Source organism: Perognathus longimembris, chromosome 11, assembly GCF_023159225.1.
Source record: "Perognathus longimembris pacificus isolate PPM17 chromosome 11, ASM2315922v1, whole genome shotgun sequence".
Taxonomy (NCBI): Eukaryota; Metazoa; Chordata; class Mammalia; order Rodentia; family Heteromyidae; genus Perognathus; species Perognathus longimembris.
Genome location: NC_063171.1, coordinates 61,848,896 through 61,992,196, shown reverse-complemented (window position 1 = coordinate 61,992,196; position 143,301 = coordinate 61,848,896). Strand labels below are relative to the sequence as shown.

At 48.8% G+C, this 143,301-nt stretch overlaps 1 protein-coding gene across 1 annotated transcript; it reads left to right on the top strand.

Moving 5' to 3' along the window:
• Window positions 1-29,066: 29,066 nt before the first annotated feature.
• Window positions 29,067-123,693, top strand: Nr5a2 (nuclear receptor subfamily 5 group A member 2). Its single transcript, XM_048356867.1, has 7 exons — window positions 29,067-29,157; window positions 32,879-32,997; window positions 34,274-34,415; window positions 37,152-37,798; window positions 87,045-87,164; window positions 95,154-95,301; window positions 123,381-123,693. The coding sequence occupies exons 1-7, from the start codon at window positions 29,076-29,078 to the stop codon at window positions 123,626-123,628; spliced, it is 1,506 nt and encodes a 501-aa protein (XP_048212824.1). The 5' UTR covers window positions 29,067-29,075; the 3' UTR covers window positions 123,629-123,693.
• The last annotated feature ends 19,608 nt before the right edge of the window (window positions 123,694-143,301 follow it).

The window sequence follows — 143,301 nt, the reverse complement described above, 5'->3', positions numbered from 1 at the left end:
AGAAATGTACTCATTACCTGACGTAGGCAACTGTGACCCCTCTGGACATCACCTTTATAACAACAATTGGGCCGGGAAGTTGTTGACTGATAGTATTTGGAGAGCAGTCCAACTAAAGTCAGTCTCAGTACCCCAACAGGACAATCCTTGGCTTTTTTTTTGTCCTTGCATTTAAAGTATTTTTAAAATGAATAGCACCCAGAAATGACCCAGATTGTATGATTTTCTAGGAAGCTTCCTCATAGTTCCCAATTAAAAATAAAAAAAGATAAGAGAACTGAGAGTGTGGCTCAGTGGTAGACAAGGTGAAGAGTCAATCGCCAGCATGAAAACACAACAAACAAAAACAGAAGCGGGGGGTGTGGCGCAGACGCCTGTAATCTCAGCATTGGAGAGGCTGAGATACGAGGATCGCAAGGGTCACGCCACAAACCCTGGCTCAGAAGAAAGGAAGGGAGAGAGGGAGGAAGACCGAGGGAGAGAGGGAGGAAGGGCATGGCAGGGGGAGGGAGGAAGGGAGGGAAATTATTATAAATCCAAGCGAGCAGACTGTCCATTAATTGGTGATTAATTGGAGATAAGCGTTTCATAGACTTTTCTGTCCGGGCTGGCTTTGAGTCGTGATCCTCAGGTCTCAGCCTCCTGAGTAGCTGGGATTATAGGCGTGAGCCACCAGTGCCCAGCTTTAGCCTTTCACTTTTAGTACTAAGTTCTGCCGGTCTCTCATATAATTATGAATAACGTCTTAACATAAAAAATGAACAATACATACAACCCTCTGGGGACCACTTAGGGAAAGAATTATGACTTAATTTTTATTTCTCAAATAAAAAAATATCACATCTACCATGCCAGGCACGGTAGTGCACACTTACGATCATCATTTGGTAGACTAATGCAGAAGGATTTTAAGTTAGAGGCCAACTGGGCTACATATCAAGACTGTCTCAAAAACAAACCAATGAAGGAGCGCAGCCAAGGGAAGGACAGATAAATGAGAAAGGAAGAATGGGTGTAAGGAGCCATAATACTGTATGCAGATATGTAAGCATGGAACCAGGAAACTTGAGAGGTGGGGTAGGGTCTGGAGAGATGGGGGGGAGTGCTGGGCGGGTGGCATTGACCCAGATGCATTATACTCATAAACTGACGTGTTGAATTGAAACTTCTTCATACAACTACGTAAAGGACTAAAGAGCCATTCATTGGATAAAGGATGAATATCCAAAATATACAAGTAACTCAAAAATTAAATAGCAGGGGCTGGGAATAGGGCCTAGTGGCAAAGAGTGCTTGCCTCGTACATATGAAGCCCTGGGTTCGATTCCTCTGCACCACATATATAGAAAAGGCCGGAAGTGGCGCTGTGGCTCAAGTGGTAGAGTGCTAGCCTTGAGCAAAAAGAAGCCAGGGACAGTGCTCAGGCCCTGAGTCTGAGCCCCAGGACTGGCCAAAAAAAAATCCCAAACAATCCAATTTTGAAATAGGCAAATGATTTCAACAGAGCGTTCTCATGAGCACAATTGGCCAATCAACACAGGAAGAAATGGTCAATGCCCTTAGCTATAAAGGAAATGCAAATCAAAACAACATTGGGGTTCCATCTCACTCTAATGAGAATGACTGAAACAAACAACAAATGCTGTTGGGAGGAATATAAACAAATGTACTCACTGTGGAAACCAGTATGGAGGGCCCTTAAATATAGAACTATTATACGACCCTACTATGCCACTCCTGGACATACAGCCAAAGGAATATGTCAGTGTACAACAGAGACACCTGCTCAACCTTGTTTATAGCAACACTATTCACAATAGCCAAGATACAGATAAAACTATGTGTCCATCGACTGATGGATAGAGAAAAATGTGGCTTATATGCAAAATGGAGTATTACTCAACTATAGAGGATAATAAAAAATATTGTCATTTTCTGGGGAATGAAGAGAACTAGAGGTCATCCTGTTAAGAGAAATAAGCCAGGGGCTGGGGATATAGCCTAGTGGCAAGAGTGCCTGCCTTGGATACACGAGGCCCTAGGTTCGATTCCCCAGCACCACATATACAGAAAACGGCCAGAAGCGGCGCTGTGGCTCAAGTGGCAGAGTGCTAGCCTTGAGCGGGAAGAAGCCAGGGACAGTGCTCAGGCCCTGAGTCCAAGGCCCAGGACTGGCCAAAAAAAAAAAAAAAAAAGAAAAAAGAAATAAGCCAGACTGAGAAAGACAAATACCTCATGTTTTCTCTCATCTGTAGACTCTAGAGCTAAAAAGTAATTGACAGGGAAGGGAATATAGCTTAGTTCTTGCCTAGCATGCATGAAGCTGTTGGGTCGATTCCTCAGTACCACATAAACAGAAAAAGCCGAAAGTCGAGCTGTGGATTAAGTCATAGAGTGCTAGCCTTGAGCATAGAGGGGCTCAGGGACAGTGCCCAGGCCCCAGGTTCAAGCCCCAAGACTGGCAAAATAGTAATAATAATAACTGACAGCCAAGTGCCAGTGACTCATGCCTGTAATCCTAGCTACTTAGGAGTCTGAGATCTGAAGATCATGGTTCAAAGCCAGCCCAGGCAGAAAAGTCCCCATGAGACTCTTATCTCCAATAAACCACTCAACAACCAGAAGTGGTGCTGTGACTCAAGTGGTAAAGCACTAGCCTTGAGCATAAAGAGGCTCGCTTGAGGACAGCACCTAGGCCCTGTGTTTAAACCCCACAACTAACAAACCAACAAACAAAATTGACAAATGATGCAATTAAAAGATACTATTAAAGAAACAATTACCAGTCCAAGAGATAAACCACAACGTGCCATAGCATCTTTACAAGATTAATATCCAAGACATACAAAAAGCTCAAAAATAAATCAGCAAAAGAATAATCCAGTTAATAGACAAGCAAAATGAACAGTTCTCCAAAATAAAAATACATAAACGTTCAACATCCTTACCCACAAAGGAGATGCAAATCATCATGACACTCAGATTCCATCTCAGGGAAGAAAGGAGAACACTAAAATGGCAGCAATCTAAAGAAAGATGCTCTTAGACTATCTAGAACACATTGCATATACATTATATATATATAATATATATTCCAAATCAATAAGTTATCCAGTGAAACATTCTGTTGGCTTTACATCCTAGAATTAAAAACAGAAAAGCAATGATGCAAATTAAAGGCTCTCTACATTTCACTGCAATACAATTTTAATTAAAATTCCAAAACAGTATTTTAAGTGTTGTAAGTATACTCACACACACACACACACACACACATACTCACACATACACTCTAGAGATAGAATACACACTAAGCAAAGCAAACTATTGAATGAAGATTAAGTATTTTTCTTTTAAAGCTATAAGGAAATATTAACTAATGTTATAAAGTATAGATTTTTATGTTGATATAGAAAATAATTAAATATTCAATGAAGGGTTTTGAAATCTCTTTTGTCTCCTCCCATTCAGAGATCTGGTAAGGTAGGTAATTTCTTGAATCTTTTTTTTTTTTTTTTTTGGCCAATCCTGGGCCTTGAACTCAGGGCCTGAGCACTGTCCCTGGCTTCTTTTTGTTCAAGGCTAGCACTCTGCCACCTGAGCCACAGCGCCACTTCTGGCCATTTTCTATATATGTGGCGCTGGGGAGTCGAACCCAGGGCTTCATGTATACGAAGCAAGCACTCTTGCCACTAGGCCATATTTCCAGCCCTAGATTGGTAATTTCAATCAGTTTTTTGCAATTGAAGTCCACTACAAAGAGATAAATAAAACTGAATCAAGAAGGGTGGAAATCATGAACACCTCAAACCCGTACTGCTGAGTTTCTTTCCTTTCTTTCTCTCTCTTTTCTCTTTCTTTTCTTTTTCTTTCTTTCTTCTTTCTTTGATCCTTCCTTCCTTCTTTGGTTCCTTCCTTCCTCACTATGTAAATTCACGGTCCTCTTGTCTGGGTCTCCTGAGTGCTGAGACTACAGGTGTGTGTGTGTGTGTGTGTGTGTGTGTGTGTGTGTGTGTGTGTGTGTGTGTGCGCGCGCGCAACCACACCCACTAGGGCTCTTGAAATTTGATGCCTCAGTCTCTGGACATAACAAGTGGAATTTGTTTCCATATTTACTATTCATTGCAAATTCAACTAAAAGACTTTAGTTATTTTAGAATATGGCTGGGAGATATTTCTTTTTTTTTTTTTTTTTTTTTGGCCAGTCCTGGGCCTTGGACTGAGGCTCTGAGCACTGTCCCTGGCTTCTTCTTGCTCAAGGCTAGCTCTCTGCCACTTGAGCCACAGCACCACTTCTGGCCGTTTTCTATATATGTGGTGCTGGGGAATCGAACCCAGGGCTTCATGTATACGAAGCAAGCACTTTTGCCACTAGGCCATATTATGGCTGGGAGATATTTCTGAGAACTATGTTACTATGATGCTTCATTTATGCACTGACCATGTTTGCTCCAGGCTAATGCCACAACTCAAAAATACATGGAGCTGTTAAAAATGCAATGGAAGAGTCTCTCCTAGACATTTTGGAAGGAGCATGGTCCAGCTCTACAATTACATACCATAAACATCAATAATTTTTAAAAGAGGCTTAATCTGAAGCACATTTAGCATTAATCTAACAAGATATTTTGAAAGTATTGACACAACAATTCTCGTAGTATATCAAAAGTTGTTGGCACTACCATAAAACCATAAACCTTTTCTTTTTTCTCTTGGTACTGGGTCTTGAACTCGGGGCCTGGGTATTGTCCCCTAATTTTATCACTCAAGGCTGGCACTGTATTTCTTCAGCCATAGATTCACTTCCAGCCTTTTGGAGACAAGAGTCTCACAGACTTCCCTGCCCAGGCTGGTTTAAAATTAGGATCCTCAGATCTCAGTCTCCTGAGTAGCTAGGATTACAGGCCTGAGCCAACTGCATCCAGCTACACCCTTCCCTTGATATCCAAAATTACAAACTTCCAGACAGGCCAATTGGAGGATATTAAGAACAGAAGGGCTTTCATCTTACAAAATGAATACGAATCTGCCCTAGACTACAAATAAAATGGTTTTATTTCCTTAAGATACTGTTATTCACATACATTAGTTTATTGAAATGAGGGCGATTTCTTTGTGGCATTTCCATGTAGACCTGCAATGCATCTCGTCAGTCTCATTCCCTCTATCTCTCCCCTCCCCCACCACCCCGGCCTCCCCTCTTCAAAACAGCTTCAACAGGTCTCACTGTGCTGCTTTCCCTATACAGATAAAGTACGTGGACCACAATGGCCCTCGCTCAACCTCTCCATCGGCTCTGTCCAGGCCCGCCGCTCCCCCACCCGCAGAGCCTCCTCTACGTTCTTGTCACTCATTGTTAGTGTACATTCATTGTCCCAAGGTGTTTCACAATGGTACTTTGCACATGTAAATAAATAGCTAGATGGATGAATATGGATAGAGTGATGATAGACGGACAGATGGATATTTTGATCGGAATAATTCTTTTACTCTCTTTCCCCATTCTTCTACCTCCCCCTACAATGGTTTTATTTTACTAAGTGTGATGTACACCTTACTATTTTACAAACCAATCTATCAAAGCGAAGTGCGTCTATGCCCTATCACATTTTCAGGAGTTTGAACATCCACTGCTTCCAGAGTTTGGGGACTTGCGACCACGGGGCCCATGCATAGCTGTGTTTTATTGCTGGGCCATTTAGAAATTAAGGTTGACCTTTTCCAATGGAACATCCCTAGAATCTAAGGATAAAAGAGCTAGCTGTGTGCTTAAGGGTCTCCTAGAAATCAGTGACTTGGCCATTTAAAAATCATCCTTGTTGCCTCCTAGGTGATTTATTATCAGAGAATAGAGTCTCCTGCCCACACACGAACAACCATGACTGCCCTTCCTGTGTAAGTTAGAGTTGTTGAATTCCCAGGTAAGATGTAGGGAATATGCTAGATGCAAAACAGCCATCTAGTGGGCTCAGCAGCCTTTGGAGTATTCAGGACTGTCTCCCAGTGGAGCGCCCAGTGGGGTCACTTGTCCCCAGAGGAACAACTGGGGTTCTGTTGGCAAGGAGGAGAGAGAGAACGGACGGGTGGGGAGCAGTCAATACTGTCTGCTGTGTCTCTCGCAGTTTTTTGCTCTTCCTGCCCTCTCTGACCCCCATGGCATTGCAGCAATCATTAATGTCACCGGAGTAGACAGGACATCATTTGTGACACGGAGATGGAGCTGTGTGTGCAGATGACTTGGGTCCACGGCAGGAAGAAGCCTCGCAAACAAGGAGGAGGGAGACGTGCACACACACGGGGTCAGGGGGCAGGTGAGCCGCGGGTCACACCTGTCAATAGGCTCTGAACACCGAAGGGTTAGGAAGAGGAGCTGTACTGCGGTGCCACCGGCTCAGGCCTGTAATCCTAGCTGAAGAGCCAGGAGGTTGAGATCTGAGGTTCAAAGCCAACCTGGGCAGGAAAGTTCATGAGGCATCTCCAATTAAGCACCAAAAAAATCAAAATCCAGAGGTGATAGTGTATTACTCTTGAGCAAAAAAAGCTCAGGGATAGCACCCATGCTGTCAGTTCAAGCTCCATTACCAGTGCACGGGCACGCGCGCGCACACACACACACACACACACACACGAATGTCCTAGCCTTAACTTACAGGAAAACTGACTTTTATTGTTTCCTTAATAAACTTTTTATGAAAAATATTTAGTCCTGACTACAAAATGATGGTCTTTATCCAAAGATGGCACAATCCAAAGGCATTTTTAAATTTTTGTCTTACATGCCTTAAGTTCATCAGATTATCAACTGTCATAAAATCCAGGCTGGGTGTAGAGCTTGCCACCTTCAATCCCAGCACTCAGGAAGCTAAAGCTCCAGGAGGATTATAAATTAGTGACCAGCCAGCCTGTGTTACAGAGTGAGACCTTCTCCAAAAGAAGAGGAAGAGTATAAGGAAGAAGAGGAAGAGGCAGGGTGAGAGGAGAAGGAGGAAGAGGAGGAAGAGGAAGAAGAGAAGGAGGGGGAGGAGGGGGAAGAAGAAGAAGAGGAGGAAGAGGAAGACAAGAAAAGGAGAAAGAGGAAGAGGAGGGGGAGGAGGAGGAAGAGGGGGAGGAGGAGGAAGAGGGGGAGGAGGAGGAAGAGGGGGAGAAGGAGGAAGAGGAGGAACAAGAAGAAGGAGGAGGAAGAAGAAATGGGAGAAAAGGGAAGAGGAGGAGGAGGAGGAGGAGGAGGAGGAGGAGGAGGAGGAGGAGGAGGAGGAGGAGGAGGAGGAGGAGGCTCCAGATTGCATCCCTCTTCATATAGGGCTGGAGCTGACCTGAGAGGTCATGAAGAGGAAATGAATGTGAATTGAATCAGGGGCTCCCACCGACACCCCAAGTCTCAGACAGGAGGACCGGCACCAGACGAGCTGAGCAGGGCCAGTCCGTAAGGAGACTGAATGTGAACAGAACCTGAAAGTGCGTGCTGTCAGCACGAATGAACTACACAGAACGAAGGCAGTGGTCAAGGGAGCCGGTTTTGCAGGAGCTTAAACCCCATCCTGTCGCCCACATACAGAATCCCAGCCAGTAAGAATGCGTTACTGTCATTGGCCCGCGGTTCCTCTAACCAAACCCGCCAGCTGCTGGGGCCTGGCTCCGGAGCTGCCCTGGGGGGCTGTGGGCACGCGTGGGCCTGCGCAGTCATGCGTTTGGGTTTGTTTTTCACATAGGGTCTCACTAACTTTTCCCCGATGGCCTTGAACCGCCGTCTTCCTACCTCTGCTTCCCAAGTAGCTGGGAGGACACCTGGGCCACCACCACCGCTAGGCCTGTAGCTCCTGTCTTTATGCTTTGTTCTCATTTGGGTTTGTTCATTGCTTTTGGTAGTCCTGAGATTTGAACTCAGGGCCTTGCCCTTGCTGGACAGGCCCTCTCCCACTTGAGCCTCGCCTCCAGCCCTGTTTGTGTTTTTCATTTGTTGTTTTTATTTGGAGGATACTGCGGATGGAACCTAGGAGCTCCCCCATCGTCTCTGAGCGACACCTCGGTCCGGTGTCTTCGTGAGGTCGTCTGTTCCTGCCACTGTCAACTGGGGCTGACTGGAAACTTACAAGCTTGAGCTTTGAAAACATGGAAGGAACGCGTCTATCGGTGCGGAGTTCCAGCCTCTGCGCTGCTGAACGGGCGGCTGCTTCCCCGCCGCTCACCTGCTCCTTGCCAGCCCCTGCTCCTTTCCACCTTCTTTCTGCACAACAGGACCGGCCCACCTTCTGCTGGCCGAGATGTCAGGTGACAGCAGTGACAGCCCCCATCCGAGGGGAAAGGGCGCGGCCACTGTGTCCCTCGAGCTGGGCACGCACCAACCAGGCTCCCGAGAGCCGGCCGCACCGCCAAGGACATCCTGACCTTTTGGGGCTTTGTCTCCAGCGATGGGACTTGGTCTCTTTACAGATCGCTGGATATTACTAGAAGAATGTCAATAACCATCCACCAAACTATTAAGGAAAATAATATGGAGAGCCAGGCTGGCTATGCAATTTACCCCAGTGCCTGCCAGGCACACTTGACCTCATTCGACCAACACTGGAGCCTGGGCCAGCCAGGATCCAGAACATGACAGACCCCTGAATCACAGCTCCATTCCCTGCCAGCCAGGGGGCCCCCCTGGAGCAAAGGATTCAGCTTCGCATCCTTGAAGGAGGTCTGAGGGCAAATCCCCCACAGGAGAATTACTGTCATCAACCTGATACACGGTGGTTAAATGAGATGATGCATACCAGAGCCTTCGCCTGGCGCCTGTCACAGGGCAAGGACTCCAACGTTAGCTACTGAGCCCGGTGTAGTAGGATATACCTGTAATCTCAGTACTCAGGAGGCTGAGGTAGGAGGGTCACAAGTTCAAAGCCAGCATGGACTACTGTACACATAAATCTCCAGCATAGTCTGTGCTACAAAGCAATCTTTTGTCTTAAAAACAAACAACTGGGCACAGGTGGCTCACGCCTGTCATCCTAGGTACTCGGGAGGCTGAGGTCTGAGGACTGGGGTTTGAAGGCAGACCAGGCAGAAAAGGCCTTGAGACGCTTACTCTAATAAACGACTCCGAAAAAGCCAGAGGTCAAGCTCAGGGACAGCACCCAGGCCATGAGTTGAAAGTCCAACTACCAGCCATGAAAGTGGGGGCTGGGAATGTGGCCTAGTGGTAAAGTGCTTGCCTCGTATACATGAAGCCCTGGGTTCAATTCTTCAGCACCACATATATAGAAAAAGCCGGAAGTGGTGGCTCAAGTGGCAGAGTGCTAGCCTTGAGCAAAAAGAAGCCAGGGACGGCGCTCAGACCCTGAGTTCAAGCCCCAGGACTGGCAAAAAAAAAAAAAAAAAACAAAAGAAAGAAAGGGAGGGGGAGGGAAGAAGGGAGGGCGGGAGTGGGGTAGAGAGAGAGAGAGAGAAAGGGAAGGAAGGAAGGAAGGAAGGAAGGAAGGAAGGAAGGAAGGAAGGAAGGAAGGAAGGAAGGAAGAGAGAAAGAAAGAAAGCAAACCAGGCATCAGGAGCTCAGAAGTCTAAGATATGAGGACCCCAGTTCAAAGCCACCCCATGCAGGAAAGTCAATGAGATGCTTATCTCCAATTAACCAGCAGAAAAGCCTGTACTGGAGCCATGGCTCAAGTGGTAGAGCGTTAACCTTGAGCACAAAAACTCAGCACTCAAGCCTTGATATCAAGCCCCAGGACCAACACACACCCATGAGAGAGAGAGAGACAGAGACAGAGAGATTGAGAGAGACAACAAAACAAACGAACAACAACAGCAACAAAGCGACAACTATTGCACTGGCCTGCAACAGCAACAAGTCAGCTACTGATTGCTGCGCGGAGTGATCCACCCGACCCGGCCTTCTCTTCCCCGCGTTCCCCCAGGGAGGGCGATCACCGGACAGAGACCCTGTTACTGGAGCCCATGATCTTCCCACGCCCCCCCCCCCATCACCCTCCCTGTCCCCTCACAGATTCCACCCATTCCTCAAGGTCAGCTCCCCTCTGGCTTTCACCAGATAGAACCTGATTCCAGTACCTGGGCCCTCAGCCGGACCTGGAACCAGCAGCGTTGTCAGTGAATGACGGGCGGATGAACGAACGAACGTGCAGCATCGCCTCCTAGGGTACTTACTAAAGTAGAGGTTTCGTTTTTGTTTTCAGTTTCATGTGGTATAAAATGACATTTCCAAAAGATCCGTGGTTTTAGTTCATCTTTTCTTCTACCTTCTCCTCCTCTTCCTCTTCTTCTTCTTCTGTGTTGGTGACACTGGGGATTTGAACTCAGGGCCTCCAGTGTGCTATGTAGCTATGTACTCTGACTTGGGCCACTTCTCCAGCCCTGGTCTCCTTCTTTCCTTATTTTTTTTTTCATGTCCTGTTGGGGATGGGCCTCCTGCCTGCAAGGCAAGTGCTCTACCATGAATTATGCCTCCAACTTGACCCTTCCTTTTTCATTTTATTCCTTCTCTAATACATTAGGAAATATAGCCTACGAATGCCTGTTTTTATTCCAGTAGTCACAAGGTTGAGGCTTTGACTGCTCACCGGTTGCTGTATTAAGACACCGTCTAAAGAATTGTTTGAAATTCTACTCGTCATTTTTATTCAACATTTTCTTATTTCGCAAAGCACAGTGAAGGCAAAAAAAAAATTCTCTTAAGGTAACTGAAAGACAAATCAGGACTGAGTTATGAAGCCCCACATACGATGGAGCCACGTGCAATCGTGCCATGAATGGTTTGTTCTAGTCACGCAGTCTGCCCGGGGAGGTTAGGTAATATATAACGTAGGATGTCTGGCTGTGCACCGGGGGCACATGCCGGTTATTCTAGGTACTCAGGAGTGTGAGCTCTGAGAATTGTGGTTTGAAGCCAGCCCAGGCAGGAAATGGTATGAGAGTCTTAGCTCCCATTAACTTGACAAAACAGGAAGTAGAAGTGTGGTTCCAGTGGTAGAGCACTACCAACCCTGAGCAAAACAGCTAAGGAAATAGAGGGTGACCCTGAGTTCGAGTCCTGGGTACCAGCACAGGCACTGCATGCGTGTGCGTACATGGGCCCACAGAATGCTTGAGGTCCACCTTGTGACTCTCCATTTGAGATGGGATTCCTAAGGAAACCCCCAGTTTCCTCTTGTCAAAAGCAGTTTTGCTTCCTCGGTTATTTGCTAACATGTTTTAAAGGGTCTTAAGTGGAAACAAAATGCTACTGCCTTTATTCCACTGACTTCTACATAAAGATACCAATTAGAAGCCATCAGACACAGATCTCAACATAAAATAAACCTAGAGGTTCAAAACAAGCCCACATAAGAGTAAAGCCTTAAATACTTCAAGTCACCAAAGATTGACTAAGGCTCTGTTTAATTATTAGTGCTATAAAAAGTGAGCACTATTTACCTGGCCATAATAGTACTGTGTAAAAATCACTTATCTTTCCGGCCAGATGCCATGTTTCTCACAGTTATTTTGAAAAGAATGAGAAAAAAATCTTCACTGAGCCACTCTTTAAAAACAAACAAACAATCATCATGGCATCATTTTACATCATTTGGGAGGGAAGAAGATTGTTTGAGAAACAGATTTTTGTTTGACAGTCCCTACTCTTCGCTCAAGTCCTGCATAAAACCAGGGACAAATTCCTTTATATGAGAAAAGCACAAGCCAAAAACACGTGATTAGGCAATGATCTGGCCAGAACTACCTGCCCTGGTATTTTCAAACCTTCTGCACTACCCTCCAGTACATGGTGAATGATGAGTACTTCAACAAAACAACCCTTAGTCAACACACCTCAGCAAACTTTCCAACAGAAATAAAACTTTTCTGTTCATCATAAATCCAGCTCCACAAGAATACCAGAGCTGGGCCCCAGTGGTCTATGCCTGTCATCAAAAGAAGGAAGGAAGGAAGGAAGGAAGGAAGGAAGGAAGGAAGGAAGGAAGGAAGGAAGGAAGGAAGGAAAGAGTTGCATTCCCCTAACTTTGGGAAATTCACAACCCTGTAACTCACAAGTCCCACTTTAACATCCGCAGATAATGAGTTCACATGTAATTGTTGAATGCCTTTTGGATTTTTGGCAAAGATGGACCCATTAGTTATCTGTCAATCATTTACAAATCCTTTCTGAAATCAGTAAGCAAATAGTGTTTTATCATTCTAAACATGTATTCTTGTAAATGTGACTCATTGGAGTGCTCCATTAAGGTGCTTTCTGATGTGTTCAGGAGACATTTAAAACAGGACACCGTCACAGAAAATGCCCACCTTGGCTAAAAATAAATATTTAGGCAGTACCTTGACAGAGAAGAGTAATGACTAAGACTAGAGGGAGTGATTTGTTCTAGAAGGTAAAGCTTGTTAAGTGTGGCTGGGGGCAGGCTCTGAGCACCTGTTATTTGAATCACGTGTGACTTATTACTCCCGTGCCTTTCAGAAAAATATGTTCATTTTCTCACCAAGTCCTGAGTTCCTATTCCTATTAAATTAACCTGATAGATAAGCTTCAAAAGACCCAAGTAACTTATTAATACATTTCCTCAGCATGCCAGGGAAGTTTTATAGGAAAGTCAGGAAGAGAGTGATAAATAGAAAATAGCAGGTTTGAAGGTTCTGGTAGGGGCCACTAAATAAGCCCATAAAGCTACCGTCTCTTGAACATTTTGTACCTTAAAAAAAACAAAAACGTATGTTAAAGCAGAGAAAGAAAGCATAGCATGAAATTCAATGTTTCTGTAGTGACACAAAGTGTTAACACACACACACACACACAAGAGAGAGAAGCAGAGCAAACCACTTTATACTGCTCTTAAATATGAACCAGATCTCTTGCCAGGCATACAACTGATTAGTCAGATATGCAACCACTAGCTAGAACTGGCATCAAAAACCATTTTTTTAAAGCCAGAAACTTAGCCAGGTGCTGGTAGCTCCCACCTGTAATTCTAGCTAGTCAGGAGTCTGAGATCTGAGAATCACAGTTGAAAGCCAGACTGGGTAATAAAGTCCACGAGACTCTTGTTTCTAATCACCAGAAAGCCGGAAGTGGCGCTGTGGCTCAAGTGGTAGAGCGCTAGCCTTGAGCAACAAGAAGACAGGGACAGCGCTCAGGCCTTGAGTTCAAGCCCAGGACTGGCAAAACAAAAAAAAACAAAAATAAAATTTTAAAAAGTGAAGAGGCTGGGTGTCGGTGGCTCATGCCTGAAGTCTTAGGCTCCTCAGGAAGCTGAGATCTGAGGATCAGGGTTCAAAGCCAACCTGAGGAGGAAAGTCAAGGAGGCTCATCTCTCTGACTACTGAAAAGCCAGAAGTGGAGCTGTGTGGCTCAAGTGGTAGAGCATCAACTTTGAGTGAAAAACCTCCGGCCCTGAGTTCAAGCCCCAGTACTGGCACGTGCACACACACACACACACACACACACACACACACACACACACACACACCAGCAAAAATAAATAAATAAATAAACCCAAAACAAGAAGAGACAGAACTTCTGCCTAACAGTGGAAAGCCTCATGTTGAATCCCAAGCACTGCAAAAAATTAAATATATTGGACTTTAGCTTTATTAACATTCTGATTTAAGCAACTGAGCTAATTGGATTGCGATGTATTCGTTAAGAAAAGAAATGACATCCACATCTCTATGGCTCCCTTCTTCTTAGGTCTTCCGCTAGGAGCACATTTGCTTTAGCTATGTCCCTCACAAACCTCAGTCTTCCAATCTACAGAGTTTCAGGGCTGAGAGGTAGAGCAACAATCTAGCAAGCACAAGGTCCTGAGTTCAAACCCCAGTACTGTCAAACATATAATTTGGGCTGCAAAATTTTATGTCCTGCTCTGTAAGATCATTGCTATTTCGTAAGGCAAAACATAACTCTAGTCAAGCTGGACCATAAAAATTAAATTTCCCCCTAATTATAGTGCCCATAGTTCCTCAAATATCATTTCGTGATTAAATTGGAGTATGATGGCTGAGAAAGAAAAACACGGATGCAGTTGTTTGCACTGTGAGCTAATCCAGCTTCTGTTTTCATGGAAGATTTCTTTTGCCAGTAATAGGGATTGAATTCTATGCCTGGAGCTTTGCCACTTGCCCCCCCCCCCCCGGCCGCAGACCTCATGGGATATTTTAAGAAACACCAACAAGTCACTGGGGTGGGGGGGAGGAAGAGGAGAGGAAGAAGAGGAAGAGAAGGAGGAAGAGGAAGAGGAAGAGAAGATGGAAAAGGAAGAAGAGCAGGAAGAAAAAGAAAAGGAAGAGGAGGTGAAAGAACAGATGGAGCAGGAGATGAAGGGGATATATTAAATATGGCTGTTTAGAATTTGGATATTTGGAGACAGTTTCTAAAACCTGAGTGATGTGAACCTATCAGTTAAAGGACAGCCATTGATGGCACTCTAAAGTGATGGTAGAATTCAAGCTTTATGTGTGACTTTTACACAGTGTCCTTCAAATAGCTTCTGCCTCTCCTGTGTCTCCATTAGGCTTCCTAATAGTGTTGGCTGGAACCCCAGTAGCCATTTTGGAACATGAAACCAAGAGATAATTCCAGATCCTGAGAGGCAAGAAGATCCTGAGAGGCAAAAGATCCTGAGTTGACAGCTAGCCCTTGGCTAAGTTAGCAGGACCCTGTATCAAGAACAAAATTTAAAAAAAAAAAAAAAACAGGCTGGTGACATAGCTCAAGTGCTAGGACACTTGCCCAGCAAGCTCAAAGTTCAACCTAGTAGCCAATAAATAAATAAATAAACAAATAGAAATGGAAGGAACCCAGGTTCTGGGCAGCCTGGTAGAATCATTATATCAGCCCTAGATTGCCTACCTGTGAACTTCTTTTATTGAAAGAAATAACACCTTGTCTAGACTGTAATTCTGGTTTTCCTATTAAATGTACTCAAATCTAATCCAAACATATATACATATATGTGTGTGGTATAATCCATATATATAATCTTGAATGGGGAAATTATTGTACGTAAGTGTTTTGTTTTATCCCCAAATAGAACCTCAGACCATGGGAAGGTGGGAGTTGAGGGTAATTGCTCAATTTACAAAATCAGAACAAGCAAGGAAAAACAACAAACTCTTCCACAACATGGAAAAAATAGATGCACCTTGGTTTTAGCATCTAGATTCTATTACTTCAGAGGGACAATGGGAATTCTCAATAACAGCCTCAAGTTAACCCTCTGTTATTTGAGTAGTAACTGTTGAAGAACAACTCGGGGATTTTTCTTCTTGGATTTAAGCAAAGACCACCAATTCTTCAGTTTTGGGGAAAATGCATGGACAGCATTAACCTCGAAGTATAAGTTATTAGAATAAAGAAATAGATTGTCCTTTTAGCCAAATGGGCCAATGTACAAACACGCCAAGGTGAATTCCTATCCAAGGAAGAAGCATGCTAAAAACTCAGTTGATCACACCATAAATTCACAAATGGCCAGAAGGGCTCAGAATGGGTACCCTTGGTGTTTCCAAGTATCAGTCATGTTTGTAGCCCTGGTTTGGAGAATGAACACTGCCAGTGTTATCGCCTATACGCACCTGTCCCCCTTCTATGCGCAGAAAGGACGGTATCAATAGAGTACGCCCCAGCTTTGGTTCTGTCAACGGGTTGAGGCTGGTTGGGAGTTGTGTCCACTAAATGTGTGCTCTTCTTGACCCCTCAGATTTTACGACTTTCCATTCCGTGAGCCGGGTAGCACCTCTCCTCTTGCTGAGTTAATCATTTCTTTGCCATTATCTGCCAAGAGTTCTTATCTCTTTTGCTGTCACTTTATAACAGAGTCCTCTTATCAAGTGGTCCCAGGTCACGTGACCACTGGAAGCCTATGGAAAGTTTCCATTCTCCTGATCAGAAAACCATCATGAAACTGGATCCCAGGTTTACAGCCGTTCACCGAGGCTTCGGGAGTACAGAGTCCAGGGGGAAAGGCTGGCTTGGAACTTTCTGAAATCTGGAATTTGTTTTCTTTTTTTTCCCCTAACTTTCACTAAGGGAATAAGGGTTATTGTAGTCTGAGATACCCTTCTCAAGGTCACAAAAAAAATCCAAAAAATGACAAGCTGGGCTATTTTCTTATACTCCATGATTTCTACCTTAAACTAAAGAAAGGATTGCCTGTCATTTCACTAAGAATGTCCTTCTAATTCGGATACTGGGGATTTACAAGAATCTCTAAAGCTCGGATTTACACCTGTTGGTAAGTAGGAGTTGCTCTATTTATCTAGTTGTGATTCTGCTACTAGCATAATATATGTAATTTAATCTCATGATGGATTTTGTATTTTACATCACAGCTTTTCCTGGTGTGTTTATCAAAGCACATAATAATGCCCACGTATACATCACAACATACAGTTCAAGAAGTAGATAGCCCAATACATGGATATTATTCATGTCACTCTATTAGCATAAAGAAGCCAGAAAATAAAATCCGTCATCTATCAATTTACATTTCCTGATCATGTTATCATCAGCCCATAGTAAGTTAACACTTGAAGGATTTTTGAAGCAAGTCACACTGAGTTGACTGTAGACCAAACCACCTTGGACAGCATTTTCCAGAGCATGACATTCCAAGCTTCCTACACCCCAATATGCTCCCTCTGAGTCATGGGGGAACTAGAGGCGTTTTTGTTTGATTTTTACTGTGCCAATTTACATCACGCCGACAAAACAGACCCTCCTCACAAGATTAGACATGAAGGCTTCATCTGTATCTTGTCAAAATAAGGAGCATGGCTTCTATGTACCAATAGAAATAAGTACCTGAATCCACGCTCCTCTGCCCCCCCTCACCCCCTGCCCCGTGCTGGGTTAGGAACCCAGGGCCTGGCACAAGCCAAGCCAGTGTCCTAACCACTAAGCTATCTATGCGTGCAGCCCCAGAAAGCTTTCTCATTAAAAAGCATAGAGGATCACGGACCAGTTAATTTGATGGCAAAACTACGTTCATTTTAACCAGAAAATAAATAAATAGGTAGAGAGCGATTCCCTGCGGCCTGTGGGGCATGACAGCATGCCTTGGCTCCTCTACCCCGGCCCAAGGCCCCAGCCCGGTCTTGTGCCCGTCCTGGAGCCCGGCTGGGACCCCGTCCAGTTCTGCGGGACCCAGGAGGAAAATCAAGGCCTGGGCTTCTCTCTTCCTCTCCACACCCCCACCCTGAACTCCACACAGGGCACTGATTGCTTTTTTTTTATGGGCCAACTACACCCTCAAGGATATCAATTCAGGAAATGTTTACCCAAAAAAGAAAAGAAAAAAAAAAAAAGAGTTAGGAGAAAGAAAACAGGAGGAAAGCAAGAGGGCCCAAGAAAGAAAGGGGCTGGGGAGACGGGCAGGGAGGCAGGGGCGCCCGCCACCCCCACCCCCACCTGCAATCCCAGCTGCTCGGGAGGCTGAGATCGGAGGATGGCGGTTCGAAGCCAGGGCCGGCGGGAAAGGCGGTGACCCTCTCACCTCAACCAGCAGAAAGCTGGAAGGGGAGCTGTGGCTCAGGTGGCAGAGCGCCAGCCTTGGGGTGGGGGGTGGGGGTGTGTGGGGAAGGTCCAAGCCCTTCCCTAGACTCCCGCCCCCCCCCCCACACACACACCCCGGACCCCTTCCCTCCCCGGCCCGGAGTTCCGAGCTCCGTGGAGATCCAGCTCCACATGGCGGGCGCGCGCCGGGGCGCGTGCTCGCACGGGCAGCGAGCTAATGTCCCCAGTGCTGGCACTGGGTGGGCTGCGCGCGTCGGGGGCGTGCGCTGGCGTTGGGCGCGCGCACGGAGCGGGGCGCACGACGAGAGGGCGCCGGTGTGCGCGCGCATGCACTGGGTGGGACGCGCGCGTCGGGAGCGTGCGCTGGCGTCGGCGAGGGGGGGCGGGGGTCCGAGATGCGCTGGCGTCGGGCGCGCGCACGGAGCGCGGCGCACGACGAGAGGGCGCCGGGTGTGCGCGCGCGCATGCACTGGGTGGGCTGCGCGCGCGTCGGGGGCGTGCGCTGGCGCCGGGGGCGCGCACGGAGCGCGGCGCACGACGAGAGGGCGCCGGTGTGTGCGCGCGCGCATGCACTGGGTGGGCTGCGCGCGTCGGGGGGCGTGCGCTGGCGCCGGGGGCCGCGCACGGAGCGGGGCCACTCGTGCGGATTCCCGGCGGAGCCCCGGACCCCAGGGGAGACTTGGGGAGGGCGAAGCGGGCAGCGCGGCCTCGTCCCCGCGCACCTGCACCGAGCGTGCGCCGGGGCCGCGGCGGGACGGGACGGACGCGGCCGCCCGACGCCTGCGCCGCGGGGTCACGGACCGTCCCGTCTGGGAGGCCGGTGACCCCCCCCCCCAAGGCCCCAAGCACCCACCACCACCCCCGGCCTCGGGAGGACCCCCAAACCCGCCCCAAATCTTCCCCGGGAATGTCGGGCAGCAGACCCCAGCCAACCCTCCGGAAAAAGAAGGGAGAGGGGAGGAGGGAGGGGGAGGAGGGCAGCGAGGTCCCCTAGATCTCTGCTGCCCTTCTCCTGGCACCTCTGCTCTGCACGGGCGGTTGTGGGGCGCTCCCATCTGCACCCCACTAGATTCCCCGGGGAGGCGAGGAGCATCCCTCCGGGAGCACCGAGTGCGGGGAGCCATCATTCCGGGAGCACCGAGTGCGGGGAGCCATCCCTCCGGGAGCACCGAGTGCGAGGAGCATCCCTCCGGGAGCACCGAGTGCGGGTCCTGGCCTCCCGGGCATTCCCAGGCCGTCCAGGCCTGGACGGGGAAGGGGAGGCGGGGGAGGGGGACTGAGGGGGAGGGCCTGTCTGGGGACCCTGTGAATGAAGAGGTTTCCAGGCTGCTGGGCCTGCCATCCCGGGGTAGCAAGCCCTGAGAAGGTAAACTGAGCCTAGAGTACATAAAAATCACTTAGGCTTCCCAGCTCCATATTTAATTCCTGGTCTATTACTGGGGGGGGGGGGAATATACCTGTTTTATGTTATTTTAAAAGTGGTTTCAGGGTGACATCGTCCAAAGAGGGGAAAGAGAGAGAGAGAGTCATTATCTGACTTGTGAAATAAATGGTAGCCCCTCTGTACAACACATTAATAGTAACAACAACATTACTTTTTCTTTAAAAAGTGGTTTCCGCGGTATTTACACCTCCTCCCCCTCTCCGCACCTGTGGCTCCATGAGATTCGCGCTCAGAGAAAAATCTCAGAATCCAGATCCGGTCATTTCCTTTTGCCCACCTGCAAGATAATCATCCAAACTCTGATTCCAAGTGGTTTGGCCCTTTGGAGTAAATAAGTAGTTCAGGGGACACTGCTCAGACCTGTAGTTTGGGGCCTCGGTTTTGGTTTTTTTTGTTTTTCTCCCAAAGGGAGTTACTGTATGGCATTAAACACAATACTAACTTCATAGGGTTTCTACATACTTATCTATCCCTAGCAAAAACAAAGAATTAAAACATTTTCTATATCAAGTATTTATTGACTCGCCAAATATGACCAACATCATGACTTGACTTAATTAAATTTACATTAACTTAAGTACTTAAAGGTCAGTAAATTTATGGAACATTTTGTGCACATTCAATCTAGCATTGCATGCCACCCACAGGGGAGTTAAGTTTGCATAGTTAAAGGTGCACAGCACACAATGGAAACACTGTGGAGTCCCTGATACAAGGCCTGCTATCTGGTCCTCTTAACACTCTTAAGTCTGGTTTTATTTCCCTGATAACCTCTAGCGTGCTCTGGGCTTGCGGGATCTCTGGAAGCGGGCGTTGTTCCAGGAGACAGGAGATAACCTCCAGATAACTATTCCCCAATGCAGTTTAGCAGCAGTCTCCAGCTCCACTGCTTCTTCCAGCTGGGGTTTGGGCGTCCCGTCCGGGAAGCTTAAATCTAGTGCATCCTTTCCATCTCTGCCCCAGCCCTTCGCCCAAACAATCCCTGGATCCATAGGGGATGACCAGAGTCCTTTGATTTCTTCAAAACATTGTGTGGTGTGGTGTGGTGTGTGTGTGTGTGTGTGTGTGTGTGTGTGTGTGCATGTGTGTGTGTGTGTGCGTGTGTGTGTGTGCGTGTGTGCGTGTGTGTCGTGCCCATGTGCTGGTACTAGGCCTTGTGCTGTCCTTTAGTTTTTTGGCTCAAGGCTGGTGATCTATCACTTGAAACACACCTCTACTTCGGGCTTTTTGCTGGTTAATTGGAGATAAGTCAAATGGGCTTTCTTGCCCAGGCTGGCTTTGAACTGCAACCATCCTATCTCAGCCTCTTGAGTAGCTAGGATTACGGGTGTGAGTGACTGGCACCCAGCTTTCTTGTTTGAGTTTTGTGATGATACTGGGGTCTGAACTCAGCCTCTTGTGCTCTCACTTGGCTTTTTCCACTCCAGTCTGGTGCTCTACCATGACAGCCACAGCTCCACTTCTGGCCTTTTAAAGCTGGCTGGTTAGGGGTAAGGATCTCATGGATTTATTTGTCTGCCCAGGCTGGCTTCAAACCAGGATCTTCTGATCTCGGCCTCCTGAGTAGCTAAGATTAGAAGTGTGAGCCACTGACACCTGCTTTTGTTCATTTTATAAATAAACCAAGGGAGGTTTTTGGCGGAAGGGGCCAGAGGCGTGGTTGTACGTGTTCTTTAGCTGTCCTGTCCACCAGATACAATGCTAGATGATCCTAGGAGTTCTCTTGGATATACCTTGAACTTGAGCTAGAAATCCCTAGACTCCTTCACTCTCAGATACCCAGCTAGAGCTACTTGTTGGAGTTGCATCACCTCACTCTTTGCCGTATTGGATCATAGGAGCTATTCAGCAGGCTTGGAGAAACTTGGGGGTTTGGGAGACAATGTCCTCTGGGAAGGAGGCTCCCCATGGCTGAGAGGTAGAGCCTGGAGAACTAAGTGAGCTGAAAATGACCAGACAGATTGAAGCAGTTGCCTTTTTGAGAAATCTGTTTTGTAGAGCTTTGTGTGATTAATAAGAAAAGATACATACTTTTTTTTTTTTTTTTTTGCCAGTCCTAGGACTTGACCTCAGGGCTTGAGCACTGTCCTTGGCTTCTTTTTGCTCAAGGCTAGCACTCTGCCACTTGAGCCACAGTGCCACTTCTGGCTTTTCCTATATATGTGGTGCTGAGGAATCGAACCCAGGGCTTCATGTATACAAGGCAAGCACTCTACCACTAGGCCATATTCCCAGCCCCTAAAGATATACTTTTTAAACATTATTTTGCAGGTTCCTGGGGCTTAAACTGCAGGCCTGGGTGCTGTCCCTAAGCTAATTTTAGTCAAAGCTAGCACTCTACCATTTGAGCCACAAGCCACTTCCATCTTTCTCTGGGTAGTTTATTGGAGATAAAATTCTCAGGAACTTTCCTGCTTGGGCTGGCTTTGAACCATGATCCTCAGATCTCAGCCTCCCAAGTAGCTAGGATTACAGGCTCCAGTCACCTGCACCCAGCAGGAAGGACATATACTTAACAGTCCCTAAAGTGGCTTCCTAACTTCCCTTGTTTGTTACTTCCCTTACACAGGGGTGAGTTTGGGTGAAGTTTGAGGAAAATTTGTATTACTAACAGCACAGAAAGGCTCCTTTCTTTCACTGTCTCTTTTAGTTATAAAGTTTACTTTGGTAACCCTATTTTCTAGCTAAGAAAAAAAAATGCAGTCAGGAGGTCATGCGACACAAGAATCATTGAGGTTGTCTGGAGAATGAAATGAAGCCCAAAATTGTAAGTCTGAAATCCAGGCTCTACCCGTAAGGTGTACACATGTCTTCTTGATGTAACATGAAGGAATTGTGATGGAAAACATTCGTCAGACTTCCTCTCAAAAGACATTTGGGTCTTGGGGAAGACATTTGTAGGCCAGGCCCCATGTCTCATGCCTGTAATCCGAGCTACTCAGGAGGCTGAGATCTGAGAATCCCCATTCAAAGCCAGCCCAGGCGGGAAAGTCCATGAGACTCTTATCTCCAATGAACCACCAGAAAACTGGAAGTGGCGCTGTGGCTCCAGTGGTAGAGCGCTAGCCTTGAGCTGAAGAGCTCAGGGACAGAGCCCAGGCCCAGAGTTCAAGCCCCATGAGCGACAGAAAAGAAAGAAAGAAAGGAAGACATTTATAGGACTGGAAGCATGACTCAGATGGTAGCGCACCAGCCACGGCAAGAAAGCCAAGCAAGCAAGATCACCAGGCCCTGAGTTCAAGCCCCAGTGCCAGCACACGTGAAAAGGAAAACATATGTAAATAGCTCTTTTCATCCACAGTGAATGTGGAGTACTGGAGAATTCACAAGGGGTGAGGGGCTGCCCGGGAGACAGAGTGACCCAGGCCCAGGATGAGGGAGCCCCAGGCGCTCCAGGCTCTGGCCTGTGGGGGGGGGGGGAAGGATCCCCGGGTTTGTTGGGAGGCTTAAGAAGGGGATGTGTGATTGCTCTGGCCACGCATAAAGCTCCAGCAGGCGGGAGGGGAGCGGGGCCCAGGGGCGCCCGCCCCGGGGCACCTCGTGTGCAAGCGCAGCCGGTGGGCGCGCGTGTGCGTGTGCGTGTGCTTGTGACAGGGGAGGAGAGAGACCGAGCCGGTCCCCGGGCTTGAACTCGGGACCCGGGCGCTGTCCCTGATCTCAGGCGCGCGCGCGCGTTCCGCCACGCTGCCGCCACTTTTCTTCTTCTTCTTTAGTAGTTTATTGAAGATAAAGAGTGTCATGGGGACTTTCTGCCCGGTCTGGCTTCGAACCGCGATCCTCAAGCCTCGGGAGTAGGTTAGGAGCACAGGCGTCGGGCTAGGGATGATCCTTCCACCGCGCAGCCGCCGCGGGGAGCCCGGGGGTCGCCCGCGCTGGGCGGGTGCGGTGCCCCGCGCTGGGCGGGTGACCCGACTCTCAAGGCGCTTATTCGGGCACCAGGAACGCCCGGTGGCTTCCTGCCCAGCGCGCAGGGATCTGAAGGCTGGAAAGCCCCCGAGTGTGTGTGGGGGGGGGTCCTCCTGTACCCCGGTCCCCCCTCCTCCCCAGGAAGCCTTCGCCCACCTGCGAGCGCGCGGGCCGCCCTCCCCACCCCCACCCCACCGTGCGGCCTCGGGGAAGCGCGGGGGACTCGGCTCTTCGCCGAGGTGGGGGGCCGGGGCGGGGTGTGAACTGGGGGGGGGCCGGCTGGAGGTGCCCCCCGAGTTTCCCTAAGAGCTTCCCGACCTCCACGTGGTGACGGCGACGGGGAGGCGCAGCGGGCCGGGAGGGAGAGGCCAGAGGAGGATCGCGAGTTGAGGCTGGGGTGGGCTCCCTAGGGAGATCGAGTCAGGGAGGGAGGGAGGGAGGGCAGGGGAGGGAGGGAGGGGAAAAGAGGGAGTGGTCTGATTGGTACTCAGGAATTCAGGTTGGCCCTCGGAGAGAGGAGGGGGGAAGACAGACGGGGGGGGGGGGACACACACACAGTGAGACAGACGGACAGACAGAGACAGGCAGACAGGCAGACAGGCAGACAGGCAGACAGGCAGACAGGCAGGCAGACTTGGGCCGCCTACTGGAAACTATCTCCCCAACCCTTGACCGACCAGAGCCGCCCGGGTCCGGAGCTCCCCCACTCTGAAGGAAGTCGGGGCGCCGGGACCCTTGAGTTGGGGCGACCCGCCCCTCCCACGGATGTGCAAAGGTCCCCCGCCCCCCCCGGGGATGTCCGTGTTAGTATCCGGTGCTCCAGGTTTCGAGCCCCCGGGCCACAGGGCACCAGCCCCGACCCTCCAGGTTTGGGGGGCAGGGGGGGGCGTTCGCGAGCCATCCACCAAGCCGCCTGGACTTCCCCTTTCCCGCCAGGGAAGGCGCGGCCGCGGCCCGGGCGGGCCGAGTCCTCCCCGGCGGCCGTCGGGGGTGGGGGCGGGGCGCCGGGCGGGGGGGGGGCGGGGTGGCTCCCGCGCGGGGCGGTGGCGGGGCCCTCGCGGGGCGCACGCGGGATGGGAAGTTTGCTTCTCGTGGCTTCCGCCGGCCCGGGCCGGGCGCCGCGCTCACGCACCAGGCTGGCCAGAGCGGAACGCCCAGCGCCGGGGGCGGGCGCGGGGCGGGGCGGGGGGGGTGGGGGAGCCCGGACCCCCCCCAGGCCCGGGGCAGGCCGGCCACCCTCGGCCACCGCGCGCGGCGGAGGGGAGGGCGGAGAATGCGGGCAAAACCCGAGCTGGAACCTGCGGCGAAACTTCTCTCCCCCCCCCCCCCCCGGGCTGTGTGTGCCTGGAGGTGAAGACTGTGAGAAAGGATCGGATAGGATGGGCCAGGGAGTGGGGTAGCACTGGATAGGGCAGGGGAGGAGGAGGGAGAGGAGGGGGGGGAGGAAGGAAGGAAGGGAGGGAGGGAGGGAGGAAGGGAAGAAGGGAGGGAGGAAGGAAGGGAGGGAGGGAGGAAGGAAGGGAAGAAGGAAGGGAGGGAGGAAAGAAGGAAGGAGGGAGGAAGGGAGGAAGGAAGGGAGGGAGGGAGGGAGGAAGGAAGGGAGAAGGAAGGGAGGGAGGAAGGAAGGAAAGGGGAGGAAGGAAGGGAAGAAGGAAGGAAGGGAGGGAGGGAGGAAGGAAGGGAAGAAGGAAGAGAGGGAGGAAGGAAGGAAAGGGGAGGAAGGGGAAGAGAGGAAGGAAGGAAGGGAAGGAAGGAAGAGAGGGAGGAAGGAAGGAAGGGAGGGAGGAAGGAAGGGAAGAAGGAAGGAAGGGAGGGAGGGAGGAAGGAAGGGAAGAAGGAAGAGAGGGAGGAAGGAAGGAAAGGGGAGGAAGGGGAAGAGAGGAAGGAAGGAAGGGAAGAAGGAAGGGAGGGAGGAAGGAAGGGAGGGAGGAAGGAAGGGAAGGAAGGAAGAGAGGGAGGAAGGAAGGAAGGGAGGGAGGAAGGGAAGAAGGAAGGAAGGGAGGGAGGGAGGAAGGAAGGGAAGAAGGAAGAGAGGGAGGAAGGAAAGAAGGGAGGAAGGAAGGGAAGAAGGAAGGAAGGGAGGGAGGAAGGGAGGGAGGAAGAAAGGAAGGGAGGAAGGAAGGGAAGGAGGGAGGAAGGAAGGAAAGGGGAGGAAGGGGAAGGGAGGAGGAAGGAAGGAAGTGGCCTATGTTTCTTCGGGGGTGGGGGGGGGCTGAAAAAGTAAACGCATGGGACCAGAAAAGTAATTGTAGAAAAGACAACCGAGAAGAGGAGCGTAGGAGAAAGCGTCAGAAGTTTTTTTGGGGCGCACTTTTGCCAGGCTTCCCGGTCGGTTGGGCGGCTGGGGGCTCGGATTACCCAGGCGCGCCGGATCGTGGGGTTTGGGGGTGCTTTCCCCGTGCAGAGGAAGCGGGGCTGGCCGAGCCTTCGCCCTGAGGTCAAGGGCAGGCTGCTCCCCCGCACCCGCTCGCGCGGGGAGGCAGGAGGAAGGCTGGGGAGCCGGGCAGGAGGTGGCTTCCTCGAGGGTGGGGAGTTCGAGACCTCCCCATCTCTAGCCGAGGACTGGATAAAATATGCCAGGACTGCGATTCTCAGGCTCGTCAAGGCTTCGGAGCCTCCCCAGCCATCATCCGATGTAATTGCAACTGTCAATCAACCCTGGACGGCGCGGTGGGGAGCGGGGAGGGCGAGCCCGGGAGACCTGGTCTAGGAGGGGAGGAGAGGGCGCGGGGGAGGGGGGGAGGCAGGGTGGGGGTGGGGGTAGTTTGCTGGAAGTTGGCAGAGAGCATGGAAAAGATAGTCAGAATGCGCGCACCGCAGCTAAACCTGGAGCTGTTCACCTCCCGGCAGGAGGGGGGGGGGGTCCCTGCGGACCCCTCAGTGTGCCCCCACGGTCAAGGTGCCATTTGGCTATGAAGCTGTCCCCAGTGGGGGAGGGGAAGGCCTCCCACCCCACGACCGGTGCACGCCGTGGGTGGCCAAGGGCCACTGTGGGCATCAGTGTCGACCACACAGGTCCTGTTGCACCCGCTCTTGCATCATGCCTCCCCCCCCCCCCTTGCCACCGCCTCGGTGTCCTAGAACGTGCAACCATCCCGATCCCCCCCCCACACACACCTCTGAGTCGGAGGACCCCCCCCCCCACACCGCCCCCCCAGCCCGGGCTCCGCCCATCCAAGCAATATCCCGGCTTCAAGTGGGGTTTCCACCCCACCCCCCCACTCCGTGCACAATGGAAATAAATGTAGGACCGAGGGACCAGAGAGGGTGCGGAGAACAAGGAAATGATGAGGGGGCACTGAAAAGGGGTACAGGGGGTCTGGGAAGACTTTTGCGGCGTAGCCTAGGTCCGCAGTCCCTCCCTTGGCGTCTGCACCCGGGGGCCGGAGACTCCGCCGCTCCCCCTAAACTTAAACAGTGACTCGGGAAAGGTGAGCGCTTGCCCCCCTCCATTCCGGACAGAGACAGGCCCTGGGGTTCCATGTCCCCAGGGGCCGCTTTCACAGGGCCGGCCCCGGGCGCTTTTCCAGCCCTAGGGTGAAGGCCTCTGGCGCTCACAGTTGCCTTGGTTCTTAGAAAAGGCCGTCTTCTCTCTCCCAGAAAGCACTAACTTTTTTGGGGGGGGTGTGTGTCCCTTCAGCTTCCAAGAAGTGCTGGTCCTGCCCACGGGGACACCCCTTAAACTTAAAGGTCAGATTCTTTCCATCCTCAACTTCAATCTCCCATGCTCCCCCCACACACACACTTGCACCCCCTTTTTGTGCGGCTTTGTCTTTCCTGGAAAGTTTACCTGTGGGAAGATAAGTGAAGGCCAGCTGGCAAGCCACCATCACCCACCTTCTTGGGGGTTGTGGGGGTTGGGAGGGGGAGACTGGACTGGACAGCCCCTCTTGTCCCTGAAGCCTGGCCGCAGAGCTTGGCCTCCGTCTCAGGCCGGGACAGGCAGAGCGTTTCTTGTGACACATGCACAGCAAGGTTGGGTCTGAGCCTCTTTCCAGTCCCTCCCCCCCCCCCCCCCCCCCGTGCTCCTAACCTCGGCCTGCAGTCCACCTAGCAGCAGGGAGGAGGAAAGGAGAGCTTGGTGTTTGGAGACACGCTAAGTGCTGGAAGCCTTTGAAATGACCTGATTTTCCAGTTCACTGAACTCACACCCAAAACCAGGTATGCAGTGATCAGATTCAGCGCCTTTCTGAAGGGTGGAAGGACAGACCTCCCGTTCACAATCATATTTAAAAAAATGGAATTAAGAGTCGTTGATTTGGAAATTGTGTTCATACACACCCCCAACTAAGGCCGCCCCAAGTTTCAGGGTTTCCATGAGCACTTAGGCGTTCATGGAAATTGAAATTTCCATGGTTTAGATTCTCAATATACCCAGAAGAGCAAAGGGACAAATCAGCTTCTTAATGACAAAAGCACACGAATCGCTTAAGTGTAAGCAGCAAGGCAGTGGCGATTGGATTAATTGGAATTCTGCTGAGTGGCTGAGTTGTTTGGCGTGTGTGATCTCTTTGCCATTTAAATAGAATAACTTCAGATCTTTTGAGATTCAAATTCACTCCCTTGTGGGTGGACTCTGATAATCACTCCTTTAGGAGGCACTGCCCCTGCTAGGAGGCTTTTTTTTTTTTTTTTTGCAAGCCTTCGGGAGACGGGAACTGTTTTTCATCTTGGGTTGAGGTCTGAAAACTTTGAAGACGTCGCCGGGCTGGTGGCAGAAGAGCTTGACTAACAGATGGTTCGTTAAAACTTTTTTTTTTTTTAAAAAGACCCTTTGGGTTTCTTATGGGTGCAGCCAAATTGGGGGGAAAAAAAGGAAATAGACTGTTCATTTTATCTGGAACTGTTGCTGAAAAGTCTGGCAGTTCCTCAGGCAGACACTCGAGTGGAGACCGTGGAGGGTTCTTTGTAAGTGGAGGAGGGACGGGACAGCGGAACCGCCGCCCTTGCCTCTGATTCCCAGTAAAAGAATGACCCCTCGGGGGCCGGGCGACTCCCTTGGTGGGCGCCACTGGCCCCCCAGACCCTCCAGGGACTCGCGTGGGGGGCTCTCCAACGACTGCGTGTCGCGGGGAGGAATGATGCCCAGAGACCCTCACCACAGACCAACTGTGCGCTTGAGAAAAGAGAGCGAGCGAGCAAAGAAAGATCTGGTGACTTGCGCGCACCCCCTTTTCTCCTCTTACTCCGTATTGAGTTCTTCACGCTCTCCCCTCGCGCCCAGGCGGGCGGTGAGGACGCACCTCCACCCACCCTTCCCCACCCCTCCCCTCCTCGCTTCCTCTCAGCCCGGGCTCCAGACCCAGAGCCGAGAGGTTGGTATTCTCTGGGTCTCCAGACCCCCCGCCGCCGCCTCCTCGCCCTCCCCCGCCCCGGGGCTAGGGTGGGGTGGGGTGGGGTGGGTTGAGGCGGGGTGAAGAGGTTGGGACAGGCGTGGGAACTGGCGCATCCTCATTGGCTGGAGACCAGGGTCGACCTGAGTCCGGAACCCGAGGCTCTCCCGCCGCAGCCTCCCGCCCACCTCCAGCCCTTACTTACCTCGCCGCGCCGGCCGCGGCGCCGTCCCCCCAGTCCTGCCCAGGGCCGTCCCCCCCTCGGAGCTGGAACTCACGGCTCCGCGCCTCGGGAGCAGGCGCGCGGGGAGGCAGGGAGAGGTCGGGAGAGGGGCGGAGGAGAGGCGAAGCGAGCGCACCGGAGAGGAGCGGAGAGAGAGAGAGGGGGTGAGAGACTGAGAGGCGAGAGAGAGAGAGAGAGAGAGAGACCCCTGCCGATCCCGAGCCGGAGGGCGGGCGGAGGGAGGGAGGGCCGGAGGAGCGAGTCGTCGGAGCCGTCCGGAGCCGCGGCAGCCGCTCAGCCGCGGCGGCGTTGGCAGCCCCGCGAGCCGCCCACCGGAGCCCGGCCGCGCGCGGATCGCTGTCCCGGGCAGCCGCGCCGCCGCCAGCCCCGTCCGCGCGGAGCCGGAGCCGAGCCGGGGCGCTCGGACGCCCTTCCTCCCTCGCTTCCCCGGCCCTGACCCGCTGCTCCTCGCCGCTCGGGGGAAGCTCCGGGGCTGCGGAAGCGGACGGGGCTGAGTTCCTGCCCGGCGGCTCCCGCGGGCGGGCGGGCGGGCGGGCGAGCGGGCGGGCACCGAGGCGCCCTTTTTCCCCCCGGCTCCGCCGGAGTTGAACCTTCCGCTGCGTGTGTCCAGGTGCTGGGCTGGCGCATCGACCCCGAGGCCGCCTGGTCATGCTGCCCAAAGTGGAGACGGAAGCCCTGGCACTGGCTCGATCGCATGGGGACCAGGGGCAGATGCCGGAAGCCATGCAAGGTAAGTCGGCCACGCGCGGCGCCCGGCTCCCCGCCGCGTCCCCGCCCGCCCGCCCGGCCTGGCCTCGCCACCCCAGCCGCGGAGCTCGGGTCGCCGCCGGCCACGGGCTTGCATGGCCGGGCGGCCTTCGGGCAATCGGGGACCCCAACCCCCCCACCCACCCACCATGGCAGGCATAAAAGTTTATGACTCCTGGACCGTGCGGGCAGAGCTTCCCCATCGGTGTCTAAGGGGCCGCAGCACCCGAGCGCGGACGAGCGGGGGGACCTCAGGATCGCGGCCGTCCGGAGGGTTGGGGTGTCGGGACCCCCCGGGCAGGTTCGGGGCTTTGGCATTGCTCTGCCCTCCGCGCGCCGAGGAGCAAGGAGAGGCCGGCTGAGAAAGTCAAGTGCAGAAAGAGGAGGCACCCCCTCCTGCCCCCCCCCCAAAATAACAACCTGGTGCGAGGGCTGCCCAGGAGCGCCCGAACCCCCAGGCGAACCCCGACGCCAACTTGGGTCTGGACGGTTTTAAACCCCTGGCACCCACGGATGGGGACGGAAAGTTGCCTCACCCCGTCCGCAGCGAAGGTGGAGCGGGGCGCGCGGGTGGAGGGGAGCGGGCGGCCCCCTCGTTCGTCCCCGAAGGGCGGAGGATCTGGGGTCCCATTTGTTTCCCCACCACTTGCTCGTTAACAGCAGGAGAGAGAGGGGAAAAAAAGAACCTGGCCGACTACCCCCCCCCCATTCCAACCTAGCCCGTGTGGCTGTGGCGTGCGCGGAGCTCGTCAGAAGTTGGGAACAATGCGAGGAAAGGTCCGCGCTGCGGCCGGGTCCCCGCCGCCTCCCAGCGCGCAGGATGTCGCCCGGATCCGCCCGCGGCCCGCCGGCCCCGCGCCGCGAACTTGAAAGGGCCGGGGAGCTGCCGAGGGCCCGCGCCGAGCTGGTGCGGACCGCGCGCCGCGCCCCGGGCCCGCCCCGCCGCCGGGGGACCGCGAGGGGCCAGGCGGGGGGCGGCGATCTTTCCCCTCCGGTGGTCGTAGGACTTTCCGGAGCCTCCACCGAGGCTGCGGGGACCCCCCCCTTCGGAGGCGGAGGCACCCCGAGGCTATCCGCAGCCTGGCGCACCACCGAGGCGTTCCTCCCCGCAGCCGGGATCGCGGGGGGAGCGTGGGAAGCGGGTCTCGGTTCTCCTGCCGCCGGCCCTAGGGAGGGGTGCTGCCGTTCCGAACCCCCCCTCCCCAACCCCAGGCCCGCCCGGTTCTGGGGTCCCGAAGTGAAGTTGGGGCTTCCCGCTTCCGCGCGGGCTGTACAGACAGGAACCCAGGAGGGGAGGGGAAGGCAATGGCCAGGTAAGGATTCCTTGGTGAGGTTCCAGGGGGTCCCCTCTGGACGCGACCGACCACCCCCCCAAAACGAGAAGGTGAGGACTCAGGGTCCCCGAGGCCGTCCGCCCAGCCCTGGGTTCCAAAGCCGCGTGGGAAGCGCCTGCCGGTGGGATCCCTCGGCTCCTTCGTGCCTCCCACCCCACTCGCATGCGTGATCTGTGCGTGACGGGCTCACACACGCACCCCGACTCACAGGGGGACCCCAGAAACAGGATCCGCTACCGGCCTCCCACGCCGCGCCACGCGCCCAACTTCGCTGGAACTAAACTTCCCGGCGTCCGCGCGTCCCCCCCCAATCCGAGGCCCCAGCGCCCACGGCCGTGGCCCCCGCCCCCCCCACCTCGGGACAGACCGGGGGCTCGCGGGGACCTTGTGGCAGCGGGGGCCGGGGGGGGGACAGCGATCTCCGGGCCCCCAGTCCAGCGGCGCCCGGCCTCGCCCTGCCGCGCGGGGCTCCGCACCCAGCCTCGCTTTGGGTTTTCTTAGGGTTCCTTTCCCCAGGCCTGGCTGGGGCTATTCCCGTGTTGAACCCCCCGAGATGGGGGCACGAAGACCCCCCCCCGTCAGAACCGGCTGCAGCCTATCTGCGCCCCTTAGGTGTGAAGTTGGGGGTTACTTGGTGGGGCGAAGGAGCTAGAAAACAGCACTTGGTGAAACGTACTTTGCTTTCCGTCCCTAAAGTGCGCCTGGAGACCGAGCTCCCCGGTGTTCCGCACCAGCTCCAGCCCAGGTCCCCCACCTATAGCGGGGCGCCCTCAGAGCTGCGGCCCAGGCGGGCGCGGCTGGCCGGGGTGCGGGGGGGGACGGGGGGGGTTGGGGAGACCTAAGTCCCGCAGCCCGGGCGCCTTCTGCCTCTGGCGCCTGGTTTCCCGGGATTTTCCCAAACTCTGGGTCACTCCGTCCGGTTGAAGGCCCAGCCCGGGGCTCGGCGCCTCGGGGAGACTCGGCAGATCTGAGCTCGGCCCGCGGTCCCCCAGAGTCTTGCAGCCGTCACCCCCGGCCTAGCTGCCCCCCCCCCCCCCAAGCCCTTCGCTAGGCCCAGACTTGATTTTTTAAAAAATCATTTACATCTGCCCGGATGATGCGGGTATTGGGGCCGGGATGTGGGGGCTCATTCTGCCCTGCTTAGTAAATCAGAGCAAACTGCAGCCAGGTGGGGCTCCCCCCCCCCACCTCCCCACCCCACCCCACCCCCGGCCACTAATTAACTACAACGAACGGCGAGTTTGCGCGCCTGGAGCGGCCGCGGGCTGGGGCGCTCGCGGGGGTAAGGAGAAGGTTCTAGGGTGTAGCGGCGGTGGCCGGGCGGGACAGATCCGTCCTACCCCGGGTGACCCTGTCCGGGGAGCCAGCCCACCCTCACCCCACTCCCTCCTCCGCTGTGCGCCCGGGCGCGCGGGGCCCGGGACTTGGAGAGACTCCGGGCGGGATCCGGTGGGGTCCCCTGGCTCCGGCCCTTCGGGGCATCGTTTATCTCCCCCCCCCCCTCCCCGGGAGGACGCCCTGTCGGGGTGGTGTCCCCAGGACAGCGGTGACCGGATCCCGGCCTGGTTTTCGTGTAGGGGGCGATCTCGGGGTGTGCTCGGTGCGCGCCGCTCGCCGGCGGCTGGTGAAGTTCATTACCGGGCGGGGAGACCCAGCCGCCGCCTGTTGATCTCCCCTCCCTCCTCCTCTCGCCTTCAGTGTGGGCTTCCTCTCATTTTCCTTCTTGTCCCTTCCAGAGGACGTCTCCCGCGCGAGGGGATGAAAGTAAGCACCAGGACTGAGCGTGGCATGGAGAGCGGAGTGAATGGTTTGGGTCCGGAGGTGGTGGGAGCCGCCGCCGTGGGTCCACGTGGGGCTGGGGTTCCGAAGCCGGCCTGGGGGGCTGCAGATCTGCGGGCCGAACAGTTTGCAAATTAATGTACCCTGTTAAGTGTATGCCCCGGAAAATGTGTGTGTGTGTGCGCGCGCGTGTGTGTGTGTGTGCGCCTCTCTGTCCCGGTGTGTCCCCGCGGCAAAGGTGGCATTTTGGAGTTAAGTTTAGAAATAGGAAAGGGAGTCCCACGTTCTTCATTTACACGCGTTGGCTCCTCTTCTGTCTTACCGAGTTATGAGAGTGTGCTCAACACTGCTCAGTTTAAAAGAACTTGGTATTCTTTCTTTTTTTCATTTGAAAGTATGATGTCTGATTCTTGATGCTCAGAGATGTGTTCCTGTAAGTGTAAAAATAGTTCCTTTCAGTATCATTTGGATTAAAAAATGTGTATTTTATATCACTACCTGGTGATATTTGCCCACCAATCCTCGAAATGTATTTCCTTGCAGGATTAGTAAATTTCAGGTGTGTATACCATTTCCCCCCTTTTCTTTCAGTGTCTCAATTTAAAATGGTGAATTATTCCTATGATGAAGATCTTGAGGAGTTGTGTCCTGTGTGTGGAGATAAAGTGTCTGGATACCATTATGGGCTCCTCACCTGTGAAAGTTGCAAGGTACGGCCACACATTGCCTGTAAAAAAAAAAAAAATAGTGTGTAAACCCAGTGTAAATTGCGTTGTTTTTTTTCCTGAAAGCTAAATTTAGGCTGCTCCTTCTCCCACTCAAGGATGAGAGTCTGAGATGATTCTTAGAAATATGTATCTGATTTAGTTCAAGGGGCAAAAATTATTGCTTGTTTAGAAAACTTTGCCAGTCTCATGGCCTTAAAATATTTTTATTGTAGTAAAGTGATGTAGCTGTTGAAAGATGTTCATCGCTAACAGTCCTAAATATTGATTTCACTTGACTTATATTTATTTAAAACATCGTTGTTCTTGAGCAAGAATGTGACCAAGCATTTTCCCCAAATACATTATAACTTCGAGTACTCTCTGCTACAAGTACGAGCACTTTTTATGTAATATTAGATTTCTTCTATAGCCCCAGTGAGTTCAGTATTGTTTCAACATTTTTACAGTAGAAAACTGAGTACAGTTATATAAAAGCAATACTAATCTCTTCTTTCTCTATAGCACAGATTGCTTTTCCTTACAACTATTAAGATAACTACGAATACTGACTTAATAATGTCTTTATTCTCTTTACAAATTTTATCTTGATTAATCCTTTCATGTGAACTAGAGGAAAGCAAAAACTCTGATACAATTCAGCCTTGAGATCCATGTTCTTCTTTAATCTATAAATTTCATCTTTCTTTTCAAAGATTAAAAAAAGCATTTTCCCCAGACTTGAATGCTTTCCAACAAAATTGTGAGCCTTTTACTCTTTGGATTCTTTTGCTTTTAACTATCTAGTGTTGACACTTGTAAAAGATCTAAGGTGTTTTGCTATTCAGTTTTCCCCATTGGCATTGTACTGAAATTATTTCAGACTTCTGAAAAACAATGCAAGTCTCCATGAGCCTCGTCAGGAACATAAAGATTCATAGGAAAACAGACTTAAAAACAACCACAGGTCAATACAGAGTTTTGTTTTTGGTTTTTGTGTTTTTGTTTTCCTTTTTCTAACTCAGGATGAGGTGGTATGTAGTCAGATCTCCCCAGCTTTTGACGTAATTCTCCAGGAATATAACTTTGGGTGCAGACAAATCTCCACGGTGACCTGACAGCTGTGTAGGGTTGATTTTGTTGAAATATAAAATAAACCACAGAATCCCATCAGGACCCAAGTGGTACAATGAAAGGATTTACTGGTGATTTCCTTGAAGTGAAACAATGGAGGGAAAGTGCTAGGTTTATAATCCATCTCCCTGTTTGCTCTGTCTTGCAGGGATTTTTTAAGAGAACGGTCCAAAATAATAAAAGGTACACATGTATAGAAAATCAGAACTGCCAAATTGACAAAACACAGAGAAAACGGTGTCCTTACTGTCGATTTCAAAAATGTCTAAGTGTTGGAATGAAACTAGAAGGTAAGAATTCTTCTAAAGACAATTGCTTATTAAAAGTCTCCAAGCACAGATATATAAAAACATGAGGTGATGACAACCCACTAACGTTTTCCCAGTCTTTTAATCCTGTGGCATGAATGGAAGATCTTTTTATTTTGTTTGTATGGTCGTTTCTCATTAGGAAAAAAAAAAAAAAGAACCTCATTTTACACTTAATTTTTGAAAATTGTTAAAATTGTCACCCCTTCCCTTATTTTATGTTTGGAAATAGACGCATTTTCTTTTTTTAGTCCTAAAAAGATCAACAAGATTAAAGCTACTCAATTGAGAACAAATAAAATTAACTTACAAATAAATACATAAAGATTAAATTTTAAGTTTTCAAGTCAGGACAGCATAGTAAAAAGCTTAATTTCAACCTTTCCCTAGTTAGTATAGGTATCCTCATCATCCTAATTGTAAATACTAATTTCATGATTCTTGAACAAAAGCCTTTAACTGTGCAAAGGAATTTTTCACATAGTATTTTTATAGTGCGCAAATGCACCATACTTTCATTTTTAAAAAAGCGATAAGGATTGTGCAAAATAAAATAAGAGATAGGAAGCATGAAAAACAGCAAGTCAGTAGCAATGGTTCAACAAGAACAAGAAAATGATTTCCTCAAAAGCCACACCATACTTTGTTGTACACTTCAGAGTTCAGATTGGCGGGCAGTAAAGTTAATATGTGACTGCTGTAAATAATTTGTAGCTCGTGGGCTGTTATGGTAGGCTGATATTTTCCAGCCTTTGACCTACTGGCTTTGCACAGATTAAATATACTGCAAATAAAGTACTAACAGGGATACTCGTCCAAGAGGGTGCTAGATAGAAGAGTGCATTTTATTTGATCATTGACGCACAGGCCACTGAGGGGAATTTGGGGGGAGGGGGATGTGGAACTCATATTTGACAGAATATACTAAAAAAAAAAAACCATAATAATTTCAAATGGTCTGAATTGCTAACAGATTTCTTCAAATACAAATGGCTAGTTTAGATGTCATCAGGACTGCTTTAGGGGAGACCTAAGAAAGGAAAGCATTGGGGCTGATTAATTTTCTTTATCACCAATCATGCTTATCAAATACGGGGATAATATAGTAGACGCATGAGACCCAGAAGATAAACTGTGAAAAGCTAGATGCTGCTATTTCCTAAGATGGCATTTGATTTTTTTTTGGCACTTTCCCTTGAATTTTTTACATTACTTATCATGAAAATCAAATTGCACGCTAGCCATTCATGGTACACATACTTGCGCTTAACAGTGGAATGAAACAATTGGATATCCAGTACATTATCACCCAGATGAAACACTCGTTATGATTGTGGGTAGTATTTTGGAAACCTAGAGTTCACAATAAATTTTTCATGTGTTACTAATCCTAAGATAAAAAGCTCAAAAACTTAACCTCCAGCCATTTCAGCCAGTCCCAAGCAGATGGCCGCCTCTGGCTTCTCCTTGCCAAGGGCCATGGCGGACTCGAGTGGAGCTGCTAGCTAACATCAGGGACAGGGCCCGGACTCCAGGCCCCGGGTGCCGCGGGTGGCAGAGGAGGCCTCTAGATAGCCTTTTGAAAGGAATCTGCTTTAATTTGCTTTAATTTGGTCCTCTGCTCGAACGAAAAACAGTAACTGGTGGTTATCCAATGTGCAATGATCTAGCCCAGCTGAAAACCGTATTTTCAAGAAGAGCTGTTGTATGCCTAACTCTTTTGTAACCAAGTCACCCAAAATAACCCAGAGGAAGATGCCAGAAGAAAACATACTCACGATTTAATATAGAAATGAGCGTTTGAGCACAGAAGCTAATGGATAGCACCTAGACCCTGAGTTCAGATCCTAAGACCAGCACAAAGAAAGGGAGATAGACAAAGAAAGAAAGAAAATAGAAAGAAAAAAAAAAAGGCAATGAAGACAGAATCCTTAGATAAGAAAACATTTACTTATATGAGAAAAATAACCATATCCCCAGAGATAGTTTGAGCTTCCATAAAGATTCGTGGTATACTTGGCTTGATCGACATGGATACTTCAGTCTGAACACTGATGCTGTCTTCATTGCCTTTCTCTTTTTTCTTTCTCTCTCCTTCTTTCTCTTTCTCTGTCTTTCTTCCTCCCTTTCTTAGTGCTGGTCTTGGGGTTTGAACTCAAGGTCTAAGGGCTATCCATTAGTTTCTGTGCTCAAGGCTGACATTCTGCCACTTGAGCCACAGCTCCACTTCTAGCTTTCTAGTGGTTAATTGGAGATAAGAGTCTCACAGACTTTCCTGGCCAGCCTGTCTTTGAACCACAATCCTCAGATCTCAGCCTCTTGAGTAGCTAGGATTACAGGCATGAGCTACCAGTACCTAGCTTGATTCTCTTTCTCAACAATATTAAATTACCTCCTAGGTGAAACAAATTATGAAATCTTTTTAGATCACAAAAGAGTTAATTTATCCAAACAATTTTTGAGTAGTAAAACATACTTGGAGGGAAAACAAATCATAAAGAACATAAAGAAGCCATAGTTTTTGTTTCTCTCTCTCTCTCTCTCTCTCTCTCTCTCCTATTTTCTTAGAATCCTTGTGGGCTAATGGTAATTTTAAAAAACATAGCTACAAAAAGAATTTCTAGTCAGTTTTCAACATTAGCAAATACTTGCAGATTTGGGAGAAAGCTAAGAATGTGCATCTTATTTATACCCTCCCCCCCCTTCTCTCCTCAATAGCTGTAAGGGCTGACCGGATGCGCGGAGGAAGGAACAAATTTGGGCCAATGTACAAGAGGGACAGGGCCTTGAAGCAACAGAAGAAAGCCCTCATCCGAGCCAACGGACTTAAGCTAGAAGCCATGTCTCAAGTGATCCAGGCAATGCCATCTGAGCTGACCATCTCGTCCGCCATTCAGAATATCCATTCCGCTTCCAAGGGCCTACCTCTGAACCACACTGCCTTGCCTCCCACAGACTATGACCGAAGCCCCTTTGTCACGTCCCCCATTAGCATGACAATGCCACCTCCCAACAGCCTGCCAGCCTACCAGACCTATGGCCACTTTCCTAGCCGGGCCATCAAGTCTGAGTACCCAGACCCCTACACCAGCTCGCCCGAGTCCATCATGGGTTACTCCTACATGGATAGTTACCAGACCAGCTCCCCAGCAAGCATCCCACAGCTGATACTGGAACTCATGAAATGTGAGCCCGACGAACCTCAAGTTCAAGGCAAAATCATGGCTCACCTCCAGCAAGAGCAGGCAAACCGAGGCAAGCACGAGAAGCTGAGCACATTTGGGCTAATGTGCAAAATGGCGGATCAAACCCTCTTCTCCATTGTTGAGTGGGCCAGGAGTAGCATCTTCTTCAAAGAACTTAAGGTAGGACTCCTTTCTCTCAAAGGATGCTGCTATGCTTCTGAATAATAGGTTCCTGGTCACTGACAGTACATGTATATGTGTATGTGTATGTATACATACATACATATATATTATGTGTGTATATATATGTATATATATGTATGTATGTATGTATTTTTTTTTGTGGTGCCAGGACTGGGCTCAAACTCAGGGCCCTGTGCTCTCTCTTGGCTTTTTCACTCAAGGTGGGTGCTCGATCACTTGAGTCACACCTCCACGCTGGCTTTTTGCTGGTTACATGGAGGTAAGAGTCTCACAGATTTGTCCTGAGTAGATAGGATTACAGACATGAGCTTACTAGCACCCACCTTGCTTTCCTTCTTATAAGAAAAGAGGAACTAAGTAGCAAGTACTTCAGGACTTGTGTAGCTGGGCTTCTTTATTCTGAGTAGTTTTTGCTTTGGTAGACTGATACCCAACCTAAAATGTCTGTAAGTGTTTTGTTTTTGTGAATAGCAGAATGCACTTAATATTCTTAACTCATACTTTGTGGTTTAAAAAGTTATTTGTCAGATGACTACCAAGCTATTTTCTAAAGTTACTAAGGATTGAGCTATATTTTCATTGTGTCTTGACGGTTTTAATCAAAGGAAAGAAATGGCCAACATTTCATTGCATTTAGACCCCAGTGTAACTGTGTTCAGTATCTAGAGGTATTTGCTACTGTTTGCCTTGAAGTTAGGTTGGTAAAGCCTTTGTTTTCAGAGCAGATTGCAGTACGATGTTTGCCATGTTTGACTGGCCAGCTGTCTGCTTGGCTTGTGTTTAGTCTTCATAATATATGCCCATCCGTGATTTTTAATGGATTAATACATTGTAAACACAGCACTTGTTTGTATAAGGATCTCTGTTTACCTTCATACTTATTTGATTTCCTGAAACTTAGACTGAATTAATAATTATGGGGAGATTAACTTTCTTCCTGATGAAAATTTTGAAATCTTAAGGCACATTCGGAAGCTATTGGTTTCATTCCTGATTTAAAACGAGTATCTTAGATTTGAGTTTGAAGCATATTGTTATAAAAGCACTTTCTTACTTTTGCTGGCATGGGAGGAAATGTGGATTTTCAAATCCGAGAGAAAGAAAGTACAGAGCAGACTTTGAACGCAAAGCTTGCAGAAGAGCCAGGGAACGTGGGAGTTCTCCACAAGTAGATAACGGTGCTTTTCCTAGACGTGGGGAGTGGGAAGCGGACAGCCTGGGCTTAAACTGGGAGCCTGGGGGCCGTCCCTGAGCATTTGTGCTCAAGGCCTAGGGTTTTACCACATTAGCCACAGTTCCACCTGTGGCCTTTGGGTGATTCATGGGAGATAAAAGTCTCACAGACTTTTTTCCTGGCTGGCTTTGAGCTGTGATCCTCAGCTCTCCACCTCTTGAATAGCTACAGTTACAGGCATGCCCAGCATGGAAGGCTCAAACACCACCATTTTTATATGGGAAAAAATGAGTTATCTGAACAGTTCTAAATAAATTAATGTGAATTTTTTCTTGGTGTGTTTTTTTAATATTCATAATTATGTCCTTAAAAGAACAGGTAAGGTGTTTTCAAATGATCCTTGAAAAATGATTTCCGATGGAACTGCAAGGCAAGGTAGTAGTGTGTCGGCAAGGGTATCAGAATCTTTGCAATCAGTGGGTTGGAGACTTGAGCTACATAATTATTCCATATCACCAGATTTTCTTTGTGAGTAGGTTCTAACTGACTTGGTGCCTCTCATTTGTAAAGTTGTGCATATAGGCTGGGAATGTGGCTTGGTGGTAGAGTGCTTGCCTAGCATGCATGAAGCCCTGGGTTCGATTTCTCAGCACCACATACACAGAAAAAGCTGGAAGTAGGCACTGTGGCTCAAGTGGCAGAGTGCTAGCCTTGAGCAAAAAGAAGCCAGGGACAGTGCTCAGGCCCTGAGTCCATGGCCCAGGACTGGCATTAAAAAAAAAAAGTTGTACATGAACTATGTGTGGGAAAGTTGTGTTGACATTGAGAAAGTTTTGCAAGGGGGAAAAATGTGAATATAAAGCATCTTGAGTACTGAATGTCTGTCATGGGGCATGCTGGGGACAACACTGGGTTTAGAATATGAGAATTGTTTGTTGCTCTTTATATAATACAATCTGATGCAGCGGCAAATGGATGCAGATATGGTCTCTACATACAGCACGGGGAAAGAATACTACCTAGTGTTACAGAATAATGTAACCTGCCATTAGTAGTCATTAATGTGAATTGAAGACTACCAACTCTCAAGCAGTAAGTTATGTAAGACCAGTACAAAGCGGAATAAGACAAAAATCTTTCAAGTTGTTATGATTATGAAGTGAAGGGAGCTAGCCACTGGTGGGAGTTCTAGAATGCGGGGAAAGTACTCTTTCCAAATTTCCTCATTCACAATGAGATTCTTTTACATGACATGGGGTTAAATATTTTGCTGAAACGTAAAGACCTTTGGGAATGGGCTTTGTTAATCTTTAATGTTGTTGAGACCATTTGTCAGCCTTATCATGGGATATCCATTAAAAAGGGAAAGGAGGAAATCACAGATATTAGGGCACCTCCAAGAACAGGGTGGGGGGCTCCCAAGGGGTCAGAAAAATCTTGACCCTGGCTACTTTTTGTCTTGTGGCTTGCATTGAACCAGAGGGATTCCATTTAAGAATTTTTCAGGTAACATAAAGGAATTGAGAGTAACTTAGGGATGGTTTCAACAGAACTGTAAGATGACTATTCACACTCGGAAATTTTTCTTTTATAAATTTCCTTTGATTAAAATAAGGTAAACTCCAGAGCAAGTCAACTGAAGCCAGCATTCAGACAAATGCAGGGCTCTGTTTTTCAATATATATTTTTAAGAACTACAACATACAGGAAGGTATGTGTGTGTGTGCACACACGTGTGTGTGCTTGAACTCAGAGTACTTCCCCTTAGAATTTTTTGCCCATCTACCACTTGAGCCACACCTCTGTTTCTAGCTTGGCTGGTTAATTGGAGATCAAATAGACTTTTTTGTCTGGGCTTTGATCCTCAGGTCTCAGTCTCCTGAGAAGCTAGGATTACAGACGGGCGCCACCGTCACAGGGCTAGCGACACATTTCTTACACACACACACACACACACACAGTTCAGTCCATATTATGTGACATGAGTGTCACACGCGCCGGTATTTTCTATCCTTTTCTGCTGTGTTCTAATTCGTGCCATTTTTAAGGCGGTTTCAGTAGTGGCCCACTAACAAGGCCTGCTCTGTGATCACAGAACCCTTGCCACGAGCCTGGAGCTGCTGGCCCCAAGTCATTATTTTATTTATTTCTGTGCTGTCCCTGAGCTTTTTTTTTTCTTCTTGTTTTAAATTGTTATTATAAAGGTAATATACAGAGAGTGGTAACAGTTACATAACTTGTCCCTGAGCATTTTTGCTCAAGGCTGGCACTGTACCACTTGAGCCACAGTTCCACTTCTGGCTTTTTTTTTTGGGGTGGGGGGCTTCATTGGATGGAGATAAAGAGTCTCATGGACTTTCCTGAACAGGCTGACTCCAAACTATGATCCTCAGATCTCAGCCTCTTGAGTAGCTCGGATGACAAGCCTGAGCCACCAGTACCCAGTGTGCAGATCATGGTTCTTAAGCTCCATTGGGTACATTTGCCCTCCTTTAAAATACGTCTTTGTCTTTCTCATGTTATCTTAGCAAATTGCTCATAAAGCGACCAGCTTGCAAGGCGGAAGACGGGTTTCATCTATTCAATAGTTCAGGGAAGAATGAAGTTTAGTGGGTAGTTTTGTTTTACCTGTCTACAAGGTCCCTACCCCCCAGATCCCCCCAAAAAGGTATTTTGGATTCCATTAAAAATCCTGGAGTGAGAAAGCGGAAATTAGAGCCCCTTATACCAGCAGTGTGAAGGCCATGAAAGAAAGATGGAAAGACAGCCCCCTCATAGAGAGCTGGGCTTTGGGGCTGGGGGGGGGGGGGTTGAGGGACTGAAGGGCTGGGGCACTGGGGGGCTGGGGGAGGTGTAACAGAAAAAGGCAAGAGGGAATCTGAGGTACCTGGGGACCCCACAGCTCAGAAAGGCCTAGAACTGGTCCCCGGGCAGATTTGGGTCACCGAGGTCTCTTTCTCCCCTGCTCCACCCCCATTCCTGTGTTTACACACCACACACACACACACACACACACACACACACACACACACACACACACAGTATGACCTTTGACTCGCAAACCACAGGGCCTCTGCCAGGGAAGCCAGAGCAAATCTCCAGGTTATCAGAAGCCCATCACTGCCGCCAATTACTAAATCACTAATAATCAGGGAGACCGATTTTCCCGGAGTCCAGACGCCTCCCTGGAGAACATGAGTCACTGTAGAAAGCCTCCGTAGTGCTTGCGGGCCACGGAGGGCTCATTTGGTGTAGATCAAGCAGCTAGCCCTTTGCCAGCTAGTACTGTGGGCCTTGAAAGACGTGGCTAAGGACTCCAAAGTGCCATACCCGTCCTGTGTCTGCGTTTCCACGCTTTGCTGACAAAAGACCCAAGTCCGGTCCTGTCCTGTCCTGTGTTCTGCTGGGTGTGAAAACCTATTCGATAGAGGTTCCTTATTGAGAAAGGAGGAGGGAGGATTGTAAGTAAGCAGCTCACAGATGAACCATGCAGATAAAATATACCTACAGTCCGGGTACCTTCCAGCTTTCAGTCACTTCTGTCTTAAAATTGCCTACACTCCCGACCTTGCCTTTGTTTTCGGAAGTGAAGAGCAAGTCCGAGACCCCTCCTCTAGCTAGCCAAGGGTTGCTAGCTCTTGTTTTTTTTTTTTTTTTTTTTTGGCCAGTCCTGGGCCTTGGACTCAGGGCCTGAGCACTGTCCCTGGCTTCTTCCCGCTCAAGGCTAGCACTCTGCCACTTGAGCCACAGCGCCGCTTCTGGCCGTTTTTTTTCTGTATATGTGGTGCTGGGGAATCGAACCTAGGGCCTCGTGTATCCGAGGCAGGCACTCTTGCCACTAGGCTATATCCCCAGCCCGCTAGCTCTTGTTTTTAATTCTTTTTTTTTGTCTCATGGTTTTCTTGCTCACGATGGAAAACTAAGTAGCCCAAATGACACATTGCCAACATACTGGTCCGGACAAAGAGTGGAGTGCTGGCTATTCTGGTGTGAGCCCAGAAGTTTAGGCTAAGGCAAAAATCTACCCATAATGCACTCCTGCCTTTTCTTCACCAGTTCACTCACCAGCTTTCTGACTGACGTCCTGATGGGGGTGAGTCACTCCACCAGGACTCAAGAACAATGAACACGCTGGCATCCTCTCTAAAGCGGTCCTCCCTGGCATTCTTCCCCTCTCCTGGGTGAGCAAGGACCCAGACTGTTCACCCTCCGAAATGGGTGTGAACCCCGATGATCTGCCTGGCACCTCCTTAATCCAGGTTGCATGTGGACTTTCTTCTGCATGATGGCTGCCCAAGGCAAATTAGGATCGTTGCCTCCTTGGCTTCAGAGTGTGAAAACTGCCAGGCTCTGGTGGCTCATGCCTATAATGAGCTCAGGAGACCGAGACCTTGCGGAGGAAGCTGGCGACCACCTGCTCGAAGGGGTACGGGTACACCTGGCGCAGGTCCACGGTGACCCCCATGGCCATGCGCCGGCCGCGGGGCGAGCCCGGCCCCCGTGCTTGCAATTGTAGCTGCTCAGGAGGCTGAGATCTGAGGGTCGCCTGTCAGGAAAGTTCATGAGACTCTTATCTCCAGTTCACCACCAAATCTAGAAAGGGAGCTGTGTGGTGTAAGTAGTAAAGTGCTTGAGCAGAAAAGCTCAGGGACAGCTCCCAGGCCCTGAGTTCAACTTAGAGTACCAGCAAGTGTGTGCATGCGCGCACACACACAGCTCTCCTTTATTCTGCTGAAATCCCTTTCTCCTCACGAGGGACAAGTGTGCTGTTTCTTGTTTTCCCCTTCACCTGAGACTTGCATGTCTTTTTCGTGAACACAGAAGCATCGAGGAAATAATTCCCCGTTTGTTAAGCAAGTAATGAATCTGGAGGATCTATTTGATCTTCTAATGAGACCGGATGTCCACCGAGGATTCTGGGAACGTGAGTGTAAGAACTTCCCCTCCACCCCTGTTTCTGATACGTGTAGGAATAGGAAAGTAAGTCGGAATTAATCCTGACTGAAACTCATAACTAGCATTGCTGTGGAAAAAGAAAAAAAATACGTCTCAGAGACTCAGGGAGTTTGTGTCAAAGGAATTCAGCCATGCTGAAGCCAGTTTTTCTCTAAAGCAGAGGCTCCCCCCCGCTCTTTCTCTCCAGCCATTGCAGAATCTCTGAGCAGACTTGCATTTATTTTTAACCTCCTAGGTCCCTTTTCCCAAGCCTTCGGCTATCTTCCCCAACCAGGATGAGTCTGTAAGCCCACATGTTATTAGCCTTGTCCCAGTTTAAAGGTTTTTTTAAACTACTATATCGTTTTATGGTTTCTCGCTTTCTCTCCCTCTCTCTCTTTCTGAACTTGGAACCTTGAACTCGCTTGCTCAGCTAGCACTCTACCACCTGAAGCAGGCCTCCAGCTGGCTTTTTGCTGCTTTTTGGTTTAGAGATGGGATCTTCAAGACTTTTTCTGCCCAGACCGACTTCAAACCACCATCCTCCGCATCTCAGCCTGCTTAGTAACTAGAATGATAGACATAAGCCACTACACTATGCAAACTTAAGTCTCCCCCCCCCCCCCCCCGTGAGAGAGAGAGAATGACTATAGCAGCAGGCCGTCCTGCCGTGTCCCTCCTGTTCGCCTGCCTTTGCTGACAGTAGGCTCCAGAGGCCCCAGTGTGGTCTCAGCATCCCCTCATGCTGTGGCTTCCAGAATGAAAGGCCGTCACTCGCCGTTCTGGGGAGGAGATTTGATCACAGGGAAAATTAAATCGAACCATCATCTATTCCATGCTCACCAAAAAGACACGGGACTAAAATGAAAGTACCCTACATGGATTTTACAAGGACCTGCGGGAATGGGATTTTTTTCTTCCATTGGAGGCAAACATCAAGGTTTCCTCCCATCTTAGGGAGGCTGGAAAAGAACACAGCTGTGAGCCAGTGGCTCACGCCTGTAATCCTCACTACTCAGGAGGCTGAGATCTGAGGATCACTGTTCAAAGCCAGCCTGGGCAGGAAGGTCCATGAGACTCTTATTCCCAATTAATCACAGAGAAAGCCGAAAGTGGTACTGTGGCTCAAGTGATAGAGCGCTGTCTTTGAGCAAAAGGAGCCCAGGGACCGCACCTACCTAGTCCCTGAGTTCAAACCCCAGGACCAGTAAGAAAAGAAAAGAAAAAAAGAAGAACACGAATTAGCAGGTTTGCTGGGTTCTCATTCAGGTCTCCTCTGGCCTTTGCCTCTATGAGTTTTCTTCCAGGCAGATCTGACACTTGACTGCTTATTACAATAATAGACTAAGGCTCAGTATCTGGGCTTCTTAATGAATATTAATTGGCTCAGTCAGCTCTTTGAGTCAGTGCCTGTTTGGTTTAGGGTTAGTTGCTTATTGTGCTGTGGTTGGTTAGTTGGCGGGCTCTATGCATTCATTCACTGTGAGGCTGTATCCCAATGGTTAATTGTGTGTGTCAGCTCTGGGGCTTGAACTGAGGGCCTTGTGCTCTTGCTTAACTTTTTTACTCAAGGCTGGTGCTCTACCACTGGAGCCACAGTGCCATTTCCAGCTTTTTGGTGATTAATTGGAGATTAAAAGCGTCTCACAGACATTCCTGCCTGAGCTGCCTTTGAACTGAGAGCCTCAGCTTCCTGAGAAGCTGGGAATACAGGCGAGGGCCACCAGCATCCAGTGCTAGTTACTTTTTATTAACCAATAATTTGTCTCCCCTAAAATTCACTAACTTTATACACAAACAAAACACATCACCATTCTATTACCCTACCGCATTGTTCTGAGCCTCTTTGAAGTAAACTCCTTTCCTCTCTCCACCCACTGACAGCTCTGATCTGATTTTACTTTTATTAGTTGCTTTAAAAAAGACGTAAATTGCTATCATCAGTAAGTATATATCTACAAACTGTTCATGACTGGAATCTCCCTAACTTCCTGGAGCTTGGTTTTACCCCAGTGGGGATGGGAATGTGTCCTTCATGGAAAGCGGCCATATTGTTTGGGTCCACAGTGAGGAGAGCAGCTTCGCAATGGATTTATCATGTGCTCATACACCCAGTAAGTGCCCTGGTCCTCTAGCGTTTATCTACTGGAATCCTGTACAGACACCTGAATAGCCAGTCACACCCCGAAATCCAATATGTCACCAGTTGGGCTACGGTCAGTGATCTGCTGATGAATGATGGAAGTAGGAAGAAAGAATTTTCCTCAGTCTGCTCAATGTTAGATGATGGAGAGAAAGAACTTATAACTTGGTGCCCATTGCTGTGCTGCTGGGTACTCTCAGGGTGCTGCCTTGGTTCTTAGGACGGTCCTGTGAAGGGAGCTCAGCATGTGGTCTCCTTTTGGTCCAAGAATGAGAGGCAAAGATTTGGACCACAGCTGGCACACCCATCCATCCATCCATTCATCCATCCATTCATCCATCCATTCATCCATCTATCCTTTCCTTCCATCCATCCATCTGTGCATTCATCCATCTATCCTTTACTTCCTTCCATCCATCCATTCATCCATCCATTCATCCATCTGTCCTTTACTTCTATCCATCCATCCATCCATCCATCCATCTATCCCCATCCTTACGCTTCTAGGGTTGCACTGGTCCATTGAGACATTGAGTTAGCCAGTTAGTAAAAGGTGGCTAACTGCTTCCATCTACCTAGTCTTTTTAATCTAATACCTTGCTATCATAGTAAAATCAATAGGGCAATTGGATCCATTTAGTAGGAACAAGAGAGGATTGGAATGGAATGTGTGTGTAGTGTGTAGTGTGTGTGTGTGTGTGTGAGAGAGAGAGATCAAGACTTGGAGCAACACTATAGGTAAAGGTTCACAGACATAGATGATTTCAGGTCAGTAGAATATACTTGTGTTTGTTTCTGGACTAAAGAGTATATGAACAATAGATAATAGTATCTGTCACTTGCGGAGCTGTGAGTCAGGCAATTATTCACTGGCGTTATCTTGAACACTCAGCCATCTCTGCGTAGCAGGCGTTATGGATGAGTCCCAGTGTGGAAGAGAAGGTTCTAGCAGTGGAGACATTTATTGACTTGGTCCATGTCATATAGTTAATGTATGATGATGCTGTTGTCAACAAGAATGCCTCTTGACTTCCCCCCATAAACTGTGAAGTACTTTGATACCATTATCTCTGCCCATCCCTGTGATCCTGGGTCATAAGGACATAGTAGCTTGCATGGCAAAGAGCAGCTTATTTTCCATAAGTTTACCCGATGACATCAAAATTCCTTCTTGAGGGTTTTTTTTTTCATTTGTTGTTGTTTGTGCCTGTGTTTTTTTTTCACTCAAGGATAGCACTCTCCCACTTAGAGCCACAACACTACTTCCAGTTTTCTGGTGGTTAATTGGAGGTAAGATTGTCATAGACTTTCCTGCTTGGGCTGGCTTCAAACTGTGAACCTCAGATCTCAGCCTCCTGAGTCGCTAGGATTACAGGTGTGTCCCACTGGTACCTGGCTGTCCTTGAGCTTTTTATGTTGTTGTTCAAGGCTAGCACTCTACCACTTGAGCCACTGCTCCACTTCTGAGTTTTGGGGATTTTTTTTTGGTGGTAGTTTATTAGACATAAGATTCTCATAGGCTTTCCTGCCCGGCCTAGTTTTGAACTGTGATCCTCAGATCTCAGCCTCCTGAGTCACTAGGATTATAGATGTGAACTATAGGTGCCTGGCACTTTGTGAGTTTGGAGGTCATTGTAGGCAACTGAGTCAAGAACAGATGTCCACACCGGAACAGACACTGATTGATGTATGCTGGCAGAGGGGGCACCACCAGACACCACGTGGCATCTCTGGGCCTCCCTCCCAGGGAGCCCCCTCCCTGAGCTTTGTCAGCACCATTTCCTTCTGCCCCATCAGTAGCCTCAGAGTTTCGCCAGCTGATCTGTTCAGAAGCAGTCACCTGTCTGTTGCTGAGAAAAATCTGCATCCTTGATTCTGCTACTACCTGTGCTTTGCTCCGAAGGCGCACACCCCCACCCCCTAGATCTGTGGAAAGGCCTCGGTGTTGGATGTGGGGCTTTCTCTGACTGCCCGCACCCCCTCCCCCAATTCCTGTGTGCCCACGATAGCTACTGTCATCCAAAGACGACAGAAAGCATGACTCCTGCGTCCCCTCGTGATGAGGACGTCGCGCTCTGCAGCCCTGGGGTGAGATGGATGCTTTCGTTTCTGTGCTCACCTATTCTTCTACCGCTTGAGAAGTAGATCGTGCGAGCCCCGCCGTGCCCCGCAGTCCTTTGTGGAATGGTGGCGTGGGGGCGGGGCGTGGAAGGCGTCACTGTAACCCACCAACACCAGCCACAGTCAAAACCTAGGGCGGACGGCATCGCTCACCCCAACTTGCAGGTGTTTCTCCCGCACCCGAAGCTAAAACGTCATCCTCCTCCACTGTGCACCAGGCTACGCTCAGGGTCCAAGGCCCTGCCTGGCTCTTTTGGAAGCACGCTAGCTTTGTGCATCATCTGCTTGGTTTTCTCCACTCTCCCCCTATCTTTTTCCCCTGTCTTGTTCCCAACTCTTGTTGTGGTTTCCCTTCTTTTGCTCAGCGCTCTTCTTTCTCTCCTTAGGCCTCAGATCGCAGCTAGCTGGTAACCCATCTGTCTACCCTGCAGCCTTAGCGACAGGCGTTCAATGCTTTAGCCTGAGAAATAGAGAGAATGTGGGTAACAGTGTGAAAGTCTCCTGCTGTTTTCCCACCCTTGCCGGCCACCTCTCCACACAACCCAACCGACGGTCACCAGCGTGCTTCCCCCTTGTGCTGGACTCCTTGGAAACCGGGTCCCAGATGCCATGTTTGGGGGCTTAACCAGGACCAGTTCTGTCAGGTCTCTTCATGAATGAGAGAGATTGAAGGAGTAGCCAAAACACTCACAGGAAGAAAAACGGGAAGTCTGCGAGGCGCAGGGCCATTGAGCGGGGCTGTCCTCCGTTGCTCTCAGAGGAGTAAGGGGAAAGCACATTTTCTCGACTGTTTAGGAACGCCACGGTGATTGCTTACTATTCGAGATTAACTTTACAACCAAACTTAATCCAACTTTGATTCTAGAAGAATGCTTTTCCTTTACCTGCCAGCTCCGGTAACTGGCCAGTAGGTCTAAAGTCTATCCCCGATTGTACGAGGAGAGTGTGGCAAGGGTAGAACATGGTTCAGCCAGGCCCTGTTAAAGCGCTGGGGTCCCCCTTTCGTTTGGGGAGCGTGGACCTAGCCAGCCCTTTGCCAGTGGCTCAGTCATGTTGGTTTTTAATGTTTAGTGGCTACGGTGGGACGGGACCACCTCGTAGAAACCCATGATCATGTTTCCGTACGCCCTGTTTACAGGATGGCTTACCTGACGAGCACAGTATAATCATTTCCTTTAAATTAAAAACATATTTTATGGAAGTGAAACACCGTAGACCCTGGATGCATGTTGAAGCAATGTGCTCAGGAGTTATAGGAAGGAGCCAGACCCAACGGGGTCTCTTTCCCTTCCTCTCTCTTCCTTTCTCCCCCCTCCCCAACTCTCTCCACGGTCTTTTTGTGTGTATAGGTAGTACTGGGGACCAAACCCGTTGCTGTAGCACTGGGCAGGACTCAGCTTCTTTGTCTTTATTATTCCACCACATACAACAAGTAATTGGGAAAATAGTCAAGATAATGTTTTACATGACCTATTGGTTAGTGCTGCTGGGGTTTGTGGTCCTGGTGCTCTTCACTGTATTTACTGGTAAATAGTTACATATATCTGTGTAGGTGTGAGGTCCAAATAATTCACTCTGTGTGTGTTTATGTGTGTGCATGTGTGTAACCGTGTGTATGTGTACACACGTTTTGAATGTATTTCTTTTCTTTCCTTCTTTCTTTCTTTCTTTCTTTCTTTCTTTCTTTCTTTCTTTCTTTCTTTCTTTCTTTCTTTCTTTCTTTCTTTCTTTCTTTCTTTTTCTGCCAGTCCTAGGCCGTGAGCTCAGGGCCTGAGCACTGTCCCTGGCTTCTTCTTGCTCAAGGCTAGCACTCTGCCACTTGAGCCACAGGGCCCCTTCTGGCCATTTTCTGTATATGTGGTGCTGAGGAATTGAACCCAGGGCCTCATGTATACAAGGCAAGCACTCTTGCCACTAGGCCATATTCCCAGCCCTATTCTGTCTTTAGTTGTTTCTGAAATGTTGGCTGTTCTAAGACATCTTTTTGTATGTGTCTTCCACAGTGAGACTTGAACTCAGGGTCTCACACTTTTTCCAACCAAAGCTTATGTTCTATCACAGAAGGTACACTGGTACTAAAGGCTTTTTGGTGGTGAGATAGCAGCTTTTTTGCTCCCGAGATAAGACCTCGGGAGCCTCTCGGATTGCTGTCGTGAGCTCCTGGCACCTGACTAAAGGCCGTTTGGTTTTGCCCGCCCGCCGTGTCTCGTCCACTCTGAAATCTCCACAGCATTTCTTCCTCATCTGCATCCTCCCAGTCATCCTTTGTCAATTTCAAGTTGCAGTGAATAAGAGGCTTTACTTACTGCCTCATTAGATTAAAAAAAAAACTTAACTAAATATTACATTTCCCCTCGTTAAATAATGATACAGAGTCGTGTGGGCGCTGGAGTCGGCCACAGAATTCTTTCACAAGTTCTCCCCTGGGTGATGAAAAGCTGTTATATTATTTTGACTAGCTAATCAAATGTAATTGGGTAGTTTGAAGCGCCTTAGATTCCCCGTGTCCCGTTATCAAAGCAGGAAATGTAACTCGTGGAGCCGATGAAAGCCGACTCTCCCAGTCTTCTTTCAATTATAGATCTTACAGAGCAAATGAAAAAAAAAACAGCTCTGCTGTGCAAAACACAGGGGCTTGAAACGCCCCTTAATGTTAATGCTGAATTAACTAGTTAACACATTATTATCTACTCTAATTGATTCTTGCTCGTTTGCTGAAGGAAAAAAAAAAGTCTGAATTGACTTTCAAGATGGTGCCAATACTGGGGCTTGAACTCAGGACTTGGGCACGGTCACTTAGCTTTGTCACTCAAGGCTGGCGCTCTGTCACTCGAGCTACAGCTCCACGTCTGACGTTCTATTGGTGAAGATGAGAGTCTCGTGGATTTTACTTCCCAGGCTGTCTTTGAACCATGATCTTTAAATCTCAGCCTAAGAATCTCAGGTTTTTAGCTAAGATTAAAGTGAAGTGTGGGCTCCCGGCTTGGCAAGAAATGAAGAGAAGGAAGATGTTTGGGTAGAACGACATTGCTCTTCCCACGAGATTCACATCCTAGCAGGGTGACTACAGTGAAAAAAAACACCCTGTGCCTTTGGTGAGAAACAACAGGTCTTGAGAAAACAGTAAAGAATAGAGTTTAGGGGCTGGGAATATGGCCTAGTGGCAAGAGTGCTTGCCTCCTATACATGAGGCCCTGGGTTCAGTTCCCCAGCACCACATATACAGAAAATGGCCAGAAGGGGTGCTGTGGCTCAGGTGGCAGAGTGCTAGCCTTGAGCAAAAAAGAAGCCAGGGACATTGTCCCTGTGCTCAGGCCCTGAGTCCAAGCCCCAGGACTGGCCCTGTCACCTAGGCTGACCTGGAACTTGTGATCCTTCCGCTCCAGCCTGTGCATTACTGAGATTATAGGCATGTGGCATGGTACTTGACTGTGGTTTTGGTTTTAGTATAGATTTTTCCAGTGTTTGTCAGCAATAAGCTGAAAGTGCATTCAATAGATTGTTGTGGTGGTGGTTTAACTGCTTAAACTTTGCTCTTGTTGTACGGAAGGTAGAGAGGTGGCATCTTGTATTTGCTAGGGTTTTTTGTTGATGCTCTTCTTTCCAACAGGACTGTCCTCTTTAGGAAATTGGTAACTGGTGGCAAGCACAGGCCTGAAGTCTTGGTCTTGGTTTCCTGTTTAATTTTAACAAATGTGCTGTGTTCACAATTCTTCAGTAAAACACTCTTTTTTGATCAGAAAGATGTCCCCCCCCCCCACACCCATGCTTTACCCTGATTTCCTGCTGTTTCTCTCACAGTATTCAATGGCCCCAAACCAGACTTGTGGAGTCTTGTCCGTTCCCTTGTGGAGTCTTGTCCGTTCCCTTGTCCGCAAAGAACGTGATCGCACTGGCTTTTTAAAATTGCTTTTTGAGGGCTGGGTATATGGCCTCGTGGCAAGAGTGCTTGCCTCATAAAATTGCTTTTTGCCCAGGTGCCACCCCAGGTCAGATGATTACACATTCCTTCACCATATATTAATTCAGTACCAAGGGTGTCCAGCTCCCTTCCAGACCAGAAGGCGCCCCCTGTATTGGTGGTGGGGAATCAGGTAGCACTGGAGGCACCAACCAGCTGGGTGCATTCACGACAGCCGGAAAGCCGGCGTCCCCAGGGTCAAGGTGGCTGTCAAGGAAGCTCCACAGGGTCCGGCTCCCCGGGGCCTTCGGGTGTCCTTGTGGTGGCACCGGGCGGGCGATCCTAGAAAGCTGGAAGGAGGGACTCCATTGTCCTTGGAAGCAGAGCTTGGGCTGTATCTGGGAAGTGGTGGGGAGTCAGGGGAGAAATCATGGAGGTGAGGGGCTGGAAGGCGCAGGCGCGGATGGCTCCCCCCCTCCCCACTCCCCCACCCTCCCTACCCCCGCCCAGAGGTAAAGCTGGGAGACATTGCTACCAGGATGTGAAGAGGAACCAAATCAGACCGGCCAGATGCAGTGCCCAAGCTTCATCCTCGGGCGTGGTTTGCAGGGCAGGAGCCGCATCTTCAGAGCCAGTCCTGCTTCCTACACACTCTGGGGCGGGCGCCCAGCTCTTCTGTGCGGCCACCAACCCCGTAGCCACATCCGTCGAGGTCTTCTCAAGGGCTTGCTAAGGGCGAGGTCGCCCACACATTCCCTCTCCAGGTCTTGCAGAGTTTGACAGCACTCTTAAGTGTTCTTCAGTACTGTGTGAGCCGAACCCTGCCCTTGGCAGAATAAACCCTTCCTGGCACCTCTCAATAGAGCGAGCATGCGCACGGCTCCGTCGTGACCCAGACGATTGCCCGTTGAGTGGAAGCTATGCGAAAAAGCCTGCAAGTGAGGCAAGCGTTTGGGGGATCTGACTGTTACCCACAACCTGGGACAGTGGGACAGGATACTGGAGCCAAAGGAATGGGAAAGATTGTGTGTGTGTGTGTGTGTGTGTGTGTGTGTGTGTGTGTGTGTGTGTGAGAGAGAGAGAGAGAGAGAGAGAGAGAGAGACAACAATATTTTTATTTGAAATGTAATATGGGGGAGAGGGGGCTGGGAATGTGGCCTAGTGGTAGAGGGCTCGCCTAGCATGCACGGAGCCCGGCACCACATATACAGAAAAAGCCAGAAGTGGCGCTGTGGCTCGAGATGTAGAGTGCTAGCCTTGAGCAAGAAGAAGCCAGGGACAGAGCTCAGGCCCTGAGTCCAAGGCCCAGGACTGACCAAAAAAAAAAGAATCATAAAATTGAATACAGTTTAAGTCTGCGCTTCCCAAATTGACCGATAGGAATGTCACCATCCCCAAGTAAGTTTCTTCCTAAAAACAATTTCTGGCCGAGCATGGTAGCACACTCCTGGAATCCCAGCACCCGAGAGGGTAAGATAGGAGGACTTCAAGCCTAGCTTGGGCTACACAGTAAGACTGCGTCTCGGCACCATCAGACAAAATCCTCACTGGCTTCAGGACGAGGAGCACAGCCATGCCCGGGGAGGGAAGCAGCAGTTTCCCCCACGCGCCCAGAGCCCGTCTCCGCGGGGAGCCATTCTTGAGCCTTCCTGGCTACCCAGCCCCTGGGTCTTCATTCACTCAGGAATGCTGGAACGGCCTGTCATTCACTTCATTCACTCCACTCCCTCTCGGGTGGGGGTGGGGGTGGGGGGCAGGGCAGGGGGGAAGGCCTTAACATAGACGGCATAGATGTCACTAGAATGTTCTGTTTTACTCCCAAGGTCACACCCGCGCCTTCTCATAGTGCACAGCCGCCCCGGGGCTGGCTGTCACCCGGCCTCTACCTAGGAAAAGGTGGAACTTCATGTTTCATGTTCTAAAAGTTTTAGGGGTCCTCGTACTATAGAAAGTCGATTTTGATGGTCAAGAAGAGTTTTTTTCCTTATCTAAATGCTGATTTTGGAATATTAGACACTTTTTATTGGCCAGGCCTGGGGCTTGGACTCAGGGCCTGAGCACTGTCCCTGGCTTCTTTTTGCTCAAGGCTAGCACTCTGCCACCTGAGCCACAGCGCCCCTTCTAGCTTTTATCTATATATGTGGTGCTGAGGAATCGAACCCAGGGCTTCGTGCATGCTAGGCAAGCACTCTACCACTAAGCCACGTTCCCAGCCCTTGGTATATTAGAATGTGCATAGGATGGAGGGGATGCAAGTCTGAACATGGTACTCGTTGTAACGAGCACCTTACTTACTTAGCACGTGTTCTGAGGAGTATACAATATGTTTAGAGAGCCCGCATTTCGACGGCAGCTGATCCTCAGTGGTCAGGTGCGCAATTCTCTACTTGTGGCATTGCATCTGTATTTAGGAAGCTCTGGAGTTGGGAGCAATGACAGGACTGGGGTTTGAACTCAGGACTGCCTCATACTTGCTAGATCGGTACTCTACCACTGAGCCATGCCTCCAACCAAAATTAGATTCTTTTAGTTTACTTTACAATTTTAAAATTAATTCTAAAGAGTCGGATAAAAGGCTTCCGTGTAACATGTCCATTTATGGGTATAGTGTGCACTCATGGATTCACCCTCTCCTGGCCCCTGAAGTTGCCTAGTTCCGCTTTCCCGTCTCTATTGTGGGTGTCATGACTAAAGGCTCATCCATTCCCATCCAGAGCCGAAGAAAAAGCACTAATGCCAATCATTCCCTTAAGCTTAAATGGCTGCCAGGATGGGGTACTTTACAATCGTTTCTGAGCTAAGAAATACTATTTTGCTTTCACTTCATCAAAATAAAACATGAGGTTAAAAACCTAACGAGGAGATGCTTAATACAAGTGTCCAAAAAAAAAAAATCTATGATGCCACTAGCTTTGAGTGTAGGGCCCGGGCCATTGTTCCATCTCCTCCTATCGAGATACTGATGGATGCTCACACAATTGCTCCTGGTTACTGGATTTCTTGGCTCCATCTGTTTGCCAGCTGAGGAGTAAAAGATATTGCCATTAAAGAAGGGCTTTTGAGGTTGAATGCTCTAATTAACAGCTGATTATTTTTCTAATGGAATTTTTTTTTTTTTAGATTTAAAAGGGGGAAAAAATGTTCATTATCTTTCTCCATTGAGAGGGTTTGGAGGTGTTGAGGGGCTCAGCCGGTGGGAGGCAGTTGGGGACCCCTGGGTAACAGCCAAGTCCTGGTTGCTCATATCTTCCTGTTCGGTAAGAACCAACCCTGGCTTTTAGCAGATTCTGTTTTTTCCTGCAAGTCTGAAAGTTGTTTGAATTTTAAAATAGTTGCATGTGTATACCCTGGAGTTTGCCTTTGTGATTGAAAACAATCTGTGCTATATAGAGTGATGGCAAGGGATGCGGTGATTCATCAAACTAAGAGCCCAGTGCTGGTGGCTCACGCCGGTCATCCCAGCTACGCAGGGGGCTGAGATCTAAGGATCGTGGTTCCAAGCCAGCCTGGGCAGGAAAGTCCGTGAGGTTCTTATAAACTGCTAAAAAAAGAAAAATGCCAGAGTGGATATAGTTATAGAGTGCTAGCCTTGAACAAAAAAGCTTAGGGACAGTGCCCAGACCCTGATTTCAAGCCCCAGGATGGACACACACACACACACACACACACACACACACACACACACACACGAAGAAAGAAGGAAAGAAAGAGAGAGAGAGAAGGAAAGAAAAAGAAAGAGAAAAGCTGGATCGCAGGTCTGACTGGTAGAGGTTAAATCCCAGCCCCACCTAACCAAAACACAGAACCAAGCAGGAACCACAAAGGCTTAACGTACATGAAACCATCCCAGTTGTTGCTTTCTGGGTTTGTCCTGTTGCTCACACCATTTCAAAAGGAAAACCTGGGCGGCACCGCTTTAGGACTTGGTGATATTTTTCTTTCTTTTATGGGATAGAGGAGGCCGTTTTTGAGATGGATTGGACATAAACATGTGGAAATGGAACAAGGAAATCCCCCTCTATAATGCAAGTTAATAAAAATCAATATTTTAAAAAAATCATAGTATGTAACAACAATCAGATCTATCTTACAGTTAGTCTGTTTTATAAAAACACACGGTGGGCTGCCGCAATGCCAGTTTTCTCCCAGTCTCTAAAATTGGAGTGTTTTGAGAATGCATGACTTACCATCTAAGGCAAGGCGCCTAATCAAAACATCCGAAGGTGAAATAATTAGATTTCATATAAAATTTGGAAACATTTGGAAAGGAAATTGGGGGCTATATACCCCGCCCCCCCTACAGATTGAAATCTGTTTTTAGTTAATAAGGAAATGGGAGTAAGATATTTTATTGAGTCTAAATATAGGTTTTCTTATATAGAAAGCAAAGCTATTTACAACTGATGTGTTACTAAATAAAATCTTGGATGGACACTTTTAATTACTAAAAAGGTAAGGCAACAGTAAACACAGGAAATATAAATGAATAAGGTGTTCAGTGCACACTGCTCTCGGGACTATAAATAGTGCCCGTAGCTTGGCCACTATTCTTAGCAAGCATGAACAAAAGAAGGTTTCTAGAAATAGCCTTCACCATGAGCCTTGTATTCCATAGCATAGGAAATGCTCCGAGCAAGCTCGTGAATTCGGGAGGTTAACGGGATTTTTTTTTTTTTTTTAAAAAGGACATTTCCACACTGTCACTTTGCCAAGGAAATTCTTTTACTGGCATGTGTGTAAAATTGGCAGGCTGATGCTTCCTCTGGTGGCACAAGGTGTGATGAAGAATTTTATCTTGACTTCCTTCACTGAAATCAGCACCCTGGGACCGGCTGCTTTTGTTAACTTATTTGGTTATTATCAGATGACATCTCGAGAGGACTGGTTCAGGGGACACACACACACACACACACACACACACACACACACACACACACACACACACACTGGACTAATGCAGCAGCGAATGGATACAGAGCCCTTTGCTACGACGGCAGGCACAATAGAGCCGCAAGGTAAATTGAAACAGCCTTTGGCTGGAAGCATGGCGCAAGTGGATGTAGGCCCGTTGCCTCCCAAGGGCAAGGTCCAGAGTTCAAACTCTAGAACTGAAGAAAACAAAATGAAACAAATAACAATAAAACCCCAAAGGACAACAGCAACAGAAAACAATTCGCGGCCAAGCCCCCACACGCGCAGGAAACACGGGGTGGCGAGGGTGTGATTCGGTGTGACAAGGCTGCCCAGGAGAAGTGACAGGTGCCCCGGCATGGAGGGGCCCGGGGAGAAGTTCCGAGGAGTCGCTTGGTCATGGAGAGTGCCCGCTAGAAGCAGGCACAAAAAGGCCCACGCTTCCTGCGTCTGACCAGGGCCTCAGGAGGAGCCAGCCCTGTGCTCCAAGCCCAGTTTGAAGCATAATGGCAACATCAGCACAACGGTGTAACACATGCACCAGGGTGGGTTTTGCTTGTTGTAACAAAAGGATTCACGCACAGGAATATTGCCTTCTGTTTTCCAGTTCCTTTCTCAGGGCCTGGGTGCTGTCCCTGAGCTTTTCTGCTCAAGGCTAGCTCTCTACCACTTTGATCCACAGCTCCACTTTCAGGGTTTCTGGTGGCTAATTAGAGATAAGAGTCTCATGGACTTTTCTGCCCGGGCTGGCTTCAAACTGTGATCCTCCGATCTCAGTCTCCAGAGTAGCTAGGATGACAGGTGTGAGCCACCAGGTGCTCAGCTCGTTTATTTATTTTATGGAGAAATGAGTACACATAAGACTATAGCTAAAAATGAGAATAAGCATAAATGCTTTTCAATTTCAAAACAAGTATGGACCAGAATCAAATAATTAAAAAAAAAAAAAGAAGTTCAAATACAAATGTATTTTAGTTGTTTTTCAGCATGTGAAATTATGATGTGGCATTTAGTGGTCATTAGATTATTTCTGAAAACATGGCCTCTTGCTTTTAGGTGTGTGTGTGTGTGTGTGTGTGCGTGCGCGCGTGCGCGCGTGCGCGTGCGCGCGCGTGCTGGACTTGGGGTTTGAAGTCAGGGCCTAGGCACTGTCCCTGAGCTTTTATCCTCAAGGTTAGTGCTCTACCACTCGAGCCACGCCTCTGTGTCCAGCTTTTGGCTAGTTGATTGGAGATAAGAATCTCGTGGATGTCTCTGCCTAGGTTGGCTTGGAATCCTGATCCTCAGATCTCAGCTTCCTGAATAGTTAGGGTTACAGGCGTGAGCCCCCAGCACCTGGTGCTGTTACAAGGTTGTGTTGTTATTGGCTTGTATTCGTTATACATCAGGGATTTCCTTGTTACATTTCTCCACATGCTTACAGTATATTCCAGTCAGTCTCCCCGCCCCCCCCCACTTGTCACTGTCCCTTTCCCCCTTCCCCAACAATTTCAATAGGTTTCCTTGTTCCAGTTTCATAATTTATTTTGATCATATTCATCCCATTGCTTATTTTTAAACGATCTGTGTATTCTGGAGAAAGATCGTTTTCTAACTAAAATAAATATTGGATATATGTTTTAATTTTAAATTTATTTTAATAAGCATCTATTAGTGGCACGAAGGGAGATTTTATTGTAACATTTGCATCAATTCAGACAACGTGTTCCAGTCCACCTCCATCTTCTCACTACTCTCCCTCGCTCCCTCCCCGATTCTGAAATTCCTTCTCAGTCCTAGGAAAATTATCATGCTATCTTTGGCCAGATAATTTCAAGTCAAGTTCTGTTCAACAAGGAGTTTATGAGTGCTTGCCATGTGTAATACCTAAAAGGAAAACAATATCTTACAGAACATATTCCAACGTCTTCTTGGAATAAAACATCGACTATGTACAAGGCAGAGACTGCTTTTCCCTGTGTAACATTTCCATCGCTCGGTGATTCCATGACTTAACGGGCAGAAAGTGAGACGTCTCTGGTAGCAATATGCAAATTACTCTGGAGCATGCAAATTACTTCGGAGTATGCAAATTGTCTGAGCCCCTGTTCTCTTAAAAGTATAACTTACCTGGAGCACCTTTCATTTCTTTCCATTGCAGCGTTTTGTTAAAACTAAATGCCACCCAGAGAGGCAAGTGGGAAACCGTAGAACTCTGTCCTGGACACTTGAACAATTCTTGGTAGTCTAGCATCGGCCATGAGCTCATTCATGGTCAAGGGCAAGGCAGGAGTCCCTGGCGGAGTCCGGTCTCCTTGGGTGCTGTTGAGCTAGCCCGGCCCCCAGCCTCTCCCCGAGGAACCCTTCCTGTGAACTTGGTGTTGTCCGAGTTTCAGGAAAGTCTAAGCGTGGTAGTAGGAATTCAGGAGAAAAAAGAAAGAAAGCAAAAACAAACCCAAGTGCACATAAAAGCTCCTCTGGCTTTTAATTGTTTAGAAACCACAGTGTTTATTATCCCGGTGACTTGGACTTAACTTTCTTTGGGGATTCCTTTCTCTTCTCTTGAACAACAAACACAAACGAAATCACATCTTTAAACAAGAAGCCTTTCCCCCCCCCCCCCACCAGGAGGGCAGGTTGGGGAGAGGGGCCCTGAACCCAAGGGAACCCCCCCCGACACCCCCCCTCCCCAGAAGTTGCCTTGTGCATAGCTCCGTGTACATGCCGTCCCCATGCTAATATTTCAAAAGATCCACACCGCTTCCCAGCACGACGGTGATGTTTTCCTGTGTTCCTATAATACAACGGCGGCGTACCAGCGATTTCCAGTTCCTTTGTGGCTCAGCGATTTGAGAAGCGGGGCTCACTCCCGTGTGCCGGCCTGCTGTATCAGTGTGCAAGCCGGAAACAGATGTTCCGGGGACAATACTGCCGTTTGTTGTCACTGCCGATACCGCGTGGCAACTTTCCCAAACGAAATTGTTTGTGGATGGAAAAGAATGTAAGCTGTGATTCATGCCCAGGACTTTTTTTTTTTTTTCCTTTTTTCTTCTTTGCTTGGCTGCAGGCTAGCCATACTTGGTTTAAAGAATGTGAATGGATTAAGTATTTTTAGCATAACTTAGGAGTATCTTCTCCTTTTTTTTTTTTTTCCTCCTCTTTGGTCTTAAAAGGTAGGATTCTTTTACATCCTAAAAAATTAGTAACTGCCTGACTTGGATTTTGAAGAGTCCAAGAGCAACTGACATTTCTTCAGATTTTTATGTTTTTGCAAGCTTCGCTTTGGGTACTCTTAGGATTTTATTTAGCAGGTGCAGAGTTTTCAGTGAAACGGACAGCATGCTTTGGTTCGCATGTTTGTCAATCATTTGGAGGCAGAGGAAATTCAAAAGTCATCGGATATTAAGTGGAACCATATTTCTTGGTAGTAGCCAGTACTGTATGCTGTTAGGTTGAGGTTCTATTATGTATTGCAAAGGGGTCACCCCTAACTGATACAGACTATAATAATCTGTGCAAATGAAATATTGATTGACGGAGATGCTCAGAATGTGCTAGCGCTGAAACAGATACAACAGACGCCTTAAAGGCAGACCGCATCACGCCACGCACGCACGCACGCACGCACGCAGACGAGCTCAAGACACACACTCCCCCATACTTGTTTAAAATTAAAAAATTCTAATCCACTATCTATCATACTTTTTTAAATTAAAAAAAAAAAAACAAATTTTAATCCACTGATTTTTTTTTTGTGTGTGTGCCAGTCCTGGGGCTGGAATTCAGGGTTTGGGCACTGTCTCTAACCATTTTTTTTTAAATCTTATTTTATTTTATTTTTTTGCTCAAGATGAGTACTCTACCCCTTGAGTCACAGCCCAGGGTAGTTAACTTTGCTGTCTAGACGGGCCTTGAACAACGATCCTCAGATCTCAGCCTCCTGAGAAGCTAAGTTTACAGGTGTGAGCCACCAGCGCCTCTGACATTTATTTATGCCCACAGATACCTCAGGCCATAATTATGAAATTGTGGAAATTGTTTTGTGGTTTTTTTTGTTTTGTTTTGTTTTTTGGCCAGTCCCGGGGCTTGGACTCAGGGCCTGAGCACTGTCCCTGGCTTCTTTTTGCTCAAGGCTAGCACTATGCCACTTGAGCCACAGCGCCACTTCCGGCCATTTTCTATATATGTGGTGCTGGGGAATCGAACCCAGGGCTTCATATATACGAGGCAAGCACTCTCGCCACTAGGCCACATTCCCAGACCCTATGAAATTGTTTTGTGTTCTTTTTAAAACATAGATATTTCTCATAGTGAAGTGTCTACATCACAGACGAGTTCCTGTAAGGGGCCTAAAGCTGAATCTGACTTCCAAACAGCAGCCGGAGGACGGGTGGGCATTGGGGGAGGAAAGGAGTTGGAGCTTTAGGGAACAGACCCGTGTGCCTGGCTTGCAGCACCCCGGTCTTCGCGACCCGTAGCTGCAGCGAGGGGTTCGGGGTGCCCCTTTCTCTGCTTCGCTTCTTTTCCTCCCGTGGGATGCCTGCTCAGACTCGTGGCCTCGCAGGGGTTTTGATTCCCGCGCGGTCGTCAACGCTGTAGATCTCTGTTCCGTAGCAGTTGCCGTTCCTCTCCCTTGGAGTCACAAACACACCTCGGAGCGTGAGACGGAGGCTCTCCTTCATCTTCCCAGGAGAAAACAAATGCATGAACAGAAATTCCTCCCTGATCCCGGCGTGCCCTGCCGCGGGTCACGAGGGAAGAGCGCAGTGGCCGAGGAAAGGAAGCTGGTGCTGTTTGTGCCACACGTTGGCACCAGAGCTGGCTTTGTTCCTGTGGGGAGAGCAGCGGCGTCCCAGACGGAACTCAGGGCGCTCTGTGCCGCACAAGTGCCCTGTCTACCCATGAGCCGAGACCTCAGCCTCACACCTTTCTAAGGATCACTTTTTAAAACTTTAAATTGGCATAGTAATTATACAGATCATGGGCTAGGATGTGATAATAATAATACATACATGTGGGCCATGTATAACCATGATCAAATCGGGGAGAACTTTCTATATACTAAAAAAATAAATAAATAAATCAAGAAAGATTGTCCATTGGAGAATGGGCACCGTAGCACATGCCTGTAGTCCCAGCAGTGTAAGTCTCAGGAAGTGCAACAGAGTCTCAAGAAATTCTCTACTGCTTACCACTGCTGGCTCACGCCTGTCATCCTAGCTAATCAAGAGGCCGAGATCTGAGGATCATGGTTCATAGCCAGTCCAGGCAGCAGAGTCCTTGAGATATTTATCTCCAGTTAACCGCTGAAAAGCCAGAATTAGAGTTGTGGTTCAAGTGGTAGAGCACTAGCCTTGAGCATAAAAGCCCTGGGTTCAAACTACAAGAAGTTGATGGGGGGGGGGGGCGCGGGGAGAAATTTGCTATGTCATTTCCGGGAATTCATACAATTAAATGCTATAAGAAAACTTTGGTTTTTTTCTTCGTAACTACAGTCCTTCTGGACTCAAGCCAACTGGTTCTTTATGGATTCCCTTGTACATGGTTCAGATTCTCTCTTTTCTTTGTTTAAATTTTATTTTTATTTTTTTGGCCACTCCTGGGACTTGAACTCAGGGCTTAGGCTTAGGCTCTGTCCCTGAGCCTCTCTGTGCTCAAGGGCTAGCACTCTGCCACCTTTAAGCCACAGCTCCACTTCTGGTTTTTCTGGTGGTTCATCGGAGACAAGAATCTCACGGGCTTTCCTGTCTGAGCTAACTTCAAACTGCGATCCTTAGATCTCAGCTTCCTGAGTAGCTAGGATGACAAGCGTGAGCCACCAATCCCTGGCACATTCTGGGCGGTTCTCTGAACTTGGTGGATTTGAACCTTCTGATCCAGGCATTCATTGCCAGCACCTCTAACAGCGTGATCCAGAAAGCCAGACCTCACCCCGGGGTAGCAGGGAAGGCCCTAATGGCAGCTGACAGAAATGATTTCAGTGATGCGTCCCTGGCTCCCTGTCCTGTTTCACACGAGCAAATGTTATTGGAACGGGGAGCCCTTGGGTTCTGCCTGTCCTGCTCTCTTTGGGGAGCAGTGTTCCTTCGACGGCTCCCACTTCCATCTTTGATCTGCGGCGATATTTTTCTCTGTTATGTCACAAAGGTCACCTGGCTGGTGTGTGACAAACTGCCTGCATAAGTCACACTGCCAGTGGCAGAGATTTGTAACCGTGCCCCTGGTCCATTGCCTTTGAATTATTTCCCAGGCCCGCTGCTTTACATTTCCACTCGGTCTGAAGATGAACAGGGGACGGGAGTAAAATCAAGGGCAGGGGCTCATCCTGAAGGACGAGGGGAAACAGGTGGAAGGTTAATAGCCCTGGAGCGGTTCCACAAGCCTCTCAGGCTTGATATATGGGCCTCGGGCCTAAAACGGGCATTGGCTTTCAAAGATATATTATTTCATTTGAGGGGAGACATTCTGGAGTTCCTGCATTTGTCTGCTGATAGATGAGCCTCTGTCCACAATTGGTTATGGCGTGTGCGTTTTCCTTGGGTCGGCTCCCGTACAAAAAAATTGTGCTGAGCCCCCCAAACCTTTCCCCACCCTTTAAGAATGGGGACGTGCGTGAGCCCCTTGGCAGCCCCTTTAGATTCTTGTTGCTGCTATTTTAGTTGTTTTCCTTTGGACCATGAGATGGGGGGGGGGGGGGGATGAAAGACGCTCGTGTTCATTCCTATACAACTTGATAAGGGTGGCCTTGCAGAGGGAGGGAGGGAGAGAGACTCGAGGAGCTAAACGTGAAGGGGATGAGCTGGGTGCAAGATTCAGCCACATTGACATAGTTCAAGCGATGCTCACTTGCGAGATCAATAAGCCTGAAAAAGCTTTCAACTGTTGAACTGTGTTTGCAACAGCCTACCCCTTTGAACACAAGGCTCACTGTTATAATTATGGTTGCCATTGTTTTTGTTATTGTTAGTAAAGTTTAAGGTGATATAGAGAAAAGTGAGTAGACAGTTGGAAAAGATGCCCCACCCAGAGGCCAATGATAATTTGCAAAAACTACCAGGCAAGGGTCCCCCCAAAAGGATGTCCAAATGGTTCAAATAGCACGGGTGATTTCAACTATCACAGTTGAATGGTGCCAGTTCCTTGAATTAAGCTGTGTGGCCGCTCAAAGTTAAACTGCAGCGCCAAAAGCTCTCCCGTCCTGGCTCAGCCTCTCGATATTCAGCCTTACTGCTCATGAAAATAATTTGGAATGCTAACATGTCTTAATTTATAGTATATTGCAATTAAATGTTAACTCTGCGTTGCGGGGGTATATAAAAGTCTTTGACTTCATATTTCCAATGACTATTATACTTACCGTGTCAGGGATAATGCTTGTTTTTTATGGCATATACATATAAACTCACTATCAAAACAAGAGGTAACTTTTCTTTCACTGTCTTGTGTCCACTGCCCTTGTGCCTGGTAAATTCTCCCAGGAGTCTAGGACATGTCAAATTCTATTCACAGACATTTGTTCCTTGATGGCTTTGTCAGAAACAAAATTCACCTTCCCATTGTCATCCCGGACACATGCATATTCTTCTATTAGAAGTTCTTATAGACAACAAATCTTTTTTTCTTCAGTCCTGGGTCTTGAACTCAGGGCCTGGGCACTGGGCTTCTTTTGCTCAAGGCTAGCACTCTATCACTTGAGTCACAGTAACACTTGCAGGTTTTCCTGTTTCTGTGGTACTGAGGAATCGAACCCAGGGCTTCATGCATGCTAGGCAAGCACTCTACCGCTAAGCCACATTCCCAGCCCTAGACAACAAATCTGTTCAAGCATGTGCACATCAGTGGAAATCAAGTCCCGGATGAGGGGCGCCCCTAGGGTGCCTGAAATGGCGCTCATTTCCCACGTGGTTATGGGAGATCTTTAGCACAATCCTTACTCTCCAAAATCAAGAGCAGGGCTAGGTGTGTTTCTCATTGGTGGAGCTCCTTCGTGGACGCGCGTGCCAGTCCCTGGCTTCCTCTCCAGCACACCCAGAGGAGAGAGAAGGGACCAAGCACCATCTTCAGTACAAAGACTCAGTATCCCACCACTGACCTCTTTTAATAACGGAACCAGAAATACTACAGAGCAGACTTTAGAGCAGGAAGACAGGGAGGTGCGGTTAGTCCCTGCAAAGGAGGAAAGGACGGATGGCGCATGCCCAGTGTTAGCGCTGGGTGGGAGGGCACGGAGGGGCGGCTTGCAAGGCTGTTCTCTCCCACGTGCTGGCTGGGTAGATGGACCTGGAGCCACCGGCTAAGAGTCACAGACGAAACACTCCAAGCAGAAAAGCCGCTCCCAGAACTACACCCTCCAAGATACTCCAGTCCTTCTTGCTTGTGTCCTACCTGTCTTAGGCTGCTAAAGGGACCGGCCTGATTGTCGTCATTACGCCATTGCCCGGCCACTGGACTCTTAGCGGTGCTGAAAGCAAAGAGCCCCAGGTTGCCTGGCTAAGGAGGAGATGCTGAGTCTCCTCCCGGTGCCTCGGTCTCCCAGCTCAGGGGTGCAACTTCGGAAGCGGGGCCACACAAAGCCAAATAGTTGCAGAGAGCCTCTTAATTGCTCACTTGACGGTGGACAAAATGCTAAGTGCAGAAAACCTTCAAAGCCAATAGAATAGGCACAGAACACCCCCCCCTCCCCTCAATACACAGTGGCCCATTGTTGCAAAATTAGAATAACAAATGTCCCCAGCATGAATCCAAACCTAAACTTGGCCTGATTTTATTCAACCGGACAGGGGCAGCCTTTTCACTGGGGGCATGGTAAGAAGCACATGGTGCTCCGCGTGTTCTTCTATACCGTTGCTTTTAATGATATATTTAGGTCTCCGTCAGACTTTGTATTTTTACGTGTAATTACCCATATTAAAAAAAAAAAAACCACTCATTAGTGTTCTGTTCCACTGACTTAATTATGCCCCTTAATTAAATCTTGGCTAACTGGGGGTCAGCGCGGTGTCAGTGGGATTTGTCACTGTTTGTCAGCAGGGGGTCTGGTTGCTTCTATTTCTGGGTTTCCTGGGGTTTGAATCCTGTAAGAGCCTGATTTTGTTTTGTTTGTGTTTGTGTTTTCTAAAGGCTAGAGACAGTTCTCATTGGAGGGAGGGAACCGCCTGTATTTGACAGGCAGCCGTTCCCCAAACTTTGTGTTTATATGACAAAATTTTGTTTCCGTTTGTCTAGACAACACCCCCACACACACCCCGCAGATTTGGGGGTAGGGTGGGGAGGGGAATAGGCTAAAAAGACTCACATACAACAGATGTGCTTGTAAAAGCAAATCCAAACGTTGGTATTTTATAACTTATGATCCCATTCGTACATACAATTAGAAACCCCTTAAAGAACAAAAAAAAAATGATGTTTTCTCAAGAGCACCATCGGGTGAGTATTCTGCACTCTGATACACAACTGTTATTAAAAGAAATATAAAGAGAGGGCTGGGGTCTAGCTCACTGGTCATAGGTGTACCAAGTATGGGAGGCCTGTGTTCCTTCCCAAGTGGCATAAGCAGAAAAAAAATTACATTAAAAATAATATTTACAGAAGAAATCAAACTGAAACAAAAGATGTTTCTTCTGCCTCCATGGTACACACAAGTCAATTTATTCCTGGGAATGCATCTTAAACAGAACCAATGCTGTCTTCACATTGTGCATTAAAGAGCTTGGGGCTCATGATTTTAGTACATTACTTCAGGGAGACGCAATTCCCAGGCTTCTGTGTATAATAGGCACCTAATGTTGATCTGAATAATTGATTAGGCCAGTCAGGCTTTTATAATTAGTTGTCAGCTTCTCAACCTAAGCCCTCAAAACACTAGTGGTGAACCTACAAAGCCTTATATTTATTAATCTGTTTTTAATCTAAAGAAATTATTCGAGCTATACAAAAGCATTCATTTATTTGTCTTTTGTACTGTGGAATTAGGATAACCCATCTAATGTACATTCGACAAGATTAAATCCAGGCTATATACTTTGAGTTTTCCAGTCGAGATGATTTTGGAGTGTAATTCTGATTTTCTTAAATAATAACATCTATCTTTTGCCTATTAGTTTTTCTTGTTGAAACTCAGATAATAATAGTATGATTGCTCTTTGAAATAGTAAATATGAGCATAGGTTATAGATGTCAACCAACAACATAAAACAGTTGTGACCTTAATGTAATTTTATAAGCAATTTATTTTTGTTAGCTTATGTACAATTAGGGCAGGGAGAGAGTAAGAAAAAATTTACAAAGAAATGTGCACATAGTTCAACAGTCTCTCTCTCTCTTTCTGTACTATGGGTTGAGCTCAGCAAGGACTCTACCACTTAATCTACTTCTCTATTCCCTCTAACAACTTTTAAGTACTCCATAAAGTAGATATGAGAGTGTTGCATGGATTTTAATTTTATTTTTGCCAGTCCTGGGGCTTGAACTCGGGGCCTGAGCACTGTCCCTGGCTTCTTTTTGCTCAAGGCTAACAGTCTACCACTTGGACCACAGTGCCACTTCCGGCTTTTTCTGTGTATGTGGTGCTGGGGGCTTCATGTATGCTAGGCAAGCACTCTACCACTAAGCCACATTCCCAGCCCATGCATAGATTCTTTTAGCCACTTGAACTGACAAGGCTATGAGAATTCCTATACAGCCTCCTGTTGTCATTATTGCCATGAATTATGACAGGCAGTGATATTTGTTCACAAGCAAGTACTGAGCCAGAGAGTCCCAATGTCCTTAGATTTTTACCCTATTTTGAGAGTCCATCTTTCATTCAGTGAATATTTATCAAGGGCCAAGTTGTGTACCAGCTAGTGTTTCTAGATGTGTAGATTCCAGGTGAAGAGTGTTTTAAAAAAAAAAAAAGTCCTGCTCGCGGAACACATTTGATTTCATGTAAATCTGCAATGCTGGTCATTTGTGGTATTTCAGTAAATACCGCAAATGTAATAAAAGCTTTTCTGACTTGGTATGGCAGCCTAGTCAAGAATGCAGGTGATAGAATAATTTAACTTCTCTCTGGTTAGTCCCTCAAGAGGTCTACCCAGTTAGCCACATATATTTCCCAAGTTCAAGATGCTCCAAGATTAGCTAGATAGTACATTTTTGGGTTTGGTTTGGTTTGGTGTTTTGTGTGTGTGTGTGTGTGTGTGTGTGTGTGTGTGTGTGTGTGTGTGTGTGTGTGTGCGTGCTGGTCCTGGGCCTTGAACTCAGGGCTTGAGCACTGTCCCTTAGCTTTGTCGCTCAAGGCTATGCTCTACCACTTGAGCCACAGCTCCATTTCTGGCCTTTTTGATGGTCACTTGGAAAAAAGAGCCTCAGGAACCTTCATACCCAGGCTGACTTTGAACCTCCATCTTCAGTTCTCCGCCTCCAGAGTAGCTAGGATTACAAGCATGAGCCACAGGCTCCCGGCAAGCCTGAGCCTTCTGGGCTGACATAGTGCCAGCACTCTGTCGTCGGTGTTCATTCCCGATGCTGGGAATTGGGGGGGGGGGCGGGGGGGGGGGAATGAACAACAGTGATTTAAGAGGAAAACAGCACATGTTCAGAGATTCAAGGTTTGTGCCTTCAAACAGACTACAATGTGTTTTATTTTTCTTTCATTCATTTTTAAATTCTCTGTAAGTAGCTGTACAAAGGTGGTTTCAATTCAACATGTCAGATTATGAATATGAATGTGGTCAATGTCACTCTTTCCATCCTTCTTCCCCAACCCACCCATCCCTTCCAGTTACCTGGTTCCATTTTCTCACGTGCACATTGAATATCATGAATATTTAAAGCCTGATAGAATCACAAGGAATATTATTCTTTGTCACCGCTAAATGAGACCCAATTTGTAGGCATTTACGTAAACGGACAGAGCTCTGGTTTATGAAACCATCGTAGAGCCTCCATTATTCTTAGTGAAAACTAAGTTGCCTCATGCAGTTTCATCCACAGTGCATGAATTCCTCTGTGGTAACCTCTCTCAAATTCATTGGTTTGGTAATACAAGAGCAATAGACCTCTTGGCATAAGAAAAACTGCAGAATCAGAGTACATGGCAGCAATCCTGTCTTCAAAATGCAACAGGAAAGAAAATACTTAGAGGAGGATTCGTTTTTCTTGGCACAAACTAAGACTGTGCTTGAGCACTAGTGGAATCTAATACTGGATGGGAAAGTTCTGTCCGAGGGCCACGTTCTGAGCCATTATGTTCGGTTGATATTTAGACGATGACTAGCCCCTTGGATCCATGTTCAGTTACCCTGACTCCCCAGAGATCTTACTGTATGTAGGGTAAGTGACTTAACACGAATCAAGTTCCTTGTAGGCAGCGTTTTCAAGAAATAGCCATTTTCTTATTTCTCTATCAATGATGAAAAGCCCCGGATGCTGTGTTTGATTCATTCAATAAATACACTCGGCCCAGGATGCTAGATGTAGAGTTGACTTCCCTCTTACCACAGCAAAGGCCCCTTGCCATGGAAATTTGGTGGGTGTGGACATTATGTCCAGACTTGGACTCCAAACCATATGCACTGCTGGGCACTGGTGGCTCACGCCTGTAATCCTAGCTACCCAGACGGCTGAGACCTGAGGATCACGGGGGTTCAAAGCCAGCCCGGGCAGTCTGTAACATCTTACCTCCAATAAAGTACTCAGAAAAAGCCAGAAGTGGAGCTATGGTTCAAGTGGTAGAGTGCTAACCTTGAGCCAAAGAAGCTCAGGGACAGCACCCAGGCCCTGAGTTCAAACCCTAGGACCAGCACCAAAACCAAAAAACACAACTATGGGTTGAGGAAAGTGACGTTACGTCCAACTTCAGTATCCTTATCTATGACTTAGGAGATCTCTAAGTTAAAAATGAGATACTGCTTGCAAGAAGCACTCTATGGGCATCTAGAAGCGCAAAGGGGAAGGCAGGCACGTGCAAAAAAAAAAAAAAAAAAAATGAGCGCCAGTGCTGATTTCTGTTGCTGGGATCTGTTTCCCGGACTTGTGTTTCTGTAGCGTACCACAGAAAGAATTGCATTCCGCACAGTCAGTAGAGAGGATCAGCCGAGGAAGATGGATACAATGTGTTGTTCAAAGCAACAAGTAAGCTGATGGGTTTGGTCTCCCTAGTGAGGCAGAAGTCCCTCCCTGCGGCTCTCCTGCTTCTCTGGATTGGCTGGGAGGTGAGCTCTGTGTAGTCCCTGCTCACCCATAGCCTGAAGGACCCAGAGAGGAGAGGGGGAGAGGGAGCTCTTGCTCCGTCAGTTTGTGGGTTCATCTGTCTTGAAAATGACATGGTGAGCGGGCCACCCACCGATGGCTACTCAGGAGGCTGAGATCGGAGGATCAGGGCTTGAGTCCAACGGGGACAGGAAAGTCTGAGGCTCTTTACCGCTATAGCCGCCACCCAATTGCCAGCAAATGGCTCAAGTGGTAAAGCACTAGGCTCCAGTAAAAGAGTCAAAAGGACAAGACCCTGAGTTCAAGCCCCAGTACCGACTCACAACAACAACAACATAAATAGGAAGTGGTGAAAATACTTCAGCACCGGTATGAGTTGGAAAAGAGTTCTCAGCGTCCCATTCTGCCATGCAGGCATGGTTCCCAAGTGCTGTGCAGCCTGCCTTTCAGCAGCATGCCAAACAAGTCTGATTCTGCCAAACTATTAAGTTATTAATGGGAAGGTTTGAGGGTGGGGAAGAGAATGAATTCCGGAAACTTTTTTAGAAGGAAAAATGTCGCTTTTAATTACATTACAAGGTGGGGAAACACACGAATAGAAGAGGTTCAGATCTCATCAAACCTGAACCCTGACCCGGGTTACAACGGGGAAACACAAACAAGGGACAGGGAGATGTTAGTTACTCGAAGGAGCCTGAGGAGCTACTCCAGAAACTGCCTTTTGGCTTTGACTTTCGGCTCATAGACACAGGTGTGTCATTACCCTTCCAGCAAATTCCTACAACAATCCCCATGCACACATGCACACATGTATACACGCAGAGGTACTATTGAGGTCATCCTTGTCACTATTTTTTTTTTCGGTACCCATCCTGAGGCTTGAACTTGGGACTTATATATTATATATTGAGCTTTATTGCTCTCTACCACTTGACCATCACTTCATTTCAAGCTTTTTTATTTGCATTTCCTTCATTTTTGTTTGTTTTTTTTTTGGACAGCCCTGGGGCTTCAGGGCCTGGGTGCTGTCGCTGAGCCTCTCTGTGCTCCAGGCTAGCACTCTGCCACTTGAGCCACAGCGCCACTTCAGGCTTTTTCTGTTGATGTGTTACCGAGGAATCGAACCCCGGGTTTCATGCATGCTAGAGGAGCATGCTACTGTTAAGCTCCCTTCCCAATCCATTTCAAGCTTTTTGAGTAGATAATTGGAGATAACAGTCTGACGAGCTTTCCTGTCCTTAGCGGGCTTTGAACCACAGTCCTCAGATCTCAGCCTCCTGAGTGGCTAGGATTAGAGACCTAAGCCACCCGCAGCTCTTGATCACTGTTCTTATCAGGTTATTGTTTGCTAGAATCCTTCCCTGGCTTCAGGTTCCCTGCCCAACCTTAAACATGATTTCTCTCTAGGTTTCTACTTTCTTCTCCTTCTACAGTTCTTAGTGATTTCACGCTGCACACACAGTTCTTTCACACAGCTTCCTTCCACACTCAGCTGGAGGGTGTTGGATTGCTGGCTAAATTCCTGTAGGTTTCGTACCTCCAAGGGGCTCCCATGTCCCCTACAGGAGTTTCCTTTTCTACGTCACACTCCTCCTAGTTGCTAACCCTACATTTGCTGATTTGCTGGTGTTATAACTTGCCGTTGTACATACAAAAACAGCAACACTTCCTCGCCTGAGTGCAGTGGTCCCTGTCTGTATCTCCAGCTACTTGGGGGGGGGGGGTAGATGGGAAGACGGCTCTGGGAAAAAGTATAAGACCACATCTGAAAATTAACTAAAGCAAAAATAAGAGCTGGAGGTGTGGCTCGAATGGTAAGAGTACTTAGGAATGCACACGACCTTGAATTTAAATCTCCTAACCACAGAAAAGAAAGGAGGGGGAGGGAGGGAGGGAGGGAGGAAGAAGTTAAAGCTCCCCAAACAAGAATTATATGAATACCCTCCATCTTCACGATGGAGGTCACCAGAGACTTTAGGTTTTGAGTTTTGTTTTTATTTTCAAATGGTTGTACGAGAGGGTCCGTTTGGCCATTGATATGTTTAATAGTTCTTGATCAAAGTCAAACACTTCATATTCCTGTGAGGATTTTTTTTAACTTTTGGTGTTCATGAGAATGGAGTTTGGCACCTTACTGTACTACCCTGCACTGCGCCCGCCCCTAGGTGAGCTTCCCCTGATGCATAATGGATTCCGCTTCAGGCAGAGCAACGGGGAACACGCAAGGATTCGCACACTCGCACACATTCCCCTTGCGCCGGCGCGATGATGTCATTGCCGCTCGCATCCTCGGAACACTCCTGAGAGGCTGGAGGGTCAAGAGGGCAAAGAACATGTTGGTGTCATTGAGAAAATAGTTTTAACCTCTTAGCCGCCCCCTGACCACCGTTGTAAAACCACAGATTCCAGAATGTCACCTTTGTGAAAGGACCAACCAACCGCTTCCCAAGGATGAAAGAGGGACACCAACTGAATCCAGCTCTCACCCAGGAATTTCCCAGTCAGCCAGGAGAGAGAGTGGGGGGCAGACATGCCGGGAGGGGGGGACCCTGCTCACCTCTGGCCTCCCCACCAGTGGTCCTGGGGCTGTGAGGATAGCTTGGGTGTGTGGGGGGGGGTGTGTGGGTGGTGTGTGGTGTGTGCGCGTGTGCGCACGCACGTGTGTGTGTGTGTGTGTGTGTGTGTGTGTGTGTGTGTGTCAGGACCTCTCTGACAGCTGGGGTTTCTTTCTGACTAACCCCCAAGACAGGCAAGAGAGTCACAGATAGGCAAGGCCATGCCCAAACCCAAGCCTGGAGCCGTTGCTTTGATTATCATCCTGCCTTGAACTGGCTTGAAGGTCAGAGTTAGGATGAACTGTGATGTATGGATGTTATTTATTGAGCCCAAGCCTCGTCTTAAGTTCTGTGCTTTCACAATAAAGCCCGCCTTTATTTGAGTTTTATTGCATGCAGTTTTAACCATGCACAGTCAAAATAATATTTTTTTTAAAAATCAAAGGAATTTCAAAGACAAAATGTTCAACTCCCACCTGTGCTATTACACGGGCGGTGGCTGCGGAGAAACTCGCTTCTGCATTATCACTGCTTGTATTTAAATTGTGAGATCTGCTGACTGCTTTCCCCCCTCTTCCCTGAATGTTGTGATAATTGCTTCCTAAAATGCAAATGGCACCCCCAAAAGCCATGGTAGTAGTCCTCGGAAGCCAAAAGCACGCGTGAAAATGCCTCCATAAGGAGAACCCCTGAGACTTGTTGCGAGGTAGCATCTTGGGTGGAAGTTGGGTGGCATGAACTTGTTGGACGATAACCTCTAAGGCAGTGTTCATTAGCTCAGTTAACCTTCACCAGGGGGCAGGCCATAGAGCGCACGCGTACTAATGAGAGCTGGCTGGAAGCTGGGATGCGCTGAGGGCCCGGTATCATTCGCCCGAGTTCATACTTGATAGGCCGGCCCCTTGACAGACACGATGGATTTGCATCCGACCTGTCCGCTCCTCGATTCTGCTTCATCTCATGGTTCTCCACATTCCCAGGTCTGAAACGTTGTCTCTGAGCGTGCTGGGCATCTATTTGCTGAAGAGAACTTTTCTGCCCAGGCTGGCTTCGAATCCCGCCCCTCGGCTCTCGACCTTCCGAGTAGCTGGGACTATAGGCGTGAGCCACTGGCATCCCGCAACAAGGTGTCTGTTGGTTTTTATGCCGTGAGGCAGTCTCTCCCCATGTGGCTGAGGCTGGTCTGGAACTCAGTCTTGGAGGCCGGGATGCCCAAGATCTAGTGGTCCCCCCTCCCTCTTTCTGCTTTGCGAATGTGGGGATGATACATGGGTGTCATCACACCTACTTCTACCCAACGAATGACGTGCTTGCTGCTCACCCTGTGGGACACGGAGTCGTGATAAACACCTTAATATGCCCTCCAAGTGCACTGTGTGTGTGTGTGTTTGAGGACACTGGCCTTGAGCTGATGTATCTCTTAAACGTCCATGGGACAATGGAGTCAGGCCATGTATAGGGCATCCTTTGCAAACACTTAATAAAACAAGAGACCAAAAATCCTTTTTGAAATAATTTTTTTTTTAAAAAAAGCTTGTATTCATGCCATTTTACCTGTAATTTCTGCAAGCTTTGCTCATCTGTGGGGAAGATAGTCTATTTCTTGGTGGTCATCTTTGAGGTCTGCCTGCAGTGTGCTTTATTAAAAGCACTAAAGGACTCCCCATTCAAGAATGTGGTTTGTGGTAGAGTCTAATTGGTACACGCCGGGCAAAGGTCACAGAGAGGAACTCGTTAATGCACTCACTCTGGGATGAGATCAATCTCCATACTTTACCATATTGATCGGAGGCCTCCTTGCCGCTCTCCTCCTTGAACTGGTCAGCTGGCGTGTGAATGGAGATGGATAGCGCTCTGGTCCCCAGGATTCTGTCAGCCTGGCTGCTTTCCCATCCTCCTCTGCTTTCTCGGGCCTCGTAGTTGTTTATCTAGCTACTCAGGAAAAAGGCTTGGAGAAGAAATAGCCCACTGTGGGAAGGGTTGTTGTGCTCAAGTATATATGGTTATGAATGTCAAATTGGATTGAGTTCGATTTCCTGGTCACCGGCCCTTTGGGGAAGAGTCTTGCAGAGTTCCCGTAGCGCTCGTGGGAAGGTCATAAAGGGAGAGAGCAACGTGTGCATCTGTGTAACTTGTTTATACCTTGCCTTTGTGAAGCCAGATGGTCATGCTGAGGAAGATGTCTTTCTGGCCGTTTTTCTTCTTAACTTCTCACATGCACTTTTCTCTTTTGAATTACATTTGCTGTTAGAAAGGTGAGGTACAGAGGGGTTACAGTTGTATAAGTCAGGTAAAGAGCACGTTTCTATTTTGGATAATGTCACCCCTCTCCTCGAGCCCTCTCAATGTTTCCCTCACACACACACACACACACACACACACACACACACGTATAGTTCATTTTCAACATAGTCTCTAGTGCGGACCACTGCTGCATTTGCTCACCCTGCGAGTTTCTTTGCCTCTCAGCTAGGCGCTGTCTGACTCCTCTGAACCATTAACACTGTCATGGGAGACACCGGGACCTCATGCTCAGACAGCGGTCAGGCCAGGGCTGAGAAGCGTGCAGGCGGCTCACACGTGTCTGGATGGGGTCCCAATGTCAGACGTGTCTGGATGGGTCCCAGTGTAGCGAACGAGTTCAGAGCAACGCTGGGTGGGCACCGCTGGCTTCAAGCTCCTGGCTGCATCCACAATGGCAGGCTGTGACTGTGCGTGCGTGCGTGCGTGCCTGTTGCCATGAGTGGGATTTGAACTCAGGGCCCTGAAGAGTATATGGCTGGCACTGGAGCCCCGCCTGGTCATTTTGGTGGTGGAGTCTTCTGCCCCTTTCCAGCCCAGTGGCTTCCTCACGCAGCTCTGTGCCCCCTACCTAGCGAGAATTATAGATGTGACACACAGGCGCCCATCTGATGACGCCGCTTACACGTCCCTATATCCTCCAGGAGAAGATCTTGAGCCATCAAGAAAGACTTCCTATCTGGTCCACGGAAATCAAGAGGAAAGCAGTGCAGGTTTCACCTGAATGAAACCTTCCGCTTTGCAGTTTGTGTGTGGTGGCCCAGGTTGGTTATTCAAACCAGGACCCCCGGTGGGTTCTAAAAACACGTGGACCTGTGGGAGACAGCACAAGGCCCCGGGTTCAGGACCACATAGACAACAAAGAGCAACGTGCATACCTAGTGCTGCACTTTCCGTACCGTAATGCACGATGCTACCTGAAACACCCAAACGCAGAAGACAGGTAAGACCAGCCGTGTGGAAAGAACAAAACAAATACCCGGAGGCACTGCAGATGAAACCGAGGGCCTTGCACATGCCAAGCAAGCCCGCGGCCTCGAAGCTGTCGTCCCCCCCCCGGCCTTTCCAAGTGTGAACACACAACTGTGTTATGATTGATGTGTTGTAATAACTCTTCTCTCGGCCTGTATCTTATCTACACAATCTAAAAGCCATTGGCTCATTCAATTAAGAAATTAATCGACTTAATGAGCTGGCTGAATTACCTTCTTGTTTGACATAAATCAAGCAGCCGGCCCTGGCCCAGTCACAGCCCGGGCTGTGGACGCGAACTTGTCATTGAGACAGCAAAGCGTGTAGCATTTGTGAGCAAAACGTGGGGGGGAGGGGAGGCACTCAGACACCCCTAAAAATAACACAGAACCCCACAGCTCCCTCCACCCGCCTCTGAAGCCACCCCTCCCTCCAGGATGGTGAGGAATAAGAGAAATAGGGGAGACGGGAAAGGGTTCCCTTGGGACTGACCCACAGATCTCTTGTCTCTGTGGGAGAAAGATTCACCAAGCCCGTGCCTCTGAGAAAGGACTTTGTACAGGGGTGTGTTGGGTGAGATACAGGGGTGTGTTGGGTGAGGAAGTGCAGTGGACGATTCTAGTCCACATGAGTCTGTTGTGTTTTGTGTGTCTGGGGATGTTTTGAACCCATGTCTTGTAGCCCCAGCTGGCTTCAACCTTGCCATCGAGGCTTGGGCTGGCCTCCAGCTTGCAATCCTCCTGCCTCCGCCTTCTGAAAACTGCAGTTGTATATGTGGTGCTGGGGAATCGAACCCAGGGCTTCATGTATAGGAGGCGAGCACTCTTGCCGCTAGGCCATATCCCCAGCCCGCGTGATGATCTCTTTAACGGGAATGGAAACAGTATGCCAGCAGAGGTGGTGAGAAAAGCAGTTCAGAGATACAATCCTCATCCGAGGCCTGAGAGCCATGTGTGGTATTTCAAACAATCCAGGAGAACACATGGGAGTGTGATGCTGAAACGGTGGACTTCGCAGCGCGGCTAGGCCACTTTCTTCCTTGAACTGGCCAGAAGTAAGAAACTAGTAGGGTTCCTGGTGTTTCCGTTAGAGCATTGCTCCTTTCTGAGTCAGGTCCTGTGGAGGTTAGGGGGTCTTCCTACCAAAATCTCATGAACAACTGTAACTAGGGACTCTGACGAGCAGGAGTCTGCCTCTGTGTGCCTTCTGGGACTGAGGTGAGGGCAGAAAGGGTCTTGTACTAGCCCTTCCGGTGAGGACCTCCGGGGGACCAGGAAGCCATGGGTGTCAGAGTGCAGGACTGCCCGATGACAGGATTTGAGGAGAGATGGCCTGACACAGGTGTTCGTTCCTACAGGCACTCATTGTGCGGCTGACAATGACAAAGCCAAATCTTAATGGAGCTCTGACTGCGAACCCAGGACCAAGGGTGGGACTCAGGCGGGTGTCCCCCGGGCAAGTGATACATGGGGACCCCATTCCCAGCACCCTTGGCAGGAGTGACAGTGGGTACGGTAGGAACTATGGGAATACATGCTGATTCGTGCACACCCTTGAGAAACCGCACAAAGGAAAAATGGTTTGGCTTACCTAGAAGGAGCCATTCTGTGCTTGGAAAGCCCAAAGTCTGGACTCCTGGAATTTGGTGCCCAGTTGCCACTCTTTGTGGAACCCATTCCTGCTTATCTCTGAGGACATAGACGGAGCCTGGACTTCTCAGTGTGACCTAGAGGGAGAGTTAAAAACACACCAAGGGCCAAGACCTCTGGGGCATCCCTGAGGCACTGTGTAGAGGAATTCTCCCAGGAGCCTTTGTGCCCAGAGATTTCCCATCACACAACAGTCCTTGGGGACCACTCCTTTACTTCTGCCCTAATTTTAGTTGTATTTTTTAATAGATATTTAGGCCCCTGGATACTTCCCCCTCACCCCCATTCTTTGGCTAACTGCCTGATTAAAATAGCCAGCCAAATAGCACCCAAGGACATTTCAGTCTCTAAGAACTTTTTTTTTTTTTGCTCTGCAGTGCAGGCTGGAAAGGAAGGTGCTGCGTAAATGGCCTTAGAAGACACAGCGTGGCTCCCTCCTTCTTCCCCTTCTCCCATCCCTGGGCCCTCAGCATGGGCTCAGCTCCCAGGATGTGGGTAACCAGCCAGAGCCTCTGTGTGTGGGGAGGGGGGAAGGTGCCTGTCCTGGACGTTGACCTCGGGCCTGGGTGCCGTCTCTGAGCTTTTGCGCTCAAGTCTCCCACTTTATTTTTTTGATGCTTAATTAGAGGTAGGAGTCTCAGGGACTTTCCTACCCTGGTTAGCTTCAAACCTTGATCCTCAGATCTCAGCCTCTTGAGTAGCTAGGATTACAGGCGTGAGCCACCAGTGGCCCAGAACCTTCTTCGACTTCTCTGGTGTTACCTGGGTCTGCTGCACCACTGTGATTGGGGGCCTTTTTTTTGTTTTAAACCACTGAGGCAGTGTCGGAAAACATGAGGATGACAGACATCACTTTATCACTCCTATTAGGAAAGTGATTGTTCTATGCTTTGTCAATATTCTAAGTAGATCAGTATACTCTAGCTAGAGCTTGGCATAAAAGGAATTTGTATTCCTTGCTTGAGTATTATCTGGGCAATCAGACGTGCCAGGACATTGCTTATCTTTATGTGGGAGATTCGTGAAGTAAAGAATGGGAAAGAAGGAGTGCTCAACACTGAGACCATAGCCCGCAAGAGAAAGCCCTGGAAAGTAACGCACATTCATCTATTTTAAAAGTAGTCTTTTCTAGCCAGGTGCTGGAGGCTCATGCCTATAAATCCTAGCTACTCCGGAGGCTGAGATCTGAGGATCACGGTTGAAAGCCAGTCCAGGCAGGAAAGTCTGTGAGACTCTGAACCACCAAAAAGCCATTACTAGAGCTGTGGTTCAAGTGGGAGAGCATTGGCCTTGAGCAAGAATCACTCAGAGACTGCACTCAGGCCCCGAGTTCAAGGCACAGGATGGGCAAAAAAGAAAGAAAAGAAAAACAGATCATCAGAAAAATCCGGTTCTAAGACTTATTTCACCTTGCCCCCTTAGTGTTTGCCATGTGTACACTACGAGTCGGAGCTTGGGGACCACCCACGGGGACCCCGACAGCCACAAGCTCCCTTGGGAACCACCGAGGTGCTCTCGCAGGAGTCCAGTCCTGGAGAAGCTGTTTTGCAAATAACGGCTTTGGTTTTATGTCATGTATACCGCAAATCATGGCAGTAACGGTGCCGTCTGCCAACAGCTCTGGGTCCGTCCCACTTCTCACGCTGAGGCTGCTGATTTGGGAAACCTGTCCCATTGGCTTGGACTTCTCCCATTCTCCCTTTGTTTCCACTACCTTGTGTATTTTGCTGTTTTTGTAATATATACATATATATGTGTGTGTGTGTATATATAAACTATATATATATAAAACACATGTAAATATATGTATATATTGTGTGAATATATAACATAAATTATATATAAATGTATATTATAAGTAAACTGTATATACATATATATATATATATATATATGATGGATTCATTTTCTTTTTGTGGTGCTAGGGATCAAAACCAGGGCCCCCACACATCAGGACAACATCCTATCACTGAACCACAGCCCATGCTCTACTTTCTTGTTTGTCGATTGTGGGGCTTGAACTCAGGGCATTGTCCCCTAGCTTTTTTTTTGCGCAAGGCTAGTACTCTACCACTTTGAGCCATTGCACCACTTCCAGTTTTCTGGTGGTTCATTGGAGATAAGAGTCTCATGGGAACTTTTCTTCCCCGGGCTGGCTTTGAACATCAGTCCTCAGATCTCAGCCTGCTGAATAGCTAGGATGACAGCGTTTGCCTCCAGCAGGCAGCAATGCTATGCTTTCTCATGACTGCTTCAGCAGAGGTCCTGACTTGCTATTGTTACTTTGTGTGCTAATAAGCTTGCATGAGCATGTCTTATTTGCTCAATTCATTCTTAAGGTCCTCGACCATAAGAAGTGGGCCATATGTATTTATTAAACTCTCCATAGTACCTAGTCCAACAGTCCCAGTATATGGTGTTTGATTTTGGTTGTTGTTGTTGGTTTGGGGGCATTTTCCCAATCTGACCAGATAAGTGGCATCTGAGGTGGCCATTTCTGCACGCACACCCTTCAGAGTGGACTCCCCAAGGAGGCAGCTTTGCTTTTAGAACCGCTTCTTGGGGTGCTGATGCTCTTCTAGACAGGGGTGGGGTGGGGCTCTCAGTTGCTAGGATTGGGAGCTGTGCAAATTAAACTTGGAGTTCCAGCCCCGCATTGCCAAGACAAGAATCCCAAAAAAATTTGACCTCACCGAGTGTTACCAAGAATAAGCCTTCCCGTGTGTGACCCTTTACTTTATTTCCTTATGTGTTGTTTTAAAATGTATCAACATGATCCACGCTGGATCCGCTGCCAGAGGAAAGCTTTCAGAACCAAACCGGGTCCCTCCAAAGCCATGGGATGGGCAGCAGGCTCTGAGAAGGACACGGCCAACCCGTGGGCAGGGTTTGCCGGAGAGCTGGGTCATGAGGGGTGGGGATGGGGACCAGGGAAAGAGGACTTTCATGGAGCCCTTCTCCATTACCCTCACTTGGCCAAAATAGAAGATGATACTATTTGCAGGGCACACCAGCATCCACTGAGTGGATTCTCTTGGTCCAAAGCAACCCATGGCTGCAGGTTCAGCCAACAAGCACACTGATCAACCTGTACCAGCTCACCCTGGCGAGAGAGCCCGGGCCTGGGGGCGGGCTCATGGGGAAGGAAAAGAAGAAGCAGGTGTGTGCATTACCCCCTCTCCTTTCTGCTTCCATCATCTGAGAATTCCGTGCCTGGAGAAAGGGAGTCAGAGAGGAGGCTCTTTGTTGCTCCATTGGAAAAACATAGAAAGGGGCCAGAATAGCGTATCTCCTGGCCAAGTGTTGATAGATGTTGTGAAGCAGTGTTAACTCAATTAGGAAGCATGCGGGACTCGCTGCCAGTCACCCAGGGGAAGGGCTCTCGCGATAAATCTATTGGGCATTGTAACAATTGACCAGGGAGTTTTACTGGCTGTTTGTTCTCTTGTACATGTTGTTTTTAGTGCGTGTTTAATCGTTGTTAATGTGAAATCATTTTTTTTTCTTGGACTTTGTAGCAGTTTATTGTAGAGGTTTCAGATAATTGTCTGTCTTCTTTCAAAAGAAAAACAGTAAAGGATTAAAGCAGTGCCCTGACTGCCCTCCCCAACCAAAACAGACTTTCGTTCAGATTTGATAAGCTGATTTGGATTTGTTTGCGATTGGATCTTCTTCGTCTTCTCTCTGTTTCTGAATATGCCTTTGTAAGTGTCATAGTTGTCACATGTACACACAAATGATGGTCTATCTCCAGGGATATTTTTCCTTTTTTTTTTAATTAAAATTTATTGACAAGGTGTTGGGCAAAGGGGGTACAGTTACATAATAAGGCAGTGAATACATTTCTTGTGATATCTTACACCCTCATTTTCCTTTCCCTTCCCTAGATCAGGTAGTCATATATACAATATCCAGTGTACCAAAACCTTTTTTTTTAACTAGAAAAAAATTAAATAGTAGATGGACTTCATTTGCAGTGATATTGAGAAATCTTGAAATCATTCTTTGGTTTGTATGGTTGGTGTTTGTTTTGTAGATTAAACTTTAATCCAAAAGCTGTTCATCCAAGAGTCGGGAGTGACTGAGGAGGATAAAAAGTATTGAAAAATCAAGTGCTGATTTACACTCTGCCTTCCTCACACCTCCGGAAGTCTGCCCGAGAAAGAGAGCAAAGTGGGCTTAAAGGCCTGGGGCAGCCAGGATTAGAATAATGTATTTATCCTCTGCCCTGCTCTTCTTGCAGGTGCTTCTTCTTGTGGTTCTTGCAGACAAAGGTTGTGTGTGTGTGTGTGTGTGTGTGTATGTGTGTGAGAGAGAGACAGAGACAGAGACGGAGACAAAGGCAGAGAGTTATGTTATTGGGACTTGAACTCAGGGCCTTGTGGTCTTGTTTGGATTTTTCCACTGCAGGCTGATACTCTTCCTCTTGAGCCACACCTCCACTTCCGCTTCTTGCTAGATGATTAGCGTTAAGAACGTCTGCCTGCGGTGGCCTTGAATCTTCCTTCTTGGATCTCCCGAGTAGCTAGTATTCCAGGCATGAGCCCCAGCCTGGCACTGGCTTCCTGATGTCAGTCTTTTAAAGTCTCCGTAGAAGAAAGAGGAAGTTAGAAACTCGGTTCCTGAGCTGTTGGAAGGTAGCTCGCTCGGAGGGGCTGCGGAAAGGATTTGGAAAGGTCTCCCCGTGTTTCTGTTCTCGTTGTTTGCCAGATGTGCTCTTGGCCTGGGGATGTCGGCCCTCCTCCCGAGGGGTGCGGTGGCTTGTGGGAAGTCCTGCTTTATCGCCACACCGTGCCCCTTTGCCTCCTTATCTACGATACCAATCTAATAGTTTCTTGGATGAGTAACTAGCTTTCTGAGATAACCCCTTCTTTTTTTTTTTTTTATGACAGTTGATAACCCAGGAGTATCTGAAATGGAATTGCTAAACGATCAGGTACAGATTTTGATAGATAACAGGATTTATAACCCATTAGTTCCCTTCCCCAGCTTCTCAGATGCCACCCGAAATCAAATTGTTCATTGGCAGCCTTAACATCTGGAGAATCTACTTACATAAGTTCTTTTTCTCCTCTTACTCTCAACTGTCATCCCTTTTTTTAAAAAAACGGAAAATTAACAGCACTTTTTTTTGGGAATCCGGGTACTGGGGCTTGAACTCTGGGCCTTCCATTCTCCCTGAGCTTCCTTACCCTTAACTAGTGTTTTGCTACCACTTGAGCCACAGCTCCACTTCCCACTTCTTGGTGGTTAGTTGGAAATAAGAGTCTTAAGGACTGCCTGGGCTGGTTTCGAACCCTGAGCCTCCTGCGTGGCTAGGGTTACAGGTGTGAGCCACAAGCACTTGGCTTCTGCCAGCACTCCTTATGTAGACTTGGAAAACAAATCAGTTGCCCCATTGCCCCTGGCCTTTTATTCATCCTGCTGCATAAAAATAATGTCCCTCTGAAGCTCCACCTCATCAATGTCTACATAACATAAACTATCACATAATCAATTGTGGAAAACAATGAAATGGAATGTCGTCATGGAAAACCTCCTCAGCGGGTATGGAAATGAGGAATCAATTGCTCGGGAGGGGCACTGAAACTGCAATCCGTCAACAAGTCTTTACCAAGGACCTGCGTGAGAAGGGTCAGGTGCCAGTGACAATCTTGTACCACACTTATCTTGCATGTCACAACCACTGAAAGAGATTTTCGGGTCCTTTGGCAGGCACCTAGACACCCGGGGAGAAGCCCACCTGTGCAGAGGTGAAAGTAACTCAATCATTTGTTCCTGCAGGTCACAAGCGTTTATTGAGTGCCTCTTGTACAGCCTGACACTGTGGAACTCAGTTCAAATGAAGGCAGACAGACAGATCAAACATCCTCATTCTTTGTAAAAAAAACAAATTATGAAAGATCCTCACGGAAGTGATGACAGGAACATGGGAACATGGAAAAACGGGGCAAGGGATGTGTTTAAGTGGTAGACTGCCTGCCTAGCAAGCTTTTAAGGCCCTGAGTACCACCAACACCAAAAGAAAAGAAAGTACAGCTTACGGATGTTAGACATACTCCATTGCATCTGTTCTAGTAATTCCCAAATAAGCATGGGAACTAGGAAGAATATACAACCTCAGTGTTCTAGAAGAAAGGCTTTGAAGAGTTAGTCTTGTTTGTTTGTTTTTGGTGCCAGTACTAAGGCTTCAACTCAGGGTCTAGCAACTCCCCCCTTTAGCTTTTTGATCAAGCCTAGTGCTCTACCATATGAGCCCCACGTTCTGTTTTTTGGTGACTCTCATGAACTTTTCTTCCTGGGATGGCTTCAAAACAGAATCCAGCCTCTTGAGTAGCTACAATTACAGGTGTAAACTTAGACTCTTATCATTTTAGCATGCCTTCATTTTGACAAACTCTTGCCAGGATAAGCGTTTCTGCCCTGCAGTATGTGGAAGAGTGATCATGTGATCCAAACGAAGCAGGAAGAACTGGGATTCCATTGCTCCAGCAGCTGCATTTCTCTTAAAGCTCACTCCACGTTGTCACATGGCCAACGGATCATCTCTGAGCTCTTTGATTTCCCTTTAACCTCTAAAACAGGAATCATAGATTTTTCTTCCTGTATAACTGGGTCCTTAAGCAGAAATCCCCGTTCTGCATCTCCAAGTGGACTTTGAAAGCTCATCCTTCTTCCAGGTCACATTACCACCAGTGATGAGTACGATTGCCTCTACAGAGCCAATCTCAAAGTCCAGCGTTTTGGGTTTCCTTGGAAAGAATGCCAAATCAATAACTAAAACTTTGTATCATATGGGAAAACAAAAGGGGAAGAAAACCAAATTGCCATCATAGACTGATAAATTGGAAATAAGATGCTGATAATGAATGAGAAAGTAATAAACCTGCCGAGCAAAGGTCAGCAGGTTTTGAAATGACTGAGCATCCGAGCGAGGTCAGCGGGAGACTGTTCTGGGTGTGATGCCAGGCGTGCCTTCCCATGACAGGCCACAGCCTCCCGGGTAGTGCTTTGCTGAGATTCTTCTGGTAGTGGCCTCATCTGACTGGTGAACACCACATTCCACTTAGGAAGGACGTACGTAGCACCCACTGCCCGCTGAGTCCCTTCAGGGCACAGGGCACTTTCCCCGGGAAAGTAATTTGTTGTTCTTCGCTTTCTTTAAGTTTACATTTTTAATTGTTGTTAGAAAGATGATGCACAGAGGGGTTACAGTTATATAAGTCAGGTAAAGACAACACTTCCTTTTGGACAGTGTCACTCCTTTCCTCATTCTCTCCGGGTTTTTCTCTCCGGGTTTTTCTCTCCCGACCCCACCCACAAGTTGTCTAGTTCATTTCAACATGGGAGTGGTGCCCGTGAGTGTCATGTTCACAGAGGCAGAGACTGTATTTACCTTTAATGCTATTTTAAACCAGGCTAGACACTTAGACACAAGTAGCAACTGCATCAGGTTCTTTTGGTCGTCACAGGCATCTAGGATGAAGTGTGTTTGCGTGTGTGTGTGTGTGTGTGCGTGCGTGCGTATGTGTGCGCGCACACCCCCAGATCCTAGGGCTTGAACTCAGGGACATAGGCTCTCGCTCAGCATTTTTCCACTCAAGGCAGTACTCTACCCCTTGAGCCACACCTCCACTTCCAACATTTTGCCAGTTAACTGGTTATAAGGGTCTCTTGGGTTTATCACCCCAGACTGGCTTCAAATAAGGATCCTCAAACTCAGCCCCCTGAGCAGCTAGGATGACAGGCCTGGGCCACCGGTGCCCATTGAGTTGGAGATGCGCATGGTGTGTCTTGTGGAGGTCTGTGCCCCTGGGCCTTGCTCTGGGGTTGGCAAGGATGCTGGTGTGTGAACCAGGACCTCACCCGTATTGGGTGGTGGGCGCGGCTCCCCTGAGCTGTGTCTTCCACCCACTATTTTCCTGTCGCACAGAGCTTCCGTGGCGTTTCTACGGGGAGCCCCTGTGGTTTGTTTCATAGTTGGTGGATCGCCTCACACGGCTGTGCGGATGGATGGCTTTCACCGCTTCACTTGATCTTACCTATGCAACTTTCATCTGAGAACATTAGGCACGAGAGGGAAATGGTGTGGCCACACTATCACAGCTGGGAAGCAAATTCTTGTCTCCACCTGGCATTCGGGGTTCTCAAGACCAGGTCGAGCACACCCGGAAGTGAGGTCAGCCACAAACTCCTACCACCGTTATTATATCAGCACCGACAAACCGCAGTCCCGCCGAATGGGCGCAGAAAAGTGATTTGGGAAAGTGAGTTCAATGAATGTGGTTCCGAAAATTCTAGGACCTTCTTTGGTATCATTTGGCATCAGCCTAGACTTTGAAAGAGGGGGCGGGGGGAAAAAGAATTCTTGAGCATCTCTAAGATCGCATTTTCTGATCCGAACGTGGGAAGGAATGGTGCCGATTCTGCCAGCTTAAAAGGGAGTCAAGTCAAAAGTGAAACCCTTCAAAATGTGGGTAATGTTCGCTTTCTTGCTTGCAGGAGGCAGGCATTCTATTACAGTTCTACTTCTGGCTTTTTGGTGGTTAATTGAAGATAAACGTCTCATGGACTTTCCTGCCTGGGCTAGCTTTGAACCGTGATCTTTCAGATCTCAATCTCCTGAGTGGCTGGGACGACAGGCGTCCCAGTAGACCATCCAGGTCACAGGTGTGGTCTTGTCACTTAATGGTGTGGCCGCAGGGGGTGAGATGGACAAGGCCTGAGATGCGTGTGAATAACCAAATACTTCCCTTTCACTCTTCATAGCTCTTCCTGTAAAGGAGATGCTTGGCCTTGGCCCCATTTTTCAGCAAAGGAAATTGAAGTTCATAAAATATTTGGGGCAATGATGTAAATTGCACAGGCAATGGCAGGCTAACCCCGAGAACCAGCGGCGGGGGGGGGACAGTGCTCTGTTCTGAGCCTGCCAGGCCGGGCTGGGATACACACAGCTGTTGCTGCTGTCTCCACGAGTCACGTGACTGCTCGGTCCTGCTGTTTTCCTCCCCTGTAAACCGTTGCTCAGCGCCGCAGCTTGTGATGCGCAGCTACAGCCGTCCACTTCTGTTCCATGAATCACCCTGGACGTGCCTGAGCACAGGCTGCTTGAGGCTACCTCGTAGAGTCTGTTGAGGCCTTATAAATACTTAAACTGAAGCATTTATGTATAATAGATAATATATATTCTAGATAGATAGATAGATAGATAGATAGATAGATAGATAGATAAATAGATAGATAGAGTCCAAATGAAGTAATGAGTCACAGAGAAGGGATGCAAATTCTGGGTCCATTCTCTAGTGACCCTTGGTGGAGATATCTTGGCTTACAAAGGCAATGTATAACTTACCTGTGTTTGTGTTTGTTTTTCTTTCTGGATTGCAGGTTGATGACCAAATGAAGCTGCTTCAGAACTGCTGGAGCGAGCTCTTAATCCTGGACCACATCTACCGGCAAGTGGTCCATGGGAAGGAAGGGTCCATCTTCCTGGTTACTGGGCAACAAGTGAGTGTACAAAAAAAAAAAAAAAGCATCTTTTTATTAGGCTTGTTCAGAACGGTGGGGGGGGGGGGATTTAACTAGGTCAGAAGCACTCTTGTGCTTTGAATGGGAGCCATTGGCTGCAGATAATTTAGAAATGATGACTTGCTGCACTTAGGTCCTGCTCTGATGATTACAGATAAACTTGTAAAAAGCAAACATAATCAGGAGCGCGCTGCGCTTCCACGCTGGGGGGATGGAGAGATCTGCTTCCAAGAGGCAGAATAATTGCGAAGCCAACGTCCATGGAGTATCCGAGGCTTTCCCCCTAGGCCTCTGCCTTACCGTGCCGTGCTTGCTGTTAACCACTGAACGCCTGTGTGGATGGCAGTGTCCTTACTATGTCGAAACGGTATTGGTGGGGATTACTTCAAGTGCCATACACAGTCAGAACACTTAGAAAAATACCGTTGGGCCTTATTCTTTGTTTTGTTTTGGCGCCAGTCCTGATGTTTGAACTCAGGGTCTATCTAGGCCCTGTCCCTGAACTTTTTTGCCCAAGGCTAGTGCTATACGACTTGAACCACAGCTCCACTTTCAGCTTTTGGATGGTTAAATGGAGATAAGAGTCTCCGATTTCTCCCTCTTGGGCTGGCTTCAAACCGTGATCCTCAGACCTCGGCCTCCTGACGAGCTAGGATTTGGGATTTTATAGATTTCAGTTGAAGAAAGACATATTTCTTAGGAGTCTTAAATTCCCATCTCCTGCAAAATAAATGGGATAGGCCTCTCTTTTTTCCCCTCTTTTAACCCTGTTGCAGTAAAATAAAAACTTGCTAAAACTTAAAAAAGAAAATAGATCTGTATTGCTCTGGGGATTGGAGTTTAGTAGTCAAGCGCCTACCTAGCATGCACATTGACCTTGGGTTGCCCTTGGCTTTATAGGATTAGTGAGAAAAGTGCTGTCCTCCTGAAAGTTAAAGAGTGTTGCAGGTCAGGGTTGACAGACAGAATAGAGAAAGCGGCCCCATGTCCAGGCCGAGGTGGCCCTGAAGACGCCTGTGTGGCAATGTGGTCTGTGGATGGCTGTTAACAAGACGATTGGTTTCACCTTATTAAGAAAGAGCTCTGAGGATTGTGTAGTTCAAAGCCAACCCTTGCAGGAAAGGCTGTGAGACTCCTAGCAAGACTCAGAGAAAACCTACCAATGGACCTACTTTGTCGAATGTGTGCAAGCTCCTCTAGGATTTTCACCTTCCTCCCTACAACTGACTGTAAAGTAGAATGAACAGGACTCCGTGATTCCCTTAGCCCACCTCATTGTTCGCTATGGTGACGTTGGCACTCAGGCCCCGTGATCTTTTACGTTCAGCCATAAATGTTTATGTCCTGCGAAACCACAGCAGTGCATATTTGAAAATGAAAGGCTATCTCCACACCATTTGTTGTATTATTAATGTCAGTTTCCCAATCAAATTAAAAGCAAGCATTGTTTTAGAGTGACTGCAGCCTGGACCAATTCAAACATCCCCATCCCTAGCTCGTCTCTGCTCCCGACCCAGTAGAGAGAATGCCTTTGTAGGTCTTAAAAACAAAATATGAGGGCTGGGGATATAGCCTAGTGGCAAGAGTGCCTGCCTCGGATACACGAGGCCCTAGGTTCGATTCCCCAGCACCACATATACAGAAAACGGCCAGAAGCGGCACTGTGGCTCAAGTGGCAGAGTGCTAGCCTTGAGCAGGAAGAAGCCAGGGACAGTGCTCAGGCCCTGAGTCCAAGGCCCAGGACTGGCCAAAAAAAAAAAAAAAAAAACCAAAAACAAAATATGAGCTAGACCACCCATGCTTGTTATTTGGGGTTGGGCATTTTCATGCTGTGAACCCAAGTCTTGAAAATAAACGTACCCATCTTTGAGTCCAGTTTCTGGTATGCCTCCCCTGGCTGGCTACTGCACTAAAAGCACAAGACTCAGCTCGCAAATTGATTTCATTTCCTTTAGAATGGTAGGAAATAGGCTTGTGTTGTTCCATTCCAGCGCTTTAGAAATAGTCTTAGCAGGGTGCTGGTGGCTCACACCAATAATCCTAGCTGTTCAGGAGACTGAGATCTGAGGATCGCAGTTCAAAGCCATCCCAGGCAATACAGTCCATGAGACCCTTATCTCCAATAAACTACTCAGAAAAAGCCGGAAGTGGCACTGTGGCTCACGTGGCACTATGCTGAGCACAAAGAGGCTCAGGGACAGTGCCCAGGGCCTGAGTTCAAGCCCCACTATGGGCAAGAAGAAAAAAAAAAGTTCCATTTATTCAGAAATGGTGTCAATGTGATTACCACTTATCTATGTAAAATTATTTGAGTATTTAGAAAAATCTAGAAACCAGAAAAATATGACCACGAATGCCAGTACTCCAAATCTACTGTTAGAATTCGCTCCCAGTTGTTGGAAACTTTATGTATTTTATGTAAGTAGTGTGGTGTGGGTTTTTTTTGTACTTTTAAAAATAATTGATATGCTACGGAGACGCAAGGACGTACCGTTTGCCACGGGCCTGTGTGGACTGTGGATTTGAAAGCGTGGCAGAAGTCTCTCTCTGCCAGGGCGTTGTCTTGAGTTTCTTACATTGAGGTCACAGGGAAAGTTCAGACATACTATGCTAATCAAGCAAGCCAAATTCCCCTCTAGGCAGCGTGGTCAGAAGAACTATTGTTTTTCCGTTTATATCGGACACGTACTTCTGCTGGGCTGATAGGGGAAGGCAGATCAGAACATGAGAGGAGCGGACGATGAGACAGAGCCCTGAAGTCAGTAGAGACAGGAGATGTCACTTCTGGGCAATGGCAGCCGGGGTTACCCGCTGCGCGAACTTTGCCATGCGCACTTTCTCAGGAAAGGCCATGGCTCAGCTAAGATGCCAGCCAAGTTCCCAGGAGAAAGTGTAAGAGCAGGTTGTGCATTCAAGGCTTGCCAGGTGACTGTGCCTCCTCTCGAAAGAGGGGTGCCTCCCCCCCCAACTATCAGACCAATCATTCCCTCCTTGGCAATCTGAGGCAGACACACCAGCCCCGAAATCCTTCCAAATGGGAGAATGGCCAGGATTTGCTGGATAAAACTTTCACTAAACACTCACCGTACATTTGCATTTCCTGCTCTGCGTGCGGAACCTCTGTTTCGGGGTCTTCACCACAGGATCCTGTCAGATTAGGCCCCGGTCAGCAAGCACAGAGCCCAAGTCCCGACCTCAAGCGTCACCCACCAGACAACAACATTGCATCACCTCAAAACGCGTGTGTGGTGTGCACACAGACCGCTACACACTCCCGCACCAGGCTCCTGGACTCTCCCTGCTCGCCGCATCTCACCGTAGCTCACGGGTTTATTACAACCCAAGAGGAAGAAAAAGCCCAGACTGGATTTCTTTAGGGAAGAGATGGTCTACATGGATGTAGCTCAGGGGTGACGTGCTTGTGAGGTCAACAAGATAAGGGTGCAAGCTTCAAGAGAAACAGGGCCAACAATTAGATAAGAGGATGCAACTTTCCAGCTCGTACCGGATAACTCCATTGAGAAGCAAATGGTATCATTTGTTTGTTCCCTTGTGTGTGTTGTGCTTGTGCTGGAGCTTGAATTTAAGGCCTGACACTCTCACGTGGCTTTATCACAGCCTCGTTTGAGCCACATCTCTATTTCTGGATTTTTGCTTGCTAATGAATGCCTCAGCTGGCTTCCAATCATGATCCTCAAGTCTCAGCCTCCTGAGTAGAGTAGGCAGGATTCCAGGTATGAGCCACCAGCACCAAGCAACTTCCTAACTTCCCTCCCTCCCTCCCTCCCTCCCTCCCTTCCTCCCTCCCTCCCTCCTTCCCTCCCTCCCTTCCTTCCTTCCATCTTCCCTTCCTTCCTTTCTTATTTTGTCAGTCATGGGGCTTGAACTCAGGGTCTGGGTGCTGTCCCTGAGCTCCTTTGCTCAAGGCTTGCACTCTACCACTTGGAGCCACAGCTCCACTTCTTGTTTTCTTGTAGTTTATTGGAGATAAGAATCTCATGGGCTTTCCTGCCCAGGCTGGCTTTGAACAGCAATCCTCAGATCTCAGTGTCCTGAGTAGCTAGGATTACAGGCGTGAGCCATAGGTGCTCAGCTCAACATCTTCTATTGATGACAATGATTTTTCCTATCCAGTGGTTTCCAAACACATAGACACATACCTGTGTGTATAAAATAACAGAGGACTTGACATGGGGTCAGATTTTACTATTTGCATATTGCAGCTAATTAACTACCACTGTAGCATTGCCCTGAGGGAAAGGCTTAGTGGCAACTTATTATCTTCTATTATTGTGTGCCACATTAAAATGACAGGCACCTTACCATAGACAAGTCATCAAATTCTTTGAGATTAAAACCAAGAGCAATTTAGCTAAAACTGTGCCTTTCTTCATGATGAGTGAAATTTCTCCAAAGGGGATATTGGATTGGCGTATTTCTTCCATCTCTCCCTTGGATTTAATGGCATAGAGATTACATGTAAGAGGGCAATAAATTCATTTTACTAAGTACATAAAAGACAAGGCCAGCTGCTCCTGAAATGAACACAAACTCTGCATTCAACAATGAAAATATAATTATGTTTGCAATAAAATGTCCGGAAGTTGCAGAAGTGGGTCCTGTTTCTGGGATAAATCACCCCTTCTTCCCTTAGAGCCATACAGTTTGATAAATTATCCTTGAAAGAAATGTGACCAGAGCTCCTATTTAATAAGCATGTTGGAGCTTTCAAATTAGCATGTAAATAAATGTTAGGCTATAAAGTTGTTATTGTGCCAATTGATTTCTGACGGTCCACCTCACTGACAAATCTCACTCAATGTAGAATTCTGGGCCATCTGAAGAGTTCTTTTTTTCTTTTTTTGGCCGGTCCTGGGCCTTGGATTCAGGGCCTGAGCACTGTCCCTGGCTTCTTTTTGCTCAAGGCTAGCACTCTGCCACTTGAGCCACAGCGCCGCTTCTGGCCGTTTTCTGTATATGTGGTGCTGGGGAATCAAACCCAGGGCCTCATGTATACGAGGCAAGCTCTCTTGCCACTAGGCCATATCCCCAGCCCCCTGAAGATTTCTTTCGATGGATAGTACACTACCTTTTCAAGTATGAAATTTGAGTAGTCAAACTTGCTTTCACACACCTGTCAGGACTACGTATGTAATTAGCCTCATTAATAATTTTAAAAGAATTAGTGCTGCATATGTGTGCTTTATTTTAAACAATCTTCCCAGCTCAGGGCTTAGCTAGTGTTTTTTTTTTAAGTTGTAACGAAATGTGCTTGGTATACATTGAGCTATAGTCATCTCACGTTCAGATATTCCCAAGATTAAATCTGAAATGTTGTTCCAACTAGGACAACTTTTTTTTGTGTGTGTGTGCCAGTACTGAGACTTGAACTCAGGGCGTCACATTCTCGCTTATGCTTTTAACCCGAGGCTGGCACTTCACCAGCTGAGCCACGACTCCGCCTTCAGCTTTTTGATGGTTCCTTGGCGAATTAACCGTGTCGTGGGCTTTCCCGCTTACACTGGCTTCTGACCTTCATTCTCAGAGCTCAGCCTCCTGAGCAGCTAGGATTACAGGCGTGGGCGCCAAGCTCGGTATATCTTGATGATCACAGAAGTGAAGAGCCTTATCATTGTCACCTGTCTGATGATCTAGCGGGGCACTGTGAGGTAGAAATGGCCGCTGACTTTCCCAAAGCACTTTGTAAGTGGCAGCTTTAGTCCAGAGCTCCTGAGTCCCCGGCTTCCTCCAATGCTGACACTTCATTGGGCCTTCCTGCTGTCATTCACACATCTCGCCCGCCCTTTCATGTCTACAGAATTTCCTTTACAGATTGAGTGCTGAGGGCCATAAGTCTCGGAACTGGAATATTTGCATATACATAATGGGCTGTCTTGGGGATAGAAAGCATGAAATTTGTTTCAAATCTATCTTACACCTACAGCCTAAAGGTCAGGTGTGAAGTCTGCTACTTGTGTCCTTGGTGCTCCAAAAATTTCAGACTGGGGGCATTTCAGATTTCTTATGTTTAGATTAGAGATGGTCAGTCTGGATTATTAACAGAATTAACAAACAAATGTGCAGGTTTTAAGTCATTTCGACCTCAGAAGCTGCTTTTAAGTAAGAAATCCCCAGAAATCCCCAGGTTCCCTGTGAGAGAACTCACAAAGCCCCAGATGGGCAGGTGCTGGTGTCTCAAGCTGTAACCCTAGCTGCCCAGAGAGGCGAGGACCCTGGTTTCAAGCCAGCCTAGGCAGGAAAGACCTTGTTATCTCCAATCAACCACCAAAAGGCCAGAAGTATAGACGGGGCTCAAGTGATAGAGCACCAGCCTTGAGCGAAAAAGCTAACGGACAGTCTCTAGGCCCTGAGTTCATTCATACTGATAGTTAATAATAATCATAACAACCACGGATTGGCTATCTCGAGTAGCTCTTTGCAGGCAGGGCAGGTCTCTCCCCGCCCCTCTTCTCACCCTGCTGAGTCGCCCAGACTGGGGTTTGGGGTGCCTTTACTTTGATACATTCTGAAACACCGTCCAAGGGGCTGTTAGAATGCGGATGTGGAAGTTGAAGGAACAGACCAGCCTGGCGCGGGACAGGCGCAAGGCAGCCCTGTTGCCGGGTGGCTGTTTCATGCGCGGTTGACTCCATCTACACTGAATGACGCCTTGGGGGAGGTGTCGCCTTTCCATCGACTCATAATTCTCTCCCACTCTTGAAAAGAGGTTTCTGCACACCCCGCGTATTCTCTAGTTAAGGCTGAAAATTCAACTCATCATATTTACACAATATAAAAAAAAAAATCCATGCTGCCTTGTTTTTAATTGCAAATTCGACTCCGGGGACTAGTTCTTCTGCTTAAGAGGCTGCCCCCGTGCTTGCTCCTAGAGAAGCAACTGCAGTCAATTATGGTAATGAAATGTCAATAAATATAAAAATTTAATACAGCCGGCACTGGGTGAGTGGCAGATGAGGACTCGCCTCCCAGACAAATTTGCTGCTTCTGCAAATATTAAATGCACCTAAAAGAGGATCTGGTTGCTTGAGGGCCCGCTCGGCAAACAAGCAAGGGAGGCCCGGCAGCCAACTGAGTTTTCCCATTAGGCTGCAAACAACAACCACCACAAGGCAGCAGAGCCCCGCCCCGCCGGCGGCCGCCACCTCGATGTCTTCACTTCTGATCACGAGCGGAATCTCTTCCATCCCCGCACACAACCTAAGCTTGCTGTTTGGCAGGGCTTTTTTTTCTTTCTTAAATGCAAAAGGGTCTACTAAGTCCTTCCCCTCCATCCTAAGAAATTCCCCCTATGAAGTCATTTCTGTCTTTAGCGAGAGATTTGTTCATGTGATGGAATCGGGCAAGATCACCCGACACCCCTAGTCATACGGCGTAGCTTTTAAGGAAATAGTACATTGGAAAAAAATCCTCCAAAGCTGGGCCAGGCGGCCCACGAGTGTAATCCCGGTACTCAGAACCGTACTCAGGCCGTATCCTGAGACCCCGTTCTCATTGGGGGGCGGGGGAAGATCCTTTCATCACCTTTCACAAGCACACAACTTACGAACCAGAATTATGCTAGAATGCAGTCCCATGATACGTGCAGACACGCTTTTCAGCGTCCACGTGCCAGTTGGTAACGCCCTTGTGTCCGGGGAACTTTTGATTTCAATTCCACGAGTCAGATGATGAACACAGTGGGACCTGGCTCACGGTCACCCTGTCGTCCTCCCCTATCTGCCCCCCCCTACTCCTCCCACCCCTACCCTCAGGTCACACCGTTGAATGGAGACATGATACACACTGAGGGTGAGGCCCGCGTCCGCTCACTCTCTGCCCCGGCAGTGGTGTGCCCTCCGCGCGTGTGCGTGTGCTCAGGGGGGGAGGGGAGGGCCGGGAACGCAGGCCGAGCTTCTGTGCACCGTGGTTGCTCTAAGCTGCGGCTGTGTGTGTGTGTGTGTGTTGCAGGTGGATTACTCGTTGGTGGCCTCGCAAGCCGGCGCCACGCTCCACAACCTCCTGAGCCACGCCCAGGAGCTGGTGGCCAAGCTCCGCTCCCTGCAGTTCGATCAGAGAGACTTCGTGTGTCTGAAATTCCTGGTGCTCTTTAGTTCAGGTAAGAAAGTCTTCTGGCATGCTCAGAATAACCACACATAACTAAATCAGGCCAAACACGGGCTTTCTTGATGTCTAACTAGGAGTGTTGTTTTTTCCCCCCCGCCAAAATAATTCACCTTATCCATGCAAGTCACGAAGTCATCCAACACGAATGCATTTTGATAGACACATGGCTACGTGATTCTTAGCCCTTGAGGGGACAGATGGGAATGTAGCAGCTACTCGCTTGGAATTCTGCGTTTCCTCCCATGGTGGGCAATTCAACCCTAGTCAATGAAGCCATGACAGAGGTCTAGTGGAAGTAGCACAGCGCAGATGGATGCTCAGCTTTTCCCGGTCCTTCTGCCGTGGATGGCGCCTCGGTGCCATTTGCTTCGGCTCTCGACCTACCGTTGCTTTTCTCCTTCTCAAATATGGATCATAATTAAAAGCCTGTTTTACAGTTTTCTGTCGGGATTAACTAGAGAGTGTTTACAAGCAAATGCACCGGCCTGCAACTGTAAAGGATGGCAGTTGTCAAGGGAAAAAATGTTTCTTTAACAAAGCTTTGGAGACGAAAGATAAGTAAGCAAGACAGATTAGCTAAATCAAGGTTCTCAGCGAGCCAGCTGAGAAAAATCACCACTGCTTGGAATAAAAAAAGGATTAAGGAGATGGATTTTTATTGACTTCAAAGGAACAGATTTTTCTGCCTGTCCCTTCGTTGATTTCTGTATTTTGTTGGCTTAATAAAGCCAACTTAAATAAACTTTTGGCCAAGTTCATTTATTCTCATTGGCAGACAGCTGAGGGAGGCAACTTTCCTTGAATGAAAAAAAAAATTTAAAAAGAAGCACAAATCAGATTTCTCCCGCATATGTTTTTTCTCCATTCTTCCACTATAAGACAGTTGTGAATTCGTATCCCAAGAAATAAAACGATAAAACAAACTGCAAAGGAAAACAGATGTGTGTGCTCGCCAACGTGGTCATTCTTGTTTGAAAATTCCTCTGGACAGCACTACACAACTGTTCCTAATAAAAGAATAGTTTGAAATAATAGGACCAGAGTTAATTTTTCTCGTACTGTCAACTTTTTAAAAGTTTTTAAAAAGAATTTTCCTATTTTTGGAAGGTTGATAAATATAGCAAAAAGAGATGTCACTGAAAATGTAAAGAGACGCTGACTTTGGTGGATGCAATGTTCAGAGGCTCAGCCTGCCTGTGTGTGGTTTCTCTGTGAGTCACAGCAGTCGAGAAAGTTCCATGCAAGTTATGTCTGAGGCTGTTACCCAGGAATCGTTCCTGCAGAGTTACGGGAACAATTAGCACAGGCCTGTTTTCTGTCCTCTCTCAAATTACTCAGATTTAGAGCAAGATCAGAGTCTTTTAAACTAGGACATTTAATTGGTAATTAAGTGGAAGATGTAATCGTATAACATGTTCGTGATCAAATATTTAAAGTCGTCTCACTTCCTAGCATTTGGCAGAACCAAATCACCCACCAGCCATACTGAAGATTGCTTCTTGACTTTATCAACCTTCTGAGACTGGACTGGACTGGCCAGAACAGAGAGTTGGGGGGGAAGCTGGGCGTGGTGGCTCACACCTGTATTCCTAGCTACTAAGGGAGATGAGATCTGAGGATCGCAGTTCGAAGCCATTTGGGCAGGGAAGTCCACGAGACTCTTATCTCCAACTAGCCACCCAAAGCAGAACTGTGGTTCACAGTGGTAGAGCAGAGTTAGCCTTGAACACAAAAGTTCAGGGACGGTGCCCAGGCCCTGAGTTCAAGCCCCAGAACTGGCACGCATATGGGTGCGCATGTGCACACACACACACACACACACACACACACACACGGAATAACTAGGCATGGATTTGGCCCGTGGGAAGCGGCAGACCCAGCTGGATGGTCCAGAGCCAAGGCATGGGAGGTTGGGGCTCCCGTGCACCCAATAATCCTCCAAGGAGGACTGAAGTAGGCACCGACGATCCAACACAGCGCAAGTAGGAGGGGCCTGACTTTGCAGTGCCCTCTTGTCACCCAAGTAAGAGGATCCGAATCCTAGCCTGGCTCATACAGAAGTAAAAAGGGACGGAGGTGTGACCCAAATAGTACAGCACCTGCCGAGCAAGATCCTGAGTTCAAATCGTGGTACTTTCCTATTCCCCTCACCCCCGTCCCCCCTCCAAAAAGAAAGAGTATGCGCCACTGCTTTGATTCTGTGTCAACACAGCAGGGTAGGGTAGCATGGGCTGACTTGGCTTTCTGAAAGCCATGTGGAAAGAGGCAGGTGTGGCAGACGATAGGAAGAGAATTCACACAGCCCAGGCTGTGGCAGAGCTAAGAAGTAGGGGTTTGTAGGGCCGATCGTGGGTTTCCAGGGAGTTCTGCTCACATAGAATAGTCTACAGGGACAGTAGCGGATCAGCAGACTGGCAGCAGTTCACAGAACAGCCATCCTCCTCCTCCTCCTACCTGTTGTTCTTTACAACAAGGGGACCAGAGGAAGTGGAACAGGTAGCCAAGGGCCATCCGGTGTCATGCTCAGAAAGAAGCTGTGGACAGACACCAGTTGCTTATACTACTCAGTCAGGAAAGGAAAAGCTGAAAAATACTATTTTCTTATCCTCTCTCTCTCTTTCTCATATGCTATAGTAGACCCTGAACAATACCTCTGCCAGTTGTAGTGTGTTTTGTGCTCTGTGTGTGTGTGTGTGTGTGTGTGTGAGAGAGAGAGAGAGAGAGAGAGAGAGAGAGAGAGAGAGAGAGAGAGAGCATGTGCATGTAGGGCTTGAACTCAGAGCCTGGGTACTGTCTCTGAGTTCTTTTTGCTTAAGGCTAGCACTCTACCACTTTGAGCCACAGTGCCATTTCTGGTTTTCTGGTAGTTAATTGGAGGTAAAAATCTCTTAGACTTTCCTGCCTGGGCTGGCTTTGAACCATGATCCTCAGATGTCAGCCTCCTGAGTAGCTAGGATTACCGACATGAGCCACCAGGGACCTGACTGTAATATGCTTTTACAAGGCAAGCACTCTTGCCACTAGGCCATATTCCCAGCCCCTATGTAATATGCTTTTAAATCCTGCTAAATTGTCATGTTTTGTTGCCTAACTATGAGGTCAGATGATCTGCACCCACTGAACACTTGGCAGAAAAGGAAATTTTCTAAGTTAGCCAGTTAAAATTAATGATCAGAGAGAGGCCAAAGGTTTTTGAAATTGTAATGTTTATTTATTGGTGTATACTTCTAACTTCTAACAAGGAATCAAAGTGGCTGAGTACCTGTCCACCCTCACTGACAAATAAACCACTTAGAGAAAGATGTGGAGGGTTTGGGGGATCGCTATGGATACAGAGCAAGCCAGGAAAACTCCCCAACACCCAGTTCTCTGGGAAACAAGGTCAGAACTACGGAGCAGGCTTTCAATGGCAGCATCTTGGAATAATGACATTTCCGTTCAAGCTCATCAGGAAAACGATTGTGCACAAAGTAGCCAGAGGCTGCCCTGGCCTGAGGTTTTCTTCGCCATCACACCCAGTGTGGCTGGGTACCTCTGGACCTTTTCATATTCCACGTGGAAAGGGGAGCAGCTAGAGCCATTCGGTCCCCTTCTTCCCTTAACGACTATCCCCAGTGTGTCATAAATTATCTTCTTTCCTCCATCTATAAAAGGATGAAAGGAGTTCTGGGCATTGACCCCTGGGCTTGGCACAAGTCCGAGACCAGGACTGGAACATAGTACCTGATGTTTTTGCTCACTGGTAAGTGCTCTCCAATGGAGCCACGCCTCCAACCCCTCCATTGTGTTTAGACTCTATGTCTACTCTGTTCACCAAGTTTGGGCACCTTCCATCGGGAAGCTTTACTGACAACAGACGGCATGAAAGAAAAATCCACAGCGATACCACTTGGCCAGCAAATTAGAAAGGATTCCACGTGACCCTTCACGTGTTGAAAGGCCTTTAAGATCATCCCCACCATGGAAAACAGGAGGTTGCGTAAGGCAGAGCCAAATATTCTTCATGTTGTTGGTTGTGGCTCCTTTCAATGATCCCCGTCTAGCACTAGACAAAGGGGGCAGTATGGCCAGGGTGCTGTGTTTGCTCTTGCTTCTTGGACACGACTGGACAGACAGATATGGGTTTTTTAATAAATATTTATTGCATTCCTAAATGAATGCAACTTCTAGGCTGAAAATATAACAGGAAATACAAAAAAACTGTAAAAACGCAGTCGTTGAATTAGCCAGGTACCATTGGCTCGTGCCTGAAATCCTAGCTACTCAATAGGCTGAGATCTAGAGGACTTCAATTCCAAGCCAGCCTGTTGGGAAAGTCTGTGAGACTCTTACCTCCAATCAGCAGCAGCAGAAACCCAGCCTGGAGGCGTGGCTCAAGTGGTAGAGTACAAGCTGAACGCACAAGCCTAAGGACCTGACTGTAAAACCCAGGTACTGGAAAAAGCAATCATGATTAGCTAATTGGAAAAGAATCTGCGTAACAAGCAAGTGCGAAGATCGGAGAGAGGCCGAGAAATAGATGCCATGGGGTGTTTGACATCTTTTTTGTTTTAGAGTTAGCATATAAATCTTGGTATTAGGAGAAGGGGTTATTAGAAGGAAAATTGAGACTGTGCAGAAGACTTTTCCTTTCCCTCATGAAGCAAATCCTAAGCCGGGTGCCTGTGGCCCTCCCCTGCGATCCCAGCTCGGCGAAAAGCTGAGCTCAAGAGGATCTCAGTTGGCGGCCAGCCCAGGCAGACATCGAGGGCCGGGTGTATGCCCGTCACCCCCGCTATGGCAGGGAGCACAAACAGGTAGACTGAGGTTCAGGTCAGCCAGGCAACAAGTGTGTCCCTATCTCAGAAACAACCAGAACAAGAAAAAAAGGCTGAAAAGCCTAACAAATGCAGTCACATGTCAAAACCACTAAAAGACAAAAAAATAGTGTTTAAAAAAAATCACAAATGGAACCTAATTATTGGTGATCAGCATTTAATTTGTTTGAAATAATCACAGAAGTGCTCTAGAAGGCTCCCTTCAGTAGTAGTTGGTCAATAACCGTATGTCTTTGCATGAGTAAATCACTTCGCTTCTCCCCTCCAGAGGAGCAGTCCTAAGGACAACATGTCCCTCCCTCTCATCTTGCTGATGAGGAAGCAAAACCAGATGCTACTCAGCTGTGTAGGGTTAGAGCCGGGCCTGGAACCCACAAGCCCCGTAGCCAATCGGCTTCTTTGCTTCAGAGCCCTGGGCTCTGGAACAGGCCTTGGAACTCATCAGTCAGTATTTTCAAATGACTACTGTATGGGCTGATGGAGGTACCATGGACGTGGGCAAAATGGCGTCAGGAACTGGAACCATCATCTGAAGAACGTGGTCCGACGAGCAATCCCAGCACTGAGTCCTTCCTCGGTGTTCTGGATGGAGATTGGCTGCCGTGCTACCCCCCAGCCCCTTTTCAGCCCCACCAGGTGTGGATAGCGGAGCGCCTTCTAGAAAGGCCATTCTGCTTGTGTATCCTCCCAACCATCTCTACGTGACTCAGGGCAGCTGATAGGAGGTCAGTCCTTTCGTTGTTGGAGTGGATGGTCGAGGGAATGATGACAAGGAAGATGTCTCTTCATGTTCAGTGGAGATGTTCTGTGTTCCGGGGGGAGGGGACGTGTGGAAGGGAGGGGCCGACTGAAGTTATATAGAACTTGGACTTTCTCTTGGCTTCTCAATAGGAGAAGCTTTTCGTTTTTATCTCTCTGTGAACTCTAGATTCAAGAGCTTATAGAAAGCCTTTGCCTCAAAGCTTTATACCTTTCACTCGTGCCAAAGGAAGACTTTCATATTGCTTACTGCTACCTCTTAGATTTGACGTGTGTGTGTGTGTGTGTGTGTGTGTGTGTGTGTGTGTGTGTGTATACATGCGCTGGGACTGGGTGCTTGAAACCCTTAGCTTATTTTCTCAAGACTGGCACTCTACCCATTGAGCCACAGCTCCATTTTTAATTTTGTCCTGGTTAATTGGAGAGGAGAGTTTCACCAGTCTTTTCCGCTTGGGTTGGCTTATGAACCATGGTCCTCAGAACTCAGCCTCCTGAGCCATGAGGATTACTGCGCATGGGCCCCTGGATCATTTGATATTTTCTCCGGGGCCATAATTCAGTGGCCATTCAGAAACCTAAATGATCATAAGTTCAAATTCACTTTCCCTGCCTAGCAAGTCCAAAGACCTGAGTTCAGATTCTTTACTACTACCACCACAATGTGTAAGCACACACCACATACACACACACACAAGCAGAGCAATCCTCTTCTCCTCAGTCGCTGGCCCTTGCTTTTGAAAGTGCTATAAAAGGTTCAGACGGGTTGGAAATTCGGGAAGCCCTGTCTCACGCCGAGTGGCTGTGCAGGAAGGCAGGTGACCGTGACAGCCTGCGTGTCAGTGAATGCTTCTTCCACGCAGCCTCACGGAAGGTGGTTTCGTGGCATGCGGCGTGACAGCCCTTCCTGGGGCTGGGCGCCGCGCTTGCCCCGTGGTAGCCCGCTCCCCACGCAATCCCAGGGGCTCACACGCCCGCCATCACGGGCTGGCCTCGAGTCTAGCCGACCGGGCACCTCCCCGCTGAATCTGTCCCCTCCTCGTGGGTCCAGTGAATGCGTCCCTGCGAAGTCAGACACACGAGAGGAAATGTCCCCAGCTGCTGCTTCGCCGTTAGCATGGAGTCTCCCCGCTTGCATTTTCTAGAGGATTAGTCTCCCTTAGAGAAACTGTACACTGTACTCTGTACTGTACTCGGTCAGACAGAGCCACGTGTGTCTTCGTATGAGTGCTTTGCACATGTGTCTGCAGCCAGGCAAACAACGTTTCCTTACATTTCCATAATCATTTGAAATTCAGAACGAATTGATTAGCATTCAGGAGATAGCCCGGCTCGATATTTACACCATAGAGGTTTGGCAGAAGCAAATGATGGCCCATAAAGTTGATGCTTGTCTTAATTAAATGCGGTAGAATAGGTGTTGTGTGCATTATAGGTGAATGTGTGTGAGTGTGTGTGCGTGCGTGTGTGTGTGTTTCTTTCGGTAAGCAAAGTAGCTTAGCACTGGCCAGATATAATTCATTTTGGAGTTCTAAGTCGGAACTTAATCAATACATATTTACAGCCGTGGAAGAAATGATTACCATTTGTTATCTGCTGGCACAAGATGATAACTGCCTAAATAGTATTTATTTAAGCATATTTCTGGGCAGCTTGTGCTTCACATGTTTATCGTATTTTAGGTGTTAATATTAAGAGTGTCACGTTGCTAACTACAGCTATTTAGGGAGATGATTTTTTCAGAGGCGTGTGCACTGGCGTGTAGAGAGCAAGCAGCGAGAGGGTGAAGCAGAACCGCGTGCGCTTCGGTTGACGGCCATTCGGCGACAATCTGAGTGAAGTAGACACTCAGCTGACGGGGGGGAGCGGGGCAGCATGGTCCGCTCACATCCTGTCCCCTACTGAACTCTGGGTAGCCAGAGCCCGGCGCCTTAACTCTATTCTAGAATGGACCAAACCAGGGCCTCACGCCTGAGCCATTTGTCAAAGCTACCTTCTTGTCTACTGCTGGTCTCTGACGAACCCAAGGTTGAGTTCTAACTAGATTCCAAACAGACCTGTCCAGGTCGGGTAGTGAGGACAAATGGGAGGCCATTCATCATCCCATGGAAGTGTTGAGCACCGACTGTGCAGATGACGGCATTAGTCAGGGTAGAAGCTGACAGCGTACAGTCTGTCCACGGAGAGGAAGATTCCTTCCACCGACCTTGTGGGTGTTTTCCGGATAAGACACAGGACACCCAGCAAGCAGTTGAAGCGACACCCACCACCACCAGCACTGCGTGCACCTGTGTGTATGTGTGTGTGTGTGCACGCGCGTGTGTGTGTGTACACACACCAGTCCTGGGGCTTGACCTCAGGACCTGGATGCTGTCCCAGAGCATTTTTGCGCAAGCCTCGTGCTTGACCACGTTGAGCCACAGCTCTACTTCCGGTTTTCTGGTGGTTAATTGGAAATAAGAGTCTCATGGGCTGGGCTGGCTTCACGCCACAGTCTCCGATCTCAGCCTCCTGAGGAGCTAGGATTGCAGGCGTGAGCCACCAGCTCCTGGCAGGGCATCTTTAGTTATGTCTGTGAAAGTCTTTAAATGAAGGCTGCTTATGGAGAGATGATGACCTCTTGGGAATTATTTTCAGTGTGTAGATTATATGAAAAAAAGCACTCTCATGTCAACAAATGGACATATTTTACAATTGTACTTTTTATGACTGATATCGTGTGTGCGTGCGTGTGTGTGTGTGTGTATACACTTGGGCTTGAGTTCAGGGCCTTGCATTCTCCCTTAGCTTTTTCTTCTCAATGCTCTTGCTCTGTCACTGAAGCCACAGTTTCATTTCATTTTTCTCCCGTTAATTGGGGATAAAAGTGTCATGGACTCTTCTGGACTTCTGGATTCTTCATGGACTCTTCCAGGAACCCTGATCTTCAAATCTCAGCCTACAGACTTGCATAGACTACACGTGTGATTTATTGCACTCAGCCCAGAGTTGTTTTCCATTTCCCAGTTTTAGAGTGAGATGGCAGGTTTTACCACCGCAAACTAGCTGCACTGGGATTAAGAGGCTGCTTTTCCTTCACCTTAGTTAGTCTGCTGCCTTCACAAATTTTCTTCCGTGAAGAAGCACCTGACATCCAAATTCTTGTTCTCTTTAGTCATCTTTTATTATTTAGTCATCAGAACCTGACCATTGGTCAGAGGTTCCAAGCTGGGATTTCTAGACCATTCTCTATTCTTTATGTCCAGCTTCAAACGCAGAAGGGCTAAACTCATTATCATGGGAGAAGAAAAGCTGGCTGCTAAAACACAAACCTGTGTCTATTTTTCAGGTCTTTAAGACTATCAAAAAGGTTGCCCATAAATGTCTTGAGTATGTTCATAATACTTATCAGGATAGAGTTTTAACAGTTTCTTTTACAAGTTGTTTTTTTTTTTTAAGTTGTTATTGTTGGCCCCAAGAAAATGATGAGATAAATGGGATCGCCACATGGTTGGCTGTCATCCAGGACAGTCCAAATCCAAAGGGCTTGGAGCGGGGAATACTGTAACAGTGTAGTTCCTAATTATAACTTCAAGGAAATTCCTCTCTCAAGGAGGTCGCTGGAGACACTTATTCTTGTCTTACAAAAGAATAAGGCTTTTAGGATTTAAAAACATCTTAGTTGGCCCTTCTCGCTCTTGGGTTACATTTTCCAGATTTCTGTTTTGGTTCGTGTTGCCCGGAATCCTTAAGAACACTGGGACCCAGGCCGTGGTTTCCCCTCCCTTCGGCCATTTTGTTCGGCAGTGCACCCCACCATGTATTGATTCCATCTCCAGTTGATGGATATTTATTACAAACCATGTTTAAAGAACGGGCTTTTTTCCCCCTTAATTTCTGCCTCTCCGTCTTTCTCTGATGTATTGTTGGGCAATCATTTTAAATTCTAGAAATTTCCAACTCATTCTCCAAAATGGCTCTACCAAATCACATCCAAATACAGAGCAAATGAAAGCACCTATTTCTCCCTGTCACCATCCGCACTATAATTTTATAGCTGCCATTGTTCTGTTTTAATTTGTCTTTCTGATTACCACGGCGATCGAGCATCTTTCTATCTATTTCTGCCAAGGGTCTGGTCATATCCTGTGCCTTTCCTTATTGATTCCCAGGGCTTTCATCCATGATAGAATAAAATCGTGGATGGATGGAGTCATGTGGCCTTTGTATTCATTTTATATTTTATTTCAAAGAAGTAATTATATTTACCAGTAGTTTATACCACCTTTTATCTTCAGTAAATTCTCCCCAACCTTCAAAATCACAACATACATTCATCATAATATACATTCCTCTCTATGAGTTTATTTCCAAATATATTAAATCACTGTTTTTGATAATTTAGTGCTTAATTTGCTTAGAAGTTATTTTTGTGTGTGGTATGAGGAGGAGATCTAGGTTTGTTTTTCTTTATTTTCTTTATGGGTAGTCTACAATAGTAGGTATTTATTTATAGGTAGTTTATAATAGCTCTATTGGTTGAATAGCTTGTTTTCCCGGCTATTATCAAAGCTAATTCTCTTGTATACTCCAAATCTGTGCATGCACCAGTTTCCTTCCAAACTTCTGTCTTATTCCATTGGCCCATTTGATTATCTCAGGGCAAATCCCACATGTTCTAAGAACCATTATAATATCTAGTTGATACCTAGTTGATAAGCTCATCTACCTTTCATATGAAAATAATCTTAATTTTTCTCAGACTTTCACCTTCCTAAATAGACTTTAGATTTGGTTTGTTGTCATTCCCCAAGTGACCACCTTGGCATTCGTTGTTGTAGGGCTTGAACTCAAGGTCTGGGCTCTGTCCCTAAGCTTTTGCACTCAAGGCTAGCGCTCTACCACTTTGAGCCACAGCTCCACTTCTGGTTTTTCAGTAGTTAATTGGATCTAAGAGTCTCAGCAGGGACTTAATTCCCTGGGTTGACTTCAAATCACGATGCTCAGATCTCAGACTCCTAAGTAGCTAGAATTCCAGGTGTGAGCCACAGGCATCAGGCTCCACCTTGGGATTCTGGTGGAGTTACATCATATAGAGAGATCAGTATGAGTTGCTTTTTTTTCATTGGGTTGAATCCTTCACATTCATGAACATAGTTTATCTTTCCATCAGTCTCCCTCACTAAAGCCAGGTCATTTTCTCCACAGAAGCACAATGGGGCATCTATCATTCATTGTTTCCCAGATATTTTATAGAGTTTGTTAGAGTGCCAACTTTGTCTTATAACATTTTTTAATTTATTAGGATTTGTGTAAACTAATATTTTCATATTGAACTTGTGACCAAATCTGCTAAATTCCTTATTTGAAATGGCCTATCTATACTTTATCTTGGACCTACTATATAAACATTATCATCTGAAATCAGATCTCTAATGCCTCTCCGATTTACTCTAGAAAGTAACTAGAGAGTGTTGACTTCGTGCTACCAACATAGGCATTCCTACCTTAATAGGAATAATCCTAAGGTCCCACAAATTAGTATGTTTTTGTCTTCACCCTCTTCAAAAACATGAAAAACACAGTTGATCTTGAGCAGCGTTGATCCAAGTTTTCTTTTGTAATTTTTGCCTTCTATTTCAACACATCTTTCTCTTTGTGAATTTCCTCCATTCTAGCTTCTTGAGTTGGATATTATTCTCATCTACTTGCACGCTTGTACTTCAGTTCTTACTTTGTATTTCAGGACAGCAATTCAGGTTGGGAAGCTGCTGCTAGGCACAGCCATAGTTGTATCTGCAGACTTTGTGGTCCAAGAGACATTTAGGGCTACTTCTGGGCCACGCATGTCACCCCACAGGACCCTAGGGGGCGCCACTCACATAACTGGCTGGGTCAGGAGTGTCTCTTGTTTTGTGGTACATGCCCAAATAGTGATCTCAGAGTCAGCTCCACATAATTTGTGATCTCTCTTGTGTTCCAATGTGGTTTTTAAACCATGATTTGAACATTCTAAACCGATTTTTATGGCCTTTTCATTTGGGGGCTATAAAGTGTTTGCATTGTAGGGTTATCCATATTATTGAGACTTTGTATTTTAACATTTAGTTAGCTTTGGGGAAAGATTGCATGCGTGCACGCGTGTGTGCCAACCCTAGGGCTTGAACTCAGGGCCTGGACTCTGTCCCTGAGCTTTGTTGCTCAAAGCTAGTGCTCTACCACTTAAACCACAGCTCCATTTGATCCGCACATCTCAACCTCTTGAGTAGCAAAGATTACGGGCATGAACAACCAGTGCTTGGCTCATTTAATTAACTTTTTCGTGCCATACGATGTATTTGCTAGGTGTCAATTTTTCCTTCTGTCACTTTTTGTTGTTGTTTGGTGGCTACAGGACATAAACTCAGGGCCTGGGCGCTGCCTCTTTTGCTCAAGGCTAGCATTCCACCCCTTTGGCCTCAGCTTCACTTCCATTTTTAAGTGGTTAACTGGAGATCAGAGTCTCATGGGGACTTCCCTGCACGGGCTGGCTTTTAACACAATCCTCAAATCTCAGCCTCCTGAGTAGCTAGAATTACAGGCGTGAGTCACCAGCACCTGCCTCCTCCTACAATTCGTAGTGATGTTATTGTTTTTCCTGGTAGATTATCATATCATAGTGCCCCTTTATTTTTCCATTTTAGAGAGTTTCTGTGAAAAACCTACTTTTTCAGAAATGAAGTAAGTTTCATAAGCCGTTTAAAAATGGCATTGGTGTTTTTCCCAAAACTTCTCTTTTAACTTTTCAGTTGATACAGTAGTGTGTCTTAGGAGCTTGGGATATGGCCTAGTGGTAGAGTGCCTGTCTCATATACATGAAGCCCTGGGTTCGATTCCCCAGCACCACATATACAGGAAAAGACAAAAGTGGCACTGTGGCTCAAGTGGTAGAGTGCTAGCCTTGAGCAAAAAGAAGCCAGGGCCAGTGCTCAGGCCCTGAGTTCAAACCACAGAACTGGAAAAAAAGAAGTGTGTCTTAGGACTGCACAATATAGCAGCACATAGCTGTATTTTGTTTTGATTTTCTTTAATTCAATCTATAATCTCTGTGATAATTGATCACTGTCAATTTCAAGGAAGATGGGGGAAAAAATCATACATCTTTTCTAGTTTTGCCAATGATAACATCTTGCATAGCAATAATAAATATTTTTTAAATAGGCCAGACACCAGTGCCTCACTCCTGTAATCCTAGCTACTCCTGATCTGAGGATCAGGGTTCAAAGCCAGCCCAAGCAGAAAAGTCCCCATGAGACTATTTTCTCCAATTAACTACCAGAAAACCAGAAATGGTGCTGTGGCTCAAAGTGGTAGAGTGCTAGCCTTCAGCAAAAGAGCTCAGGGCAGCACCCAAGTCCTGAGTTCAAGCCCCATGACCAACCCAAAAAAAAAATGACATTGGTACCATCCATTAATGTGAGCTATTATTGTATGTTTCATGGTGCTAATTCCTCTGCAGCCACCTTAACCCCTTTGATAGTCACTAATTTCCATCTTTTTAATTATATATATATAAATGTGTAATTATATAAATATAGTTGCCAGGCAGGTGAGCTGTGGCAATGTTTTTATTTTTATTCTTCAGTGGTTCCTTGAGATCTAGCCCTGTGTATATTCTCTCACTTTGTTTCTCTTCTGATTGCATAGTATTCCACGGTAGAATACACTGGAACTTAACTTCTTACCCATCGAAAGACGTTTGCGTTCTTTCCGGGTGGCGGGGGCTCTCGGGAGTCAAGCTCTGGGACTGTCACACACAGATCATTACAGGAAGGCGCTTCCTGCCTGGTATCAATGTCCACGAGTGCGTTTGTAGGTTCACGGGGTAAACACGTGTTTACAGCAGCCTTTTTTTTTTTTTTTTTTTTGCCCTCCTACTCTTTATGTGTGTGGAAACGTTTTACCTTTGCTCTCCTCTTGGGAAATAATTGAGTTGCAGAACTTAGGTTGACGGCATATTTTCCCAGCACTGTGGAAGGCGATTGGTGGTTTGCAGATTTGCCTCTTTGACAGGAGTCAATGCCATGGCGGCTTCTCTGCCTTCCGCTTTCCCCACAAAGCGTGGAAGTCTAGATGCGTGCCAGCCAGCGAGGTCCATCACTCCTGCAGCGGAATCTTTCACGGGGTCTCCTGTCTCCCCGGCTTGAGTGCATTTTTACTGTCTGTCTCACTGTGCTGTTTCTTCCTATTCGCTTTTTGTGGGTGTGGCTATGGGTGTAGAATTGGGAGAATTTGAAGATTCAAAGAAATACATTTATGGGGTAATTAATTATATTAGATTAATTTACCAAAGCTTCATCACTAACTGTATAACCTCTAACTTTTAATATTCAACAAATAAAAATACCCATCAAACAAAAGAAGGCCCACCGCTACACCCATCCCTGGGCCGCGGTCGAGGCGGTACACCCAGCAGAGCCTGCAGGGCCAGCCTGGGACACCGGAAGTGGGCCTGGCCCAGGCTCTCCCATCCCCAGCTGCCCCCGAAGACAGGGCTTTCATCCCCTACTTCAGTGCTGACCACTTCCCAGGGCTTCCCGGCCTGAGTCCGCGTGGTGACCCCAGCCCGGGAGCGTGAGCCCCCGGGTCCCCCTAGGTATGAGAAGTGGCTACCTGTGTGGTCACATCTGCCCGTCGTCCTCAGCACAGAGCCAGCTGCAAGCGAAGGGGCAAGACTGCGGGGGAGGGGGGGCAGGGGGGAGGGGGCCCGGGGCCCTTCCCACCAGGGACAGGCTGGCAGAGGGCAGAGGCAACAACTGAGAACACCGGTAGCAAGACAATAGCACCAACTCAGAAGGCTGCAGGCGTGTGTGTGTGTGTGTGTGTGTGTGTGCACATGCACGCGGGCGGGTGTACCGGGGCACCCACATGGGCAGTGCCTTTCGAGCAGGGAGCACACTCAGCATCACTTTTGCATCTCAGCCATGCCCAGGGCAAACGGCGGCTGTACAGCAGGTGTCCCGGGCTAAGATGACGAGCTGGCCGTGGACCCCTCTTCACAGAGGGGTTCGGTGTCACCTCCTTGACGTCATCTGTTGAACTCTTGTGGGTCATTTTGTACTTACCTCCAAAGAGCAGCTGTCAGATCTAAATTTGTGCCCGGATTTTACCACTTATCTGAGGTTTGTAACCCCAAAACGTGGCACGTAGTAGGTGTTCATGTAACCTATGATGGATAGATGGGCAGACAGATGAACATTGATGGATTAGAAGCCCAGGTTAAACAATCTGAAGGTGTATTGTCACCTGTGCTACTTCTGGTACTACTGCTGTTATTACTACTATTTCCTCCCCTCCCTGATCCTCCTCTCTTCCTCTTCCCTTTCTCCTCCTTTTTCTTCTTCTTCTTCCTCCTCCTTCAGTTATTCCAACTCATTCAATCCCCAGAATGACTGATAGTAAGTGGGCAATCCAAGGGGCAGACATAATGGTGCATGTGTGTAGAACCAGCTACTCTGAAGTGGAGGTAGGAGCATCACAGCCCAAGGCTGGCCTAGGCAGAAGTATGAGACCCTAACTAAAAATAAAACCACAGCACAAAGGGCTGAGGCATGGCTCAAGTAGTACAGTGCTTGCCTAGCAAGCTCAAAACCCCGAGTTCAAGACAGGCACAGGTGGCTCACACTTGTAATCCGAGCTACTCAGGAGGCTAAGATCTGAGGATCATGGTTCAAAGCCAGCCTAGCCAGTAACGTTCATGAGACTGTTATTTCCAATAAACTACCCTCCCCACCCCCCGCAAAATAAGCCAGAAGTGGAATGGAGTTGTGGCTCAAATGGTAGGCATTAGCCTTGATCAAAAAGCATCTCAGAGGGCTGGGGATATAGCCTAGTGGCAAGAGTGCCTGCCTCGGATACACGAGGCCCTAGGTTCGATTCCCCAGCACCACATATACAGAAAACGGCCAGAAGCGGCGCTGTGGCTCAAGTGGCGGAGTGCTAGCCTTGAGCGGGAAGAAGCCAGGGACAGTGCTCAGGCCCTGAGTCCAAGGCCCAGGACTGGCCAAAAAACAAACAAACAAAAAAAAAAAAGCATCTCAGAGACAGCGCCCAGGCACTGAGTTCAAGCCCTAGGACTGGCACTGAAATGCAATAAAGATTCTGAGTTCAAATCTAGTATCGACAACAACGAAGGCACACAAGAGTCCAATTTCAAATTACAGAGTCAGAACTATCTTGTCATGTTTGCTGTATACTTTGTGGAAGAAACACAAACTGATACCATTGATAGAAGGAGTTAATAGGTAAACCACCACCTGCTTGTTTATATAGCGTCAACCTGGCGTGAAGGCTGAAACAATCTGGCAAACTAGTAAGGAACATCCATATTTAATGTCTCTATACTATTACACTAAAAGTCTGGAGGATGATCAGCACCACTTAAAAATATGACAGGTTGTTAAATAATTAATACATTTGATGGGGGAGCATTTCCAACAGTGCTCGAAGCTCTAGTAATTAATGGACTGATTACGAGAGGCTCATAAAATAGCTTAAACACTAAAAGCACTGCATAGGTGTAATTGTTTTAGAGTTAACCAAGTGTGTGTGTGTGTGTGTGTGTGTGTGAGAGAGAGAGAGAGAGAGAGAATATGGGTGGGAAAGAGAGATTACAAATTGTCACACCAATAAAAATAAAACCTTGCTAAAGCCCCCAAGAATTCCCACTGTATCTCTAACCCCAGAAGAGAATTACCCATGAGTCACAGGTACCTTTGTGTAGAGGCCAGAAATTGCTTCGAACGCAAACTCTTTCGGCTTGGTTACCTTTTATGACCCAATAACTAAGATCCTCTCGCTAATGATCCTCAGTTTCCTCCGCCAGGGTCCTTTGCTTGGTCCCGTGGCGTTGGGAGTTTCAGAATTAATGGCGGCTCTGCTTGGCTGGTTGACTGGAGGGTTCTCTCCGCTCTCATTTGCTATTCGTAGAAACGATCTGCTTCCCGAGCTTTCTGAGAGAAATCGGTGCCTGGCTTCCCTGTTCTGGAAATGCGGAGAGAAGAAACGGCTCCTCCGACCGCCGGCCGGCCGGCCTGTCGTGCTGGGCCCCTCCTAGAGATGATGAAACATTGTCTCGTGTCCCTTAACTCCATTCGGGGCAGTCAGCCGCTCAGGACATATGGGGTGATTGGAGGACTGTCTTTTCAGAGAAAGCCGTGGCTTTCTATCAGCTGTTAAGATTATACCATGATTTAGTGCCGGGGCATCGTGCATTCTCTGATTTTCTGCCGCCCGTGACACATTGTGCTTTCCTTTCCTATTGATGTATCAACTATAATAGTTACAAGCAGCTACGGGAAAATCAATAGCGAGCGTTCATTACTGTGCACATCATAGAAGGGGGCCGCGCGCATGCTCGCCGGCCGCCGGCTCTCCCCGGGCTAACCCGGGAACATCAACGGAGGCAGGGAACCGCAAGCGTGGAGAGCGTGAGGATAGGTACTGTTATATTCTAAGTGAGAGCTTAGAACCCGGGACGGGGGCGGGGGGGGGGATCTCTAAAAGGATATGGGAAAGTGGCCTAGTCGTGTGTTGTTGTTTTTTAAGGAAAGAAGCACTTCCCAGATGTGCATGCAGATGCAAGAAGCACCAAAACTCTGTCCTGTAGTGGCTGCTTGGCGGAGGCTGGGCTGGGCTGGGCGGCCGCCATGGGTCCCGGGCGTGACAGCCGCTCCTAACAGGTCTCAGAAGGCCCGGGGGGCCCGTACGGGCGAGGCTCCCTTCAACACTCATGCCCGGGGCGGCGGGGATGGGAGGAAGACTCCCAAGCGCTCGTTCACGTCGGCATCCATCCGTTAGGCCCGGGGCTTCCTAGCGCCACGCCCGTGTCTGGGCGCGGTGCCTGGCGATCACGGACGCCCCACCCCCTCCCGGCCGCGCTCACAAGTCCTTGCTCCATTGCACGCGTGGACACGTTGTTTACTCTCTTCGCCCCCTCCTCCCATTTTCTTCCTCCCTCCCATGGGTCCCTAACACCTCAGGGGAGACGCGGCTCTCAACTCCCAAATGCACTTTTCTTTTCCTTAAAGGGCGGTAAATGGTTGGTAGGGCTGGCACTATGGAGTCTCTGTCTGTCTGTCTATCTCTGTCTCTCTCTCTCTCACACACACACACACACACACACACACTCACCCCATACGTCTTTGGATTTAAAGCAGCAAATGCCTTCGTTTGCCCGTGGGCGTGCCTGCGCATCAAAGCCACTGAGACTCAGGTGTGCGTGCGCCCCCTCGGGCGGGCGCTGCCCGGTCGGTGACTTCAGTGTCTGCCCAGGCCACAGACGGAGGAGACGCCTGACAGGTTCCCAGCGTGAGGCGGGTTCTACCCTCAGCCCCACCCAATTCCGTGTCTGGGATGGCCTGGGGTCTGTGACGCCCGGAGCCCGGGCTCTAGGACACATGAGGATCGGCAGGAAGGGAGGGAGGGAGAAGGAGAGAGATCTCCAGCGCCCGGCACAGTGCTCGGTCGCTCGCTGCTGGCCTGGAAGGTGCCGACTGGCAGGAAGCGGAGGAGGGCGCAATGGACGCACACAGGGGCTTTCCAGCCTGACCACCGTGGTCCAGCAGGCCACGCCGGGGAAATCCAGAATGACAGCAGACTTGCCATCCCCCCAGATGGCTGCCCGCCAGGCAAGCTGGCAATCCAACACACAATAGATGTCTAGGAGGCTCTGAAAATAAGACTCGGAAGTGGGGCACCAGCGGCTCGCGCCTGTCGTCCTACAGACCCACGAGGCCGAGGGCTGAGGACCGCCCGTCAAAGCCAGTGTGAGAAGGAAGGTTCCGATCAGCCACTGGAACGCTGACAGTGGAGCTGAGGCCCAAGCCATAGAGCACCAGCCTTGAGCAAAAATGCATGGGGACAGCACCCAGGCCCCGAGTTCAAGCCCCAGGACTAGCGCACGCACCGCGCCCACGCACACACACACACGCACACGCACACACAGAGTGGAAGGGTAGAGGAATATACACTCTAAGGAGCAATAAAGAGTGAATTAGGAAAGAATAGTGAATGAACAAAGAAAGAAAAGAAAAAAGGAATAAAAGGGAGGTTACTAGAAAATCATACACATGCTGAAGCAAAAGCAGCTATGGTTGTTTTTTTAACTCCTAGTTATTTAAAAATTAATGGTGGCTGGGAATGTGGCTTAGCAGTAGAGTGCTTGCCTAGCATGCATATGAATGAAGCCCTGGGTTCGATTCCTCAGCACCACATACATACACAGAAAACGGCCAGAGGTGGCGCTGTGGTTCAGGTGGCAGAGTGCTAGCTAGCCTTGAGCAAAAAGAAGCCAGGGACAGTGCTCAGGCCCTGAGTCCAAGCCCCAAGGCTGACAAAAAATTAAATATTCCTCCTAATGAAGAAAAACTAAAAGATACATGTGAAGAAAACCATCCTGGATCGCATGGACCTGAATGCTCTCTGTGATCTGGTTGTTTCTTAAATTGTTACAAATTGATGCAAATTATTTCAGAAGTAACTGTTAGAACTTGATATGTTATTTTCTATGTTGTAACTATAGCTCAAGTATTTCCAGTCACCCATTAGACTCTAAACTTGGAGAAGTATACTATAGACATGTGCCTCAAGAATCTTGCAGGAACTGGGGCTCGAACTCAGGGCCTGGGCGCTGTCCCTGAGCTTTTCTTTTTTTTTTTTTTTTTTCTCAAGGCTGGTGCTTTACCACTTGAGCCACAGCGCCACTTCCCCCGTTCTGGGGGTTAATTGGAGGTAAGAGTCTCATGGACTTTCCTGCCCTGGCTGGCTTCAAAGCGTCTCAGCCTCCTGAGTAGCTAGGATTACAGGCGTGCGCCACTGGCGCTCAGCTTTCACACATCATCGTTGAACGCTGTGGCAAGCATTCCTTGTAGAGCCGGCAGCCAGGTGCTTCCTTGTTTCTTCACACATGCTTAGGCGGAGTCGAGGTGAGCGGGGCCGGGGCTTGGAGCCCACGCTGCCAGCTCCTGTTTGCCTTTGCAGCACACGTCAGCGTGTCAGAATGTAGAAAGCTGCCCCTGGGTGTCTGATAGATAGTACAGGCCGAAGGTCAGAGCTGAATCCACAGGCAATCCCCAATGCATTTCCCTCCCTCTCTCTCTCTCTCTCCTTCCTTCCTTTCCGCCCCCCCTCCCTGTCTCGCTTCCTGCCTCCTTTCTGGGGAGACCCGGCCCTGGGGTTTGAACTTAGTGAACTTAGGGCTTCACACTTGCTCACCTGATGATGAGTTGACTTCTGCTCTTCCCCCTTGGGCCACGCCTCCCGCCCTGGTTTGGAGTCATGTGAACTTTTCTTCCTGGCCTGAGCTGCCGGCACCCAGCTTGCCGTGTTACATAGCTCTTTCCACCTCGACTCGAGCGTAACACTTTTCATCCGTTCAGAATGGTCCCTGCTTGTGCTTCCAAACCCCACGCACGCGTGTTGCGTTCACGGCTAGATGTCTGTTGACCCGAGCCTGATGGGAGTTGGCACTGTGGTGGAGACAGTAGCACGCTCGACTAGCACGGATTGTCTCCCTCGCGTTAGGAGGCGAGGGAAAGCAGTTACAGTGCCGGGAGTTGTAGTACCCACCTGTAACCCTGGCCTTGGGGAGGCGGAGGCACGAAGATCTGGAGTCTGAGGCCGGCCTCGGTGACACCGTGGGCAGCGGGTGAGACTGGGTGGTTTAGGGAGGACTGACTGGGAGATGGGGCGGCCTGGCTCCGAACCCTCAGAGCATACCTGCCTGGCCGGCAGGCCAGAACATTCCCTCTAAAGTAAATCCCTGGAGGACTCGGCGCTGGCACGGAGCGGAGAGTCACCCCCAGGACCCCCACAGCCCCCCGGGAGCCTCAGCAGCGACCCCCGCGCGCCCCGGCCAGCCCGCGGCCGTCCCGGGCGCTCTGTGGCCTTTGGACTATCATGAGTTTTAAAAGCAGAGGATTTCAGTGAAAACGCTGAATTATGAAGCAGTATTGATTCTGTGCGGGAACGTTTCTGGAAGACTCCATTCTTTGTGTCTTACACTTGCTGTAAAGTGGAGACGCTTTGCAAGTCAGCTATCCTCGGTAGATAGCACCTTGTCTATGAAACGCGTGAACAGGATATTCGCAAATATCGCCCTTCTTCTTCAAAATAATCTCTCAGGAAGTCAATAGAGCACTGCCAAAAAGCCCAGAAAGTTGAGCTGAAGCGGGCTCTTAGCCACGTGCACTCAAAATAATATTTTAATTGGCTAAGCTAATATTTGATCCAAGTTCATAAAAGTTTGAAATCAAGTAATTAAATGCAAATACGGTCTTCATCCCAAAGACGATAAGAATGCCTTTAAGCGAATATTTTTTTAACAAGAACTGTTGGACAGCGCTCTCTTGTAAATTTTATCAGACCTGAGGCACTTTTCTTCTTTCGATTAGCTGGGAAGCTGGATTTATCCCGAGGCAAAGCAGACATAGAGTCCAGGCTAAATTCAACAACTGGAGCTTAAATTTGGCTTAATATATCCCCACTTGGGTCTGCCTGTTTAATTCCCTTTCATATGATAACGCTGGTTTATTCATGGTTTTGACTTGCCACCTGAACAAACCGAACCTCATATCTTATTCTAAGAAAATATGAAAACTTTGAGGGGGGGAAATACCCACAAATTCCTGAGTGGAAATCAGATAGAAACTTCTAGTTCTACACCTGGGGATGTGACTACAAGTGTGGAAGAAAGAAAGCTCTTTACTCAGATGGAAGGAGACTCCCCATGAACGTGGGTGTTTCTGGGTGGACAGCTGCTCCTTCATAAAAGGAAAGAGTCTTGTAGCTACAGATCTGAGACTCATGAGTGACACGCTGTACACCTATTGTGTGTGCGCATGCGTTCATGTGCCAGTACTAGGCCTGGAACCTTAGCTTTTTCACTCAAGGCTGGTACTCTACCATTTGAGCCACAACACCACTTCTAGGCTTTTCTGATTCATTAGAGATGAAAAGTCTCATGAACTTTCTGCCCAGCTGGCTTTGAACCTCTTCCCCCCACCCCTCAGATCTCCGCCCTCCTGAGCAGTTAAGATTACAGATGCCTCCACCTGAAGGAGGAGGAGATGATGGGAGACGGATGATGAGACACTGATTCAAATTTTCCTGAGCAATCTGTTGCCGTGCTTCTTTGTTGGTGAAGGACCTCTGCAGAATGCTCAGCGGCTAGGGAGGAACACGGCTGGAGAGAAGACCCATCCCTCCTATGTATATATTAGTGTATACGCGTGCGTGTGCACACGCACACAAAACACTTGGTGCATCCATTCATAGATGGGTTCTTGGATTGTGGCTACCTTTGCCCATTTTTTTGGGGGGGGGCCAGTCCTGGGGCCAGGGCCTGAGCACTGTCCCTGGCTTCCTTTTGCTCAAGGCTAGCACTCTGCCACCTGAGCCACAGCGCCCCTTCTGGCCGTTTCCATACATGTGGTGCTGGGGAATGGAACCCAGGGCCTCATGTATGCCACTAGGCCATATCCCCAGCCCCCTACCTTTGCCCATTTTGAGTAACCCTGCAGCTAGCCTAAGTGTCAGAAATCTCCTCCATGACGCACTGACTTTTGTGCTGAGACAAGACCGCACGCTACAATCCACCCTGGCCAGAGTAGCCCAGGGCTTTTTAGAAAGGGTGGCCTAGGGGCTGGGGAGATAACCTAGTGGCAAGAGTGCCCGCCTCGGATACACGAGGCCCTAGGTTCGATTCCCCAGCACCACATATACAGAAAACGGCCAGAAGCGGCGCTGTGGCTCAAGTGGCAGAGTGCTAGCCTTGAGCGGGAAGAAGCCAGGGACAGTGCTCAGGCCCTGAGTCCAAGGCCCAGAACTGGCCAAAAAAAAAAAAAAAGGGTGGCCTACAGTCTTGTCTGAGGAAAGGACTGGAGAAAGTGAAGTGAGAACATGAGTCTGTGTGTGTGTGTGTGCACGCACGTGCCAGTCCTGGGGCTTGAACTCAGGGCCGGAGCACTCCTGCCTGGCTTCTCTTTGCTCAAGACTAGGACTCTACCACTTGAGCCACAGCGCCATTTCTGCTGTTTCTGTGGTGCTGAGGAATGGAACCCAGGGCTTTGTGTGTGCGAGGCAAGCATTCTACCGCTAGGCCACCTTCCCAGCCCAGAACCTGAGTCTTAGATGACAGTGGAGAACCTTCCTGAATGAAAGGACAGCCGGTGGAAAGGTAGAGGCAGAAGCAAGTTCAGTATGGTGGCGAAGCAGCAGGAAAGCCCACAGGGCAAGTGCAGCAGAGAGACCGCTGTTCGTCAGTGCAGGATGAGGATGGTAGCCATTTGTGCAGAACATTTCTGATTTTATCAGAGGCTCTAAGTGACACGGTTAGAATCCCACAGTCAGGTACAAACGCAAGGGGTGCCCTCAGGAGTGCTGGTTGCGGTTGATTGACAAGAAACCCGTCTTCTCTCCCAAGACCTCTACCATACGCGACCAGGGGCCACTTCTGGCGTCTCCTAAAGCTTCCTCCTCAGGAAAGCGGCTTTTGACCTTGAAGCCGTCCTTGGAGTTAGGGGAGTTGTCTTCCTGGTCCGCAGAGGGAAGGCAGGCTGACGCCAGCTAGTGCCAGGGTTACACCAGGAGTCTTTGAACTGTGGTACTGTGACACAGATGAAGTAGTTTTCAAACTTGTTTCCTCGGTGTGATTTCTTTTTAAAAAAAGAAAGCTATGTATAGAAAGAAGTCAAAGGGCGGGGCGCTGATGGCTCAGCCCTGTCATAGCCCTGTCATCGCAGCTACTCAGAAGGCTGCGGTAGAGCATTAGCCATGAGCAAAAGAGCTCAGGCCCTGAGTTCAAGGCCCCGTGGGGGGAGGAGGGGGCGAGGGAGAGAGGGAAAGGGAGAGGAACAGAGGGAGGGAGGCAAGAGAAAAAGAAAGCGTTCCACGGTGAAACAATTGTGATTATTTCCCAGCCCTGTTCCTGAGCAGAACCTGGAGAGCAAGTCTAGAAACGAGATGATTTAGAACTATTGGATTCGCCAGCATGTTCCATTCTCCACCCCTAGCAGGATGGGCCATTTCCTAGTGTTGGAAGTGCCCTTGGTCTTGGTTCATGGTAGCGTTAATGCTTTCCCTGTAACAAAAGGATTCAATTCGAAAATACCTTGCCCTTTGGTGCTGGGTCAGCGCTAGCGCCTTCCTTGTGTCCTGCAGTCTTACTGACCACAGTCTTACGGTGCTTCTACATTGTTTGTTTTTGTTCTTTTCTTTCTTTCTTTCTTTTTTGCCAGTACTGGATTTGAACTCGGGTCTGGGTACTTGTCCTTAGCTTTTTCAATCAAGGCTGGTGCTCTGCCACTTGAGCCCCAGCTCTGCTTTTGGCTTGGTGGTGGTGGTGGTCAATGGACGATTAGAGTCTTACGAACTTTCTTGCCCAGGCTGGCTTCAGCCTGCAGTCCTCTTCAGCTTTCACTGGAAACTGAGGACAGAGTCCGAATGTAGGCCTCAGCGCCCAATGCAGAGCAGGACAGAGAGCTCAGCATTGTAAAATCTGCAAGAAGACCTAAGGGCTGACTTTCCAACGAGGAAGGGAGAAATCCAAGCACCCCGCCATGAGCCCCCCTCGCTGTCGTGCGGCTTCACAGACGGAGTTGATAATCAGTCCCTCGGTGAATAATGGAGAAGAGATGCCAGGGGATAGATTGATGTGTAGAGGGGGACCCCCAGATGTTCTTGTCCACCATCAAGATGTCGGGGCCAGCCAGGCACTGGAGACCCACACCTATAACCCTACTTACTCAGGATGCTGAGAGCTGAACATTGAGGTTTGAAACCAGCCAGGAAAGACAAGTCTGAAAACCTCCAGTTAACCAGCAGGAAATCAGAAGTCAGCCCGGGGCTCACCCCTGTAACCCTAGCTACTCAGGAGGCCAAGATCTGAGGATCACGCAGTTCAAAGCCAGCCTGGGTAGGAAAGTGTGTGAGATTCTTATCTGCAGTTAACCACCAACAAGCCACAGTCGAGCTGTGGCTCCACTCAAGTGGAAGAGTGCCAGCCTTGAGCAGAAAACTCAAGGAGAGTGTCCCAGGCTTGGCACCAAAAGAATAAAAAAAAGAAAGTAGAGCTGTGGCTCAAGTGGTAGTGTACCAGCCTTGAGGAAAATGCTAAGCCAAGAGAGAGAGCATGGGGTCCTGAGTTGAAGCTCCAGTACTGGCACACAGTCACACACACACACACACACACACACACACACACACACACACGTGCGCGTGCACGTGCATATGTGCACATGCACGCTGTAGTGAAACAGTTAGGAGATCCTAAAGTAACCCAAGGAGCAATGCTACTGAATACAAGGGCTGAAGAGCAAGTGGCAAAGGCATGTGTTTTGAGACTTCCAGAATGGTTTTCCAGAGTTTGTCTCATCAGTAACTGGAGGTCAGCCCATCCGACTGTCGGTTGCTCCCGGCTCCTGTGGTAGGTGAGTTCAGATTCAGTGTCAACTGCCAGTCATCACTTACGGGCGGGGCTGGTGTGGAAGAGGCATAGGAGAGAGAAAATGGCCAAGACTGTACATTTCATTTCCATGAGGAAGTATCAGTTTGCACAAAAACTGATTCTGTGAGAATTGGAGATGCTATCGTCTATGTCTGGCGCGAACTGTCTTGGTTGGTTTTAGGTTCTTGGGCATCTTCTCTGTGAACTCATTAGATTGGGGGGGAGGGGGGAGGGGGAAGGGGGAGGGGAGCCTCTCAGATCCCAGGAAAGGATTCTAATCCCAGTGAAAGTTCAGGCACAACCCACTTACATGCAGAACATGTGCCAGTTTCCTTTTTGCTCAGGGCTGGTGCCCTACCACTTGAGTCACAGCTCCACCTGTAGCTTTTTGGTGGTTAATTGGAGATAAGGGTCTCATAAATTTTGCTTCCCAGGCTGATAGCGAAACACGATCCTCAGATCTCAGCCTCCTGAGCAGCTGGGATTCCAGGCGTGAGACACTGGCGCTCTGCTTAATGAAGTACTTTATTTCAGAAAGAGATCTGTTGTGCACCAAATTTTTGAAAGCTTTTAATTAGGAAAATAAGATTGGCATAAGATGATATAACACATCATTTCATAATTATAGATCTGTCAATCTTGAAAAAATAGTACAATGATATAGTGCGAAGAGTAATTAGAATTTTTCTTTCTTTTTATTAGGATATATTGATTATATAAATGAGTTTCTTTTGGGTATTTCCATACATGCATGCACACAATAATTTGGAGATTTTAAATGGCTCTGGGACTGGGGGGCGTGACTCAAGTGGTAGAGTACGCGCCTAGTAATCGCAAGGCCCCGAACTCAAACCCCAGTACTGCCTCCTGTCCGTCACCCTCAGAACATAAAAAACCATCACTCTGTAATAGTAGGATGTGACTAAAACAGAACTTATTATTTGTCCTTTGTTCTATGCTTTCTGGTTAGTTTTTCCTTAAGAGAGTGGCATAACTTATTACAAAAATGTTAGACTTAGTTCTCAAAGAAGAAAGTTTCATAAGCAACTTTCTACACAAGGCCGTTATTCCCCTATCTTAATGTTTTCTGCTATTTAAATTCTTCCAGCTAACTTGTGAATCTCTACCACAATTGTTCGCTTTTCTTTCTCAGGAGAGTCTGTCCCTTCAGCATAAAATAATCCTCCCATTCCAAAACTTCCACCATTCAACTGACATCACTGTAAGGCGAGTCTGGCGGGGTTTCTGCCATTCCGAGGCACAACATATTGAAGATATTTCTGGCTGTTTACATTTTATCATTGTGAACCAACTCTAGATCCACGACCATGCTTGTAAATATTTTTAAGCAATGTAAACGCGGGTATAAAATATTTCAGAAAAGGTAGACGGAGAATGCTTCCTTAATTGTTGTAAAGTGCTCCACAGACAAACGTCTAAAATCACCTGACCCACGAGGAGACACCGGGCTCTCCGGGGTGGAGCTCAGGCTGTACAACTCATTAATGTTTTTGTGTCTCTCCATTCTCAGTGGTAAATGTAAGGCAGGCTTACTGTACGTAGGCCCATTTAGAAATAATACGAGGAACAGGAACCTGTGTACAAGTTCATTCACCTAAAATCCCTGACATGAGTTATTGGAATAACCATTAACTTCCACTCAGAGCAATTTAACTTCCCACTCATACTATGTAGCTGTCTTGAAATTACTTGTGTTTCCCCAGTTAGAAAATAAAAAGTGGCCTGGGCACCGGTGGCTCACACCTGTCATCCTAGCTACTTAGGTGACTGGGATCTGAGGATCGAGGTTCAAAGCCAGCCCAGGCAGGAAAGTCTGTGAGGCTCTTATCTCCAATGAACCAGCAAAAAGGCCACTAGTGGAGCTGTGGCTCTAGTGGTAGAGCACTGGCCTTAAGCAACAAAGCTCAGGGACACTACCCAGGCCTTGAGTTCAAGCCCCAAGACTGGCACAAAAGAAAAAGAAAAAAGAAAGAGGGTGAGGGTGGCCCATCTGTTTACTTTCTATGTAAACTCACATCTGTATATCTGTATATTTTTTCCAGAAGCTTCTGCATACACACTGTCTAAAAGTTGTGCAGTTAACATAAATAAACTCCAGGAGAGAAATCCCAGCATTCCATTTTTGCCTTTCCCATTGTCTGTGTGGCATATTTATATGTCCGTCCGTCCTTTTGATTCTGGGCTTTTCTCTCTCTCTCATTCAGTATTTATAAGTACCTTTAGGGCAGATGCCTTCAAAACCACTGGACAGTGCCTAGGAGTTAAACACGAGGAAGTGTCCAATCCCAGTGACTTGGGAGCAGAAGACAAGGAAAAGAACCAGACTTCAGAAAGGCGCACTCGGGTGAAAGGGCAGCAGCCACCCCGGCTCGCGTTCTGCCTCCAGGACAAAGCTTTCATTCGACAGAGATCATTAGTCGCCGGGATATATAGTTGAGAGAGTTCTCGGTAGCGGAGAATCTGCTGGCAACTACTGGAGTGTGCCAGATGGTTCATTAACATAGGCGAGACGAGGCAAAGGCTTTCAGAATCATTTAGAAAATGTCAAACAGCAACAAGAACCCTGTCACTTTTTATTAGAATTAACTACATCATACCCTGGACACAGATTTCACCTTGGGTCAGAAAAATTAATACAGAATTATATGAGTTGTGTAATATACTGGGTTAAGATAGGTCTTCCTCCGGGGACTCATTTGCTGGCAATATATTATGATCTGTGGACTTTCGGAATCCTCAACCCTTTCCCTTTGTACCATATGAAAAAGAGTTGACCTTGCTCAGCAACCATGGGTGGCTAATTGATTGGAGGTCTATGCAGAATTTCAACAAGATACTCTTCCAAATCTCCTTTGCGGTTGGTGGTCGTGGCGGGGAGCTCGGGTGGAGTGGGGCTCACTGAATGAATATTCAACAGGACGTAATACACCCGTGCGTGTCCACCTGCCACAGGACACGGGAGTGGGGCCGCCATTGAAACGCGTGTGTGTGTGTGTGTGTTTGTTTTGAATGCAGATGTGAAGAGCCTGGAGAACTTACAGCTGGTGGAAGGAGTCCATGAGCAGGTGAACAACGCCCTCCTGGAGTACACCACGTGCAACTACCCCCAGCACACCCAGAAGTTCCCGCAGCTCGTCCTCCTCCTCCCCGAAATCCGGCAGATCAGCATCCAGGCTGAGGATTACCTGTACTTCAAGCACCTGAACGGCGACGTACCCTACAACAACCTTCTCATCGAGATGCTGCATGCCAAGAGAGCCTGAGCGCCCCCGGCTCGGCTTCCAGAACGAGACGAGACGAGGGAGAGACAGAGGCAGGGATGGGGCAGGGAAAGGAGAACCTGAATAGGGTAGGGAAAGCAAATAAATACTCTGAGCTGCTCCGAGCAACACTAATTTAAAAACAAACTTGGTTTAAAGATATTGAATTTTAAAAAAGGCATTATAATCAAAATACTTAATAAGTAGCAGACAAATGATGTATCAGGGTATTCGTGTCGCAAACTGTGAATGAGAAGCTACCCCGTCCCCACAGGAGTCAAATGACACAGCGTCATGGGGCGGACTCGAACTCACAGATGGATTCCGCACCCTGTCAGAATAACAAACAAAAACTCGGACAGAACAGAACCCCCGTAGTTACACCGATCGCCGCCGCTATGAAGAAATGGAAGAACGAACCCGCATCAGTCATTGGGCTCAGACAGTGAGGAATTCGCATCCAGAACTCCTCCGTGGTGACGCTGGAAGCATTGTCAGCAGTGCACCGCTGGCTTCTGTCCAGCCAGCCCCTCTTCCTGCAAGTCCCCGCCCCTTCCACCCTGCGGTCACCGAGCCTGTGCCCAGGACCTGTGTCCAGCCACCCAGCAGTAGCTCCACGGAACCCTCGAGTCTCAATGTCCGTGTCTTGGATCTGCAAACAGCTCACAAGAACAGTCTATAAATAATATGTCGTTTGCCATTCTAAATGCATTCTGAAGTTTGTTTTGTTGCGTGTTCCTATTTTTTTTTCCAAGCAGGCAGTATCCCTCTTCTGTCTTATTCGCATTAATTAAAATGAAGGGAGATGATTACAAAAATCGAAAGCAAATGCTCCCTAGCTAAAGCAGTGAGACCTTATTTCTGCTAATGTTGTTGAATTGTGGCTTTGGTGTATTACTGGATTTCATGAGAATTCCTGGCCATCAAGGCTTGCCTATTAGACACATCTGTCTTTTTTAAAATCATCAAGGTTGGTAAGTTCATTTGAAAAAGAAAATATTCAACATCTTTTTTTTTTGCTGGGCTGTCAAATAGTCAAGTTCTAAGTAGCTGAGAAACAAAACATTGAAGAAGCATGCTTCGCAACGTGAAATAAACAGAACTGATGAGCTTTGTCAATCGTTGGACCCGGAAGTTGGTTCTAGTTGTATCAGGCATCTCTTAACTTGTTTTTCTTTTTTTACATACGACCTGGAATGTTGAAAGTAATTGACATCTTTCCGAAAGGGGCAAGGAAGAGAATGGTACTGACCCTTCTAAGTCATTGACCAAAGTCTACTGTAGAACAAATATTGAAAGCAAATAATCACAGAGTCTGTAAACACCACAGTCAGTATTATACACAGGTCTGGGAAGCTTGCCTTATTTCATCATTCTCAAAGGGAGCCGTGCACATGTGAATCCGCATTTTTTAAAATGAAGTATTAATACTTTAAAGTCAAGTAAAATATAGTGTTTACATTCTTTAGGTCCTGAGAGTGAGGGGGTGGGCGGGGAGAACTACAATCTTACAAACTAGCAAAAAAAAATAAAAAGCAGGAATTTCTTTAATGTTATTTTTCTTGATCAGTAATTATTGTATGTCGTGAGACACTAAAATCAAAACCAAGAATCTCATGTAGACTGCATTCTTTGAGATGATCTGCAGAACAATCACTTGTAGAAACTGTTAAGAAAACAAAAAGTAAAAGGACCGCCAGGTCTCTGAATTTTTTTCCATAAATATTTCTGGCTTTTGAATAGTTTATTTATATTGTATATCATAGTTTCAACTGTAGACAATTATGATGCTAATTTATTGTTCCTCAGTTTTTGCCTTTGTATAACATATAACCAAGACAGGAGAAACCAAATATATGTGTTTACTCTAGCATGTTTTCAAGTTAGTGGAACTCTGTTCCAGGACATAGAAGGGTCTTAATGAATGAAAATCATCCACTTGATTAAACATCTGTAAATTTTCATCATTCTTACTGTAGTTTATTTAATGTCTATTGTAAATGATGCGACTTGTAGCTTTCTCTGTTTGCGATTAAATTTAACCAGGTGGAGTCTTAACCTGGTTTCCCATTAAGGCGTTGTAAGTTGTATACCAAAGATATTAGTTACTATTCAGTGTGTACGAAGAGGATTATTTTGTATTATTTTTTATGACTCACCTTTTACATTTGTCCACATGAAGGGTTACACCCTGGTAAACTGGGTACTGGTGGCTGCCAAGCCTCAGTCAAAAACCACCTAGCAGAGCTCAGATCCAAAGCCTTCAGAGAATGGCAGAGCCTGCCCCCCCCCCCACACACACCAGAGCGCATTGGTTAGCGGGAGAGCTGTCAACGGTTAATAAAAGGATTCCATCTTGCCTGTGGACCATGGGTGGGGATAATTATGACACGAGAAACATGCTTATGTGGAAGGTCTTTTACATTGTCAAGAAGAAATACACTGATTGCCTAAAATACATGTTTCCTCATTTTTAATATACAGGACATCCTACTGAGTATTAAAATCTAAAAACAAACACGTCAGATCTGTCTGTCTCCCCAGTGGGCGGGGCCCTGAGAGCAGCGAGAAAGAGGAAAGGACCAGGGACGGAGGTGGCACCGGAGGCAGGTCGGGACTATGGCCGGGCCCTGCCCAGCCTCCTAGCCTAGGCAGGCGGGGGCCCTTTCTAAGTTCATGACCCATTACGCAGCCACCGGCCTTCCCGGTCACAGGGAAAAGCAGACAGGTAGAAAGGATTCTTGCTTTTGCTTTGCTTGGTTTATTACAGATGAGCTACGTTTGTGAACAGATGAGCCTGTGATAGCTGAGCATTTGTGTCACGGATCTTTGCAGCTGCCTTGGACTTGAACCCACGCCATGCTCAGAGTGTGAAATCGGTTACTTGTTGACGTTTTCCTACTGTGTCAGTGAAACAGCATAGTGTCATGTCAGTTCTTGCCAGGAATTTCTCAACAACATGGATGGTTTTTTTTTTTTCCTTCAGTATTTCAATAAATATTGATATGCCCAACCTGACAATTTTAAGTCTGTATGTGATTCTTAACTATATTGGCTCCTGAAGCCTGAAAACAATGAAGAAATTGGCTAGGAAGCACATTTTGCTCAAGTGGTCGGTTGTCCCTTGGTAGATATTGGAAATCTCAAACATGACGGTGCATTACCATTCCTCACGGGACATGAAGCGTTGCAATGACATTTACCCTCAGCACTGACTGGCATCAAGATCTTCACAGTATCTTTTAATTTGCCTGCAAAACAATGCCCTGATAACTTTCAGAAAGGGACCGACTGATTGACTTAGCTGACCTCACAAGAGCTTCTCCCTACGAAAATAACACCAGTCAGAGGAAGGGGCCGGAGGCAAGGCTCAGGTGGTAGAGCATTAGCCGAAGTATTCAGGCTGCTCTACTGTGGAGCCACTCCCCAGCCCCAAGCTGAGAGCTGACTCCAGCACCAGTGAGTCACCACCCACTCTGTCGCCAAGCCACGATGGCGCCCGGCATTTGCTTCCAACGGCAAAAGCACTGGGAAAAGTCCAACGTCGGGTCCTCATGAGTTACAGGAATATTTGCCAAGAGCACAAGCATAAAAAAGCCTTTATCCTCCCTGAGATTTAGCCCTAAAGGTAACATGCTAAAGAGTGTTCTGGAACCTCGCCTCCTGCAGTACCACTGAATCTTTGGGGATGTTTGAAGCCACAAAACAGCTACAGAATCCATGTTGGTGGGTAGTGGAGGTGTAGCTCAAGTGGTAGAGAGGAAGTTGTGTACGCATAGAGGCCATCAAGAGCCTGAGGTCCTGGGTTCAAGCCCCAATAACCAGCACCCAGAAATAAACTATAGATGTGAGATATAAATGATAGACTGGCAGAATAAATGATAAAGAATCCACTTCAAAAATACAACTTGAGGAAGTAGCACTGTGACTCTTAAGTGGCAGAGCATTCGCCTTGAGTGAAAAAGCGCAGGGACAGCACCCAGGCCCTGAGTTCAAACCCCACAACCAACCAAAAACTAAAAGTAAAACTTGAGTTGCAATGTATTATCCAAAAACCACAAAACGCTCAACGATGCGCAAAGCACAGAGGCGGCCGTCCATTTTTACCTGGCACCCTTGGCACCCTTAGCACCCTTGGCACCAGGGCTGGGGAGGCCTTCACCCCGCACACATTCATTCCCAACAACCTACCAAAGCCGCTCACCCAATCACACAAGAGCCCTGCGCAAACTGCCCAGCGGGCCATGCGCTGAGACTTAAATAACCAGTCGCCAACAAACCCGGCATCCCTTGTCAGCCTCCTGGGAGAGCTTTTTCTTCCTTAAACAATTCTTGCTGACATTCCACAAAGTAGAAAATTATATATTCCGGTTTAATTGAACAGTAGCATCTACAGAAAAAAAAAATGTACAGCTTGATCAACCTTCCCATTTGTAGACAGCCAAATTATCACACAGTCAAGCAACATGAAGAACATAGGTTTCGAGTGAGTGGTTTGTTTGTTAGTGCTTTTTAAAAAGTAGTTATATGCATTTTTTTAAAAAAATATATTGGCGGAGAGAGTTTCTCCACAGCCCAACCTGACGACTGGCAGGGCCGGATGCAGTGGGAGCAAGGGGCTGTCACAAGGGGCGCGTTACAATAACACGTGCTAAGTTGCGGGGGTTGGGGGAATATGGCTCGTGGTGTTGTGCGTTGGATTGTTATATTCGAATTTCAAAATAACTTGGAGGAAGCTTGTAGCTTTAACTAAGTTTGACGTTCTGTTTGAAGCCATTTCTGATGTATAGTTTTATGAGAAACATGTGGAGTCTTTGTTCAACAGAACATAGGTATGTGTGTGTGTGTATACACACACACACACACACACACACACACACACACACATACGCTCCGATACTAGTGGTCTTGACAAGTCCCTGGAAGAATAAAGAGTAATTTTCCTTAAGGCTGAACAGGAAGTGGAGTGTTGAATCACTCAAAAATAAATAGCCTTGTGATATTGTAACTGTTTCGCCCGGCATTTGTTTTATGTTAGGAATTAATAATTCAGTGACTGATGCCAGGCTACGACTATAGTTTGGTTTGTAGAAAAAAAAGTCTTGAAGGTTTGTGGCTAGGAGAGAGACAAAGGGCCAAGACACAGTATAATTAGACTAATTGCTCAGTGTTCCTCCAAAGAGTTTATTTAAAAAAAAAAAAAAAAGCCAAGCTCTGTTTATTCATGCCTATATATAATCCCAGCAACACAGGCATCTGAGATCTGAGGATCTCGGCTCCAAGCCAGCCTAGGCAGGAAAGTCCACGCACAAGACCCTTATCTCCAATAAACCACCCCTCCAAAAATGCCCACGGTGCAGCTGTGGCTCCCGTGGTGGGGCGCTAGCAGGATGGTCAGCCCTCATGCTCCGCTCCTGAGCCTGTACCGGGCACCCCGGGCTGATGCAACCTCAGGCTGCCCCAGGGGCTTGTGTGCATTCTAGGCCAGGCTCGCTGGGCCCCAAGGTCAGGGCCGAAACTCCTGGAGGACCCCATCAGTCAGAGCCCCGAGTGTGGGAGCCTGAGGAGGGCACTCACTCCTCAGCTTTACAGATAGTAGCCACACCATCCTCCTCCCCTTCCTCCCTCCTCCCCTTCATCCCTTCTCCCTGCCCTTCTCCTGCTCCTTCCCCTCCTCCTCCCTCCTCCTCCTCTCCCTTCCCCCTCCTCCTCTTCCTCCTCCCGGTTCCTCTTCCTCCTCCTCTTCTTCCTTTGGCCAGTCCCAGGGCTTGATCTCAGGGCCTGGGCCATGTCCTGAGTTCTTCAGTTCAAGACTGGTGCTCTACCCCTTGGAGCCGCAGCGCCACTTCCGGCTTTCTGGTGGTTCTTTGGAGGTGAGCGTCTCCCAGACTTTCCTGTTGCCTGTCAGCTGTGATGCTCCGCTCTGGGACCCCCTGAATAGCTAGGATGACAGGAGCGAACCACTGGGGCCCAGCAGCCCTCCTGTGGGTGATGGTCTCTTCTATGGAAGCTATGCGTGGACCAGGCCTCCCATAGCTTCTCCCCGAGGAGGGGGGGGGGGCCTTTCCCCACGGCCACCTCAGCCCTGCCCCGGCAGCCCAGTCCCTTCCCCTCAGCCCCGGCCCTGCCCAGGGACGGTGACACTGTCTTCTGCCCCAACCATCCTCTGGTGCTGGAGAGAAGTCCACCTGCCTCTCTGCCCTCCGACTTCCCTGGCACACTGTCTCTGTCTGCGTTCCAGCCCCCTGCCCAGCCCCCCACACCCGCCCCGCACCCAGAACACACCCTGCCCCACACACAGGCTACACCCCTCTTCATCCAGGACACCCCCATTCTGGAACCCTGACCCCTGATGGCACGCAAGCCTCACATTCCTTTCTCAAGCTGACCCTCTGAAGCGTGAGCCCAGGAGCAGGGTCGTAACTCAGTCAGGCCTGTGCCTGGCCCGCCCGGCCAGGGGAAGTCACCAGAGCCCCTCGGCTGGTGAGGGCAGGCAGGCAGGAGTTGCCAGTGTCTCCCCAGTCCCTCCTCGTGAGACACGAGAGCCCACCAGAGATGCGCTGTGGAAACCCAGCAGCCAGAAGAAGGCTTCAATGGAGGAAAAACAAGGTATTTGTTTACCCAATATTTCTCACTTGGGGGGAAAAAATGGAAGCATCTATTATGTTCCAGACAATGCTTGAGGAAACAGTCATCTCAAAGAACACATATTAAAGACGATCCGTGGAAACAATGGTACTGGTTTCTAAGACCTGGGTGTGGACTGTGGCCGCTCACTAGCTGCCCCCCCCCAACTCCTCCTCCTCCGCCTCTCTGGGTCCATCACCACCCAATTCAAGGCCCTGTTTCAGGGCTGTTCTTTGTGGCAAGGCATGGCCATGGAGCAAGATGGGGTTGGGAGCAGAAGACAGTCCTTCCGGGGTGTGGCCACAAGCCCCACTCCACCTGCTCTGCAGTCCCTATCCTTCCCTGCCTGGACCACCGGCCTGGGCAGTGATCCAGGAGACTGGGAGATCGAGGGCCACGCAAAGGAAGTGACTGAGGGACCAGTGATCTAGGGGAGTGGGGTCCAGGGACCTTCTGTGGGTGGGAGAGAAGCTGATGACTCCTTGGCTTTAGAGGAGTCCCTGGGTTTTAAGAGCGCAGCATTTACACATCTCATTTAATCCTCGCAAAAATCCCTTCTTTTTTAGGGGGTTGGGGTGGGGCTGGCACCAGGGTTTGAACTCACCACCTCCCATTCTTGCTTAGCTTTTTGGCTCAAGGCTGGCTCTCTACCATTTGAGCCACAGCTCTGTTTCCAGCTTTTTGGTGGTTAATTGGAGCCAAGGGTCCCACAGACTGTCCTGCTTTGGCTGGCTTCAAACCACGATCCTCAGATCTCATTCTCCCCAGTCATAGGATTAGAGGCGAGAGTCACCGGCACCCAGCTCCTCTGAGTGTTGCAGAAACGGAAATGTGGAATCAGAAACCTCCTTTAATATCCCATCTCAACAAGCCAACATCACCATGAGGTGAGTCCTGACCCAACTGTACCCAGGAGAAAAATACTCATTTTCTCACAACTCAATCTTGTTAGCAATTCCCTATGTGTTTTACCACAAAGCCCTTTACGAGATGCCCTCTGTGAAGGTGTTGGGGTTGGGGTTTGGTGGCAGTGTGTGTGGAGGGAAAGCATTTTGTGTCTGTCCTTTCTGCCAGCGCCCCAGCCAGTGCCCGTGGCACAGTTAGTGGAGTACTCCCAGATTAAGAGAATCATTTGTTCCAATGATTTCTCTTCCCAGAAGTAAGTAAGGGCTATCAGAAGGTCCCCGCCACAGCGGTGAACCGACTTCTATAAATAAGTGTGGAAACACGAGCTCCAGCTGCCGACACAGGTTGTGTTTCCCTCTCCGCCAGCCTCGTGGCCTTGTGTTATTTGAGTGTCTGATGTCCTGTAAGCATTGTGCGGCCTGGATGCCCGCCAAGCTCCCTGGGCAATGCCCGCCAGCGCTGGCTGCTGGCTTGTCCTTCCCACCTCCCTTTAGTAGCCTTAAAGCGACAGGTGCTAGGATGGAGGTTCAAAGCCAGGCCGGACACATAAATCTAAGAAATTCCTTTTTCCAATTAGCCAAGTGGGGGGTGGGGGTGGGGGTGGGAGTTTATACTGGAGGCATAACTCAAATGCTGGAGTTCCCAGTCTTGAGAAGAAAAGGCTGAGCCAGAAGCATAGGCCCCAAGTTCAACCCTCAGTATGGCACCAAAAGGAAAGGGGAAGGGAAAGGAGAGGAAAGGAAAGAGGGAGAGGGGAAGGGAAGGGAATAACATAGCTTCCTCTCTAGGGTAAATGTGGCCACTGTGTTTCCTCATTTGGGGCAAGCTGTGTGTCCAAATTAGTATTCAGAAACTGGCAAAGCCAAAGCCACCACTGGCCTTTCGGACAAGACAGAGGGCCACGGTCCCATTTCCCTCCGGGGCCCTGGCTCTGGGTCAGCACAGGCGCCTGGCGGCCCCCACCCTCTCAGGAAATGTCGGGGGGGGGGGGGGGAACACAGGACAGGAGGAGTGACCTGCCTTGGTTTTCTTTTGGAGCGCTCAGCAGCACACTTAGGTCATCAGTGATGAAGATCTTACCAACTGGTTTGGAAACAGGCCAGCTTTCAGGGTTCCTGGCCCCATCCATGTACTTGCGTGGAGACATGCCCATCAACTCGCCCTAGGCAGAAAGGGGGGGGGGGGGCGGGCAGGGTGCGCGCCGGCAGCCACGGTCCCTGCGGGCAGGGCGGGGAGGGGGGAGGGGGGAGGACGCGCCTTCATAACAGCGAGAAAGTCCCACTTCACAGCGCCACCCTCAACCTTTCCGAGGCCTCCCGAAGGCTTGCGCGGCGTGCGGCGTGCGCGGCCTGTGCGTGCGGCGTGCGCGGCCTGTGCGTGCGGCCTGCGCGGCCTGTGCGTGCGGCCTACGCGTCCTGTGCGTGCGGCCTACGCGTCCTGTGTGCGCGTCCTGTGCATGCAGCGTGCACGTCCTGTGTGTGCGACCTGTGCGTGCGGCGTGCGCGCCATGTGCATGTGGCGTGCGCGTCCTGTGTGTCCTGTGTGTGCAGCGTTCAGGTCCTAGGCATGTGGCGTGTGCGTCCTGTGTGTGCGGCCTGCGCATTCTGTGCATCCTGTGTGTGCACTATGCACGTCCTGTGCGTGCGGCCTATGCGTCCTGTGCATGCGGCCTGCGCGTCCTGTGCATCCTGTGTGTGCGGTCTGCGCGTCCTGTGCATGCGGCCTGTGTGTGCGGCGTGTGCGTCCTGTGCGTGCAGCGTGCGCGTCCTGTGCGTGCAGCGTGCGCGTCCTGTGCGTGCAGCGTGCGCGTCCTGTGCGTGCAGCGTGCGCGTCCTGTGTGTGCGGCCTGCACGTCCTGTGCGACCTATGCGTGTGGCCTGCGCGTCCTGTGCATGCGGCCTGTGTGTGCGGCGTGTGCGGCCTGTGTGTGCGGCGTGTGCGTCCTGTCCGTGCCGCCTACGCATCCTGTGCATGCAGTGTGCGCGTCCTGTGCGTGCGGCCTGGGCGTCCTGCGGGTCCGGTGCGTGCGGGCTCCGGTCAGCTCGCGTGCGCCAGGCCACCCGCGGCACACCAGACTATATTTGGGAAGATTTTTCTGCCGTGCATGGAAAACAGGAAGTTGGCATCCTTGCGGATTGTGAATCAAAGCGTAGTCGGAAAACCCCTTCTGCGACTCTGGCCGCTGCACCTGGGGTGCATAAAAAGGCGGGAGAGAGAGCCAGCCCCCGGGGGCTCCTGCCTGTCATCCCAGCTACTGGAGAGGCTGAGATCTGAGGATTGGGGTTCAAAGCCGGCCTGGGCAGGAAACTCAGAGAGACTCTTCTCTCCCATTCACCACCAAAAAGGCAGGAGTGGAGCTGTGGCTCAAGTGGTAGAGTGCCAGCCTTGAGTGAAAAAGCTGAGCAACCGCCCCCAAGTCCTGCGTTCGAGCCTTGGCACTGGCGTACACACGAAGGGTAGGAGTTTGTTCAGATGCTTTGGTAGTTAATGTGCACGCTGGCACTCGGTGGTTGGTGATCTCATCTCCGGCAAGGCTGCCTGCCTGCGAGAGGTATTGGGGTCCTGAGGCTGGAAATAAAGGTGGGAGGGGACCTGGGTTTTCCAAAAGGAATCAGGTTTCCATATTGGAGAGCTCCGGGTCCTGATGTGATGCAGGGCATAACCCCTGAAACTCAGAGGATACAACTTCCACGTATTCGGGGTCTTTTTGTTTTGTTTCATTGTTGTTGTTTGGGTGCCAGTCCTGGGACTTCAACGCATGATTTCCCATTCTTACTCGGGTTTTGTCACTCATTGTTGACACTCTACCACTTGAACCACACCTCTACTTGTAGCTTTTCGCTGGCTAATGGGAGAGAAGAGTCTCTCAGGGCTGTCTGCTTAGGTTGGATGTAAATCACGTCTCAGATCCCAGGTCTCTGAGCTGCGGAGCAGCTGGGATTGCAGGCATGCGCCACAGCAGCCGGCGGCGGCATGCAGGCTTCTCCGCGGCAGGTAGGTGAGCAGACAGGTGAGCCAGCGGAGACCCACACGGCAGAGAGCGGAAATACGCAGTCTGATGAAGAAAGTGGACATGGGGGGGGGGGGGTAACAGAGAGGGCGGGAGGCGGGGCGGACGATCGCAGGCTTGGGACTCACTAGACACCATATGGAAAATGAACTGCGCAACCTGTGGGCTGGGCTGGGCGGGAAAACCTGGGAGAGAGCATACAAAGGGGGGACACTGTCCAAAGAGATGCACGCATTGCCCGGCCTGTGTAACCATAACCCCTCTGCACGTCACCTTAACGAAAACAATAAAATTATGTTTAAAAAGAAAGAAAGCAGGGCTGGGAATATGGCCTAGTGGCAAGAGTGCTTGCTTTGTATACATGAAGCCCTGGGTTCGATTCCCCAGCGCCACATATATAGAAAATGGCCAGAAGTGGTGCTGTGGCTCAAGTGGCAGAGTGCTAGCCTTGAGCAAAAAGAAGCCAGGGACAGTGCTCAGGCCCTGAGTTCAAGGCCCAGGGCTAGCCAAAAAAAAAACAAAGAAAAAAGAAAGAAAGCAGGCCAAGGTCAAGCAGGAATATAATAGAATATGATATAAGATATGCAATATAATATAGTACAGGAAGACCCAAATGCTGTCCCACGTGCTACCTTGTCTTCTGTAGAGGCCATATTGGAATGCCAAGGAGCTTTTAAGTTATATGTAAATGAAGGGGGACAGAAAAGGGTGTGGATGAACGATAGAGAAAACAGGAGACAGGTACAGTGGAACGCACTATGCACATATATGACAAAGACCGTGGGAGAGGAGTCTGGGTGTCGGGAGCAGACAGGATTTGGGGGTGACTGTTAGATGCACAGGTTAAATGGGCACGCCCTCGTACAGCCTCCTGAAGTGCTGAAAATAAGGAAATACATTCCATCTAGATGAGAATCGTCAGAATAAAAGCAACACTCACGAGGACGGCTCCCATTCGCTCCCGACCTGGTGAAGGATGACGCTCCCCCCAAGGGGGGTTCTCCACCCCCCTGACCGAGAAGGAAATGGGGTCCCAAGGCCAGAAGTGGCACCCAGCCCGTGAGGTGAGGAGAGCGGCTCACCTCCCCACATCTCCCCCACCCCCCACACCCCCCCCACCTGGCGCTGGTTGACGACAGGTTGAGGAGCTACCGTAGACACGCGTGCACCCCCTCCAGGCAAGCCTGGGCTGTCACTCGGGGAAGCCACAGCCAGTCACCCAAGCTCCAGGCACTTTCCCTTGTTCTCCTGCAGACGGCCATTCCTGCCCATTCCTCTCTGAATCACACCCGGCGCTGTGGCAGACGATGATAAGCAAGGCCCAGAGCCCTATAAAGACAGCCCAGCACCGCCAGCCGGGCCGCAGGGCGGGAACCGCGCTCTCTGGACGGATCGGCTGGAGGGTGAAACCGCACAAGGCCCTGTACCCCGAGATGAGTCCCCTCCAAGAAGCCCAGCAGGACTGAAATTCAGGAAAGTCTCACCTCCAGTTGTGAGCACGCGATAGCACCTTTGTTTTTGTGTTTTCTAACTTTACAATGGTACACTCTTTTTTTCTTTTTGTGTGTGTGTGTGCCAGTCCTGGAGCTTGAACTCGGCCTGGGCACTGTCCCTGAGGTTCTGCGCTCAAGGCTACGGCTCCACCACTTTGAGCCAAAGCACCATTTCCAGCTTCTTGGTGATTAATTGGAGATAAGAATCTCATAGGGCTGCCCGGGCTGGCTTTGAACTGTGATCCTCAGATCTCAGCCTCCTGAGAAGCTGGGATTATAGGCGTGAGCCACCGATGCCTGCCTGGCTTGCGACGGCACACTGTTACATACACCCTGAGCCCAAGGAGAATACATCGAACTTCCAACTTCTTCTTTCTTTTGGCTCTTTTTTTTCTTTTTTTAGGCAGGATCTCACTATGCAGATAGACCAGGCCAGCCTCAAACTCAGAATCCTCCTGCCTCAGTCTCCTGCGTTCTGGAATTACGAGTGTATGTGAACACGCCTTGCCAAACGTCTAGCCTTAAAAAAAGAAAACGGTGCTCAGAAACCGGAGATGTGGCTCAAGTGGTAGAGCCCCAGTCCTCAGTAAAAACGCCAAGCAAGAGTCCAAGGCCCTTCGTTCAAGCCCCAGTACTGACCCCAAATGAGGGAGTGGATCATACACATGTCCTCGAGGCTCCTAAAGGTAAGAACACATGCTCCTCTACTGAGATTCCCCGGGCCGGCCTGGCTTCCCGAGCAGCTCTGTCCCTCGGAGCCCACCCCTGTTCATACCCTGGGTGAAGTTTAGCGTCACCAGCAGCCGAGGAAGCTGTGGTTGCTATGGTGATGGGTAGACTCCCCCTACCAGCCCTATCAACCCAGCCACTACTTACTTTTCCTGTTCCTATTCTCGCTGTGCTGTTGCTGTTGCGGGGAGAAGGAGGGGGAGATGCCAACAGAAGCAACATTCTCCCCAACGCGCTGAGGCATTTTCTTAGGCAGAGACGGTGAGGGGTTTCTCCTGGCCAGGGGCTGAGCCCTCCAAGGGGGTTCCCCAGCTAACAAACCGGCTGATTTGAAAAGACTCCACACATTCCACCCGCCTCACAGGAGGTTAACTTCTGAAAGCAAGAACACTTCTATTAGTATTTAATAAGCTGGCTCCGAATTGCATTTAGCTGAAATCCAAGGTACAACTCGGTTTATTCCACACACGATGTTTTCTGAATGTTCTTAGGAGGTAGGTCAATCAAACAGGCCCGGAGAATTTCCCGGGGCCCATTTATGCCGAGAGTCCCCGCGGAAGTCAGGCCTTTGGAGTATTAGGACAGAATGTCCACGTTCCCATAATTAAGTACACATAACCCGGAAATGGACTTTGAAAAAACAAAACCAAATGAGAACTACCTTAGAAAACAGACTTAGCCATCCCCTCCACCCAGGTACCTTGGCCCCATACCCCCAGAGCGACTACAGCAAGCTGCATGCGTTTAGTGGAAACATAAATAAATAAAAATAGAAGTTAAGGCCAAGGACCTTTCTATCGATACGGTATATACGAGATCTTTTTTTTTTCCCTGCTGCTGCCGAGACTTAAACTCAGGGCCTTGCATTCTCGGTTGTCTTTTTCACTCAAGGCTAGTCAAACCTCCACGGTCAGCTTTGTGCTGCTTAATTGGAGAGGACTTTGCTGCCCTGGCTGGCTTCCAACCATAATCCTCAGATCTCAGCCTCCTCAGTAGCTAGGATTCGATAGTTGGTAGCCATCAGCAACTGGCTTAGAAGGTAATTTTTATTTTGTGGTGCTGGGGATCGAACCCAAGAACCACAAGCATGCTAGGCAAGCATTCTACCACTGAGTTGTGCAAGACTTTTCCAGTTGGAAGGTTAATTCTAAGATCCTTAGGACATGAAGGTGTTGTATCAAAAGTGTAAAGATAATAAAACAGCCTATTATGTTAGTAGAAGGAAAACCCGCCATGATGGAGAGGGATGTAGAGATGGAGCCCCAGTATTTAGTATTCCCAGGATTAAAATCTGTGAGAACAATTTTCATCTTTAACTGCCCCTCATGACGGAAACTTAGATTTCTGTCATTATTTAGGAGCTCCTTAAGGAAGAAAAGGAAGATGGAATTCCTAACTCCACGACCGAAATTAAAGGGTGGAAAATCCGTGAAGGATTTGAGACGGCTCAGTGACAGTGTAAGGATTCAGCAGTGGCGTTTGGGAGTGGCTTTCCCCGCGAGTTTCCTTGTTAAGGAATCCGTAACGACTGTGGGGAATGGCAGGAACATGAGGTGGCTCGTTTTCCTGCATGGTTTGTCCTGGGTTGGTGCTGACTGGCCACGAAGCTCCTCAGACCAACAGGCTGCCCAACACGCTGGGCACAGAGCAGGCCCTAGGGCACTGAACTGCCCTGCGCTATCGCTGGGTATGGAAGGTGCTCCCTGGGCCAGTGGCGACCTTCAGAGAGGCCACGTGGGTACGGAATCAATTAAAACAAGTCTCTAAAGCCAGCCAGCAGCGGCTCATGCTTGAAGTCCTCACTACTCACCAGGCTGAGGCCCAGAGCATCATGGTTCAAAACCAGTCTGGGCCAAGAAGTTCAAGAGAGTCTATCTCCATCTCCAATCAACCAGCAAAATGTCAGGCTGGAGGCATGGCACAAGTGGTAGATTCCCGTGCACACAGGCCCAGCCAGGGCCCCAGGGAAGCATTTGCAGCCGCTTCTCTGTGCCCCAGTCTTCCAGCTTGTTCCCGTCCCACATCCAGAGGCCTCTCAGCAATTCCGACAGCAGCTGCCAGAGCCCGGTGCCTTTCCACACCCTGCCCGGCCATGCTGGCCCGACAGCAGCTGCCAGAGCCGGGTGCCTTTCCACACCCTGCCCGGCCATGCTGGCCCGACAGCAGCTGCCAGAGCCGGGTGCCTTTCCACACCCTGCCCGGCCATGCTGGCCCTACTGGGCGGCACCTGGCACCACACCGCCTGCTTCCCACCTCCCCATGGGGAGGTTCGAAGCCAGCCTCAGCAGGAAAGGACATGAGACTCTACTAAACTACTCAGCAAAGGCCTGAAGTGTGGTGCTGTAGCTCACGTGGTAGAGCACTCGCCTCGAGCACAAAGAGGCTCAGGGACAGGGCCCCGGGACTGATGCCGCAAAAGGGGGGGGAGGGGTCTGGGTTGAGTTTCCGTGGCGAGTGGAATGGAATTGTGCAAACCGCACGGTTCGCTGCTAGGCACGGCACGATCGTGACCCCCTTCCCACAGGGCCACGTGCCCTCTCCCCCACCCCCCCCATCCCCCGCCCGGCCCCGGGTTCCCATCCGCTCAGAGCCCATGTCTCCTCTGCCCTTCACGGGCAAGTCAACCCCGCCATTGCTCAGGGAGGCTTTGAAGCCCATCCAATCCTGCAGAACGGCCTGCGTGGGAGAGACATCTTGGAGAAGTTTAATTGTGTTTGGGTCCAGAATCATTTGCCATTCTGCTGTCCCTAACACACAGGTCCCTGTGTGTTGATCTAACCAACTCATGGCGTTTGCCTAATACATCATGAGGTCAATGGCGCCATAACGACGTATGACGTTCATATATCATCACAGCCGTGGCATTGTTATGATATATTCCTTTAATACATCATCGGCATGCCACGGCTCTAATGATGGATTACTCAAAGCCATAGCAACAGCTTGAAAGAAAGATCAAGATAAGTTTTGTATTTTTTTAAACTTATTCTCCATAAATGTGATTTCTTTTCTTTCCTTTTATTTTTTTTTTAAGTTTCTCCAGTAAAATATGTGTTCAAAGGAAAACCCAAGGATGCCAGCCCTAGCAATAAGTAGGCAGCGAGATGTTACCCGGTGCTGCTTCTCCTAATATTTGCTATGGACCCGGCTCCAAAGTCCCTTTTTAAATTAAATACCTTATCAGAGATGGTACCGGTGACTCACACCCGTAATGCTAGTTACTCGGGAAGCTAAGATCTGAGGATCACAGTTCAAAGCCAGCCCGGGCAAGAGAGTCTATGAGACTCTTATTTTCAATTTACCATCAAAAAGCCAGAAATGGAGCTGCGGCTCAAGTGGTAGAGCACGAGGTTTCAGTGAAAAAGTTCAGGGAGAGTGCCCAGGCCTGGAGTTCAAGCCCCAGGACCAGCACTAAAAACTTTACTGGCGCTCACAAAAATAAGATCACTGATGAACACATGGTTCTTTTCCCAGGTGATGTTACGATCACATATTTCCTTTTTTTTTCTTCTCATTTCCTTATTGTTGAAGTGATGTACAGAGGGGTTACAGTTTCATACCTAAGGCAGTGCGTGCGTTTCTTATCTAACTTGTTATCTCCTCATTCACACCTTTCTGGAGTAACCTCGTGTGGTAGTCCAAACCTTTCCAATGTGTGGTGTGTATGTGTGTGTGTGTGTGTGTGTGTGTGTGTGTGTGTGTGTGTGTCCCCTAGTATTGGAGCTTAAACCCAGGACCTTACATTTGACCCATAGCTCCACTTCTGGCTTTTTGACGATTCATTGAAAATAAGAGTCTCACAGACTTTGCTGCCCAGGCTGGCTTTGAACCCTGATCCTCAGGTCCCAACCTCCTGAGTAGCCAGGATTACAGGTGTGAGTCACCAGCTCCTGCTGAATTCTTAAGATAAGTTCAGCCTGGACATGGTGGCACATGCCTGTAATCTCAGCCCTCAGGAGGCTGAAGGACAAGGGTCAAGAGCTGGAGGCCAGTCCTGAGAGACGTAGAATTCCTCTCAAAGCACCAAAAATAAAATCCGGTATCGGTTTTCTTAAGAGAAAGGGAACTCCTTTCTGGACAGAAGTGGGCAGATCGTCCTGACACAGCTCAGAGAAATAATTTCATTGTCTTTATGAGTCCCAGACAAGATGGAGTTCTTCTCACTGTGGAGTAGGGTAGGCTAATTTGAGTCTTGGGTACGTGGGGGTAACATTGAGAGCACCCCTCGACGGCTGAGAAGCATCATGAATTTGCTCTCGCGATGCTTCCCTCCCTCCTCGCTGCGCCAGCTCAGATCTTTCAGAGCAGATCCTCTGCACACCTCCAGGGGGCTGAATTCCCTCTGCCTTTCCATCCCCTCCAGACCTAAGGGCTGCCGGGAGCCAGCTGCTGAGGACCAGCGTCGGGGCAGATGGCGACTCCGCACCCCGCTTCCTGCTGAATGATCAAGTTAGGCTCATTCAGCCCCGAGAAGGCAAAGCCCTGAAGAGCCAGAGAGACCCTCCCGTCCCAGGGTGAGATCGGTGCTGAGGTCAGGCTCAAGGGGACGTTTAAAAAGGCCCCAGGGTGTTGCGTGTTCTTGAAGGAACAGCGGGAAGGGGGCTTGGCTGTTTCTACGCCACAATCAAGCATGCAGGGTGACCAGAGCCGATTCTTGGCTTTGCAAGTGGGGTACCCAGAGGGTCCCCTGATGGGCCCTGCCTGGCTTTCCCTGGCTCCTGACTTCCTGCACCCCGGCTTTTATCACTCGCCATCGTGTGGCCTCGCGTGGTGAGCCGGGAGAAGCACTTCCCCGTTCTCCTCAGCCGTCTTCAGGGTACAGACTGAGCCTGAGGCTTCCGTAGGAGAATCGGGGGCTGGGGGCGAAGGTGTGCAGAGTTCGCCAGTCCGGTGGCAGGTGTGGCCGGCTGCGCGCGGTCTCATTCCTGATTCTGGGGACATGGTGATCACTGCCATGTCTTGACGGGAGCAGTCTGGCTCCCAGGAGGCAGTGTCTCTGGCTTTGGGGTGCCGCCTGGCCATTGTAGGCCACTGTCCTCCCTTGAGATGATCTGTCCTGCAAGGCTCTGCTGACCCTCGGGTCCTTGGAGTCCCTCTTCCTCCAGATGCCGTCCGCGGCCCCGTCTCTCGTGGAACCCAGCGAGATGGCGCGGGACTGTGGGGAGAGCGGCTGGCACAATGGCAGACAGGATGGAGGCCGCACACAGGGCTTTCTCCTGCTTTTAGTTAACTCGGGGCGGCGAAAGCAGCGTACTACCCGTGAGTGGCGCTCGTGGAATAGACTGCGGGAGGGCAGTCCCCGGTGAGAACCACAGCCTGGGCCTTCGGGGCTGGGGTTCGGGGTCTGCCTGGAGGAATCCTGCGGAGGTCCGGGCTCCAGGGCCGCAGCCGCCCGTGCTCAGGCGGTTTGAGCACATCCGGGCTGGCTTTGTGTGTCCCCATCGTCCGTGGCTAACGGCTGCCCAGTCCCGTAGTAACCAGTCCTTAAGTCACCCCAAGTTCACGCTCCTCCAGCTTCTCACTTTCCCTGCACCCCATTCTGACGGCCGATCACGGGCAATGGGACTTTCCTGACGGGAGCCAAGGCAGCGTGGCGGCAGAACACCCGTCGGTGAACTCGAGCGCACATCCTTTCCGCGGGGATGCCTCAGTGGCTTTACCTGGGGTGTGCCACCAAAGACAGGCGTGAAACCCCAGAAACCTGAGCCCTGAGCACCACCAGGAAGGGGACTGGAGCTTAATGAAATTGTCCTTTGCATACAAAATGTAAACTCGCTGTGAAAATTACAGCAACTGGCGTGTGTGCGTGTGTGCGTGTGTGTGCGTGTGTGTGTGTGCGTGTGTGTGTGCTGGTACTAAGGCCTGAACCCAGGATCTGGCCCTGTGGCCTGGCGTCTTCTCTCAAGGCTGGCCTTCTGCCGCTCAGGCCACACCCCACTTCTCACCCTGGGAAGTCGAGAACTAAAATGCACGTCTGGGAAGCCCCGCCCCTTCCGGCGTGGACGGCCCGGGTGTGCACAGCCACACCCCCTCTGCCTCTGCTCCGGCCACTCCCGCCGCTTGCACCGGTGGGCGGCCTCCTGGACGCTGTTTCCGGCCTCGGCCTGGCGATTGCCATTTGGAATCAAGTCTCCGAGGAGACTCGGCTTGCAGCACGGACGCGCTCCCTGGCCGTCTCCACTGCCCGCTGGGGACCTAGAGGCGCCCGGCACCGGAAGACAGGCCCGAGTGGACCAACCTGACCACCGAGTGTCTCCACATTTCAGGACGTGCAGAGGGGAGTCACCAGTGATGTCTCTACAAATACAAACCATCTCAACGCTGCCAGGTGCCAGTAGCTCACACCCACCATCCTAGCTGGTCAGGAGGCTGAGATCTGAGGATGGTGGTTTGAAGCCAGCCTAGGCAGGAAAGTCTGTGAGGCTCTTATCTCCCAACGAACCACCGGCTGAGGCTCAAATGGTAGAGCAGAAAGCTCGGGGACAGTGCCCGGGCCTTCAGTTCAAGTTCCAGTACTGCTACACACACACACACACGCGCACACACACACACACACACACACACACACACACACACGGATTGTAATTATGGTCATCATCAATTAGTGAATTGGCAGTTGCGGATTCCAGGTTCACAGAGGCGCAGGCTGGATACTTGGTTGTGTGGGTGTTCTGGCAGAAGAAGGCCATGGGAGCCGGGTTCCAAGTCCGGAGCTGAAATGGCGGCCGGGGGACTCCGGCCTGCCTGGGTAAAGAAGTGACTTCTCACTGGGCAGCACACAAGCTGCCCTGGCCTGCTATTCACAACGTGTTATTGCTCCCCGAAAGGAATTTCATTGTGTATCCGCAGGATGAGGCGCGCGCTCTCGGGCTATAATTAGTTCTTGTCCATTAAATCGCGGTTGCATAATT

What these genes read in the sequence shown, in the direction of transcription:
- Nr5a2 (XM_048356867.1), top strand. Translation starts at nt 29,076, where the DNA reads ATGCTGCCCAAAGTGGAGACGGAAGCCCTGGCACTGGCTCGATCGCAT. An exon ending in TCACCTGTGAAAGTTGCAAG is followed by an intron (nt 32,998 to 34,273) that starts GTACGGCCACAC and finishes TCTGTCTTGCAG; the next exon opens with GGATTTTTTAAGAGAACGGT. An exon ending in TGTTGGAATGAAACTAGAAG is followed by an intron (nt 34,416 to 37,151) that starts GTAAGAATTCTT and finishes TCTCCTCAATAG; the next exon opens with CTGTAAGGGCTGACCGGATG.